The sequence below is a fragment of the Rhamphochromis longiceps genome, linkage group LG6 (genome assembly GCF_057381845.1).
Source record: "Rhamphochromis longiceps isolate RC_006_pf linkage group LG6, R_longiceps_female_GT1.1, whole genome shotgun sequence".
NCBI lineage: Eukaryota > Metazoa > Chordata > Actinopteri > Cichliformes > Cichlidae > Rhamphochromis > Rhamphochromis longiceps.
The window spans coordinates 7,266,519-7,374,916 of NC_140562.1; the positions used below are offsets into that span (position 1 = coordinate 7,266,519).

A 108,398-nucleotide genomic window follows, 5' to 3' on the forward strand; every position below is an offset into this window, starting at 1 on the left:
CAGCTTTAAAAGCCAAATCCAGACCTGTTAATATTGTGACTGTAGGTGGTCTTGTTGAGGATGACACTCTTGAAAAAATGATTCGATTTTTCAATAACTCTCTTTTAGAGAGTATCTTCCTTTTAAACTTGCTGAAATCATCAGAAAAAGTGAAGACTTAGTCATCTTTTGACAGAGTCAAACTGCCTCATTTCATTCCTGCTACTGAAAGAATGATCAGTGTCTTTGACATAATTTTTCCTTTTTAGTAATCCTGCACAAATTGCCTTGTGTTGCAGTTTGTGTATCAGCTATTTGCACTGGATTAATGTGACTTAATGGTGGCAAGTGTTCAAATCAATGTTTATTAACGGTTTCTTTAAGTGTTTAAAGATTAAGTCATTAACATATTGATGAAGTTTTCAAAGTTGCTCAGGGTGGAAAAAAAAGAGTGTTGGAGACCTGGAGAGGGCCTGACACTAGCCACAGAAAAACAAGGTGGAAACAAAGAAAATATTTCTTCAGAGGAAAGCATCAGGCAATGTTTCTTCTCTTTTATAAAATACAACATATCGCCACCAAAGAAAATTTCACTTTACAGTGTACACTATTCTCCACGGCAAGATCTGGTGATCCGCTCATATTTACTGAGTAATGTCATGTATAAAAAAACATGATTTTCAGCCTTTTTAAAAGAAAGTGTTTTAGCTGTGTTCTCCTTGGGATGTGACACACTCAGCTTAGATTGATTTTCTCATTCAGCAGTGACCTGCTGCAAACCTTTGGCTCAGAATGGTAATTCCCTCTCTTACCTGATAAGGTACCTGATCCATAATAAATCAATTGTAATTAGTTTTATGTTTGCAGGGAATGAAGGAGGGGCTGCACTTTGCTAAGGGGACCCTCTGCTTTTTCGCCCCACCCTACCCACCATCCTTATTTGTTTCTAGCCACCATCATCTGCACACCTGATATCAGTTAATCTCCTGATTATTAAGTGGGGATTATTGATGCAGGAGAAGTGGCTGTATTTGCTGTAGTCTCTTCTGTCGAGGACATGATGCTTTTGTTTGCTCTTCACTGTTTGTGCTAAGGGTTTTATGTGTTTGTGTGTATGCATGCATGTTTGTTTTGTTTTGTTTTGTTAGTCCAATAAAAGTTTACTGCCTAACCTTGTTTCACTTTTTATTTTTTGGCATGACATTTATGATTTAACATCCAGTCTGTCAGCATTTTGTCTCAACTAGTCTAAAACTAGTCTAACTCCTGCAGCAGCCAGTTTGTCACATGACTTGCTTGTGTCGAGGTCTGAACATTATCCAGTACTTTCTCATTTGAAAATGGTAGGCAGTCGACCAAATGACTGTGAGGCATACAAAGAGGAGTCCATTATTTTATATGTATTGTTTTACATCTGTATTTAGTACAAACTACATACAGAATCCTGAATCCCTCTTAGTTATGATGCAATAGGTGTAGGTTGCTGGGGGAGTATTTCTTCTTCAGTCACCTTTTTCACTCACTATAGGTAGGGATGGGTATTGATAAGATTTTAACGATTCCGATTCCATTTTCGATTCTGTTTAACGATTCGATTCCTTATCGATTCTCTTATCGATTCTTTTTTTTTTAAAAGGAGAACACTAGACACTATAGCCCAGAAGAAGCGGATAGTATAGCTTTTATTTTGGAAAGAGCCATTTCTCTGTAATAAACTCTCTTTTCCAAAGATGAGTGATTCCTCAATCAGATACAGGGCTTGCAATATCGCTAGCCCGACGTCCCGGAGCTAGCGATTTTTTCAGTCGGGCTACCAAAATCTATCTCTTCCCTGCCCGTCGGGCTATTGTAGGAAAAATATATGTCAATGCTTTTGCATTCTTTCGGAAATGTAGCTGGGTAATTATGTCATTGGCATCGGTGAGCCACTGTCAATATGTGACATATTGAAGTCGCGTTTGAATTTGCGCTTGTTTTTTTGCTTTCACTTTGCAATCGTGCGAACTGTGTATAGAGAGCGACAGCACTGATCTGTGAGTGATGATAATTTGTGCACCAATTCCTCTGACATCGTCTTATTAATCGTTAGCTTACTATGCAAACATGACAAGTGAAATCTCCCGCAGCTTAAACATGTGAGAGGTTGATCGAGCAGAGAATCGCTGAGCTTATGTGAGTGCGTGTGTAAAAGCAGCAGGATATATATTTTAGTTCTGCTGAGCCAAATAAGACAGGTCAGGGTGAAGAAGTGACAGCCAAAGAAAAGCTTACCACAAAACGGAGAAGTTATGACAAATGAGACTATAAGGCAAAAAGAAAGTGCAGCTTTATGGTTTCATGGACAAAAGAATTTCTGTGGCTGCAATATGACGAGCTAAATAACCAGGGCTGCACATAAGTGGTCCGCAGGTGCGCATTCGCTGTCAAAATAAAAAACACGCACAAGGGTTAGGGTTAAATTTAAAAACTGTACTTTTGAGTTAAAATATATATTTATAATTTTAATAAATGACAAATTAAAAATGCATGAACATTTTTTGTATCGAAAAAATATCGAACCGTGACACCAAAGTATCGAACCGAACCAAACCGTGAATTTTGTGTATCGTTGCACCCCTAATATATATATATATATATATCACATGAATAGTCCCTTCATGATGCTTTTCATTGTGAAGACCCCACAATAATACTCAATGACCAATTTGAGCAAGCAATTGGCAACAGTGGGAAGGAAAAATTCATTTTAACAGGAAGAAACCTCTGGCAGAACCAGGCTTTACCCACGCTCCCTAAACCCAGGCTGCTAGTAGAACGTCAGTTGTGTACCACATAGTTGCTTTCTCACCGTGTGAACTAAACTGACTCACCTTCCATCTAATTTTTTGCAACATGTTTTCACAATGGTAAATGGCCTGTATTTGTATAACGCTTTACTAGTCCCTAAGGACCCCAAAGCGCTTTACACATCCAGTCATCCACCCATTCACGCACACATTCACACAATCACTGAAAAAAGCTGCTATTTTGCTTTTTTAATCACGTAATCATTTCCAATAAAGGCCTATTTACTTCAGTACTTCCAGCCATTTATCAGTTTCCTTCCACTTATCCAATTCAAGGTCATAGGGTCCTGGAGCCTATTCCAGCTGTCATAGGATGAGAGGCAGGGTACACCCTGGACTTCATACATATTTTAATCATTCATAAAACCATTAAATTGTTCAGCTGTACTTGAGTTACAAACTAGAACTCCCATAGAAACGGCCCATCATCAAAAATAACGTGAGAAAGTTTTAGGATTTACAATAAAGTAGTCATCACAATCAGAAGAAGCAAATATACCACCCTCTCACCTCCAACATGAAGAAGTGAGGGAGACTTATGATTCCCCAGTTAACAATGTGCCACCATAGTTCATCCCTGCCATTGATTTCTCCTCCATTTATTTCTGTTTTAATTCATGCTCCGGGTCTCTGTATTTGAAAGTTCATGCTCCTCTCTGAAAGACAGATTCATGAATAGAGTCCGCTACTTTTGTAGTCTGCTGCAGTTTTATACAATAAGCTTTTTTAGACGTTCAAAATCAATATTTAATCCTGTGCAGAGGCTAATCCCCAGGACTGGACCATTTGTGAGGTTCTTTGAGCTTTGTTACACATCTCCTGGCAGCTCTGTGCTGCAGATTGATTAGCTGTAGTGCCAGAATCCTATCAAATGCCCAGCCCTGATGATAGAGCAAACTCTCTCACTGCTTCTAGTTGACTGGACTACAAGATAAGGACAAATGGCAGTTCCCTTTTTCGTGTACACTAAGGACAGGGTGGGAGTGTCATGTGCATAAGATCAGCAGTTGTTTGGGAAGGTGTAAATTCACATTTTAGACGGCTCTTTTCCAAACAGTTATACAGTGAGCAGCTAATCAGTCAATCCAAAGACAATATATAGATGACTATTATTACCAAAGTAAAACAGGAAGTAACTATGAATACTGAAAATGAGTGAACATAAAACGGTAATGAGGAAGATAGAAATTGAAATTGAAATTGAAAGCACTAAGGAAATGCAAGAAGATAAAGATATGAACAATAACTAACTTGAGAATCAAGCAGAAAATACTTAAACAAGTATTTGAAACCAAGTATTCAAAAACCCTTAATCCAACATCTAGGACCATGAGAAGACATATTGCTCATTTATACTTATCTGATAATCATACAAAGGTTCCAGATCGCCGCATGAATGTCCCCATTTTGTGCTGTTGTGCTGTGATGTGTCAGAACTGACAAATGTTCCAACTGAAAAATCAAGTTATTGATTTGTTTCTAACATCCAAAACAACCCATGAAAGTGCCCTGAAACAATTATGTTTCCTCTGTTAAGGGTCTAATGAGGACCTTCAAAGGAAAACTATTTGGGATTTGGTTTTAAGCACCAATACTAGCTGGTTTATTCAGGGGTTTTTTGTTTGTTTGGTCAGTTGCTAGGTTGGTTAGGGTTTTTTAACAAATAATTAAATAAATAAATACACTCTTTTACACCCTTTTATAACTGTAAATTTTAAAAAAAAATTAAAAAACAGCTTAGTTTTCAGCAATGCAGACCAACTATGGACGAAAGATTTGGCCTGTCTAAGCAATGCAAAGTCCCCAGCATCCAACATCAGCATGGAGGAGAGAAAGGCATTCACATTGCTTAGTAATGACGACAACATTATCATCCATCTGGATTGTCCGGATTGAACAATTGTCTGTAATTATCAATCTGTTGGTAGGCAGCTTTAAACACCAAATCCAGAACACTTTGGATTTTTTTGAGAAAATGAGAGATGCCGTTAGGGAGGCAGATGAAACAATGGCCTCATGCGATGTTCTCTTTACTTGTGTTCCAGTCAGTGAAGCAGTTTAAGTAGTTCGTAAGAAATTACAAGACAACCCCAACCTCAGCAACAGAACCACCCTCAGCACCCACGAAGTGTGTTTGCTCTTGGAACTGTGTCTTGATTCTGCATATTTCACATACAAGGGTTGGTACTACAGGCAGAAACATGGGTGTGCCATGGTTTCCCCAGTTTCACTTATTCTGGCCAACTTATAAATGTAAGAAGTGGAAAAGAGGACTCTGTGCTCCAACCCTGGAGCACCAATAAGTCATCGGTTCAGGTACAGTGGCTTGCAAAAGTATTCAACCCCTTGAACTTTCCCACATTTTGTCACATTACAACCACAAACATGAATCGATTTTATTGGAATTCCACGTGAAAGACCAACATAAAGTGGTGCACACGTGAGAAGTGGAACGAAAATCAGACATGATTCCAAACATTTTTTACAAATAAATAACTGAAAAGTGGCGTGTGCGTAATTATTCAGCCCCCTTTGTTCTGAGTGCAGTCAGTTGCCCATAGACATTGCCTGATGAGTGCTAATGACTAAATAGAGTGCACCTGTGTGTAATCTAATGTCAGTACAAATACAGCTGCTCTGTGACGGCCTCAGAGGTTGTTTAAGTGTCATGGTTTCGGCTGTGTGGCAGGCAGGAATTGGACCCAAACGCAAACTCACGGGGACACGGGGGATAAACTCAAAAAGCACAGCTTTATTGCTGGAAAAGCACCTCACAAGTTATAGAAAACTAAACTGGGAAAAACTAAATATAAAGCTCACCAGAAAACACAAGGAGAATCACACACAGTCATGAGGGAGAACGCGACACCGAACTGAGGGAGACGCGGACGTAAATCCACAGAGGGTTAAGGAGGGAAGTGGGAGCACACGGGGAACACAGCTGACACAGATAATCGTAACAAGACAGGGCAGGAGTGAACACAACATGATGCATACTGATGAGAGACTGTCAAAGTAAAACAGGAAGTACACAGAGGTTAAGACAGAAGGAGAGAGAGAGAGAGCACAGACATAACGGGCTGGGGAAAACATTGAATGAAACACAAGGAGGGAGATGAGGGCTCACAGATACAGAGGGGCACACAGAGGGTAAAGGTCACAAGGGGAAATCAAAATAAGTAACAACTTAACAGAGCAACCCAGGAACCGTGGCCTAAATGTGGAAGAAGGTGCTCTGGTCAGATGAGACCAACATGGAACTTTTTGGCCAAAATGCAAAACGCTATGTGTGGCGGAAAACTAACACTGCACATCACTCTGAACACACCATCCCCACTGTCAAATATGGTGGTGGCAGCATCATGCTCTGGGGTGCTTCTCTTCAGCAGGGACAGGGAAGCTACAACTGTAGCTTGCCTCCACCAGTGTATGAATGTGAGAGTGAATGAATAGCGGTATTGTAAAGCGCTTTGAGGGGTCCCGAAAAGCACTATATAAATGCAATCCATTATTATTATTATTAAGCTGGTCAAAGTTGATGGGAAGATGGATGGAGCCAAATACAGGGCAATCTTGGAAGAAAACCTCTTGGAGTCTGCAAAAGACTTGAGACTGGGGCGGAGGTTCACCTTCCAGCAGGACAACGACTCTAAACATAAAGCCAGGGCAACAATGGAATGGTTTAAAACAAAACACATCCATGTGTTAGAACAGCCCAGTCAAAGTCCAGATCTAAATCCAATCGAGAATCTGTGGCAAGATCTGAAAACTGCTGTTCACAAACGCTGTCCATCTAATCTGACTGAGCTGGAGCTGTTTTGCAAAGAAGAATGGGCAAAGATTTCAGTCTGTAGATGTGCAAAGCTGGTAGAGACAAACCCTAAAAGACTGGCAGCTGTAATTGCAGCAAAAGGTGGTTCTACAAAGTATTGACTCAGGGGGCTGAATAATTACGCACACGCCACTTTTCAGTTATTTATTTGTAAAAAATGTTTGGAATCATGTATGATTTTTGTTCCACTTCTCAAGTGTGCACCACGTTGTGTTGGTCTTTCACCTGGAATTCCAATAAAATTGATTCATGTTTGTGGTTGTAATGTGACAAAATGTGGAAAAGTTCAAGGGGGCCGAATACTTTTGCAAGCCACTGTATGTGGCAAACACCTGGGTGAAAGTCAAATCTCTAATTGCTATGATTTATACATCCAGGGAAACCAAACAACCTCTGGTTAAGCAGATAGCACAAAACAGAAGAGCTAACTCATTAGGCCAGGACTCCGCAGTCTATTTACACCTACAGACAAGTGGACACTCTTTCAATGATGAGGCTGTACACATCCTGGACAAGGGAAAAGACCATCTCTGAATCGAGGAGGGGGCCTAAGGGTACATCTTTCACCATCTTACAATGCTGTGATTGCAACCATTCCCCAACTCTCTGTGAATGGTACTCATGACCATTGATCAGTTGTCACTGATCAATGTTCTTTGATCAGTGGTTGTTAATCAATGGTCATGTGAATTTGCATATTAACGATCATAAAACTGACCTTACAGCCCATTGTTCGTAAGTGGTGCTAATTTCGATCAGTAAGCAAATGTACTGTTTATAATGTTGAGGAAACCTCCAGTCAGCTGAGACTGAAGAAGTTAGTCGGATGAGCGATGACGTTTCTCCCAATGAAAAACGTTACATCCAGCTGAACAGAATCAACTTTTTGGGCAGCTTAACTCAAGCATTATTATTCGTATGAAAACTGAAAAACAATTAGGTTTTTGCAGTGCAGACTTTGAAAAAAATTTATTGTTCCAACTGTTAGCATGCAGTGTAATTCTGACCCTTTGTTGGCATCCAGAATTGAAAATGACGTATTTCCTGTCTCCCTCCCGTCTCCCCAAACAGCTCACTGCAGATGGCCCCGCCCCTTCCTGAGCCTAGTTCTGCTGGAGGTTTCTTCCTGTTAAAAGGGAGTTTTTCCTTCCCACTGTGGCGAAAGTACTTGCTCATAAGTGGTCATCTGATTGCTGGGGTTTCTCTATATTATTGTAGGGTCTTAACCTTACAATATATATTAAGTACTTTGAGGCGACTGTTGTTGTGATTTGGTGCTTTATAAATACAATGTAAATGTTTTATGCAATACTTTGAATTTACTAATAAAACTGGTGAGGGGGAAATAAGAAATTATGCTAGTTTGCCACATTCTGATTGGATGGGACTGATTTAAACAATAAAATCAAAGAAATTCAAAAGAAAGAAAATTATGATGAACGAACTTTTTTTTTTCATTAAATCAAATCAAAGGTGCTTTTATAGGGGGGGGAAGCAGGGGATATTTTTTTAATGACCCAAACCTTTTTCAAGAACTGTAACTTTTGCACTGCAAAGATCACATGCAGTACACACATCTTATTTCTCTTTCAAACAGAGAAGTACTTTAAGGTAATAACCATTTTAAAATAACCATTCCTGGGAAATGCTTCATCACCTTCAGTATGTTTTTTTTTTAAATCCGTTTACAGGGAGGGTTACAGGGAACTGAATTTGTGCATTCCTGCATGCCTTGCCAGCATTCACATGGTTACCACTGCTACACATTGTTAGAGACATCTGAATGAGTGCTGGCTATGCAAGTTTTAAGGTGATTGCCCGAGGGGCAGTAGAGTGAAAGAGCGAAGAACAGAGCCAAAGGGGGTGTGGAGTTGGAGGGGGCATAATCCTAAAAGGATTGGAAGTCTACCCCCCATCCCACCACTCACCCACACACACAATATACACATGCACACATCCAAGTCATTCCCTCCATACATATCCCTCTCTGTGTTTCAGGGGGTGATGGGTACTGGATGGGGTCAGTTGGTTTTGTGGCCCTGGTGTCTGATTTCTCCCTGCTTGTAAACCCCACCACCCCACCACACCCTCCCTCTATCTTCATTGTTTGCCTTCTTAATGAGAGGGGTGTGGCCATAGGGGCCAGTGACTGACAGCTACATACTCCTCACTCACTGCTCTTCACTTTGTCTCTGTCAGTGTTCGCTGCTGTCTGTTCTGTACCTGACACTGAATAACGAGACATGTTTCATTTCAGGTTTCTGCCTTCTGTCAGTCCAACACCTGGGTGGATTCGTAGCAGTACCGTCAGAGTGTGAGAAAGGACACTTTCTGGAGAGCACAGTTTCTTAAGGGGGAATTAACAGAGTATTAACAGAGAACACACTTTCATGGAAACTACACAGGTTTCAACAGGAGGCACTCGGGGATCCACCCTGACTGCCTCCTGTATATAGATGGGTCTATACTGCTCATGCTTTGGGTTGACTTTTTAAAAGGCATGTTAACCAACGCATTGCCTTTCCATTTGCCAGAATTAGCGTGTGTAATAGAGATATGAGCAAGGCATCCTTTAGCACTGAGGCTTAATCTATTAACATAAAATCAAAAGAATATTTCAAACCTAGTTTCAGAATTTCCCTAAAATTTAGTGATTTAGTCACACAGACTTATACTTGACAAAACCTTAGGGGGTTAACAGTGTTGATAAAGTGCACATTACCAGATTTCTCAGGATTTCTTTTACTTGCATAATGGAAATGGGTTAATGAATAGAAAGGTTTAACTTCAGACTTTAATCAGTCCACTATGTTGCATTTTCTTTAATCAAGCAGAGCATGTTTCTCTATTTCTTTAAAACTCTGGACAACGTGTTTAAACATTTCCCTCCCTGTTTACATTTTGAAATTCTGGTTTTGATTTACAGATTTTAAAAAAACTTTAGTTTGAAAAAAATAGAAAAAAGATAGATGTCCCTGGGCACGGGTCCTCTTTCAGTGCACTTTTTGGAAACTACAAGTTAAATCTTTGAAATACATGAAATCTAAAACTCTTGAGATGCCGATGGCCTGAAAAGAAATGTTGACACATACATGGCTAACGAAAGTATATCTTAGAGTGACAGTGTCCAACTTGACAGATGGACACCTCTAAACAGATAAATCTTTTCATACCTGTGCACGCCCATTTGGTGATCATAAAATGTGTATTCTCTCTGTTACATATGCACATAACCAAAGAGATTAAAAGGTAATCACCAAACGGTATTTATTATAACCGTAGCAACAGCCCCCTCACTCGAGGTGCAATATCACTGATCACACACTGCACCTCTCAATGCACCTGCTCCTCAGATGGCATGTATGTATATGTATGTGTGTGTGTGTGTGTGTGTATATATATATATATATATATATATATATATATATATATATATATATATATATATATATATATATGTGTGTGTGTGTGTGTGTGTGTGTGTGTGTGTGTGTGTGTGTGTGTGTGTGTAAGCATGTATGTGGAAGTATGTACACACGCATGCATATATGCATGTATATATACATGTATGTATGTGTATGTATGCAGGTGTATGAATAAGTTGTACATATCTTTCTTGTGTAAATGTAAATCTATCTGTGTTGTTATGTAAATACTTACTTACGCTATTGTGTATTTCACACGGAGAGATGCCAAACTGCCTTTTATTGTTCTTGTAACAGTGACAGTAACAGCTTTTCTATTCTATTCTATTCTTATCAGATTTAGGGTTGTGGTATCATACAAACTGTGTGCCTAAATGACATGATCTATAAATCAATATTGCAAAAATATGTTTAAATTTATTGGTAGTCTTTTCTGATATTAAAAAAATATATATGTAAAATGTAAAAAAAAAGGCTTGACTGCTTTTAAATATAACAGATAATTTTAAAAGATTTTTTTAAACTGTGTACTTCACAGTATAAAATCGCTGTGTTAACTGCAGATGGTCTCTTGAGCTTGAGCCATCACGATATCAGATTTTCATATGATTTTTCCACATCATTGTGCTGATGAAATAAATCATATTTTTCTGTAATATGTCTGGGAAAAATACTAATGATGCTCTCAGTCAAATTTATCTTTGTTTACTGTGTGCTGTCTGTTTTTGGGGGAAAAAATTAATTAAACTCAAAATACCTTTGTCTGGTAAAAGAGTCTATAACACATCCAAAAAGGACAGTTACATGATATTTTGAAAATTCAATATAGGTCAGTACATGTAAAACATTTCTTGTAGTAGCATCTCCTCAATGTAATTGTCCTGAGGAGGTGTTACATAATCACATTCTCATCATACTGAGAAATTTCCAGAAAAATATATGAAAGACAAACTGCAGATCAGCTGTACAGACTCATTTCCTGTAGCGTAAGAAAACAGTTCAAAGACCCAAAGCTCAGTAAGAACTAGATCACTCACACTTACCACAGCAGTTTTCTACAGATTATCACATGACACAGTCTTGGGGAAATAATGCACTATTAGAGAAACAATCCTAAATTTACATCACCTAAGACAATGCATCAGATTAGAAGATTTTTATACAGTTTTGCCTCTTACTGAGGCAATTTTTCAGTATTATCAAGTTTTAGTATTGCTTACCTGAAAGTCCCAGCTGGGCAAGAACTGAGGAAAATCACAGTCATAGCAGATAGTGTGTTTTAGTTATCCAGGATCACGTGTTCTCCCCCTAAAATCTTCTCTGCACACTGAAGATTTTAGGGGGTTTCTGCCCTGCCTGCATGGAAGGTTCTATGTGAGATTTTCATATACAAGGTGGGAAAATGTGCAGCAACCTAGCCAAAGCCTCCTCCATGCTTTCTGATAACCTGGGGTTTTATGCATCTTGCTTTTAATAAGCACCAACACCACAGATGAGAGCCTCTCCAAACTTAACCCCCACCTCCAACACACACACACACACACAAACCTCTTCAAGCTGCTTGATCCCTGGATTTACGGGTTTAGTATTAAGAAAATACTCCTGCAATTTGGGATTAGACCCACAAAAACCCTCCACAACAATGATTCCGTCCATTTGATATCTTGATACTAGTGATCAATCCCTGGCTTTGTCACCTTCGTCAACAGCCAATTTCCGGGGGAAAGCGATGAGATAGATTACAAACTTGTTCATACTCATTTACCCAAACAACATACCGATTTTATTCTTTTTGATTATTATTCATTTTTTTTCCTCAAGGCCACAAGGCAGACTTTCTCCATTAACATAGATTATTTGGTTATTTACTTGATGTGTTGTCAATAGAAGAACAAGGTTGTTTGAGATATGCTTGTGATTAACTCGGAATAAAACAGGTTTATTTTTTTCTATTATTGCACCTTAAATGAAACACTACAATGTTTTTTTCTAATGTGATAGTTAATAGTTTGTTTATTTGTGTTTTCTTTCGTTTAACTGTTTTTAAAAGCTCTGCCATTTTTATTATCTGATGGAAATTCTTTGAAGTAAATATTAATGCGACCTAAGTGTGAAACCATATTGGAAATGACTTAACACTCAAAACACTACGCCTAATAAATATCAATGTTTTTCGTTACTCTTCAAAGCCAGATTAAAGCTAGCGTTTAATTTAATGAATGTTAACATTATTTGTTATAAATGTTTCTTTAATTGTATCAAGGTTCCATCTCAGGTTTTGCACCTGAATCGTGGTTTTCTCGCTGTAATGGCAGCCGAACCACTCTCCAACTTTCTGACCTGAACTTTTCACTCATGTCACGTGATGTGACTTAGATTCGCAAGGGGCGGGCTTTTCGGTGTCAAACTCGGGGGCTGGTTGGTCGCTGTCGTGGCTTGTATAGGCGCAGAGTGCCGTGATTGGCTCGCAGAAAGAAGGCCCGTGTGCTTTCTGGGCTCATAGAAGCTAGGGCCCTAGAGACGTTCATTAATCTCCATCCGTCAGCGTCGGCTGGAGACAAAACGCTCGCGGAAGAGAGAAATAAGGCCTATTTTTTAGTTTTAGTTTTTGTTCATTTCTCCGTACGCATTTGTTTAACAGATCGAAGACAGGTGTGGTTTTCACGTGGAGCTTCCGAACCTTTTTTCTTACCTCTGCCAAATAACAAAAAAAATTGCGCTTCATGAGGATATTTTTCTTGAACTTTGGATCTTACTGTTTTGACACTTAAAGGGAATTTTAAAATAAGGAGCCCGAAGAAGGTGAGACTGAAATGTGTTCCTAATTTTAATTGTTCTTAATGATCTATTTTTCTTTTTCTCTTCGCTTGTGAACGTGTCTTTCTTTTTCCATTTTGAATATGTAATCGTTTTATCAACGAAAACTAGCTTTAAAAGGCAATGTTTAAAAACAAGTCAGTCAATCAAAAAATATAATTATTTATCAATGACATATTTCACAACTTTAACAACACAAAACTTTTAAACGTATCAATCGCTCCAGCTAAAAGTTGTTTTGTTTTTTGTTTTTGTTTTTTTTGGGGGGGGGGGGGGGGGGTCTTACTTTCTATTCTGTCGGTGGACTTTCAGCCCGCAGCCTACCAGTTACTTTCCTGATAAGGGCACTCTGCTAATTGTCGCACTGTTGACCTAATCTAAATTGTAATGGAGTTCATTTGCACACAAGTTTAGCATTTACATTGCGCGGTTTGTCTGCTTCCTGTGGTTATGGAAATAAGTCGGGCTTTATTTGGCGCTTGAGGCCTCAGTTCAGATCCAACAGGAGGCCCGCGGCACCTTCCAGGTGCTGCCAAACGGACCCCAGTGGATTTTGGAAATTCTGAGCCAATATTTAGCCCCACACTAGACTCGAGTTTTACAGAAAAGGATAAATGAATCAAATCCAACATGATGGATATTCCCTGTAAATTTAGATTTGGTGCTTTCTGTATTTTATCATGTCTTTATTGTTATATTTTCTTACCCCAGTTTAGGTTATGTTACTTATTTGAACTCATTTTCAGCGAAAAGCAGTAATGTTACATGTGTCCGATGATTACGTGTGCCATTTTGCGCATTCTTTTTTTTTTCAGAAGAACTGCTGGAGAAATACAAAAGAAATAATAAAATATGAGCTAGAACAGCAAATACTTCTTTTTTTAATTTATAATATTAAGATCTAGTGAGCAACCACTTAAGACTCTGATACTTGCAAAGACGTCTGCTTGAGAAAAAAGTTCATTTGGACTGACGCAAACCTACGTTGCTGCAGATCGATTTTATTGATCTATTGAATTAATGAAATCATAATGAAGATCTGAGTGATAACAGGGCTGTTAAAACATCCTGGTGGATGTTTAAGAAAAGTCAAAAATGTGATTACTAGATTAATAGTTTAGCGGGAGTTTGAGGTTTTCTTTATGAGAAAAAAGAATTCAGTTTCCCCGTAAGCATTTTTTGGGGCGCGGGGGGGGGGGGGGGGGGGGGTGTCTCTAAACTGATGTTATCTTCCAACACGGGCAAAGTTCAGGCGTTTTGTAACACTTTGTTCCAGTTTATTTTACTGCTGGAGTTGGGGGGTTTCCCCAGCACAAATATGTGAAAAGGTTCATATGGTATATGGTTTGTGTTTTCCTTTAAAGCTTCTTGGTGGGTAATTTGGTTTCCAGTGATTATTATTGTTCATAATACATTAACATTCATGGGCTAAAATGATTTTAAACGCCCCAAATATAAAATAAAAATATAAAAAATCAAATGTTTAAATTGACGATCAATATTGTTATACTTTTTCTAACAGCATGAAATTGTATTTGTGTTTTTCGTGTTTTCAGAGTGTTAAAGGCTGTGATTAATGTTTGGGGTTGTTATTATTATTGACAGGCTTCTCCCCAAAGTCAAGTTTTGCATCGTTTCTGCGTGTGTGGTTTTTTGTTGGTTGTTTTTTTGTGTTTGTTTTTTGTGAGTTTTATTTCTCAGCGAACAGTTTTGTTTTTTTTACTTACGTGATAAGCTTACGAAATTACCTCTTTTCAATAAGTTTCTTTTATTATGAGTATTAATTGTCGCGCATCTGCGTCTCACAACCAGAGCCGGACACAGGGGAGCTGAACACTCGACAACCGGGAGATCTACACCTGCCCTCTCCGTCCAGACTCCGGTCTCTCCTCCCGCTTGCTTCTAGCATGATGTCCTATCTCAAACAGGCCCCGTACGGCATGAACGGGCTGGGCCTGAGCGGAGCTGCCATGGACCTGCTGCACCCGTCTGTGGGATATCCCGGTAAGGATCCGTGAGCTGCAGGGTCGGTGCCAAACTGACGAATACGTGAACTGGAGATGCAACATACTGAGACGGGGAGGGAATCGATTCACCTTCCTATTCCATGAAAAAGCATTATAAAATTATCATTTGCCGCCTGTAACATAGAAATGGAGCCGCAGTTAGAAAGTCCATAAATATCAGTCTCAGATTATAGCAAAGCAGGAGAGGCGTTTTCTCTAAGTGCAGAAGTGGATTAGTTAACTCACCAGGACACCAGAACATCTGACTAGCGCGCGCATAATATTCCTCCACGCTTTTTTTCTATTTGTTTAGCAGTTTTCAAGCTTTAACCGTGCTTTAAAACAAGTTGTACAAACTGATGAAAGACCTCTTTTTAATTTCAAAGACTCTGACCTGCACAGGCCCATCTGCTCAGTGTCCTCCTCAGTCATGCTGGTTACCCCGATCGCTGCAGAGACTCTATACTGTGAACTGAATAAACTGGGTGGCAGTGGCAGATATGCAGTGGCATATCTGGGATATGAGTGTTTAAGTTTTTCATTATCAGACTGTAATAATTAGACTTATAGTTCGAGTGTATTACTAGTGACATTACTGGGTGGGCCCGGACCCCTGAAGCCCGTGTTAACGCTGGTTAGCTGTGAGAACCTAACGCAGACTACCGCATGAGTTTCAGCCAAATTATTCCCAATAATATCCTTATAATAATAACCAAATTGCCATAGCCTAAAAAGTGTTTTGCTTCAAGCTAATGGGAGGTTTGGTTTGTTTTCCGTTTTCGTACTGCTAAGCAGTGAGTGTAATGATTGTGACAGATCCCTGCTAAGCGTCATATTATCGTCCTTTAACATTTTTGGAATTTCGATGGTGAATTTGTAAGGAGCACTGTTATCTGGTAAATGTTCTTATTAGATAAATTACTTTGAAATCCAAAAGTGAAACTTCAAGACCGAACTTTGTCATTGCTTTATTTCGCAGTACTTCGCAAGACCTTAATATGATATTTCATACAGGCCTATCACTCCCCTTTGTCTCGATTGGAGGAAATGCTTATATGTCAAGATTTAATTAATCTTAAAAAGGAATATAACTTCTGCATCCAAAAATTAAAAGCAAAAGACTTAATGAAGGTGCGATATGCTCGAGGTTTGGAAATTTGTAATTTGGGACGAGCAAACTAGTATTATACGGTATTCAATAGACTTCAGTCCAATACTAAACAAGCACTTCGTTTTCAGCCAACCCGCGGAAGCAGCGCAGGGAGCGAACCACCTTCACCAGGACTCAGCTGGACATTCTGGAGTCGCTGTTCGCCAAGACCCGTTACCCGGATATCTTCATGAGGGAGGAGGTGGCGCTGAAAATTAACTTGCCGGAATCAAGAGTGCAGGTCAGCCACACACAAAACCTGTTTCCTGGTTTAGAACTTAAATGTTTAAATGTAGGACAAGAAAAGGCACTTCCATGCACCGAAGTTGTCGTTTTACATTTCGTGGCACCTTTCGATGGATTTTTTAAAACCTCAGGCATCTGCATGATTGTGAGAAAAGTCTTTAGTGTAAGGGAAGGATTTGGCTGGGCTGTGGCAGAACGCAGGGCCACCTTTTGATGTGGTGAGCTTTCTTTAAAGAAGGCTCTGAAAGGTTTTCCATGGGTGGCTTTAGCAGCCCTCTGCTGGGATTATAGCATATCTGGGATATGACACTATGACAAGCCCAGATATCTGTATTATTATTTCAGCTGCAGTGGTTGATTTTCTTATGGAGATTTGCATTTAAAAAACGCTTTTTAAATTGATGTTATAAACCACAAGGTCATAGAACACCATTTTACATTAATATACTCATCGTATAGTTGTGACCATAAACGCCATCACAGGATTTATTAAAATAAAATGCGATAAAAAGAGTTCTTAGGCAGTTAATATAGTTTAATGCAATCTTTTGAACATTATGAAAGCAGTGTATCAGACTTACAAGATGTAATGTTTCAAAACTGATAATTTATTTACATTTAAAAATCAAAATATTTTAGAATACTTTTATTTATCAGCATTTTCCACTTTTTACAAAATATTTTCTAAAGCATGTCATCACTTATATACATCACCACAGCACTTACTGAAGGAGGCACCAGACAAAAGTTTAAAGTTAAAGATGTCGCTGGCATGCATCAGGTATTTTTAAAATATCATCAACACTGGACATTGCATTCACCACAATTTGTAATTTACATAAACATCTTAGTGTTAGATGCCTTAAATCTTTGGCAAGTTTGAAAAAATGAGTAAGAAACAGATTTGTTTTTAATTGTTTTTGTTTTCATAATTTTTATTCATTTCATTCGAAATATTTTTAGTGCCAAAAACATCCCATATTTACACATTCTAAAGATTAATTAATTAATTTATGTATTTATTGTGCAAGTGTGTACAAGAGGTAAGGTGGGATTACATGAGGAAGTATAATAACAAACAGCAACAGCAAGTGTTTCCTTCATGCTATTTCAGCCAGGTTTTACAGTTTGTTATTTCTGACCTGGTGCATGCATGACGATGACCTTTTGACCTCTTCTCCTTTCTCAGGTCTGGTTTAAGAACAGACGAGCCAAGTGTCGGCAGCAGCAGCAGAGCAGCAACAGTGCCAAGGTAAAACCACTGAAGAAGAAGTCATCTCCAACCAGAGAGAGCACTGGTTCAGAGAGCAGCGGTCAGTTCACTCCGCCAGTAGTGTCCAGCTCCTCCTCCACCTCTTCCTCTTCATCCGCCTCCTCTTCCTCATCTGTCTCCTCTGGTCTAAGTGGACCTGGTCTTATTAGCACATCTACCTCCATCACCGCTCCAGTGTCATCCATCTGGAGCCCGGCACCTATCTCACCAGCACCAGCACCGGCCACTCTGCCTGACCCTGCCGCCCCTACCAGCGCGTCCTGCATGCAGCGCTCTGTGTCATCATCTGCGACAAGTGGAACGTCGTCCTATCCTGTTTCCTACAGCCAGACAGCAGCAGCGTACAGCCAGGGATACCCGGCTTCAGCATCAGGTTCCTATTTTGGTGGCGTTGAGTGCGGCTCATACTTGGCACCCATGCATTCCCACCACCACCCGCACCACCCTCACCAGCTCAGCCCAATGACTAGCAGCTCCATGTCAGGACACCCACATCATCACATTGGCCAGACGTCAGGACACCACCATCATCACCACCACCCACCGCACCACCACCAGGCATACAGCGCACCCAGCCTCGCCTTTAACTCCACAGACTGTCTGGATTACAAAGAGCAGACAGCAGCTTCAGCCTGGAAACTCAACTTCAACGCCTCCGACTGTTTGGACTATAAAGACCAGGCCTCATGGCGTTTCCAAGTGCTGTGACTTCCTGTATTTTGTTTTCTCTTCTGTGCTTTTAAAGAAGTATTTTTTTTTGTTGTTGGTGGTTTATTTTTGGAGATCCTTTAAAGTAAAAGTAGTGACATTTGAAAAAGGAAAAAAGTTTAACTGTGAGCCAATCAATATAATTTGAAGCCTCAACTTTGACTGTGTGCTTTTCAGTGGAGTGATTCATCCAGGATTATTTTTCTACTCCAAGATTCAAGACAAACTGACGCTATACCTTTTGAAGGCCTTTATTAGTGAAACTTCAATGGAACATTTGTTATAGTCCAGTCTGGGATTGCCACACAGATCATTCTTCAGAAGATAAACACATCCTCTCTGAGATTAATATACACTGGACTTTTGAGTTGGCTTTTCTTAGATCTGAAACAGGATGCTGCTATCATTTTCCAACATGATTCTTGTTGAGGAACTGTGGGTATTTTATTTTGGAGACTTAATTGCAGCAATTGTTTGTAAGGTGAAAGATTCTGCTATTTGTTCTCTGCAGAGGAAAGAAAATTAAAAATGTGAATTTAGACACGCAACGTTAGTATTGCATTGAAATTTGAGAGATGTACATTCGTGTCTTTATAATAAAGTCTTGTATAAACATGAACAGTCTAACGAAACTTTTATTCCTAAATAAAGAATGAATCTCATCAACTTTAGCTAGTGAACAGCAGTTTAGAGTATCACACAATAACTAGCTTAGTTTTAAAATAAACCAGGCTAAACTGGCTAAACTGGTTTAAAGGTGTAGATATGGTCACATGAACAACAGTTTGAACATTTTACTTGTTTTATTTATGGTGTAAGTTGTTGCTATGGCACCAAAAGGCATTTTTTTATGCTTGGTTGAAAAATATTGCTTTAAAAAAAATTTTTTTTCAGAAAGATTTCACCAAGTGTTTTATTTTTCATTTATTCTATTTAATTTATACATATTAGCACCTGGAAACTTGGCCAATCATTTCACCATGAGCAGGAGATGGACTAAATGCCTAAAAAATGCCTTATAGAAAAAATAATGGAATTATAGAAGCAGCAAATGAATGCAACACCCTGAAAGTAAATCTCTGGGGTGTTGCATTTAAATTTAAGATCATTGTAAATGTATTACAATGTGTGTAATTTGTTACATCGTTTTTTACATAGTTTGGTCATAGTCCTGACAAAGAACTACGAGGAACTCGAGGACATTCAGTGAGTCAGTGATAAAATATGTTTCAGAGTGAGCCATGAGAAAGTTCAATTCATCTGAATTTGTGAGCTATTACCATCTTGGAGAATTTTCTATCCTATTCACTAACTCTTTATTCAATGAAAAAAAATGACCATGCCTGAGAACAAAATATACCTAGTAGGTAAATCAGGTAGGAACGGGATTAAGTAAGAGACTGATTAAAAAGATTAAAACCAACAGCAGCAGATCTATCACTCTAAACATACTGCGGCTGAATGTTAATACAACCATATATATATATATATATATATATATATATATATATATATATATATATATATATATATATATGTGTGTGTGTGTGTGTGTGTGTGTGTGTGTGTGTGTGTGTGTGTGTGTGTGTGTGTGTGTGTGTATATGGTGGTGGCTAACCAACCGGACATAGTGGTGGTAGACAAACAGAAGAAGACGGCCGTAGTGATCGATGTAGCGGTTCCGAATGACAGCAATATCAGGAAGAAGGAACACGAGAAGCTGGAGAAATACCAAGGGCTCAGAGAAGAGCTCGAGAGGATGTGGAGGGTGAAGGTAACGGTGGTCCCCGTGGTAATCGGAGCACTAGGTGCGGTGACTCCCAAGCTAGGCAAGTGGCTCCAGCAGATCCCGGGAATAACATCGGAGATCTCTGTCCAGAAGAGCGCAGTCCTGGGAACAGCTAAGATACTGCGCAGGACCCTCAAGCTCCCAGGCCGCTGGTAGAGGACCCGAGCTTGAAGGATAAACCGCCCGCAGGGGCATGCTGGGTGTATATATATATATATATATATATATATATATATATATATATATATATATATATATATATATATATATGTATATGTATATATGTATGTATATATAAAGAGAGAGAGAGAGAGTTAATATTTCATTGAACTAAATACACGTTAATTTTAAGAACTATCAGCTGCATGCATTAGCTTTGCACTCAGTTGTAATGTTATCTCTGGCAACCAGAAGAAAATATCCAAACAGCATGTCAATAATCAAACCCCTCCTTCCCCCCTGCAGTGATGGGATCATAGCCGGGCAGGTTAGCAAACATGTACACTGGCATCCCTGCTGTTTGTTTGGCCATGTCGACAGTAATGTACAACTTATTTGATCCAAGGGAAAAAGGGACGAATCACGATTTTAATTAAGTGGCGTCCCGCTTCCTCACTGTGTCTGTCCAACAGCTGGACAAACAGCTTTTTGTAAACATGGCATCAGTGCTGTGTGTTTGCCCGCTCTGCATCCCGCTGGGCTTTAGCTGCACGCACCACAGATTCACGCAAACATGAGCCGAGATTTAGCACATTAGAACAAACTAATCTTCAGGCCATGTTCAGCCAATAAATGCAGTTTCATTTAGAGAAAGGACACTTCCCTCTGAACGCCTGCTTCATATGCCTTATTGTGCAGTGGGCCGCTCCCTGAGGGTATGAATATTTACTTTCTGAATCCTTGTAGTGACTAAGTGACTCTGCTTTTTAGCTTCTCAGTTTTCCTGAAGGCTGCTGAAAACAATGACTTCACAGGCGATCACCTCACTTTTCCTGATATAACAGCACTTTCAAGGATATTAAAGTTTCCTCATGAGTCTTGTTGATTTAAAATAAATGATTCATAGAGGAGATGGTAGCAACACAGCAACTTCCTGGACTTAATGACAGGAGATCAGTCTTTATAAAAATCTTGCTAAATGTGCAGGTGAACGCAAATGTTTTGAAATTCCTCAGACACAAATAAGCACGTACTCATGTTTCAGTTTTTATGTTTGTTTGTCAGTTGCAGAGTCCACGATGCATTTTGTCTAAGTTAGCACAAAGACGAGAAACAGAAACTATTACATCGTGTCTTTACTAGAGACTGAGACCTCTGTCAAATAATATGAATTGTTGTCAGATAAGCAAGTGCTACACACAGCTAATATGTTTTAGTAACATATCAGTTATGTGCAGATTTAAAATTTAAGCCCACCCAACAGGTGTTTTTATAAATTAATAGCACTTTCATTTAAAAAAAAAAAAAGCATCAATTTTATGACACAGGGAGGATGGAGTGTATCCCAGCTGTCACTGGGTGAGAGGCAACGTACACCTAAGACACTCTCCAGTTTATCACAGGGCTAACACAGAGAACCATTCACACCTACAGACAATTTAGAATCAGTAATTAACCTGCAAAGCATATATTTAGGAGGAAATGAGGGTACCAAGAGAGAACACAGACAAGCAGACTCTACCCACACATTCACAAACCTGTACACATTCACACCATACATTCACAATACTGTATTTGCAACATTGACAAACCAAGCAGTTTATACAAACCCAGAACCTTCTTGGTGGAGGGGACGGTACTAAACACTGAAATCTCTGTCAAACAATGCTGCGCTCTACTGACAGCCAGCTACAGTCACATTCACATTTGCTGCCAGTGTAAAGACACTAATTAACCCGACCGGTTACTATAAATAAGCAAACCATTATTATTAAATATGTTTATACATTTTCCATTTTTTTAGATTGATTTTTTTTCTCTCTCCCTCCAATTGCTTATCCATGGTTGTGTCATTCAGGTCAGCTAGGATTATGGGAACACTGTATTTGCATCATTTTGTGCCTGGGTAATAATAAGTATCATTAAGTCAGGCGTGTCAAACATAAGGCCCAGGGGCTGGAATCAGCCCAGCAAAATCTCCTCCAAAATGTAAAGGAATGCATAAATTTTGGTCTTTTAAGTCTATTTTCATAAGTCTTACAGAAGATGAATTTCTGTGAATTAACAAAATCTTTCTATTTTCTGTTCACAGAGTCATGCTGACATATTTCTTTATCATGCAGAAAAAGAGTGCTGTTGAAACTGCACTTCTTTTTCTTATATGAATTAAATGTATGGTACTTAGTATTAGGATTCAAGTCCAGTGTCAGGATTCCTCCAGCTCTATACGAACAGAAGCATCTCTGTAAAGTCCTGGAAATTTCTATCTTATTCCTAAATTTACCTTGATTGCATTTCTCCAAATTTATTGCTGCACGTCATGATAGTGCATTGATTGTTAGATACACTATCACAATATTAATGTGTATGTGTGGTGGGGTTTGTGTGTAATCATGGCAAAATGTCATCTAAGAGACACCTATAGCAAACATGTACTATACTTTGGTAGGTGTTCATCTGTGAAAACATTTATTGAATTCAGGAATTAATTCTCTTTCTCAAGTAGAGAAACTAGAGAAAAGCAAAATTGTGTTTCAATTTTCCTGCAACAGATAATTTGTTTACCCCACGTTTTTGTATGCTGTTAGAATTTAAAAGAAGAAAAGCATCAAGGAAAAGTGGATAAAAAAAAAACAAGTACGTTATAATTTTGAACATTTACAGACTGCATCTCTGTGTGTATAGTTTCATATGGAAATCCGTTTAGCATGGTGGGTAAATAGATTACTACCCTGAGGGATTAGGGATTGCCTTACTGCTGGCCCACTAATCCCAAGCGCAGACTGTCAAGAGCCCTGACATGTCCGGGACTCCTTCAGCACAAAATGGCTTCTAACCTGTTTAAGACGCCAATCTAGTCCCACACACACCAACTAACAACGCCACTTCCTCCACCACCAACATGAATGTTCCTATCAGAGCTGTCACCAATGGAAAAGACAATGACGTTTGTCTTCAAAGTGGGAAGATTAGATGCTGCATGAGACAAAAGCAGACTCTTTGAAGTGATTTCTCTTCAGCAACTTAGCTGCACAGGAAGTTGGTGAGATTTATAAACTTCAGTCAAACTTAAAGACGTTTATGATCAAACCTATGAACATTTGAACAATTTCAGGGTGTGAATGAGTTTTTAATGTCTTTCAATTTCTTCTCTTAAGCACTTCAGTTTGCTTGTTCACAACACATTTGTAATAGTAAAGTAATTGTGTGTGAATTTTTATTACTGGCTGACAAAATGGAATGATACGATAACTAAAGTCTTCTTAACCATCATGGACACACGGACTTCATATGCATTTTGAATGTAACGATTTAGATCAATTGTTTTTAATATTAATTTGAGAGAGTGGGGACAGCATGAGTGACATAGCTAAAAGTTTCTGTAGTCTTTGGATGGAGGCATCATGTTATTTATGACATTTATGCTTACATTAATAATATGACAGTGTAGGCATATTATTATTGATATATACTATCAGTGCTTCATTGATCTTTTAGCTTGTATGTCATTGTAAAACCCCTTGTAAATGTTTATCTATGCATTTGTAACAAGTTAACATTTTGTCTTTGTGATTCTGTATGTAAGGTGTGGACATTACTAATTAGTTCACCGCTAACCAATTCAATAAGTGTATCTGTACAATTCCAGGGCAGTAACCTATTGTAACATGAAAACAGCATAGGCTGCACCAATACCGATACCCTAAATCAGAGAGAGATGGAGTGTGTCTTGTTTTCAGTTTCCTACGTTTGATGCATTTTCTTTCCAAGTGCCTCCCAGTTCTAAGGTTGTGCTGGCTGAAGCACGGTCTCTCCTTGAAACAAATGGCGATAGGAAATCTCTTTGTCAGGACCGTGGCTAAGCCTAATCTAATGATTCTGATGACTGGGGGCCGTACTTAGCAGATTGCCACTGGCCTGCTTCAAACGAGCTGCTACGGATGGAAGTTTCCCAAGGATTAACACTTAAAGAAGAGCAAAGAGGGAGAGAGAAAGAAAGAAGACAGTCTCTGCCTTCTAGGGAATCCCCATTAAGTTGAGACTTGGGGTGGCAAAGAGGAATGTGTTTCTGCTGAGCTGTGATCCTGGTCTGTTTCACAAGTAATGGAAAAGCTGGCCTCCTCCATTTGATCTGTGACCGCTTCCAAGACTGAAACATGCAACTGCGATCGTTCCCCTGTCATATAATCTGACTGTAAACATGCACCCATTGATGGTAGATGTCATTTTGGTCTCTGTTAAAGAAGTAAGTAAGAATCTGCATCTGCTTTCTGCCATTTTTAAAAGCCTCCAACAGCAAAAACGTTTGTGCTTCAACAAAATACTACTGAGGTTCAGAAGAAATCCTCAGAAGGATCGACTGCAAAGTACAGGCCTTTATGCAGAAAAGGACATCCAGTGGGAAATGGTGATATGCAATCAGATATATCAGCTAACTAATTTGCCTAATCTTCATGGGGCTTTAGAGTGTGTTGAAAAAGAAGATAAAAGGGGGCTAAAGGAACCATTCCAGACATTAGTCCCTGGAAATAAACATTATGAGGACTTCTGGAGAAAACACAGCATATGACAATAAAAACTTTGTTTGACAAAAATCGTCACTCAGAATGGAAACAACACCTGGCCAATATCTTGAAAGATTTTTACATGACAGATGGCATAATCGTAGCGGTCAAAACACACAAGGGCAGCATTTACCCATAAACAATGATTAACCACCGTAACTGTCACTGGCGCTGTATTGACTGGAGTAATGGGGGTTTCAAAATGGGAAGCACTATTTAAGCAACCCTTGGCACTACAAGTAAAAATCCCATTCTCTTTTTCCCAGAGGCAATGTCTCACGTCACAAGTCACTATTATGGCTCAGGTTGGAAGTAGCTCTGCTCATTTAATCATTATTCTTTAGAAAACATCTAATGGTAAAAGATACAAGTGTAAGCATTTGTGGTTTGCATAAAATCTGATTTCTCACAATGAAAAATGTATTAAAACTGGTGGCAACAATTTCAATCTCTGTGATCGGGAAGTTAAGGAAGTGTGACATGCAAAAATGCTGTTTATTTTATCTTTCCATTTAAAATCTAGGACTTATGATGACAATCATAAATCGAGATTACCTTTATCACAGTAGTTTTTTAAACTCAATGAAACTGCCATTTCAACCTGATATTTCCTGTACCTGGTGTCCCTGTACTTATCTAAAATTTACCCTGACAAGTGTTTTTTAAGCAGCAATTTTTTTATTTTATCCCATGTCAACAGCATCCACAAATGACACAGTTTCACTGGTAACCTGCGGGATTTAAAAAATCCCAAGTCGTCTTAATGTTAGACAAAGACCAAGTAAAACAGACTAAGACTAGCCTGGGAAATATCTGCTATGAGAATAACAAAAATAAAAACAACACAGAAAAATCACATATTAATGCAAAAACACTAAAAATATTATGTTAATAGAGAAGCAACAATTAGAGTCCTTCTATTGAAGATCATAGTGAACATCTTTAAATTGTTTGAAACCTGTAGTCACGAAACAGAAGACACTATTTTTCATTGTTTCCAATAAAACAGTTAGTCTCTGTGACACCATTCTGAAACGAAACAGTTTCTTGTCCACAAATTTCTATTGTATTGTTATTCAGTCACTATGAAAGTGTTTCATTAATTGAGCATTCCCGGATGGTTTTGTTTCTAGAGCACCAGTAACAAGTCAGAGCATGTGTATGCAGGTTTCATTGCTGCTGTCACTGCTTTGACAGACAGGCTTGTGCAACACAAGAACCCAGGATTAAATTTAGCCAGGCAAAAACAAACACTGATGTTTTAGAGAGACTTTTGACCCACTTTAAACTTCAGCCATGTTCCTTTTTTGCAGCACTAAGTCATATCTGTTGGCTGAAATCAGAGTTAGTGCCTGATCTGTTGCTAACTACTGCTATACACTTTGTTTTTGCAAACTCTCCGAAGTTAATATATAGAGTAGAGAAAGTCAGCGGTTTGATCCCTGGCTGCTCCTAGCTGCATGCCAAAATATCTTTGGGTAAGATACACTAACCAGATGTGTTCATCAGAAACAAAAAGAAAGGGCTTAGACGGTCTCTTAAAATTTAGCAAACTTATCCCATTTCAACTTAGAGAATCATGGGAATATTTCACCAGATGCCGTTTGGGCCACAATGTTGACGCTGTGTAATATCACTACCTGGTTAATGATATTACGCAACGTGTCAATGTTGGTGTTAGCGCATCTTTAAAGTAGGGAGAGAAAAAACTTACGTTGAAATCAGATTAATTACATGATCTAGATTTTTCCGTGACAGCTGGGTTAGTTGGAATACACAGGATCCAGTGTTCTGTCAAGTCAACATACACTGTTGGATCCGCATACGTGTAGCATAATGTGACAGCTGTATTTGTTGTGACCAGCAGCAATCGTAACCCTAACCATATATCAGTAGAAAGAAAAATGTGCCTATTTTAAAATACACATCATTTACAGCTTGTATGCTGAAATGACAGAAAACTCCCCTTGACTCTGACCTGCATAAGCACAGGATGGATGGATGGATGGATGGATGGAGGTAATGTAACACAAGATATGTGCTAATCTTATTTATTTAAGAGCTTTAGAGGCTCACAATGAGGAGCTTTATTCTAAGCAAAGTGGCAGCCTTATCATTAGCAGAGATGGAAGGCGATTAAGAGCAAATTATAAAACAAAGAATTAAATTGTGAGAGTCAATCTAGATTAGATCTCAGTTAAAAGGAATCAATTTGGAAAGTGTGGTGGCATCTGGACCTCACGTAAGGGAACGTCAGTCCTAAATGATAGAAAGCACACACTTTTTTTCACTCCCAGTATGACTAATACTGTCATCTAACAAAAAATGTGGCAGCCCATCAAATAACGGCACTCTTGCCTTACCATTTTCAATATGAGGAATATGAAAAAAAAAGACATCTATTCATTCCTTGATCTTTGGTGCCTTTTTTACTCTGTTCATTGCCAGAATATACTAACTACAATTTAAGCTGTTGTCATAGTCAACTTTTATATATTTATAAAATTCTTTACTTTTTGAGTCAGAAGCCTGACAACTTGAAAGTAAGAGTCTTTTCTAATGAGCCTTTATTTTTTTCCACTTGGAAGATGACCACATGTGATATTAAGGTACATTTTATTTTATAATAATAATGGATTGCATTTATATAGCGCTTTTTGAGACCCTCAAAGCGCTTTACAATGCCACTATTCATTCACTCTCACATTCACACACTGGTGGAGGCAGCTACAGTTGCAGCCACAGCTGCCCTGGGGCAGACTGACAGAAGCGAGGCTGCCATATCGCGCCATCAGCCCCTCTGGCCAACACCAGTAGATGAAGTGTCTTGCCCAAGGGCACAACGACCGAGACTTTCCTAGCCGGGGCTCGAACCAGCAACCTTCCGATTACAAGACGAACTGCCAACTCTTGAGCCACGATTCGCTTTACTGATTATTTTCATTTTGTGTTTACTGCAAATGCAAGGGTATTCATGAAAAACAGCAGACACATTGTGTCTGTGTGTGTGTGCATTAACTGTGTTCTGTGTTCCACATAGACAATAAATGTGCAAATCTAGATTGAGTGCTGCAGAAATCATACATTCATCTTAGAGATGTCAGCGTCTGAAAGGGAACTCAAACCAGCTACCTGTGGGTTACCAGTCAGCGAATGTCTAATTTCCTGTGTATCAGATGCTCAGTCAAACATAGCAGGTTAGCATTAGCCCCAGCAGATGTAGAAATGCAAAACCTTTGGAGTGATAAAACTCTCCAAGGACAGTGTTTTGTAGTTTGGAAACTCACTTTCTGTAGGTTGTTTCTTTACATAATAATGTAAAACATACAAACCAAGTGAAGGTTATACTAAATTCACTTCCATTCCTTCCATGCCTGTAATTAACTGACTTGTGTTAAGCTGATGTTTAGAATAAAAAACAAATTTAAAAGTAAGTTTGTGTAATGATCAGAGATGGGCAGTAACACAAAATCCGATTACGTTTTTTCAAGTAGCGGGTAAAGTAAGGGATTACTATTGCAAAAAAAGTACTTTCCTGTAAGCATGCTGCGTTGCTGGGTTACTAAACCGTGATTTTGTTTGTGAGAGTGTCTCATGACAATGACGTACGAGTGCGAGACATCCGTGGCAGCAACAGACGTGTGTAGATCAACAATGCATAATATGGAGTACGACCATGCAGCGTTTACAGCTTGCAAGTACTGACATTACTTTGAGTTTGACTCCGTAAAAAGTGACAAAAACATTATCGTCTGCTGTACACTCTGCGTGGGAAGAAAACGTCTTTCTAAAAAAAAGAAGAAGAATAGAATTGGGCTGAAAGGTCTATCGCTTTATTACGTATTCAGGTTGTGTATCATGTTTTTTTTAAGTAACTAAGTAGTAAAGTAACTAATTACTTTAGAAAATAAGTAATCAAGAAGGTAATGGGATTCCTTTCTTGGAGAAGTGATTAGTAACTAATTACTATCTTCAAGTAACTTGACCAACACTGGTAATGATCAGATTTAAACCAGATAAACTAAGATGATTAAAGGAATTAGATTTACATCTAACTTAAAAAACATAATTTCAAGGTTTTTTACAGTTTAAAAAACATCAGATACATTAAAAAAATATGAATGCATTTTGTTTCTATTTCACTGAGTATCTGCACAATAGTAAACACTGGGTTTCATTTAGGCAAACGTGCAGCAACTGGATGAGGAGACAACTTGCATCAGTTTTTAAGAAAGAAAGAAAGAACAGTGTCACAAATTTCAACACCAGCTGACCCAGAGGACAGATCCAGGCCAAACGTTAAGACTTTCACATCCGAATCGATACTTCTAATGTGTGAGCCAACTTTTCAGCTTTAATTAAAACAAAGTTTATATCAAACAAAAGAAAAAAAGCACTTAAATTATCATATGTGTATCCTAGTGTGTATTTTTGTGTTTGCAGTGGGTTCATTTAGAGACTAATTAAAGTAGAAATTGACCGACTGGGTGAAACATCAGTGCCCCAACCCCACCCCCACCCACACACACACACACACACACACACACACACACACACATAGCCTCTTTTCTCATCATTAAAGTGGTCGTAGGAGTGTTAACAATTTGACTCCCCCCTAAAGGGTCTCTTAAGTGGTGGGGTGGAGGAGGAATTGTTTGAAGACTGACCCTCCCTTCTTGTTTTTTTGCCCCCCCACCTATTTCCTTTCTTCTTATTCACTTTTCTCCTGTTGTCTTCTTCTTCTATCCTCTTTCATACTCCACAGCCTCAGCTCCTCCTTTCCAATCTGCTTGGCTCAGTGGACGATTCTTACAGGACGAATGGACTGGAACTGTTGCGGTTCTTACTTGTGTGTTTGTAGGAGTGTGTAGTGTAGTGTAGTGTGTTTTTTCCTTCTTTTATTATTTATGCTCGTGAAATCAGAATTAAAACACTAATATAAGATTTAAACCAACCCAAAAAATCTAAAATTGAGCCATTTAAATCTACAGGGTGGGCCATTTATATGGATACACGGTAATAAAATGGGAATGGTTGGTGATATTAAAGTCCTGTTTGTGGCACATTAGTATATGTGAGGGGGCAAACTCCTCAAGATGGGTGGTGTCCATGGTGGCCATTTGGAAGTCGGCCATCTTGGATACAACTTTTGTTTTTTCAGTAGGAAGAGGGCCATGTGACACATCAAACTTATTGGTAATGTCACAAGAAAAACAATGGTGTGCTTGGTTTCAACGTAACTTTCATGAGTTATTTACAAGTTTCTGACCACTTATAAAATGTGTTCAATGTGCTGCCCATTGTGTTGGATTGTCAATGCAACCCTCTTCTCCCACTCTTCACACACTGATAGCAACACCGCAGGAGAAGTGCCAGCACAGGCATCCAGTATCCGTAGTTTCAGGTGCTGCACATCTCGTATCTAAAGAGGGAAACACATCATCATGTAGCAATTTCAAATATCCAGTGGCCTTGAGGTTTCCATTGATGAGGTATCCAAGATGGCCGACTTCTAAATGGCCATCTTGGACACCACCCATCTTGAGGAGTTTGCCCCCTCACATATACTAATGTGCCACAAACAGGACTTTAATATCACCAACCATTCTCATTTTATTACCGTGTATCCATATAAATGGCCCACCCTGTATAACCAGGATCCAGCAGTCTCCATTAAGGCCAACACTTTAATTGTTATAAACAAATTGAAAACATAATTAAATACAAACAAATTGATTTTGTTAACTATTGCTTTCACAAAAAGTGATGTAATATTTATTAAAGATAACCATCTGGTTAAAACCTGATTTGTAAAGTATCTATGAAAACTGTCTGGATTGTAAAGTTGTAGCTTTTTTTGGGAAAATGTATTGCATATGCACGCAGTGTGGCATAAATTATTAAAATTTTAACCAGCAAACTGATTTGCGTCCTGTTTGGGGTTTTTTGGCTCCAACCTTTTTATATCCATTCTTACATTTTTTCCTTTGATCCTTAAAGATCACTTAAAATGAAAAAAATGTGCTTGCTGTGGAAATGAATGGTGCTGAATGACATGAAACACTACTTTAATGCCAGTTTCAGAGTTATACAGTTAGTACCTTTAAAGCTTTATAATTGATAATATGACAGTTATTTTATCCTCCATCCACTCTACTTTCTGTTATTCATGAAGCTCATTATAGAACTAATAGTAATTTCTTCCTTTTTCTTTTCCTTTCCTACCTTTCTTCCTGTACTGTAGTTCTATATTTCCCTCTGTTTGGGAGGCTGCAGGCAGTCAGCCTCCAAACAGGCAGTCTAGTCACTGGCTGCCAAAACTAGAATTAAGTCAGTTGCCTGGCTGGATAAGAAATTGGATTCTCTTCCTCTCCTGTTATCCCTCTGGACCAGATCCTGTTTCCCCCTGAGGGGTATGGGGGAGGGGGTAGGTTTAGTGGTGATGAAGTGGGGTGGGGGGTGCAGGTGGCACGAAGGGGTTAAATCTTTGCCAGGTTGCTGTCACAACCAGTGGCCACACCTGTCCTACCAGCCCAAACACACACAAACACTAAAAAATCTTGATCTCCACATCTGAGCAGCAGCTGCAGCTGGCCGGGGTTTGAGTCTCCGGACTGACCGAAGTCTTCTCCACGCCACACAAGCTTATTTAGCAACACAGAATGTAACACCTGGCCAGTCCTCCACCCAGCTGGACAATAACACCACTGACTGATATCAATAGAGGCTTTGGAGTTTCATGACAAATCTCCTAGCAAGTTCAGCTGGCACCAAGTTGGGGGAACAGTGGTACACGGCGTCCTGGATAAAAGAAATCAGAGGGAGTGCTGCATTAGCCTACTGTTTTGTTGTGCAATAGATATGTTTGGGCAAAGAAAATCTCTGAGTTTGAGCTTCAGAAAAATAACTCCAGGTCTCTGTTTTTTTCATTTGACTGCTTTTCACCGATGCTCCCTGCTAATGGACAAATGTCACTCAGCCGACCAGTCAGTTCATTACTTTGTTTTAAAGTGAAATAGTTCAAATAAAATGGATCAATAGGTTATAGTCAGAAAGCTATAACTCATTTACTTATTTTATAATTATATTAATATAGCACAAAGTTCAGTTATCTTAAATGTGTAAACTGTACTTTTTCTCTTTTACCTGAGTACCTATATATTTATATTACCTCTGGTGTTTATATGGCACCAACACACAGCATGATGTGGAAACAGGGAGTTGTTAAGGGTGAGGGACAGTTTTGTTTGTGAAATGGACCATCGGGCCTCAGAATACACCTTCTCTTTTACTGGTACATCAAAATCATTTTTTCTTGTCTTTCTAGAATTATTTGGAATGTAAAGTCCTCTATAATTGGGCCTATATTTTCCCAAGCTGCTGTGGCTGTGCTTATCAGTAAGGCATAAGAATTAACACCACATAGGGAACCAAATAACATTTTTTTAAAGCTGGGAGACTTAAGTAGAAAATTGGCTTAGCATGCAGATAGCAAAGTCAACAATGGGAACATACATCCCAGCTCAGAGTGATTGAAGTAGCTGTCTTTCTGATGAACAAAGTGTTTGATTTTCTCCACGGCTCTTACATAAACTGCTAACTTAATTTCACACTTTGGATCTGAGGGTGACAACAAACACTTTAATTAGAGGAAGATGATGCAGAGAAAGGGAGGGAGGGAAAGGTGATAGACGGTAACAAATCCCCAGCACACTCCAGCCTAAATATACAGCCAGCAAAGCAAAATATAATAATTTTTTCTCCTACTTTTCATATCTTATTATTTTTCTCTTCATTTTCTAGTTTGGAATTGTGAATATTTTTGCATAGCTTAAAGGCCTCGTGCTATCTCACCCAAACCTACATGGTTCATTTGCATCGTCAAGGGTTTACACTGGAGGTTTTGGGGGCTAGAGGGGGTGTGTGTGTGCCATAATTAGGCCTTTGTGGTTCATATTTGGACCAGACAGCATACCTGCCACCTTGGCTTGTAGGTGCTGTAGCATGGCAGCCTGAGTAGCACCTTGTAGCCCAATGAACCAAGCCTCTCGACACTGTGAGATTAGCTTCTTTCATAGACCCTCCATTTTCTAAGTGGCTGTTTTTACACTGGAAGTAAGAAAGGGAATGAAAAAGAGCTGAACAAAAAGCATAAAACATTTTGCACTGATCCTACAGACAGACATTATTAAGCAGGCAGACGGATCACTAGAAGTGATAAACGCTGTGAAATAAATGTGCCAATCATGGCCTCAACCTTGTCTATAACCCCTGAAACAAATGCCACCTCTGCTCGCAGTTTGGGCTTTAATGGTCAGCAAATAATCAAAGCACTTTTTTTCTCCTGGGGGGGATTAGCAAGGCGAAGCTAAGCCCGCTGGACCAGACACCAAGGGGGTCTCCTTATCAGGGCTAGGCTGCTGGATGGAGCTCCACTACAGGACAGATTGCTTTCACTGCTGCTCTTCTATAGGGAAGAACAAAGACACACCACCGCCAGGATAATGCCCCAGCTCCGGTGAGATTCCTAGAGCTCGAAAAGATGCATTTATATATTCATTATGATGAGCAGTGAGATCATGTATCCCTCTACCTCCCCTTGTTTTCTTCTTTCTTCTTCTTCTTCTCGTCTTCTCATCTTCCAGCCGGCCTCAATTATACGGGGTTAATTACCTTTGTCGAATTCTGTTCTCTGTGATTGTGCAGTTTGAAGATATGTATACAAATACATGAGCATTGTGTAAGTGTGTTTACATGTATCTGTTATAGATCACTTGCTTTTGGATCTCACACAACTGTAGGGTCTTTACCTTATATCATAAAGCATCTTGAGGCGATTGTTGTTGTGACTTGGAGCTATATAAATAAAACTGAACTGAATTGAATTACTGTACATGTTAATAAAATGAATGGTTCAGAAGAAAAAATAAAGTTCAAAGCTACTGTATAACTACATTGTCTCTGTGTGGTTTAATTAATCAAACCCATCAAATGGTTCATTGGGCCAATATCAGCCTGTTTATATCAATAATTAATAATTTTCAAAACAGTGACCTCTCCCTCATCACTGGGGGAGAAGTCACTGAGGCAATTAAACAACTCCTTGGTGGCAGGGCCCCTGGGGTGGATGCTCCTGAAGGCTCTGGATGTTGTAGGGCTGTCTCGTCTGTCACGCCTCTACAATGCTGCATGGAGATCTGGGACGGTACCTCTCGATTAGCAGGCCGGTGTGGTGGTTCCCATCTTTAAGGAGGGGGACCAGAGGATGTGCTCCAACTAAAGCCACCCTGGGAAAGCCTATGCCAGGTTGCAGGAGAGGAGAGTCCATCCATTAGTCAAACCTCAGATGCAGGAGGAACAATGCAGTTTTCATCCCAGTCACAGAACAGAGTAATAGCTCTTTACCCTTTGAGGACTTTGAGGAAGTTTCTAACTCAGAAAATACTTACATAAAGAAAACGTAAAAGACAAATAATAAATCATATGAAGTGTTTGAAAACTCTGTATAAAAGCCCAGTATCTTATTTATGGTGACCTGTGAGCTATCATTTGCTGCCCATATGTAAGCAACTTTGTGACCATCTTCCAGCCCATGTTGGGCATCATCGTCATCAGCATCATATATTTTTGTCACTGATGATCCACTCTGTTCTGTGTCTGACTCTTGTTCCTGGACTCCATATCTCCATGTTTCCATGTATGTGCAAGGAATAGGAGGGAGGTACCATCACTAAATAACAACATTTTACCAAAATAAATGACTGCAGATGCAAAAAAAAGCATTTAAATAAAATGTTTAAACTGAGACATTTTGGTATTTAGTGAAAAATGTTATCTCATTTAAGGTGCAACAAAATGCTAAAAAGGTAAGTTTTGCTAAAAAGAATGTACTGGAATACTGGAAGTGTGTCCTTTGGCCAAAGAGATATGGCTTCATCTCATTTTACGCTGCTTACAGAGAAAGCAGGGAGAGGTCATCCCCATAGCTAAATACGGTGGTGGGAGTACAATTACTTAGGGGATGCTTATGTGAGTTTGGGACTGGGAATTTTATCGAAGTAGAAGGATTCATGAAGAAAGAAGGATATGTGAAGATTTTGAAAGAAAACCCCCAAGCAGTCAGCAGCAAAACTGGGTCTGGGTCATCGTTTTGTCTTCCAACACAACAATGACCCAAAAAATAGATCTTTAGAAGCAAGATAAAGAAATGTAGGACGGTCCTTAACTGCATACCCAAACTCTCTTTACTATGAGGGAGAGAAATAATGGCAGTATGCATCTAATGAACAATACTGCACTGCTATAAACAACAACAAGAAACTAGAATCATTCAACAAGCACAAGTTCCTGAAAACTTGAGCAGAATTAACATGATAACAGCCAAATACTTTTATTCTCATGGATACACAAACACACTATAATAAATAAAAGTCAATATATACAGTCCTCCCAAGCCATTTTGGCCAATTCAATTCAATTCAATTTTATTTATATAGCGCCAAATCACAACAAAAGTCGCCTCAAGGCGCTTCATAGATACAGAGAAAACCCCAACAATCATATGAAGCACTTTGGCGACAGTGGGAAGGAAAAACTCCCTTTTAACAGGAAGAAACCTCCGGCAGAACCAGGCTCAGGGAGGGGCGGGGCCATCTGCTGCCACCGGTTGGGGTGAGAGAAGGAAGACAGGATAAAAGACATGCTGTGGAAGAGAGACAGAGGTGCTCTAATAGGGTGATATGGTACTACAAGGTCATTAAGATAAGATGGGGCCTGATTATTTAAGACCTTGTATGTGAGGAGCAGGATTTTGAATTCAATTCTGGATTTAACAGGAAGCCAATGAAGGGAAGCCAAAACAGGAGAAATATGCTCTCTCTTTCTAGTCCCTGTCAGGACTCTTGCTGCAGCATTTTGGATTAGCTGAAGGCTTTTCAGCGAGTTTTTTGGACATCCTGATAATAATGAATTACAGTCGTCCAGCCTGGAAGTAATAAATGCATGAACTAGTTTTTCAGCGTCACTCTGAGACAGGATATTTCTAACTTTAGAGATGTTGCGCAAATGGAAGAATGCAGTCTTACATATTTGTTTAATATGTGCGTTGAAGGACATGTCCTGGTCAAAAATGACTCCAAGGTTCCTCACAGCGTTACTGGAGGCCAAGGTAATGCCATCCAGAGTAAGAATCTGGTTAGATACCATATTTCTAAGATTTTCAGGGCCGAGTACAATAACCTCAGTTTGATCTGAATTAAGAAGCAGAAAGTTAGCAGCCATCCAGGTCTTTATGTCTTTAAGACATTCCTGCAGTTTAACTAATTGGTGTGTGTTATCTGGCTTCATGGACAGATAGAGCTGGGTGTCATCTACATAGCAGTGAAAATGTATGCTATGTCTTCTAATGATGCTGCCTAAGGGAAGCATGTATAATGTAAACAGAATTGGTCCTAGCACTGAACCCTGTGGAACTCCATAATTAACCTCAGTGTGTGAAGAGGACTCTCCATTTACATGCACAAATTGGAGTCTATTAGATAGATATGATACAAACCACTGCAGTGCAGTACCTGTAATACCTACAGCATGTTCTAATCGCTCTAATAGGATATTATGGTCAACAGTATCGAAGGCTGCACTGAGGTTTAGCAGGACAAGCACAGAGATGAGTCCACTGTCAGAGGCCATAAGAAGGTCATTTGTAACCTTCACTAAAGCTGTTTCTGTTCTGTGATGAGCTCTGAAGCCTGACTGAAACTCTTCAAATAAACCATTCCTCTGCAGATGATCAGTTAGCTGTTTGACAACTACTCTTTCAAGGATTTTTGATATGAAAGGAAGGTTGAGATTGGCCTATAATTAGCTAAGACTGCTGGGTCTAGAGATGCTTTTTGAGTAAAGGTTTAACTACAGCCAGCTTGAAGGCCTGTGGTACATAGCCGATTATTAGAGATAGGTTGATCATATTTAAAATCGAAGAATTAATTAATGGCAGGACTTCTTTGAGCAGTTTTGTAGGAATGGGGTCTAAAAGACACGTTGATGGCTTGGAGGAAGTAATTATCGAAGTTAACTCAGAAAGATCAATTGGAGAAAAAGAGTCTAACTTAACATCAATGGTACTAAGAGTAGCTGTAGATAATATTACATCTGTGAGATGATTATTGGTAATTTTTTCTCTAATGATAAAAATTTTATTTGTGAAGAAGTTCATGAAGTCATTACTAGTTAACGTCAAAGGGATGGTTGGCTCAAAAGAGCTCTGACTTTTTGTCAGCCTGGCTACAGTGCTGAAGAGAAACCTGGGGTTGTTCTTATTTTCTTCAATCAGTGACGAATAGTAAGATGTTCTGGCTTTGCAGAGGGCTTTCTTATAAAGCAGCAAACTATTTCTCCAGGCTAAATGATGATCCTCTAAATTTGTGACACGCCATTTCCTCTCCAGCTTACGAGTCATCTGCTTTAGGGTACGTGTTTGAGAATTATACCACGGAGTCAGGTACTTCTGATTAGAGACCTTAGTTTTCACAGGAGCTACAATATCCGGAGTCGTACATAGTGAGGAGGTGAAATTATTAACAAGATAATCGACCTCTGTTGGGGTAGCGTTCAGATAGCTGCTCTGCTCTGTGTTGGTACAGGGCATTGGAGATGATAACAGTGGGTGGATTATATTCTTAAACTTAGTTACAGCGCTTTCAGAAAGACATCTACTTTGATAAAGTCTACTCTCCACTACTGTGTAATCGATTATTGTAAATGTAAATGTTATCAGGAAATGATCAGACAGGAGAGGGTTTTTAGGAAAAACTGTTAAATGTTCAGTTTCTATGCCATATGTTAAAACAAGATCTAGAGTGTGATTAAAGTGGTGGGTGGGTTCTTTTACAGTTTGAGAGAAGCCAATTGAGTCTAATAACAGATTAAATGCCATGTTGAGGCTGTCATTTTAGCATCTACATGAATGTTAAAATCACCCACAATAATTATTTTATCTGAGCTCAGAACTAAATTAGATATAAAGTCTGAGAAATCAGACAGAAACTCTGTGTAAGGCCCAGGTGAACGATAGATGATAACAAGTAAGACTGGTGTCTGAGTTTTACAGCTGGGGTGGACGAGGCTAAGCATCAGGCTTTCAAATGAATTAAAAGTCTGTCTGGGTCTTTGGTTGATTAATAGGCTGGTGTGAAAAATTGCTGCCACACCGCCCCCTCGGCCTGTGCTTCGGGGTTTCTGGTAGTTAGAATGACTCGGGGGTGTTGATTCATTTAAACTAACATAATCATCCTGCTGCAACCAGGTTTCTGTAAGGCAGAGTAAATTGATTTGTTGATCAATTATTAAGTCATGTACTAACAGAGACTTGGAGGAGAGAGACCTAATATTTAATAATCCACATTTCACTGTTTTACTCTTTGGTTCAGGTGTGGATACTTTATTGTTCTTTCTTTGTAATTGTTTATGTTTAAGTTGTTTGTTGCTGGTTTTTAGTTTGTTTTTTGTCTGTTTGGGAGCTGACACAGTCTCTATGGAGATGGGTTTTTGGGGGGGTAGCAGGAGGAGAGAAGCTGCAGAGAGGCGTGTAAGACTGCAACTCTGCTTCCTGGTCCCAACTCTGGATAGTCATATTTTGGGGGGTTTAATAAATTTGTCCATATTTCTAGAAATGAGAGCTGCTCCATCCAAAGTGGGATGGATGCCGTCTCTCCTAACAAGACCAGGTTTCCTCCAGAAGGTTTGCCAATTATCTATGAAGCCCACATCGTTTCTGGGACACCACTCAGACAGACAGCAATTTAAGCAGAACATGCGGCTAAACATGTCACCCCTGGTCTGATTGGGAGGGGACCAGAGAAAACTACAGAGTCCGACATTGTTTTGGCAAAGTTGCACACTGATTCAATATTGATTTTAGTGACCTCCGATTGGCGTAACAGGGTGTCATTACTGCCGACGTGAATTATGATCTTACTGAATTTACGTTTACGCTTAGCCAGCAGTTTTAAATTTCCTTCAATGTCGCCTGCTCTGGCCCCTGGAAGACAATTGACTGTGGTTGCCGGTGTCTCTAGCTTCACATATCTGAGAACAGAATAACCAATTACCAGAGTTTGAGCCCCAGCGGGTGTGTCGCAGAGTGGAGAAAAACAGTTAGACACATGAACAGGTTGGTGGTGTACCTGGGGCTTCTGTTTAGGACTATGCTTCCTCCTCACCGTCACCCAGCCGCCCTCTTTCCCCAGCTGCTTGGGGTCTGCCGGGGAACAGCTAGCAGGGCCTACGCTATCTTCGGCTGCACCAGCTACAGGGGCCTGGCTAGCTATGGGTGAATGAAGCTTGCGAAGCCAAGTCTCCAATTCAGTAATCCTGGCCTCCAGAGCTGCAAATATGCTACATTTGTTACAGTTATCATTACTGCTAAAGGAGGCCGAGGAGTAACTAAACATCTGACACAATGAGCAAGAAAGTGCAGGAGGGACAGGTGAAGTAGCTATGGTGCTAATGAGTCGGCTACGAGCTAAGCTAAGCTAGCGAAACAGTACAGAGACAGTGAGTGAATACTTTGGCTATAAATTAGGTAGTGAGTACACAGAAAGTGTGCTTCGGATGAAGCACGTGAAGATTATACCATGAAAAAACAATGTATTTAAAAGTTTTTAATTAAATTGCTAAGCAGATAAGCTACTCAGAAACACCACTGTGGCTGTATCCCAATTCAGGGTCTGCAGCCTTAAAGTACGCAGTAGGGCTGGGTATCGTCACTGATTTCTAGAATCGATTCAATTCCGATTCACAAGGCCCCGAATCGATTCGATCCACGATTCGATTTAATTCGATTCGATTTAAATCTGGGAAATTTTGACAGTCAGAAATATTATAATTCAGATCAGTACATTTACATATTTTTGTATCAATAAAAAGGAAGCTGACACACGCAAGACTTTATCACAGGTGTGAGCATCACAGCAGAGGCCTTTGTGTCAAAGTAGCTGAGGATAAAACACAGAAAAACATGAAGGTGATTTTCCTGGCCTGGGATTTTATAAAAATATTCTGCAGTACATCAAAAACGAAAGAAAACCATTAATCAACATATGAACATCACCTCTGAAGTTACAGCGGTTTTATTAGAGACACAGTGTTTTGCATTTTGAATAATTTTAAAAAGTTTAAATTTGTTCAGTATTGAACAGCAGAAATGAGGTTTTCTTTTCGGAAGAATGTAAAAGGGAAAAAACAGCGGCCGACAGCCTGTAAACAACAGTAGACTTGTGCGTAACAAGCAAGCGAATAATGAAGAAAGGGAAACTGTTCTTGAAGTACAGAGAGAGAGCTGTGCATCGCAGTGGAAGCAAAACAGTAAAAGTCTGAGTGAATTCATGACGATGTTTATGTGAAGCGTTTGGATCTTCTTTTGCTGCTGGTTCGGTCAATATTGTTTGGAGAGAGATCAAACTAACAGCTTTAGAATCGGCGCATAAAGGGCGTGCACACAAAGCGCAGACCCGCCGACAGATCAGAGTCAGCGAGCTGTCGGCTTTCAGCCCCGACTGTGAGAAAAGCGACATCTAACTGATTCTGATCCGCGGGTCCCGCTGTGTGTTTAAGTCTTTGTGCAGAATCCGTGTTCCTGCTCTCATTTACTGTCTTAACTGTTTGGTGGTTCTTGAAATTTTGTGAGATTTCACCTGAGATTCTGGCATTTTGGGCAAAATAAATTTATATTAAAAAATCGATTCAGGATTTTAATGAATCGATTTTACGTTATCCAAGCCAGAATCGATTTTAATCGATGAATCGATTATAAGAACCCACCCCTAGTACGCAGCCTCAACGATCCTCAAGGGCCGCGTACTCAAAGACCGCTAAGGCCGGAAGTGCGAGGCTTGTGTAATGGGACGGTCTAGCCTCCATTGCGCTGATACTGTTGTTTGTCAATAAAGTTTAAAAAAAAAGCCTCCATTGCGATACCCAGGTTGCCTAGCAACCATGATACTAACCACTGGAAACGTGTCATAGCTTTGTTTGACAGAAATGAAGGAGAAAATCTTTGGTTCATTTGTTTGTTTCTACATGAGCTTTGATCATTCTCTGTAAGATTAAGCTCAGCTATTGAACGGCGTATATTTTAAAGTAAAGGCTTTAAAACCAAGTTAGTACAAACATCACTAATGTCACATAACTTTGCCGACATGTGGCCAACAGTAATGTTTTGTTCTTCGTTATTAAACATTTGCACATAAATAAGTGACATAATATTCAGTACTTAAAGTGTACTCTTCGGCCGCCCCTCACCCGCTGTTTTTTTCTGCAAATTTATCCACACCCATCGCCACGCTATGCATTCTGGGATATGTTGGGCCACGAAGTCTACACTTCCACAGCCTTAAAATTCAGGGAAATGAAGGACGCATTTCAGGGCCGCATTTCGAGCAGCCTTTGAATTGGGACAGCCTTCGGCGCGCCGCTGTGACGTAATCGGCCTTGAAATACGTACTTTAAGGCTGCAGACCCTGAATTGGGATACAGCCTGTGTTTGAGCAGGAAAGGGAAGTGATACTCTACCACAGAGCGAACGAACAGAGAGTGCAGAGAGCTTCGAAGGATTGATTCTTGGCTCTATAATAACAATTTTTTTTAAAAATCAGAAAAGTGTCCTTCAACATAAGATTTTGACAATCTCACCATATACAATGCATAATATCATCAACGGATTCTGAGAATCTGAAGAAATCTCTATGTTCAAGGAATAAGGGTAAAAAACAATATTCAGTGTCTGTCATCTACTGGTCCTCAGGCATGATTCTGGCATGGAAAACACTCGGGCTCAGGAACAATTCCAGAAATAGCCGCTCTCTACAAATGCAGGTTAAATCCAGATGTTCCACCAACTGAAAACATTTTTTCCATCACAAACCCAAAAATGCAACAGAAAGGTTGAGTAGCTAGAATCCTTTATCAGACAAGAAAGAGGTCAACATTCCTCTCCTAAAAGGCAAGCAGTTGATCTCCTCACTTCCCAGACTTTACAACTGTTGTTCAAAGAAGAGAGCATGCTATAGTGTGATAATCACTGAAATCAACATTAACTAATCTGGTTTTTTAAATGAATAATTTTGTCCATTTGGACATTTGATACGTTTTCTATGTTCTACTATGAATAAAATATGGGTTTATATGAGACTTCCAAATGATTGCATTCTGCTTTTTACTTTTAAAATTAGGGTTGTACTGTGGAAATGGCCCTGTTGTATCTATCTTGTACAACAAAGTAAAACAGAATAATAATAAGAATAATAAAAATCACTGTTTCCTGTTTCAACTTCTTTTAATTGTATCAGAGATCACTGTCTTTGTTCTGAGCCGTAACTATTGCTTAAGTCAAGCAAATGGTATGTTGTAGGGGAAGATGCTAAAATGGTCACTTTCATGAGCAAATCATACTATATGAAAGATTTGTCTAATTCTTACAGCACTGAAAAGAGTTACTCTTACTGAACAGTGTTTGCAACTCACATTTCATAACAAAATGAGGGGTGCTCAACCTGACAATGACTTTCACATTGTGTAGCGACTATGCAGCTATACACTGTAGAAGTAACCAGGCTTTGAACATGTCTCTCAATCTGTCTTTGGGGAAAGACATTAAACGAGAAGCTCTAAACTATCTAAACTACTTTTTTTCAAAAAGCTTTAATCCTCTAAATGTCAGTATGCGCTGACATGCAAATACACACATAGTACAGTATGTACAGTAAATTGGTGTAACTAGTCCAACAAAAGCAAGTTGAAATTTACTTTTTTAACACTGCTGTCCAAGGTTTACTTACTTCACTCTATATACAGAGTAGCTGTCTTTATGTAAGACAGCTGAGCGGAACTCAATCCGGTTGTTCAGTCTGACGTCACTAGCTGTGTCTGGACCTAAACTCCGCTGCAGGTCCATATATCAAATGATCACTATGGCATTACTGAGAGTTGAAAAACTGTCTAAATTCTTTCATCTTTAATAAAAATGATCAGCGTTCTGCTCTACCAGGTGTAACAATTGAGTTTAACATCCAGGCATCCATGAAAACGGAATTTATGACATTTAACGGAGTTAGAAGTTAGCAGGGAGTTAGCTCACTAGCTTCTATCTAAATACAATATAGCATGTCCTGACTGTGGGGTTTTGGAAACAAATTAAAACGTACAGCTCTGTTATCACTTCCAGCATAAACGAAGACAGAAAACTAAACAGCAGTGACGTTTGTAGGGTTACTGAAGTTGGGCTAGCTGGTATATAATGATGTGCTACGTGACCGCTAGCGACACAGCTATGTTAGCATAATATAAACAAGCTAACTTTTTTTCCACTCGATAAAAGTTAACGTGAGTGTTCTCGGTGGTCAGGAACAAATGTAATCGCATGGCAGGATGCTGTAAAAGGACCAAACTTCAGCCAGGAGAACAACTGAGATAATCCATCCACAATACGAGGTTAGTCATTCATATACTGCTGCATGGGCTGGGCTGTAGTTACATCCTAAGGTTTTAAAAACTGAGCTTAAATAAATGATTAGCGATAATAAAAGCCGAGGGAGGGCAACAGTGATCACTGACTGTTTTAGGAGCTTTTTGAGATCAAATAGAAGAAAATACAAAACATTAAACATGTTAACAACACAAAAGCCATATTAAACGCAGACTACTTTAGGCCCGGAAGTAGGATTCGTCGTGTCATCACTGAACAACCGGATAAACAGTACAACTATAAATGTTTCTGTTAGTGGCTATGTTGTTGATTTTCCTTGTGTCACACTAATTCCAAGTTTTAAATTACACCTCTTTCTCTCTCTCTTCGAACTTTCTCCTCTTATTAGTGTCTCTGATTTCTCCTTGTCAGTCCTTTGCTCTCACTCTTTCTTTCTCTGTTGTTGGCCTGTAGGTCTTTTGGGGGATGTTCGGCTCACTTCTTGCCCAGAATAAAGGTGATGTAAAGGAGTACAGAGCCTGAGGAGGCAATGTAGGGATGGGTGGACAGAGTGGCGCCAGGATTTAACACAGCCACATCCAGCAGGCTTCCTCAGATTCTCCCAAAACAGACTGGATCATGTGACACATCAGGTGAAACTAACCCATGCAGATGTGTCAGGGATCGTCGGATGGAGTGATAGTGTGATTTGGTGCAACATAAATAAAATTGAATTCAAATTATTTTAATAATTTTCTCCCTAACATGTGTTTGCCTGGTGTTTCACAGTAAGAGTACGAACAAAATGTAAATCTTTTCCACATGAGAAATCTAAGGATGTTTCAACCCAAGTGGGGGGGGAAAAAGGAAAAAAAGAAAGTTTTTACAATGAGTATTTGCTGATCATTTTTAAAGTTAATAAAATATATTTTGCTAAAAACATAAATTATATTTTAATTAAATCATTCTTTTATTTCTTAGTACTTAGTACTAGTTTGTGCACAGAGACAGAGAGGGTTTTACATCTGAAATTATTTTTTAAAAAGAAAGAAAGGTAAAGAGTTTCAGGAAAAAACAGAGAATTTTAGAGCTATACGAGACCCTGTCCCTGTCCAGTGTTGATGGCTGTTTTATGTGGCAGTTTGTTTTTGTTTTTTACTTACCTAATTAGACTATTTATTTTTATAAAAAATTTTAATGGGACTAATTAAAGAATGTAAACACAACCGTGTACAACCTTGAATCAGTTACTGAAATAAAAAAAGGAATATTCATCACAACTATGTTTACTATAATTCCCCCAGTTTAAGGAGATCCTGTACCAGTCATGATGTTTAGAATAAGTGTCCACATAGTGACAGATGTCATGTTGGTGCACGTGCCTGATATTTATATTGTCAACTGACAGATGTCAGAATGATGGGGACATGATGAGGACAAGAGCTTATTAGTGCATGCCTTCATCAGGTCACAGGTGTAGGCATATACAACATGGCCGCAGGAGTCAAAGCCATGCAAGAGGTGCTGGGGCATGCCAGTAAGCAAATAAGACCACAGACTTTAAAAGGTCATGCACAGACAGAAAAGACATGAAACACTTCAGGACTTTGTCTCCTGTCCCCGAGGATGTGAGCAGAGTTGAAGGGTTGAAAAGTTCATCCGTAGGGTAGAAGAAAGGTGAGTAGAAAGGCGATGGAGGCAGTCATGCAAAAATTTGAGGCAAAGACAGGACTGGGGGTGGGGGCAGGATTAGAGCAGGCTAAGGTGACAGAGGACAAATAGTAGAAGGTAAAATAGTAAGTGGTTTACAACATAAACTGAGGTGGTTTAGATTTACTTTGAGTTGAGTAATCACCAACTTCAGAGTAATTTAACTGAATGTGGTGTCAAAACTGAAAGCAATACAGTTTCACTGCTTTTTGTGTAAAATAGTTAAATTAAACATTCATGGATAACAGCAATAATTATTTTTTAGCATTTAAATATAATTTACATTAAAGAACCCATACTGATGGATTAAACATGCAAACACATGAAAATAATTTTGGTTATTACAAGCAGAGATGGGAAGTAATCCGATTACTTTTTTAAGTAACGAGTAAAGTAATTTTGCAATTACTATTGCAAAAAAGTAATTAGATTACTGTTACTTTCCCGTAAGCACGCTGCATTACTGCATTACTAAACCGTGCTTTTGTTTGTGAGAGTGTCTCATGACGATGATGTACGAGCGACATCTGTAGCAGCAATAGACATGTGTAGATCAACAATGGATAATATGGAGTGTGGGAGAGACTACAATCATGCAGCATTTAAAGCGTGGAAGTACTGACATTGCTTTGGGGTGGCTGTAGCTCAGGAGGTAGAGCAGGTCACCTACTGATCGGAAGGTTGGAGGTTCGATCCCAGGCTCCTCCAGTCTGCATGCCAAGCATCCTTGGGCAAGATACTAACCCCAAGTTGCTCTCCGATGCATCCATTGGAGTATAAATGTGTGTGAGTATAGTTAGAAAGCGCTCACTATAGAGGTAGTGCTTGTGAGAATGGGTGTGACTGGGTGAATGTGTTGTATAGAGTGCTTTGAGTACTCCGGGAGAGTAGAAAAGTGCTATATAAGAATCAGTCCATTTACTTTGAGTTTGACTCCATAAAAAGTGACAAAAACATTAGCGTTCGCTGTTCACTCTGCGTGGGAAGGAAACTTCATTTTACAGCGAAAATTTTAACTTCAAATCTGAGCAAGCACCGAGCATGCTGCCACAGGAATGTGAAGTTCACAGAGACACTCCTGGATCCCCCCACTGACATGGGGCAAACCTCCACCAGCCCCACTCCTGCTAACCCAGTGAAAATAGACTTAAGAGCAATAGGACATAGTGCTTAGAGTGAGTGTAACACAAAGAAGTTTTTTTATATGCTGGAATATGCAGAAATTAGGCATAAATGCTAAACAAATTTCTTCACGTCAGTGTTGAATATGATTTCATTTTTGCTTGATGCAATGTGGATAAAATTAAAAGATTAAAATGAATAAAACAAGTTTTAAAAAAAAAACATTAGAACACTTATGTAAATATGTGATGTCTTGATGAATCGAGCAGGTATTTGAAGTTTACACAGCACCATTCTCGCATGAAAATATCTTAAAAGTTTATTTTGTGACCCAGAAAGAGTAATATTTCAAACTCCGCCAATCTGTGTTCCTCCGTCACTGCCTCGTTTGAGTTTTGGACAAAATGAATTCTGGGATATTGCATTTCGTCATTTCGAGCTGATTGGAGACCAAAACAGCCAATCAGATTTTTTTGCATCCAAGTCTGCGATTGGTTGGTTTTGTGGCACAAACATAACGGTGTACAGAAAGAGTTGAACGCGCACAGAGAGAAATGTTGAGAGCGCAAGCAACACATTGCGAGCAAGCACAAATGCAAAAAACTGAGTGAGAGGGGCTGCTATTGTGTGTGTGTGGATAATAGAAAACACTGAAATACATTTTTTGCACACAGCAATGAATTTTGTTCACTCAAATTTAGCTTTTCTTTGCTCAAAATAAATTTCTCCTCAAAATGCAACACTTGCAAATTTTTTTACGTGCGCTCAAAGTTTTTTTTACATGAGCACAGTTTTTTTTTACAATAGTGCATGACAAAAATTAGCAAAAAGAAGGTTCTTTAAGTTTAAGATGTTGAAGCAGAGTGCTCCGAACCAGACTGACAACAGAAATGTGAGTTGACAGCCTGAAAATTCCTCAAATTGTTGTGTTCGTCTGAGACCAAACAGCCTTTCTGTCAGTCTTTAGGGAGGGGAAGCATCCTTTTGGCCTGCAAAGGAAGTCACAACACTTTCCTTCTTCTGTCTTCACCATTAACCATTGATCAGCGTCTAGAGAATCGTCTCTGGCCCTGAACCAGCACTTTAGGGTGTTTTCTATCAGTGCCATTCCAGGCAGATGGCAGAGTAAGTGTGATTGGCAGGAGAAGTGGAAGAAGCAGAGACAGAACAGAGGCTGCTGCCAGCAAGCATTGGGAGGGGGGAATAAGAGTGTGCAGAGAATGGAGGGGTGCAGGGCACGACCAGTCTTAATCATCCCAAAGGCTTGCCAAGTGCTGACGCTCTGACAAGGTTCTTTAGAGCCGAGTGATGGGTTTCCAGCTCCACTGATAATTTTGGGGGCAGTGGGGAAGTTTCTGATACCAGAATGTAAGTCATTAATGTGGTTCTGTAAACAGCCTGTGTTTGCTGCCAACAGCTACGCTGATAGTCTTTCCCATGAAATACAAGAGAAGAATATAGGCAGGCCGGCAGCATTTGCTATCAGAACATCTGAACTGGCTCTGAGTTTTAATCCTGGGTTTAGATGAGTTTCTCCGATCTACTCTACAAATCCCCATTGGAATGTGACCATGCACATGTCGCTCTTGCTGAGATATGAATCTACTCAAGCGGCCAGCAGAGTGGCCTCAAGAAGCAGATGAACAAAGCTAACCACCACCAGTTTGGAAACCACAGGTACAAAAAGGCGGATGGGTGTTGGCTTCATAGGGGTGAAGATGAAGACAAAGACGGCATGGAGACACCAAGCCGGCAGCTTCATGTATCTGAGTCACGCACAACTGAGGAGACAGCCACCCATCGTAGATGAGATCATCTACAGTAAGTTCAACCTTAGGTTAGTAGAAGCTCTCACTACCCTTAATTTCAAGTGTCAACCATGCACCAAGCAAAAACCGTTAGTCCGATACAATCACATTCCTCTTTGTCTGTGTTGTTGTTCCTGAAAGTTCCTGAAAATATTCCTAATCCCCATATTGTTGGTTCATGAGTCATAACAAACAAGTGACAAGCTGCAGGAGTGATGCCAATTCAAAAGTGACAACAACTGGTTCAGAAGAAGGAATATTTAAGTTCTTTGTCTCTATATGTTCAGTTACGATTGGTGAAAGGCTAATATCCAGCTGAACAGACAGAAAACTGCATTCTCCACATTCCTCCTCCATCCTGACAACCTGATAGACAGCTTCATAATTGCAACCAGAGCTCACAGTAATGAGAAATATTATTGTCAACAAACTATTTCCAAGTCGAGCTATGCAGCTTGTCTTTCTGGGGGCTGTATGGTAAATATTTTTGCATTATGGCTACAGGGAGCTCAAATTCAGATTTTAAAAAAATGAAAAGGGACACAAGTAATACTCTATCAGCTACCTTTTTAAATGAAAAAAACAGAAACCGCAAACAAAGTGTGTTGGCTGACGGTCTGCAGCGGAGGTGGAGGAAGAGGTGGAAGTGGAGAAGGTCATGCAGAGGCAGTTTGAAACTCCTCCAGCTCAGGTTTAGGTGGAACAGGACTCGCTAGCTCATTCTCAAGTTCCGGCAGAAGATACTCACCAGACTCTCTCTGTACAGGACACACCAGTAGGTAGGTGCCAAAAGAGATACAGGGTTGAACTGAGGCTGCGCAGGGGAAGAATGTCACCTGGAGCCACACTTCCTCTTGCAAAGAGCTTGCTGCAGTGCGGGGCAATAAGTAATTGGCAGCAACAGCAATAGAGAGGTGACCATGTGGCAAGGGACTGCTGGAATGTGGAAGACGGACACTCCTTAATAGGGCTGCCTATGCAGCTCACTCTGAAGATTCTGCTAAAGCTGAGTAACAGTGTGTGCTGCTATCTCAGTGTATCCCAAGAGCCAGGGCGTAGACGAAATGTAATCACCAAAGAAAATAACCTGAATCAGTTTCTTGTATTATAACATTCTTGTAGTATTCCTGAAGCTGGGTGACTATTTCCTCCAAAATAAAACTGGAGTTCACGAGGTTTGTGTGGTTGCTGGTGGAACTCTTCTCTAGTTTTAAAATTTGATTCAAACCTTTCCGATAAAGTTTATAGTTAGGCCTGGATCGGCTGACTGTGAACTATCCCTTAGTTATTCTATTATATGCTCAGACTGCTGCAGGACTTCATGCAATACACTTACTACTTATTCTCCATCTATTCCTACTCCCTAAATTTAGATATCCCTGCAGCATGTCAATAATTCTTCTTGTCATCATTTTCCCATACTTTGCTTGTGTTTTCTTTTCTTTTCCTTTCTTTTTCTTTTTTCACTAATTCCTGAATAATGAAGCCCTATTATACCTTTTAGTATTATATTATCCCAATAGACCACTTTTCTCTCAAGCATCAGACATACTTGTGGTTCCTAGAGTTTCTAAAATTAAAAGGAGAAGGAGAGCCCTCAGCTCTCAGGCCTCTCTCTCTTGGATCCAGCACTTAGTTTGGTTTGGGGAAACAGATACCATCTCTAATTTTAAGCATAGTGCATTTAGTGTTTTTGGGAAAAACAACCCTTTTTCAGTACACCAACCACATGGCTTGTGCTGTATTTTATCTCCATAAAATACAACACAAGAGCAGACTCGAATTTCTAAAGCTCTGTTTTATTTCACTAAAAATGGTTCTTGCAGAGTTGAAGATCTTACAGACCAATGCCCGATGCCATGCATTCTTAGCACACTCTCACTATACCTTAAGGTGTGACAGATCTATCCTTCCCCATTACCTAATTCAGCACAACACCAGGTGGTGATCAGTTGACAGCTCAGCTTCTCTCTTCACTCAAGTGTCCAGAACATATGGTCACAGTTCTGATGATACAATTAAAAATATCCACCTCTAACCTTGGTGACACATGCTCTTATGGACGTGCTTATGTTCAAACATGGTGTTTCTTATGGACAAAATTTTGTCCAATGACAACACCACTCGGGTTCAGATCAGGCAGGCCTTTTAACCTAATCACACCCCTCTCACCAGGTCTCACTGCAGTTCCCCACGTGAGCTTTGAAGTCTCCCAGTAGAACAATGGAGTCAGCAGATGGATCACCTCTGAGCACCCCATCCAGCGACTCTAAACAGTTGTTTGTTGCATAAGCGCAAAAACAACATCAGGATCTGGTCGCTGGCCCAAAGGTGCAGGGAAACAACCTTTTGCCCACCAGTAAAAACGCCAATGTATAGGCAGCAAACCAAGAAGATGGACAACCATCCTAGCCCACAAGCCCTCACTGAGGGCAACTCCAGACTGGAACAAGGTTTAAGAGGTGTGTTGAGATGAACCCAACATCTCCCAACCTAACTCGCTCTTCCTCACCAGACAGGTCACATTCAATGACCCATCAACACCAGCTGCAATAGTCGGGACTCCACACGTGGCTGCCATCCAACACACACTGCACCAAACCCCTTCAGCGCCTCCTTTTGGTAGTGGGCCGAAAGGAGAACAGGCCCACGTCTCCTCTTTAGGCTGCGCTATTTCATGGACTCTCCCTCCGGCACACTTCCTAGGCTTGGCTCCGGGGTGGAGCCTTTTGAACCCTGTGCTGGGCAGGGGACACTGTTCCCTTGGTTGTCTTCATAATGGTTGTTTTAATCACTCTTTGCCTGGCTTCTCACTTAAATTATATGATTACTCGCAGTTACAGGTTTTTCATGTTTTTTTACATGTTAACTCAAAGTCTAATTTGTAATTTCATTGATATTTTAACATAGTAAAATAAATAATGGTGATTTAATAAAATTTAATTTAAGGAAAATAAACTGTTCAATTACAGGTCAATTACAGCACTTTGTTCATGCTTCGGCTGTCAAACCTGAAGAGGTGCTTAAAGTAGAAAAAATGTTGCTCATTAGTACCAGCTGATTATAAATATTTGTAACAGGCAGTTGGTGTTTCATGTGACGAGCCCTCACATGCAAAACACACACTAGACTTTTTCTGCTTCCTTATTTGCATTTGTGTGTGTGTGTGTGTGTGTGTGTGTGTGTGTGTGTGTGTGTGTGTGTGTGTGTGTGTGTGTGTGTGTGTGTGTGTGTACACATGTTGCATGACACATTTTTAATGACTAAATTGCAAAAAAAATGCCTTATGTAGCAAATGTGATACAAATTAGAACTCATATACAGGTATATGCAGATTACAATTAAATATATTCTTATATATTTTGTCTAAAGGTTCAACAAACACTCCATTATCAAACAATTAAAGATTTCTGGTAGTTATTTCATGGTTCAGGTTTTAAAGGGTTAAGTCTTCTTAAGCATGTGGTGTCTTAGACTTTAGAGTAAGAGCTGGTACTGGATGTAGTTTTGAGCTGCAGTAGCTCAGTAATCAACAGAAAACAGCATGTAAAAGCAGTTTTAACCTCCCAGAAAAAACATCATTTGTATTAGAAGTGTTTATTCTACATAAAGAATGTATATCAATGGGAGACATACAGAATGGTGAATGCTCACCATGAGCAAAATCTAAGCTTCCAGCAAAAAATGTTGGGTCCCACTAACTCCAGCTCCTGAAGCTTCAGAATGAGAAGAAAAAAATCCATACTTCCTCACAAATGTACTGTACGCAGAAGTGTAATACTATGACTTTACAACTGTTATATATAGTGACAGCTGAAGTTATTATATTTATCATCTCATTACTTGGTTCCTCTAGTGCATTTAAGATTCTTTTTTACTTTGGCACGTTATACCCACTTGAAAATTGTTGCAGCTCACACACACCCTCCCGTGACAATCACACTCCCCAACAGCAGCTACCTTCCATTGCAGAATATTGTCTCCTGCTGCACCATAACATCAGATGCCAACCTGACTGGGCATCTGCAGCTGAATTATAAAAAGTCCAGCTTACCAGGATCGAGCCATACAATCCAAAGGCCAGAAAGGATCCACAACCGATATCATTATTACAGAGGATATGTGTCTGCATGGTTTGAAACTAAATAATGAGCCCTGGTGTATATGAATGTTTTAACCACTCAGAAGAAGTAAAAGTGATGAAGAAAAACTATGACATAACTATAATATCTTAGTTGACACTAAAACTATGTTCAAAATGACACAAAGGTCACTAGAAAGAGCCCAAGAACTGTCACCTGTACCGCTTAGAAAGAGTGGGAGAAACAAAAAGCTTCTGTAGAATCCATGGTTAGCATCTAATCACACAGAGACAAGTTAGTAAACAGAGCAGAGCATTTGTCCGCAGGTAGCAGAAAACAGAAATAGTTTCAAAAGAGCAATTCTCAATTACAAACATTTCTATTGTGAAGCACACTTGTAATAGGTCCACAAGTAGGTCCACAAGTAAGACAATGCAATGCAATGCAAAAGCCCAGGATCTGAACTAAATTTTATTTTGTTTAGGGTTGCTAGGTCTGTGTGATGAAACTAGCTCAATAACCAATGAATATTAGGCCAAACCCTCAGTTCACTGCAAGCACTTGGTATACCAGGGGCCCTGAGTAGACAGTTTCTCACATTTATATGACTTTAATTAACTAAACAACAATGAACACATAATTTATAGTATAAACTAGAACATGAAGCTTTACGCTAGATGTTGGACATGTTCCAGTAAGTGGAAGACAATGTCAAAATGTCAACTTCACTGTTCCCGAATTAAGCTTTGTAAACAGCGTCTTCAACTGGATACCATGAACATTTTCATAATTAAAACAGTGACTGCAACGGTTTAATAGAAATAGAGCAGAATCAACTCTTAAATAAGAAGTGAGCATGGAATAGGGTTGCAAAACAGAGACTGACAGCATTGAGATGCTTGCTCAATAATAAGAACAAAATATTGTCCCACGACTCACACCTTCAACGCATTCATGATGCAGATGTAAAATTGAAAACAAAATAAAAACGCTAATGTGCCACACTGGTTATGGAGAGGACAGGAGAGGAAGGATGATTATTTTGAGACTTTTAACTCTTACATCTAATGTCCTCGTTTATTGTATAGAATTTAAATACGGCATGAGATCTAACCACAATGTTTTGCTAATTTATTTGTTTATATCTTGGGGGAAAAAAACGATGTATGATAATTTTGTGCTATTCTATTACACATTTTGCCATGATACAGGCAGTTAAGGTAAGCTAAATTAGTTAGTCTTTACTATTGTGATCAAATTTACAGTGATGCAGTATGTTGGATTGGTTACATCTAAGGTACTGTTACTAGGTTACATCACGAGTACCAGAAATCATTTTATATTTAAAGTGATGATGTTGATTAGATTCACTCAACTATATATTTTATTCTAACTTTATAGCGTTCCGGGTTTGGAAAGTCAATATTGGAACATCAGTATGTCTGCTAACGACATTTTGTACGCAAGAAAAATCTACTGGGGCTCACAACACAAATTCTACTGATTATTTATAGATAATTCTTTTCCCCACTCTGCACCTGATCTTAGAATCCCCCCATCTGCCAAATCTAACTTTAACCCCTGTCTGTACATGATGTTAAAACCAAACAAACTGTCTTTTTAAGAGCCCCAGTGTAAGGATTTCTCTCCCCATATGACTTATACTGATATGTACTCAGATTATGTGTGCTATGACTGACTGACTGATTAGCTGGCTGGCTGTTATTTGCCAGGTTTGGACATGCTGTTCAAATAACTTAAGTGTGCCTAGTCGTGACTATCTGTGCTACCAATATCAGCATGAAAGAAGAATTCACCTCACAATAAGTTATCACAAGATTGAAGCAGGGGCAGGCTGCCAGGTCAGTGGGGGTCACAGCTATGTGAGTGTTTGTCATCACCAGAATTGTTCTTTTTTTTAATTTGCAAAAAGGTTTATATAATGCTAAAGTAAATGCTTTAGTTGTCACAGGGTTCACATAGAGAGACAGACTACCTTTCACACCTATGGGCAATTTAGAATTACTAGTTAACCTAACCCCACTAACAGCATGTCTTTGGACTGTGGGAGGAACAGAGAGTACCCAGTGAGATCACACACAGACAGAGCATACAAACTCTACACAGAAGCCAGATGGTGGATTCAAACCCAAGACCTTCTTGCTATATGGCAGCAGTGCTAACCACTGTGCCAGACAGAATTCATAGACCATAAGATTAATTCATAAGACCAGCACTTTGCAAAATAATAATAATAATAATAATAATAATAATAATAATAATAATAATAATAAAAGCCATGTCTTGTTCCACAGAGCAGTTGGAGAGAGTTAATTAATATTAATATATAGCATTTAGACTTACACAATTATTGACATTACTATTAACTATTTGAAATAACCTTCTTTAATTTCTGTATACATATTCACGTGTGCTTAACTATTTTCTACTCCAAATATTCTTGAAACATGACCCCTCTGACTGCAAAAGAGAAGCCACCATATTGCACCTGTATGCATATAGTGACCTCTACTGACAGGAGTCAGCAGGTGCAACAGTATGAAACACAATCATTTGAAAAGTATTGTATAGTTTTTAGGAGTTACTTTGTGTCTACCGTTCTTTTTCTGTTTCCCTTCCCTAAATAGCTGCAGTATTTAAAGCGAAATGATAATACACACAGTACTGTGCAAAACTCAACTTCTTCAGTGTGTATTGGATACTTTTTCAGTTATTATTGGTCAGTCTCCACCTGACTACTTTCATAGGAATGTTTGTTAAACGACTTCATTCTGACTTAAGAATAGTACAAGAATACAAAAGGCATATAACTCACAGAATGAATCAGTGCTGCATCTGTGCATAAGAGGGGAGAAAACGTTCAAATCTATCATTAACTAACCCCCAAAGATTTCACAGAATGATCTTAATGGGTACAGGTCCCCCAGTCAGAAACCTGCCAGCATGTAAAATGTCCTTTGTGAACAATGTCAGCACGCACAGCTACTGGCATCAGTATGTTTACTTATTGCAGCTTACTGCAACTCTGCATCTTTCTTTGTGAACACTAGCTTTTTAAAGTGATTTTAAAGTAGACATGAATACTGCTACACTATGCATAAATATGCTAATTTACACAATGGAGCCTTGCTTTTAAACACTGAAAGATTTAACAGTCTTTCATGCAGCGGTCCTCATGTGAGCCAGTTTTGTCATACCGCTTGATGATTTTTGCAACTGGACTTGGGGACACATTCAAAGTTTTAGCAATTTTCCGGACTGACTGACCTTCAGTTCTTAAAGTAATGATGGACTGTCATTTCTTTACTTAGCTGATTGGTTCTTGCCATGATATGAATTCTAACAGTTGTCAAATAGGGCTGTCAGCTCTGTACCAGCCTGACTTCTGCACAACACAACTGATCGTCCCAACCTCATTAAGAAGGCAAGAAATTCCACAAGTGAACCCTGATAAGGCACAGCTGTGAAGTGAAAACCATTTCAGGTGACTACATCATGAAGCTCAGTGAGAGGAGGCCAAAGGTTTGCGGCGCTGTCAACACAGCAATATATTTAGAGTTATTTATCTTTTTTTTTTTCTTTGCTACATAATTCCATATATCTTGCTTCATATATTTGACGTCTTCAGTATGTATCTACAATGTAGAAAGAAGTGAAAATAAAGAAAAAACATTAAATGAGAAGGTGTGTCCAAACTTATATTTCACCTTAGTCTCCTTAAAATGTAAATATACTTTAGGTTCCATCTTCCCATTTGAACATTTATCATCAAAAGAGTAGTTAAATCAATTAATCACGAAACAATAGCTTGATTATTACATGATCAAATATAATTGTGGCCAACTTTCTTGTACCCGAACTCCCCTAACCTCAAAACAGTTTATTTGAACATTGTGAGTTTTTCTGTCTTTAAATCGAGCCCTGTCTGAATGTCTTTGCACATCTCTGTATCAACACCTGCATTACTATTGCCCCTTGCTTTCCTTCCAAGACAGCGTTGATTCTGCAGCAGTCCTCATGTGACCTGAAAAACATACATTTTGGGTTGGAGCAGCCATGATATCCCGTTCCCCTGCCGTGACGTCACCTACTACAGATATTCTTATTAGAAAAGCACTACTATATTACGCCCATTATGACGATTAATTTACACCTATGGTTGCAGAGGAAAAGCTTTAGCGGTTTGGTCAGAGGCTATTTGCGTCCTCAAAATCTCATTAAGGGACTAGACGGACTGCAGCAATCGTGTGTGTTTGTGTGTTAATGTGTGTGTATAGGTAGAGAGTGGAGGTGTGACTCGGGCATACGAGAAACAAGAAGCCGTGAATGTGACTGCACCGCGGGTACAGTCGCTTTTGGTGTCGCGGTGGGATCCTCGCCTGCCGTATTCTCTTTCTGAGGGTGTCTGTGTGTCTTTCTCTCGTTACTGAGGCGCCATTTCTGCTTCAGAGGACGTCTGTTTTTAGTAGAAGACAACTAAACACCAGCGGCACCATGTTAACGCTGCTGACTTCCATGTATCTGGTGATGCGGACCGTTTCATCGCGGGTGAGTGGAAATCAGCATCAGCAAAGCATAGGATGTTAGTTTTACCACCTTGGGGACGGAGCTGACGACGCGTCCTTGAACGCATCATTAAAGTCAAACTTGACCGATGCAAACGGTCACTATTCACTTTAGCTTTCGAACTAATTGATATTAATAATTCATGTCTGCGTTAGACAGGTGCATGCCATTGTCGTTTGTTCTAACTGTTGTAGTAAACCGATGGTTAACTCATACAGCCCTATGTTGTGTTTCACCTGGGCCTTTTGCGTTTAACTACTGGTATGAAACTGGCTACCGGAAAACCTATGCTACATTCATGTGAATGAAGAAACTCAGCAGGTTGCGTCTTTCTCTCACCCCGTTGTCATTGATTTGACAACAGCCGTCGCCTTCACACTTAGCAGCTTTGGTAAAGCTTACACTGACAACCAAACTAAAATAAGCAAACCAACTTCCGCAGGGTTTCTTCAAAATAAAAGAAAAAGCCCCCCGATTTTTGTTTGTTTTTTTAACTCAAGCATGAAGATACACCCTTGGCACGGCAGAAAGTACAATAGTAAATATATTATGATAATGTCCAAATTAAAACTATGATAAAACATGTTGTTGTTTTTTAAGTAAAATTGAAAAGAATAATTACACAGAGTAAACTTAAAACATTTGAATGAATAATAAATCAACACCCTAAACCTTCGCTCTGCATGAAAAATGAACACACAAAAAAATTCCCTGGCTTGCTGGAGTCTCTCCCAGCTCATACAGGAACCCATGTACAGTGCACCTAAGAAAAACACCCTTAAAACTATATAAACAGAATAAAAGGACATAAATCGTGTAACATAGATGTTTTGTCTGCCAATGAAGGCTTAGCAAATATTATACACTTTCCATCCTTTTATTTTGAAGGCCATACACCGGTGGTTGTTCCTGCTGCTTTGATGCAGTACACCACGCTGCAGATTATCAGCACCGCGGTCAGTTCCCGCCCAGCTACCGCCAACACAGACCTGTTTCGGGAAAGTTTAACTGGGCCCACACAAATCCAACATGGCTGAGCTGAATGATATGCAGAAGAATTCTGACTGTAACTGAAAAACTCACTTGGTCCTCTGTTTTTTTCTCCTAGAACAGACCCTGCATTCCTTCACTTCCCTCCCTTCAGTTATCAGTTGCTAAAATACACTACACAGCCAAAAAATGTGTGATGGCTGAATATGAAAATGTGCCGCTACAGCCTTGACTCTCCCATTCAGGCTTTCTGCATTGTGTTGTAATTCTTTTACAGATTGGATATTTGCAGTCCCTGATTATGATTGACACCCATTTAAAGCCAAAAAAACCACTCTCTTTAAAAACATACCTTACCACTATATCCTATATTTATCAGTGTAACTATCAGTATAACTGTGGTTAAATATTTTTAAAAGGCTACATTTTGTTGTTAAATTTGGATTTCTTTTATAGGTTAAGCTTCAATGAGCAATGGGAAAGGATGCATAGAGAAAGTACATTAAAAAGAAAGAAGTTTTGGCATCATTGGATAGTTAGAGTGGAAAGAGGGCAGAGGAATGACTTGCGAAAAACAGGGGACTCACAGCTTGAAGTTATTTTATTTTCCCCATGTGAAATGCATTCTAACTGCTAAGCTATCAGGTCACTTCAGCCTCCTGACTCTTGTTTGTGACCTTGGTTGTGCCACAACACAACAGCAGATTAGATAGCTCAGCTCAGTGCAACTTTACCCCCTGCTAGGTTGACTGGCAACTTAACAAGATAGCAGCTGATCATGTTAGCTTCCTGTAGTGCATGAAGTGAACTCACCAAAAGTAACTGTTCACTTTTGGCCCTGACTTGAAAGCAATCAAAATAATTCACACCTTACTGTAAAACTGACTGACTTTTTCAGATTGACTTTTTCTACTATCTACATCAGGGGCGACGTTTTGAGGAAAACATATTGCTGCTTAGAGTTTGAAATGAAATCTTTAGAGTTTTAGATGCTTTAAAGGGGATACAAATCAACTGAAACAAAAGTCTCAAAGGCAAAGACTTGTGGTAAATAAAATAAAGCCTACATGATGTTATAGGGGTCTTGGAGTGGGAAAAAAAAATCCCAGAGGAAACACTTAACAGGATTTCAGGGATTCTTGAGGAGGTTAGTAAGGGAGCCTCATGAGTTCTGATGAGCCTGAAAAGCCTGGTCTTTTAAAAATACACAGGTTCCAAGTACTTAGATGTAGAATAAATGTGCTTGGTGTGAATAGTCAGAGATGCATTTACTATTTATAATATTGTTGGTAGCCAAAAGGTGTCATCTACTATGCTTCTGACTTACAGAGAGAATGAGAAATACTTTATCTCATAGTTGAAAAATTATTTTGTTTTTATTTTTTATTTTTGTAATTATAAAATAATAATAATAATAATAAGTAAACATGAAATCATTGAAATGACTCCATTATTCATATCCAATTCTGAGCTTGAAAGTACTATAAAAAATTAATTCGGAAGTATAAACCTGTATTACACCAATCCCTGTGCAATAACACCTGCTTGCTGGCCTGATTTGATTTTTATTGTTTTTCAACAAAAATAATAATAATAAAAGAAATGAAAAGACTGTTACAAATTTGAATTCTAAAATGCAAACTATAAGAAATTCTGACACCTCACACAGTCGCAAAATGTTCACTCATTAACGGGAAAAGAAAACGGTTTGACATTAATCTATAAACACTTAATGTCATGTAATGCATGATGACCTTCATCTTGAATTTAATGGAAAAAATCATCAAGTCCTTTGAGGAAGTTCCAGACGTACTTTCCATGGATGATAAGGGTCCAAAAGGCTTGGTTCATGTAAAAGGCTCACTGATACAATGAAGAGATTCTGTACACTTGAGGTTGATCCTGCTACTGCTATCAGCAGTTAAATCATCAATAAACATTAGTGACTCACTTAAACTCTTAACCACACAAGCAATCTCTACCTCCACCATGTTTTAGGACTCTAAGAGCTTTCATCACAAACTCAATGGGTACAACAATAGAGGTCGACTTCAAGCATATAGCACAAGTCACCATCAAGTGTGGGATCTACCAAGGAGATGCGCTGTTCCCACTGCTGTTCTGCATAGGCAACATTGCAGACATCGAAGACAGCTACAAGTACATGGGAATCCCACAGGCAAATGGGAACTACGCAGAGGCCGCTAGGAAAGCCGCAACCACTAAGTTCCTGCAGAGGGTCAGGCAAGTCCTGAGGAGTGAGCTGAAGGAAGAGAACAAGATCTGGGCTATAACACCCACGCCCTGCCCACGATCAGGTACCCTGCTGCAATAATAAGTTGGCCAAAGGAGAAGATAGAAGCCACTGACATCAATACAATGAAGCTCCTGACCATGCATGGAGGGTTTCATCCCAAGTCCAGCACCCTGAAACTGTACGCTTAGCGGAAGGAAGGAGGCCGGGGACTAGTGAGTGTCAGTACCACAGTCGAAGATGAGACAACAAACATCCTCGGTTATATCAGGAAGATGGCCCCAACTAACCAGGTTCAATGAATACCTGAGGCAGCAGCAACCCAAGAAAGCAGAGCAAGAGGAGGAACCATCATGGACGGACAAGCCCTCTGCACGGTATGTACCACTGGCAGATAGAGGAAGTGGCTGACATCTAGAAATCCTACCAGCAGGCTGACAAAGCTGGATTGAAAGACAGCACAGAGGCTCTAATCATGGAAGCACATGAACAAGCTCTAAGTACAAGATCCTTAGAGGCTGGGGTTTATCACAACCAAGCAAGGCCCCAGATGAAGGCTGTGTAAAGATGCTCCAGTACATCACAGCAGAGTGCAAGATTCTAGCAGGCAGGGCACACATGGAACGCCATAACCAAGTGGCCGGCATAGTGTGTGCCAAGCATGGCCTGGATGTCCGGAGGTCAAAATGGGAGACACCCCCTAGGGTGGTCGAGAATGACCGAGCTAAGGTCCTGTGGGACATCCAGATACAGATGGACATAAATAGTGATGGCTAACCAACCAGATATAGTAGTGGTGGACAAGCACAGGAAGACGGCCGTAGTGATAGACGTAGCAATACCGAATGACAGCAACATCAGGAAGAAGGAACACAAGAAGCTGGAAAAGTACCGAGGGCTCAGAGAAGAGCTCGAGAAGGTGTGGAGGGTGAAGGTAACAGTGGTCCCTGTGGTAATCAGAGCACAAGGTGCAGTGACCCTGAAGCTAGGTGAGTGGCTCCAATAGATCCCAGGAACAACATCTGAGATCTCTGTCCAGAAGAGCGCAGTCCTGGGAACAGCAAAGATACTGTGCAGGACCCTCAAGCTTGAAGAATAAAGACTGCCTGCAGGAGCAAGAGGGGAATTTATGTGTGTGTGTGTGTGTGTGTGTGTGTGTGTGTGTGTGTGTGTGTGTGTGTGTGTGTGTGTGTGTGTGTGTGTGTGTGTGTGTGTGTGTGTGTGTGTTTCACCTCAGTTCTGTGAATACTTAATTGACAATTAAAGTGTTCTAAGAATTTTAAGGGAATTCATCCACTTCTTGATATATTTCGGTAGTTTCGGTAGCCAGAAAGGTTTATGGGGTTCCATTCATTGGGTCAGTGTTGAGTCCCCATATTCCCAGTGTTATTATGTTATTCCATTGGTGTTTTCGTTTTTTAGATTGCTCATTCTTAAAACGTTCCATAGAGAGGGCCTTAAACATACTTCTGTAAGTGTAAATAATGCCGTTCTTGAGTTTCAAAGCTGTCATTTTGCGAAACAAATGATGTTCCGCTGCCGACCACAAGATGTCGACAACATACAGTTTATAGATGCTCTGTTAAAAAGGACGCTTTTCAGAAAACCATCCACCATATTCAGCACAAAGGGGCGCGGTTTCACCAGAGTGATGCATTGTGGGAGAATGGGTTCTTTTCTGTATTCTCGGCTGTGTCAAAACATCTGACTTAATATTGAAAAGGACTACAAATCCCATGGTGAGTGTGAAGAGTCGGTTCGCCGCCTGACTTGCAACACAAGGCTAGAGGTGACCCCGCAGTCCAGTCCGACTCTGACAGGGGGAATCAGGCACCGCACAGCAAACCTATCTGCATTCGCTAGTTAAAATGGTAAGCTGGAATATTTTGACCTCGTTGGCTGATAGTAACTATGTAAACTAGACGTCGAATATCATAATACCGTTTCTCTTGGTTAAAAAAACGGTTTATTTAGTGATGCACTAATCGTTAACATTGACAAGAAGGCGGCAGAGTAATTGTTTCATCTCACTTCATGCTGATGGTGTTACGAGTTTTTAATAAAGGTTATCTTTGTGTTGTACGAGACCCAAGGGCAAAGCAGACACGCGCAGGCTGTGGCGCAGGAAGGAGATGCGTTATCGAAAATACGGAAGATGTAATACAGCAACGGTCTGTTGCGGGTTAGTGCACCGCTGTACTGTTTAACAGTCGCTGGTTCACTGTCCATCAAAACCTCCATTTTAATATGAAGGAGAGGCGGTGGCGTGGCATCGGCCTCAAATTACATCAGCGGCCTTTTCTTTCAATCTGTTGGCGTAACCAATCACAACAGGAGCTCCATCAGATTGAAATCTCTCTTACAAACCGCCCAGTTAGAAATAATGCAAGGCGGGCTCTGAACATACTTGTGTGCAGTTTATTTTGTGTTTAAAATGCACGTTAACCCTGTATGCAATTCGCCCATTTCATTGATTATTTCTCATTAAAGTGAGTGCGAAGTCATACAAGCATGAAAGGAATTCCTTCCATGCTTGTATATACTTAAGTATGTCTGTCCACTGCTTGATGAATTTCATGCATGGACAATGAGACGGAGATACCAAGTGCTCACAGAAAATAAACAATAATTTTGCTACTCTTGCTATTATGCAAGAATATTAGATCATTCTGTTTGTCCTAATTTTCAAACGGGCTTTGTTGTGAAGTTTTGTCTATGAGGAAGACATCACTGTCCTCAATGTAAAGATTTAGTTTGTTATGCATATGTGCTTTTCAACTAGAAAGAAAAGTCACAGCCAGTGAGCCAACAATGATAGTTACTGCTCCTTCATTTCCTGCCTCAGTTGTTTAACTGGGTCAGTGACGCTAATGTTTTTGTCTACGCAGGCTGAACCAATCCGTGTTCTGGTGACCGGCGCTGCTGGCCAGATTGCCTACTCCCTGCTGTACAGCATCGCCAAGGGAGATGTGTTCGGGAAGGACCAGGTGAGATTCATTCTGAGCTTTGATTACATAATGTTCAGAAGCAGCAGAGTCCCCTTCTCTCAGATCCCGATCTCTGACTGGGACTGTTATATAATGGAATTAGCATGAGTAATGAACATGCCTTGTTAATGGAGTTCTGATCTGTGAGAGAGTGTAGGGAAAAAGGAGAAGTGAACAAAGTTTTCAAATAAAAGGCCTCCTTATGAACAAGTAGTCTCTGTGAGCCTAAAGCTCAGGCTGCTCTAAACGCTCTTTCGCTGACATGGACATCTCATGTACACAGTGCTGCCTGTAAGCACAAAAGCCCCTCCCACTTGCTGTTCACTCTTATGTTTGATGAGTGCAGCCGTTTGAAGAAAGTTGACTTAAAGGGAGTGTGGTCTCTAAGTGGGAGGGGCTAAAACAGCTTGTTTTAGAAGATGAAGCCAATGTAAGAGTATTAAACTCGTAATCATGCAAAGGTATGCTATTAGAATAAAATAACAGAGCTTTAATAACTCATATGGATTTAGGAAGGCATTGGAGAAAAGCATGGGAAAACTCCCACACTTGTGAAGGTTTGGAAGAACAAGTTTTAGGAACAACAGGTTCTACTTTAGTGATTGCATCTGAAACCTGATTCCATGCCAATATTGCAGTTTAAAACATGACCTTAATGAGTCACTCCATGTGGGAGGTGACACCGGGAAATGCATCGAAAGGTCTTTGGACGAGGTGTAGAAAGGAGCTAATCTGTCCCAAATCCTTTCACTTTCATGCTATATTCACCTTAATTACAAAAAAGAATAATCTTGCTTCTACTGAAACATGCTGCACTGAGTGTTTTGCACATTTTTCCCGACATTTATAAAATGAGCTCTGCATAACCTTATCAAAGCATTATTAAGTGACTTAAGTTTGCTTGCTTTTGTCTGCCAGGATACTGGACAGCACAGGAAGTTTGGATAACTGACTGATCCTGTCCGTTCAAGATAGCATTTTCACTAGAAAGAGCTTACACGTTAGAGGACATGCTAGAAATAGCCAGTGTTAGCCAGACGAAAGACAAAGTACGAAATAATTCTGTAGATGCCCGGCTGATGTTAACCATGCGATTTCCCCAAGTATCTATCTGTCCCTGGATTTAGCCACTAGCAAAATCTAATTTTAAGCCACATCAGTGTTTTTCATGGATACACCCTGTTTTGCTTACAAATAAATCAGTCAAAAGTTTTTGGGTTTTTTGTTTGTTTTATATCACTTACAATAAAGTGTTTGGTTTGAACTTGTGTGATGCACATTGAACACCATAATTCAAGTTGTCTTACTGTGATGTCACCATGTTGTGTTCTCAGCCAATCATCTTGATCCTCCTGGACATCCCCCCCATGCTGCCAGTGCTTGATGGAGTCGTCATGGAGCTGCAGGACTGCGCCCTCCCCATTCTGAAGGGTAAGCCCACACCGTGTGTCTGTGCATGGCAAGAATTCATGGTGAATCTTCTCAATCAGTTGGATCTAAACTAGCCTTTTAACTACAAAAATAACTGCTTGTTTATTTTCTGGAATCTTAAAAGGTGTTGCCTGCCTTTTGAAGATGTTGACAAATATTCTGCAGAGCTTTTGCTAATTATTTTGAATCAGAAACCACTCTATTATGTTAGCATGCAATACATTGTTCAAAAGCTGTTTATTGCTCATTTTAAGCTCAAGTGGATAGAAGGATGGAGATTTTAAGAAGTCAGCGGCCAGATGCAGCCACAGACGCTTGTTGTGCTCCATCTGGAATGCAGTACACAGTGTGTGTGTGTGTGTGTGTGTGTGTGTGTGTGTGTGTGTGTGTGTGTGTGTGTGTGTGTGTGTGTGTGTGTGTGTGTGTGTGTGTGTGTGTGTGTGTGTGTGTGTGTGTGTGCGCCCTTCATAAACTGTGGGCAGAAGCCTTCTCTGTCTACTGCTGCTGCTCTTTGGAGGAGTGTCTAAAGTACAGTTTCTGGTTGGCTGCTGGTTCAGGCACCACAGCAGCCAATCAGAGCAGTGGTGGGACAAATATGAATGGAGTAGAGATGAACCCCGACTGAAGTCCAGGCTGATACCAGCCAGCTTACGTCTAACATCAGACATCAAGCACATCTTATCAGCAAAGGCAGAATCAGCCAAGGCTGCAGATATTCATGTGGACTCAGTCGCTCAGTAACAATGAGCTTTTATTACAGTAAAAATTGTGAGAAGGTTAATGTGACCCTATCGAGGACTATCTTCACTTGGGAAATGATCATTTTTTATAAATTATCACACTGATTTTGCCATTAAAAAATAAATACTACTGTCCAAAGTTTGTACACAACTAAGAACAAAAAAAATCGCATAGTAGGCATGCCAATCAGCTATACCCTACGTATCTTTGAGATGCCAAGCTTCTGTAACTTTCATTAAAGTAGTCGCTATTTTTAGTCAGAACTTACAAAGTTATGCGCAAAGTTACGCTTGCAGGGAGTAACTGGGTACACTGGGTACTGATGCTGGTTTTAAAAATCAGTGTGTGTCTTATCAGTCCATGCATTTACTTTTTCTTATCATTACGTTCCTGCAGGGGCCCCTTTGTTCAGATAGCTCATGGTGCAGTGTAGTGATAAACACAGAAAGAAAATCTCCTGACAGGATTGTGCTTGGGGTTTGCAGACTAAAACAACTGTGTGCAACTGACAAATAAAGGCTCTCTCTCATCTCGCTCATCAAAATGTTGTCAAAATATTGGAATATTTAAGTCCCAATTGCGACAGCTAACGTGCTTCGTCTCCAACAGAGGTCATCCCCACTGACAAGGTAGAAGTGGCTTTCAAGGACATTGATGCCGCCATTTTGGTGGGTTCAATGCCCAGGAAGGAGGGCATGGAGAGGAAGGACCTGCTCAAGGCCAACGTGGCCATCTTCAAGACGCAAGGAGCTGCTCTGGACAAGTATGCGAAGAAGACTGTCAAGGTGACCCCTCGACTTTCACTATATCCATATTTACGTTCATTCCATTCGCTTTTTTTGGGGGGGGGGGGGGGGGAATATTATTATATTAGTATAATATTATTTTCAGATATTTTGTTGAAAGTCTGTGACTTAATAAGCCAGTTGCAGCTGATGAACACAGGAAGTGAAAGTGCTTATCCAGAAAACGTCTTTTGCATGTCAAAACCATCTGTTTGTCTGCTGGACGTCACACAGCAGCGTCATGCTGCTGCATAAAAGAACTGCAGGTCTCCAAAGGTTCCAAGTGTGTTTTGTTGAACTTGCATTTTGTACTGTGCCTAATCTTAAAATCTCTAATTCAGTGAGGATTAGTCCCGAGTACTTTATCTTCAAAAATCTTTCTTTTTCATGCCAGAGTTCTGTTTACAAAGGGGAGAAGAATATTTGTGTTTTAAGTCCTTTTTGTCAAGAGAGCTAAATTTATTTGTGTGATTCATTTCTGAGTTTGTTTATGCAACAGAGCGCCGTGGGCCATAACAACCTGCCCTGCTGACTTTTAACAGAGCAGCTACAAACTCGGGTCACTACCAGCGTAGAGCTAAATCGCTAGTGCCGTTCTTTACTGTAAACGTTTACGTTTTTGATTACTCCATTAGTTTAAAAGTTTAAATTTTTTTTTTTTTAATAAATGTGTATTTTCAGGATAACAGAAGATTTGAGCATCTTCTAAATTCTGCTCACCCTGTGACTCTGTTTTGCCAGTTGTTCATTTGCTTTCTGCAGGCAAAGCAAATTCAGGAAATTGTCTCAGACTCTGTGTCTGACAGATATGTTTGGATCTCACCCTGACAGGTTGTGGTGGTTGGAAACCCCGCAAACACCAACTGTCTGATCGCCTCCAAGTCTGCTCCATCCATCCCTAAAGAGAACTTCTCCTGCCTGACCCGACTGGACCACAACAGAGCCTGCTCCCAGGTACATGTGTTTACAATTTACTATTGTTTTGTTTACAATATACATTTGTATAATACAGGACAACCTGCTCACATCTCCAACCAGCTGTTGACCACACATCACTGAGGCAATTAAACACTCATCCTGCTGGGACAGTTTCTGTGAGAAACTCTTAAATCAAGCTGACGAGAGTTGTCATCATGAAATTATTTTGAATTGTGAACTATAGTAATGCATAAAATCCTATCTGACGTGACTGTAGTTCGTCTCTGCCCTAAATATGTCCGGACATGCTTTAAACTTGTTTTGTTTTTTGGAGTAAACCGTATTATAATATTGTGATGTACATTAAGATCTGAAACTGACATTTGTCTTTGCAAAGACAGCTGAACAATATCACGCACAAACAAGGGCCCAGAACGTTTAGTTGCACAAAGTGTTTTTTCAGGTGCTCAAACTTTCCTTTGGTTCGATTCTGTCAGATGGAAAAATACACTTAAGTTCCCCAGTAACAGTTTGTTTTGGGTTTTTTTGCTTATATTGATAAAAGATTTTATATCGAATAACCACTAACTGGAAAACGCACCATTAATTATAGTGTTGACATATCATGGTTACTATTTTAAAATACTACTTCTGTTTTTGTTGTTGTATTCTCTCCTGAAGGTGGCGATGCGCTGTGGCGTGTCCTCTGACCAAGTGAAGAACGTCATCATCTGGGGCAACCACTCCTCCACCCAGTACCCCGATGTCCACCACGCTAAGGTCAACCTCCAGGGAGCCGAGACGGAAGCCTACCAAGCCATCAAGGACGATGCCTGGCTCAGAGGAGACTTCATCTCTGTGAGTTATTGACTCCATGCCAAACATAACAAACAGACAGAAACTTTGTTCTAATGTGAAACCTTCTCCTCTTCATCCTGCAGACAGTGCAGCAGCGTGGTGCTGCTGTCATCAAGGCCAGGAAGCTGTCCAGTGCCATGTCTGCCGCCAAGGCCATCTGTGACCACATGAGGGACATCTGGTTTGGCACCAAGGAGGTCAGTGTGGATACAGAGATTAATCCCAGCTCAATTTTATTTTATTTTTTTAGTGTTTGACAATAATAAGAATCCCGATGGTCAGAAAGGTAAGTCCTCATCTTTAGACCTGTAAGATCACATCAAAAAAGCTTTTTCTTTTCTTTTTTTCCAGACAAGTTGCTGAGTTTGTAGTCTTCTTTTATACATTTCTGCTTACATGTTATTGATGCAAACTGATTGAAACTGTTACCTGTCTTCAAGGGTGAATTTGTCTCCATGGGTGTCTATGCTTCTGGAAACTCCTACAACATCCCAGAGGACCTGATCTATTCTTTCCCAGTCCAAATCAAGGTGAATACATGCTGGACCGTAAAATAGGTCCAGATTAGGAAGTAAATGGTAAATGGCCTGTATTTATATAGCGCTTTACTAGTCCTTACGGACCCCAAAGCGCTTTACATATCCAGTCATCCACCCACACACTGGTGATGGCAGCTACATTGTAGCCACAGCCACCCTGGGGCGCACTGACAGAGGCGAGTCTGCCGGACACTGGCGCCACCGGGCCCTCTGACCACCACCAGTAGGCAACGGCTGAAGTGTCTCGCTCAAGGACACAACGACCGTCTCGGTCGTTGTGTCCTTGGGCGAGACACTTCAAGCCGGGGCTCGAACCGTCAACCTTCCGATTACAAGGCGAACTCCCAACTCTTGAGCCACGCTCGCCCCAAGTGACTGTTCAAAATCTGTCCAGGTTCTTGTGTTGGGCTGGTTTATATACAGGCTACATACATCTGTCTATATAAACAGCTGCTGCAGATCATTCCCACACTCCTGCTGCTTTATGGTCCTTAGATAACATTGTTTATTTAGCTTAAATAAACAATGTTAGTGCTTGTAAATCTGTAGCAAACCGATTTGTCTTTTCAACAGCATGTCCACCTGCACTCTTCTGCCTCCATCGGTTCAGAAAATGAACATGGCCCAAACTCTTTAAGGTTGTTGAGGGTGTATTTCTTTTTGCCTGGGCATCAAGCAGTTTGTCAGCGTTAGCAAGTAAGCTGATGTTAGCTGATATCAGCTAAAAAGAAGAAAAAAAACATGCTGTAAATATTAAAGCCTGTCAAACAGCAGAATACTGCAGTGGACAGCAACAGAACATTTATCTCACTGAACGGATCTTTTGGTTTTCGTGATCAAACGTGATTCTGGCTCATGTTACCCAATGCTTAACCAAAATCAGATTAAAGTGGTTGGCTAGCTTGCCTAATTACTTAACAGCTGCAAAATGAACGTGTGCCCCTTATCACATTCATGTAAATTTAGTCGGCATTATAACTGGTACTTGTATATAAAGTGTATATACTCGTCTCCCAGATGATGTATAAGATACATTAGTGTCCAAAACTGTAGGTTAGTCACATGTAAGTCACTTCATGCTTTTAGTCGATGTTTGTCGCACAGTAACAATAACAGTGTAACAACAATGCTCTTTTGCTGACAGCCTTAGTTGAAGATGAGTTTGGACAAAATGCATTAAATCTCATAGCTCGACCATTGACTCTTCTCTCTCTATCCACAGAACAAGACCTGGAAAGTGGTCGATGGCCTTCCCATCAATGACTTCTCCCGAGCCAAGATGGACGCCACAGCGGCAGAGCTGGTGGAGGAGCGAGACACTGCCCTGGATTTCCTCTCCCAGTGACTGTCACGCGCCGGTGTCCAGAATTTAGTTCCCCCAAAGGCGCGCTGCTCTCGGCTCTGAGATTCCACCATAATAAACCGTCCAAGCTGGCGCCCGCGTGTCACCTCTGTGTGTATGTGTTTATGCGTGTGTGTGAGTGAGTGTGTGTCACTTGGCCACTTCAGGTTTTCAGAAAACCTGTTTAATGAACATAGCCTGGCCTCCTACATCTGCAAGACACTGAAAAATGTCTGTGGTGGTAGATAACACGCAGTAGCTGTCCAGAAACTGTAACGGAACATGTCACCAATAAAGCAAGAAACCGACCAAATCAGGCCTCAGTTGTGCTTCTTTCATGTTTAGGAGTCTCAGCAGTGGATACAATACAGGTTTTAAACTTTTCTTTAAAGACTGGGGTTAAACTATCATACCCACCTGGATCTGTTATAATAGATGGTCCACTGTCAGAATACAGTCTGAAAGACACATGAATGCAGTATAGGGGACATTATGTGCAGCACAACCTTTTAAAATATTATTGATATCTTTTCTATATCTCAATCTTGTAAATCAACTTGCAGTGATGTGTGGGAAATGAGCACCAATATTGGAAAGTTTTAGCCAGTGTCTACCTTATATGACACTATGTCATTATAAGGTAGACACTGCATAGTGTGGTGTTTTACCACTCTGAAAACCTCAGAAGGCAGAACAAAGCTCAACCCAGGTGGTGATGATACCTTTACTTTGTGATTTCTATTAAATCCTCCAGACAGTTGCAGTAAAAGCCTATTAGCCACAAGAGGGCAGTATCAATCTGCACATAGACAGCTGAGGATTTTTTTGTGTTGCGTTCAGTTAATAATTTATAATCAGACTCTTCCTGTTTGCAACTAAATTAATAGGTAACTATAGGGTTTCAATTGTATTACCAGTGTTTATATAAATGAAACCTTTTTTTTTATCAACAATAGAAGATTTCTTTTTCTTTTTTTAATAGAAATGAATACAATACAAATAAAACCAGAGTAAGATATGTGGAAACAGGAGATCAGTAATGAAGGCTTGTTAACTTCAAAAGAATAAATGGCAGTTATACTAAAGCTGTTTTTGTTTTGTTTTTGTAAAATTAAGCACTGGCCTACAAAAGACAGAGAGACAGATAAATGGATCAATTTAAATATCCACCAGCTCCTTTTAAAAGCATGCATTCCTCCCGTTATAACCATAAATAAATAATATAAAGAAATGGGGCTAAAACCTGCAGCAAACAGCATAAAAGTTTTAGATGTGACAATTTTGGGGGCTTGGGGACGTAAACAGGGTTTTCTTGGTTTTCTTTGTAGAGTTTTGCAGTTTGGTGGATCTATCTGTAGAAAAAGGAAGAAGGGTTAATGGCCAGCAGCTTCGATTGACAGGCGTTTTTAGCCAATCACCACTTGGCACTAAAGGGCGCACCGTTACGTCACTTACCATCCCGGCTCGCGCTGCGCGGAGCTGGTTGTGGCTGCTGTCAGCTACAAGCTAAAGGCAGGATGACGACTTTTCGTGTTGACACCTTTTAATGTTATTTGTTTTTAAATTAAAATGAACTCCCCGGTCTGAGCCCTACTCGATCCCCGTCTGAAGTTGTCCGTGTTGTTCTCGGGTGTGTTTTGAGGCCCTTCCGTTACTTTGACAGTGTTCAGGTGAGTAAGAGCTCAGTGAGAGCTGTGGCTGCTTTGCACGTTGGTCAAAACGAGTGTTTGGAGAAGCGTAAATGAACATTGAAAAGCGCTCAAACACGAAACTGCTTCTGCCCTGTGTGTGCGCGCTGAACAGAAACGTTTCACCACGGTCTTCACACACCCTACAGCCAAATGGACACAACAATCTGCAGCTGATAGCTTTAGTGAATTTTAAGCAAACGTTGCAGTTTTTTCTTTGTGGTGCAATGATACGTGCCTTTACGTTGTGCCAGCTGGAGTGGAATCTCAACCTTTGACCTTTAAACAGCAGCGTAAAGGTCAGGGTAAAGGTCACCATTAAAGCTTGCAGGTGATTTCAGCAACAAACCACTGATAACTTGGGAAACCAACTAAATGGATTATCTGAATGGAAGAAATATAGCAAAACCTCACATTTAAAAAGGTGAATTGATTTTTTTATTAATATTTTATTTTCAGCATAGCGTTTCTACACGTACCAGTTTTCTTTAGAAGCATAAATTATTTCTGTTTGCACACAATAAAATAGAATAACGACAAAAAAGAATTGTCAACAATATTAGCCCCCTGAAAAACTGGACTAGCATGAAGTACAGCTGTGCAATGAAAATGCTTCATCTCTGTAATGCTCAAAGCAAAATTGAGTTTAATGTGAAGGATAACTTCCAACTTACACACAGTATAAAAACTTAAGCAAGGGTTTGTCACTTGAAAAAACATGCTAAAAAAACATTTTAGACTTTTTCTGTACACCGTATAGAAAAAGCCTGACAGAGATGAAAAGTGGATGATTTCAAACATGCTGAAAAGAAAACTAGTGAGAGAAGTGGCTTAAGACTCCAGAACCACTACGAAGACAGCAATGACTGACTTCCCTGTCAGAAATTGTAGTCTTAAAGAAGGTCAATACCAGAACCTTTTACACACCAAGAAAAACTCCACTTCTGCACAAGCGATATGTTCAAGCTCAGGACAACCTGGAGAAAGATTATGCATACTGGAAGGCCATCCTTTGGTCAGATGACATTAAACTGAAGCTCTTCTTATGTTTAGAAAAAGAAACCCAAAGAACACCATCCTCTCAGTGAAACACTGTGTTGGGAGTATTGTGAAAGGAATCATAAAGAAAGGACGTGAAGAAATTTGAAAGAAACCTCAAGCAGCAGAATTAGATCTAGGTTATCGCTGTGTCTTTCAAAACAACAACCCATAACATGCATCATCTCTGGTGAAGAACTACATGGCAAAGTCCAAAGTGAATATTATTGACCGACCTGCACATCCCACTGAAAGGCTGTGGCCATCAAATCTACAGAAGCTTGAGAGACTCGTCAAAGTAGAATGATGGGGTGGGAATCCTCAGGAGGTAGATGTGAAGACATGAGTGGGCAACCCCCAACTGTGGGCAACTGCAGAAGGTAAAATAGACGAACAAACAGTTTTAGGGTGGACCTACTCTGTGACTGAGGAAGTTGTTATAGTATGAGCAATCCTGACCTTGGCTTGTCAGCCAGGTCTACCTCAAGCTTTAAGGCCTTTGGATAGTTTTTATTTTTTAATATAAAGTTGACACTAAAAAAAAAATCTGAAATCTAGAAATCAGATTTTTACTGTAACGCAGGACATAAAAAGCCAATCTGTATTCTGTTTCTTAAAGAACTGATTAACTGAATGTTTCAACGGTACACAGCGCCTTGTGACAAACCCCCTGGCAGCTTGTGATTGGTGTGTGGGGTTGGGGGCAGGCCTTGAATTAAGCTTGGGGTCAGAGCAGCGGCTCTGTGAGCTTCCTCTGAGCTGAGGATGAGGAGTATGTGTGTTGTTCTCTGACAGCTGCTCACTCTGCTTTTCTTTGGGACCATTGTTCACTGTGAGCTGACATACCTGCCACCAAAAGCTGCCAGCTGCTTCGTTTCTGCTGAGCTCGCCCCCACTGTTAAAATGACTCTGACTGTAGCTGGTAAGTTTGCATCTTGGTTGACAGGATGGACTTTCTGAGTGCAAGTCTGTTCCCTCAGACATTCGTGTTGTTAGTGTCAATAGATTTTCTGGTTTTTCCTTAAACTCTCAGTCACCAAGATTACCCGAGGGGTAAAAAAGCGACTTGAAGACTCCAGCACGTCCTCAGACATCCTGAAAGTCAGACTTTAGCATTGACACAAACACTGACATAAAAGCACCTCGTACTGTTTTAAAAGTGAGCTTCTGCTGACTGGTTTGTGTTGCACTAACTATTTTTTCTTATGTAATTCCGTATGTAATTATTTGTTCCCAAGCTTAATGTGTGACCTAATATTTGATGTATTAAGGATAAAGTACAAGCGTTTAATTCCAGAATTACAATTCCTGTCAAACCTGAGCTTTAAAGGTTTTTTTTTTAAAGCACTTATAATTTATGTAGCTGACAGAGAAATAAAAGGACAGAGAAATTAGCTAAATGAATATTAAAATATATTCAAAGTTGCAGCTGGCACCTAAGAATGCAGTAAAGAATAAATTCCAATTCACAGATTATAATTGTTCCTTTAACTGTGGCTCTTTTTCTAAAATATATTTGGAAACCAGTAACAGCCTGTGTATTTAATCTTTGAGCAACACATGTACAGTTAAATTAAATGAAGACGACCCATGCGTATGCTTACAGATCTGACTCGGAGAGCAATGACAGAGTTTGAGGAGAAGCTCCGTCAGCAACATGAGGATTCGATGCACCGCGAGCTGGAGGCTCTGCTCACCACAACCAACAAAGCTGAAGCAGAGGTGGGAACGCCTTTGGCTCTGCTGCTCCCTCCAAACATCCCCACAAATGCTCTGAAACTCTGAAAAATCCTCTCAAACATCACAGGACAGGAGTAAACGTGGGATTTTTCTGCATAGGATTATCTCGTGCAGCCCCAGAAAAGCTTTTTTGTAATTTAATACTATTTTTCCCTCTACAGTTTTGTTAATTGAGGTTTCATTTACCTAATTGTAGTTAATATGTGAGAGAAAACATGCATATGTCAAATAAGGTAACACATACCCATTACTTTTACTGCACGCAGACTGGCGACTGGCCATGTGTACGTTTTTTTTGTGTTTGTTCTTCTCATCCTTCGAGCTTTTGTCATCTTCTTTCTTATGGTTTTGTTAAATTAAAGTTTCTATCACAGGGTCGTCACAGAGTTGGTGCGTAGGTTGTAATGACACAAAGCGCCATCAGCTTTTTTGCCATTAACTGTTTGGTTTTTACTAGTAATTTTCATTTTGTCAGATTTAGCTCTGAAGCGATGTGGTTCTTGAAGGATGCGGTGTTTGCACTGTAGCATAAGACAGCATCTGATTCGCTACTTTTGTTAAATTTGTAATTTTCTGTTACATTCTTGTAGTTTTTGGGAGACACACGAGGTGACAGATGCCATGGACTCATTGATCTGTTATATATGTAGAACAAATGTTTGTACATTATTGCGTACAGAGAGTCCATTACATTCATCTGAGCACGTAGATTTTGTTGGCAGAAATTTGGCCTGACGGGGGAACCTGAGGTGAACAACCCAGAGGTCCTGTAAATGATTCATACCTGCTTCAGTAATCGGCCTCAGACATTATGAAGATTTTAATGTGGTGTAGCTGTCACTCTGAAGGATGAACGAAGACAATGCTGCTCCTTTTCTTTTAACATGCTACAACATTAATTGATAGCTTATAAACCTGTTATGGTGCTAATTTATGAAGGAAGCATATATGAGTAAGTGAAAAAGCAACTTTAGACACGTCTAACCTGTTTTCACAGATGAACTTTGTGTTTGTGTGTGAGGTCTCAAAGTCCAGGGACACTGCGCTTGTGTGAAATGTTTTCAGTTTGTCTTTTAATGAGGTGGTTGTTCGTGGTCGATTATGTTTTTGTGCTGGTTTAAAGCCATTTCACCTCTTGAAACCAGCTGTCTTCATCCAAGTTATGAAGGTTTCATCTGCTATGATCACATAAGAAGTTGAAATTCTAAAGACATCCCTTTGGTCTTGTTCTGCACTAATATACCACAGTATGCACTGTGAATGAAGTCCACTTTGTCCTTGTTATGCTTGTGGGCTACATAAAATATTATTAGGGGTGCACTTTAAGAAACCAGGGTAGACATGTAAACCAACCTGCAGATTAGAGCTTTAATATGATTAGCTGACAAAAACAAAATGTTTGTAAATAAAATCACCTTTGTGTTTTTAGTTTGAAGCTTTTATTGATGTATAGCCAACCTTTCTGGCGTCCGACTGACTGACTGTTTCTAATAAAGCTTATTTTGTATTGATTTATTTAATGTAGGAAGGGTAGTTTGAAAGCCAGTGAAAAATCACTCTAGATAAATGCAACATATAGACGTTAAACACAGATTCCTAATCAGTGAGTTTTGATATTTGACTTCTTTTGTTTCAGATCTCCAGAAAAGATTTTGATGGTTTCAAGAAGCTCTTCCACAGATTCCTGCAAGTCAAAGGGCCTTCAGTGGACTGGGCCAAGATCAGCCGGCCACCGGAGGAGTTGGTGAGCACAAGATAATGTTTCTGGTTAACACGGCTTGAGTTTTGACATTGCAGTGCTCCGTGCTGGTGCTCATATGTGCTTTAAATGTTCCATCTAAAGCGCAAGTACGCAGTGTGATAGTTGCACACCCTCACTCTCTGCGCATCATCTGCACTTGTAGTTTAGTTGGTTACAGTTCTTACTGTCTTGGAATAACTGCGACCACATAATTTCCTCAGGGATTAATAAATTATTCTAGAAGTAAGCTAAATAAAAGTAAGCTAGAATATAACCCATCTGAGGGCAACAGAAATATGTAAGAAAAACCTCACAGTTGGGACCTGCTAACAATCCACAGCTGCTTAAATTGTAAGGGAATAATTACATAATCTACAGATGAGCAAATGTATTTTTCCAAATATTTTCTAACTGCTTCAGTTTATATCTTAAAGCTGTATACATGTTATACAGTATGTGCAGGAGCAGCATCCACTCTTAGATCAACTCCAACCCTGAACAGTCTTTGAAAAGACCTTCTGAAGCTTTTAAATTAAGAATTAAACATTTTTTAAGACTTTTATATGCCCCTAAAAAGCAAACTCACTTACTGCATAGTTCAGCTTAATCATTAATTCAATTCAATTCATGTAGAGATGTCCTGTCCCAAGAGTTTGCAGCCAGTGTGGTGATGGGCTTCATGGCTGCAAACACCATCTACACTGTGCTTTATTCCAAACACCAATTTCTTTCACGTGTTTATTTATCCTTCAGATGAATTATATTAAAAGTTCAAAGAAATCAACAGGCAACGTTTTAGAAAGGTGAATTCAAAAATGAACATTTTAAAGATGAGTAATCGTATTATTAGAGTACAATGTTTACTTATTAACTTGTAACAGTGAGGCTAGCGCGCACTTACCTAACTCCAGTCTTTATGCTAAGGTTAACATGCACTCTCCTGACTCTCCTACACCACTGTGGCGACGGGTGTCATACTTCAAAAACAAGCTACTGCAACCAGATCTGAGGATAGTGAACGCTCAGGCCAAAGCCAACTGTTTGTCAGCATGGTGACATTTCACACACATGTTCAGTTCCTGCCTACGGTGTTCCCAAAAATATCAGCCAAGTGAAGGTTAGGACTAAGATTAGCCTGACTGCTGGAGCATTTCAGAGTGTCGTGCGGAGCACCCACACATCTTCCACTCGCACTCCCCTTCTGACCTTAATCACCCTGTGCCTCAAACCACCGCTGTCGTCATGAGCGTGGTTCAGAGAAAATGAGACACTGCGTTCTAAGTTTACTGGTGCAAGACATGCGTAACACTCGCCTTTATATGTACAGCATCGACTTTGTGGGATTTCCATACCTTGGTGATTGAGCATGCATCAAGACAATGTGATGGAGGTTTTAAATCCTTTATTTACACAGTTTTTGACATTGTCCATGAAACCACCCTCACATTTTCATGTGTCAGTTTATTTCAGTCTTCGACTGAATATTTTCCAGAGTTGAAACAAACACTAATATATTTACAGTCATGATGAGCTGTGGATATCTCAAAGGAATATTACAGGAATAATGGATATAATTCATTTTTGCTGTTAAAAACCAAAATCACTGGTGGCCGTGGAGCTGTCCACTTGTTTTCTCAAGCTTTGGCCTCCTGTAGCTCAACAGGCAGAGCAGGTTCTCTATTAATCACAAGGTTTGTTGGTCAGTTCCCGGCTGCTGCAGTCTGCATGCCAAATATCCTTGAGCAAGACACTAAACCCAATTTGCTCTCCAATACATCCACAAACATGTGAGGCAAGACTTTACTGAGGTCATAGAGCAAAGGTCATAGATTCCTCTATAGCTGATCACCTGCAGCTGACCGTCTTTGGTCGGCCTCCAAGCTCACACCATTCCAGTAGATCTTTAAAAACCTCAGAACGTCACAAAGCATGAAGAGAAAAGCAATACAAGATGTCCCAGTGTTTGTTACAGTGTGACTTGCTATATATTTAACAGTTGCTCTGTTGTTGGATAGCTGTTTATAGAAGCACGGGCAGAAATCCAGCTTTGATATGGTGTGTAGTGTGACCATAAATACATGTGTCCTTTCTGTGTGTCACACTGTGTCATGAGGTTTGAAAAGTCAGAAGACTGCACTTCCAAAAGTAACTCTGTTCATTCCAGTTACGGGAGGTTATCTGTTTTGGAAAAAGTTACTGTTTAATAATGGAGCCACAAATATCCAAGTAAAACCTTAAAATAGAAAACTCCTCCTGCCCATAACTGTAGACTACAGCTTCACCCAGTATAGACCCAGCAGGCTTTATTCGGCATGCACCATTTGGAAGCTAAAAAACACCACAGAGATTCAAATTGGTTTCCCTACACATTTTTTTATTTAATTCTTACTAGAAATGATATGAATATACATATATACACATTTAGTTTACTTGTCCATGTTCTAATACCCAGCTACACATATATTTGTATCTGGGTATGCATGTTTGTCTGAATATAAAAAGGGTTCAAGTAAATGGTCTTACTGTAGACATTTGTACCACAGAAACATCTCTCTATAAAAATATACATTAACATTATATCACGAATGTGGAAGTGTTATGTTTTTCCTTATTATCTGTAATGGATATATATGCTGTTACAAACATGGTCAATGTTTCAAATAATGAGGTAATACCTGTGAGCGCCAGACTGCTGCTATCACAGTTTCAGACAGTCTTTTATTACTCTTGGTTCTGTGTAATATCTGCAAGCAGATATTCCTAACATGGATTTGATATATTGGGGAACAAGTGAAAATTGTGTCCCCAAAGTTGATCTGGTCGAAGCAGGAAAAATGGGCAAGCGTGAGGATTTGAGAAAGTTTAAAGAGGGGCAAATTGTGACAGCTGGACAACTAGCTCCCAGTCTGCAGTGGTCAGCAGTGTTGGTCAAGTTACTTTAAAATAGTAATTAGTTACTGATTACTTCTCCAAGAAAGGAATCCTGTTACTTTACTGATTACTTATTTTCAAAAGTAATTCGTTACTTTATTGCTTAGTTACTTTTTAAAAACATGATGCACAACCTGAATACGTAATAAAGCAACAGACCTTTCAGGCCAATTCTATTTTTTCTGCATAATCCATCATATAAAATTGAATCAAATGAAAAAGTTTTTTTTAAAACATTTTTTAGGTTTAATCTTTCAACTTTATGCACATTGCATCAAGCAAAAATTAAATTATATGCAACAGTGTTTGACTTGAAGAAATTTGTTTAACAGTTAAACCTATTTTCTTCATATTCCAGCATATAAAATAAAATAAAATATTTTTGTGTTCACACTCTTTCAAATACATGCAAGTAAAACACAGCAAAAAATAAATAAAATCAAAAACTCATCGGCACCGAGTCCTGTCGCTCTTAAATCTATTGTCACCTGTTTAGCAGGAGTGGGGCGGGTGGAGGTTTGCCCGGTGCTGCAGTGGCCATGTCAGCGGGGGGATCCGGGGGTTTCTCTGTGGATTTCACACTCCCGTGGCAGCGTGCTGGGTGCTCGCTCAATTTGAACTTTACTTTTTGTAGAAAGAAGTTTTCTTCCCTCACAGAGTGAACAGCGGACGCTAATGTTTCTGTTACTTTTTACAGAATCAAACTCAAAGTAATGTCAGTACTTCCGAGCTTTAAGCGCTGCACGATCATACTCTCTCATATTATAATATATATCTCATAATATGTTACTCATACTTGTTGATCTGCACACGTCTGTTGCCACGGACGTCGCACGCTCGTACGTCATTGTCATGAGACACTCTCACAAACAAAATCACGGTGCAGTAACGCAGCGTGCATACGGGAAAGTACAGTAATCGAATTACTTTTTGCAATAGTAATCCCTTACTTTAATCGTTACTTGAGAAAAGTAATCAGATTACAGTAATGCACTACTTTTCATGCGTTACTCCTCATTTCTGGTGGTGACATAGCAGCTTTGTAGTGAACAAACAAATCTAGCACTGATGGGTTTCACTGTGTAACTTGCAGAGCTGTTTGCTGAACCTTATCCGTACCTTATTATATATATCTGTACTATGTAAATAATGTATATTTTTATAGTTTTTTCATTTAAATTATTACAGTACAATATCCTGCACGTCATGGATATATACTTATAAGCACAAACATATGGACTTTTACATTGTTTTTTATATTATTTTTTACTTTTTTACTTTTGTTTCTTCCCCCCCCCCCCCCCCCCCCCTTTTTTTTTAGTTTATGTAAAATCCTTTTTAGCATGTCTGCACAGTCGGGGGGAGTACTTTTTTAGCCAGGAAAAACATTTCACTGTATGTTGTACCAGCTATAACTACATGTGACAAATAAATAAAGAATTGAGAATTGCTGTCTGTGCTTATCAGACTAAAGCCTGGTTGTATTGTTGCATAACATCCTGATGACTTACATGTAAAACAAACTGAACTGTTTGTTCAATCTCACCTTGACCTTAACTTGAGCCTCTTCACTGTTTTGTTTTACAGTATTAAAAAAAAAGCTCTACTCTTCGTAGACTTTTAACTCCCATCTTACTCATTTGTGGGATTTTGCTCAGATCCAGCCCTATGACAGGATCAAGGCGAGGGGACTACCCGACAACATCGCTGTCAGTCTCAACAAACTTGCTGTGGTCAAACTGAATGGCGGTCTAGGAACCAGCATGGGCTGCAAGGGCCCAAAGAGTCTGATCAGTGTCCGCAATGAGAACACCTTCTTGGACTTGACAGTGAAACAAATTGAGGTAAGAATGCAGAAAAACACTGCACATCTTAACCTCTGATGATCAGGATGAGTCCAGGGTCATGTTTTTGCCTCTGGTGAACTACCTTGAGGCAATTGTTGTTCTAACATGGTGCTAAATGATTGTGTGTTTTCAGCATCTAAACAAAACCTTTAATGCTGACGTGCCGCTTGTACTCATGAACTCCTTCAACACCGACGAGGATACAAAGAAGATCCTGCAGAAATACAAACACCACCAAGTCAAAATCCACACTTTCAATCAGAGCAGGTGCAGTGCGCACACACACACACATACGGAGAGTCTGTGAACAAAATCTGTTAAGTATGAAATAAGTGTAAAAAGCCAGAGGTGATTAAAGAAATGGTTCATTATTTTTTGGGTGGATGGAAACAGAGACAGATGGAAGTTACAGTGGGGCAAAAAAGTATTTAGTCAGCCACCGATTGTGCAAGTTCCCCCACTTAAAATGATGACAGAGGTCAGTAATTTGCACCAGAGGTACACTTCAACTGTGAGAGACAGAATGTGAAAAAAAAATCCATGAATCCACATGGTAGGATTTGTAAAGAATTTATTCGTAAATCAGGGTGGAAAATAAGTATTTGGTCACCTCAAACAAGGAAAATCTCTGGCTCTCACAGACCTGTAACGTCTTCTGTAAGAAGCTTTTCTGTCCCCCACTCGTTACCTGTATGAATGGCACCTGTTTGAACTCATCACCTGTATAAAAGACACCTGTCCACAGCCTCAAACAGTCAGACTCCAAACTCCGCCATGGCCAAGACCAAAGAGCTTTCGAAGGACACCAGGAAAAGTATTGTAGACCTGCACCAGACTGGGAAGAGTGAATCTACAATAGGCAAGCAGCTTGGTGTGAAAAAATCAACTGTGGGAGCAATCATCAGAAAATGGAAGACATACAAGACCACTGATAATCTCCCTCGATCTGGGGCTCCACGCAAGATCTCATCCCGTGGGGTCAAAATGATCATGAGAACGGTGAGCAAAGATCCCAGAACCACACGGGGGGACCTGGTGAATGACCTGCAGAGAGCTGGGACCAAAGTAACAAAGGTCACCATCAGTAACACACTACAACGGCAGGGAATCAAATCCCGCAGTGCCAGACGTGTTCCGCTGCTGAAGCCAGTGCATGTCCAGGCCCGTCTGAAGTTTGCCAGAGAGCACATGGATGATACAGCAGAGGATTGGGAGAATGTCATGTGGTCAGATGAAACCAAAGTAGAACTTTTTGGTATAAACTCAACTCGTCGTGTTTGGAGGACGAAGAATACTGAGTTGCATCCCAAGAACACCATACCTACTGTGAAGCATGGGGGTGGAAACATCATGCTATGGGGCTGTTTTTCTGCCAAGGGGACAGGACGACTGATCCGTGTTAAGGACAGAATGAATGGGGCCATGTATCGTGAGATTTTGAGCCAAAACCTCCTTCCATCAGTGAGAACTTTGAAGATGAAACGAGGCTGGGTCTTCCAACATGACAATGATCCAAAACACACCGCCCGGGCAACAAAGGAGTGGCTCCGTAAGAAGCATTTGAAAGTCCTGGAGTGGCCTAGCCAGTCTCCAGACCTCAACCCCATAGAAAATCTGTGGCGGGAGTTGAAAGTCCGTGTTGCTCGGCGACAGCCCCAAAACATCACTGCTCTCGAGAAGATCTGCATGGAGGAATGGGCCAAAATACCAGCTACTGTGTGTGCAAACCTGGTAAAGACCTATAGTAAACGTTTGACCTCTGTTATTGCCAACAAAGGTTATGTTACAAAGTATTGAGTTGTATTTTTGTTATTGACCAAATACTTATTTTCCACCCTGATTTACGAATAAATTCTTTACAAATCCTACCATGTGGATTCATGGATTTTTTTTTCACATTCTGTCTCTCACAGTTGAAGTGTACCTCTGGTGCAAATTACTGACCTCTGTCATCATTTTAGGTGGGGGAACTTGCACAATCGGTGGCTGACTAAATACTTTTTTGCCCCACTGTACATATGTCATTGTTAAAGTGGTAAGCAGTAAAACTACAACAAGTCCATTAAAAGGAAAGCTGGAGCGTTAGCAGTGGACAAATAATCTTTGGTGTGTTCTTAAAAAAACAAAACCTGGAAGGAAGACAATGCTGGATCCATTCAGAACATCCAGACAAGTAAAGACCAGATCACTGTCCATCAGACCTGATGTTAATATTCAGGTCTGCACTGAAAAGAAAACTTCATGAGAGCAAACACAGAGGACTCATCAAAAAGTACAATCCAGTGATTTGACTCCAGAGCGAAACAGTCGGATTAGGCTTTAGGACAACGACTATAAGGAAAAATAAGAAAAGCAAGTTTTTAGAAGACTTGAAATGTCTTTTGATTTGAAGTACACTACATGAACTATAAAGAAGAACAGGCATGTATGCATCAGCATTCACTACTAATTTTTATGATGATGTTAAAAAAACATTTCCAGATTCAAGATTCTGAAGACATATCGAGCTATGCTGTCTTCTCTGATTTGGTAGTAAACAGACAAGTACAAAAGTGCACAAAATATAGAAAAATATAATTTATAAGTCAGTGATTTGAGCATTAAACATTTGTGCGCACAGATTTGTGTGTAGAAACTGTTGGTAAATAAGGGCCATCGTTTACATCTGCTGTCCAAAAATAAAAGTGTCAAAGTTGCTTTGAGGGTAAATTTGTTTTGTCCACCATCTGATTTTCCTTCACTTCTCTTGGAATAGAGAGCTCTTCAGTTCTTTATAGTCTAAATGACGGACTCTTTATTTTCTTAATAGGTATCCGAGGATCAACAAGGAGTCCCTCCTGCCAATTGCTAAGAGCATGGGCACCAGTGGCGAAAATGCTGAGGCCTGGTACCCACCAGGGCACGGAGACATCTATGCCAGCTTCCAAAACTCCGGGCTCCTGGACAAACTCATTGCTGAAGGGAAAGAGTACATCTTTGTTTCCAACATCGACAACCTGGGAGCCACAGTTGACCTGTTCATCCTCAACCATCTGATGAGCCAGCCGGCCGACAAACGCTGCGAGTTCATCATGGAGGTCACAGACAAGACCAGAGCCGACGTCAAGGTATGTTTAGTATCTCCCTCATGGCGATCTGGCCCCGGCTGAACAAAGTGTGGCTCGGCCTGTGCAGCCTGTTTCCCTTCTGTCCAGGGTGGTACTCTGATCCAGTATGAGGATCGTCTGAGGCTGCTGGAGATCGCACAGGTCCCCAAGGCCCATGTTGACGAATTTAAGTCTGTTACCAAGTTCAAGATCTTCAACACCAACAATTTGTGGATCTCTCTGCCTGCCATCAAGAGGTTGCAAGAGAAGAACTCCATGGACCTGGAGATCATCGTCAATCCAAAGGTAATCCTGCGGAAATCTTTTTGTTTAACATTATGCTGTTAGACTTGTTTGTAGGAGCTACCACTGCAAAAACATTACCACTAACCTCAGCCAAAGGAATCCAGTGTGCCTGACATGAGTGACACTGTGATTCCCTTTTCATGGATAACTTAAAAAAACACCTGCTCATGACTAAGCAACAATTCTCAGATCCTTCTTAAATACAACCATCCAACAAAGAGGTGCCGCTTGGTGTTGGGAGGAAAAAGAGTCGGATGTCAAACTCAAAACTGCATGTAGAACATATACGTTGCTCCTAGAGGCTGCAAAGTTTGTAACTTGTAATGTCAGAAAACTGATATTTAAGAATCAAAGTACCACAAAATACTCAAGGACCTTTAAAAACCTCATAATCACAGCCCTGAGCTTTTGTGTTCTCTGGTGTTGTGATATGAAGCGATATTTTAAAGGTACTTCAAGTAATGAGGCTGTGAAAAGTTTTGGGGGCAGTATTAAAATGTTTTGGGTGTGTGCTGCTTGTCTTTTACTTTTTCTTTTTAACCCTGCTTCCATTTTCTCAAGAGGCTTTATCAGACGAATACTGTTAATATGTCGTCTTAGGATACAAATTGGTGTTATCATACATCCCCGGCCTTATCTTACACAATAGATATTTTTGACATTAGCTCAGAGCAGTTTTTTCTGCACATTTTGTCAATAGATTTGGTTTATTTTGAAAGCTATTTTTGAACTCAGGACTTGTGTAAAGTCCTGAGTTCAAAAAATTTGTTCATTCCACTCCTTATCGTCCACTCATCTTAGTGGGGTACTAAGTGTATTAGTACCACACTAAGATGAGTGGACGATAAGGAGTGGAATGAACAAATTTGATTATGAGCCTGTTGGAACTGTTTTTCCTCCTATTGACTGAAGCGCTCCATCTCTCTGTAGACCCTGGATGGTGGGCTGAATGTCATCCAGCTAGAGACAGCTGTGGGTGCTGCCATCAAAAGCTTTAACAATGCCATGGGTGTGAACGTACCCCGTAGCCGCTTCCTGCCCGTGAAGACATCATCTGACCTGCTGCTGGTGATGTCCAATCTGTACACCCTGGACGCCGGCTCTCTCACCATGAGCAAGAAGAGAGAGTTCCCAACCACGCCTCATGTCAAACTGGGCAGCTCCTTCACAAAGGTCAGCTGCCACCCAGAAAGCATCATCTCCACTCTCGATCCAAGCCTCTCTCAGCTTCTGTACTTTATCATTGGGTGCAATAAGGAATTGACAGGTTTAATCACGTTATATTTCTAATTAAATCTAACTACAAGTTAACTAAAGGAAAAAAAAAATCAGTTCTCAGGAAATGGAAAGATAATGTTTTCAGCTACAACATCATGACCTGCTTGCTGCTCAGCGTAGCGAGAAAGTAGGAGCATGTTTCAGTTTAAATGAAGTTTTATTTAAATAAGTCTGAACAGTCATCTGAAGGTGTTTTATGTTATAATGTTAGAGCCTAAATAATAAAATCAGGGTTTGGTTGCTTTTTGCTTTGTTGCTCCACAGGTTCAGGAGTTTCTGGCAAGGTTTGAAAACATCCCTGACATGTTGGAGCTTGATCACCTCACTGTGTCTGGAGATGTCACCTTCGGGAAGAACGTCTCTCTCAAAGTAAGCAACCGCTCCAATAACTGAGGCACAGTTGAACAGCGCCACCTACAGGCTTAAATCAAATACTTCTACAGAGCATTATTTCAGCTCTCTGAATTGAATTAACGTCGAGCCTTATTCGGGCCTACAGTACTGTTCCAGAAATTAGAAAGGAATTCCACCTTAACTGAACTTTGTGAGATATTTACAAATATACTTGCCAACAGAAATGTCCTTGGATAGAATTTACAGTATAAAATGTAAATCTTTCCTTGATACCTCTGTTTATTTCAGCCACTCTCAAGAGAAATTCCATTGCAACTATTTTCTGATTTGAATGAGATCATTTCAAGATGTATTTTGCAGGGAAAGAAACTCAGAGTTAAATCTTAAAACACTGCGACTCTCCAAGGAAATGGGGGGAAACGGCCCCACCCGATTTTGAGGATTATTGCTATGCAGACCAGATTAAACATTTCATTTATGTCCCATGTTAGACAGAATAACGAGCAGCTCCTTCACTTTCTAACTTGACTAACCATTGTGAACAAATTGATTGAAATTTAGAGCAAATAGGTAGTGCATACACAGAATGTTTAGTTCACCTTTTAACATGTTTGCTCAAAGAAAGACCAGCTTAAAGATTTTTAGCCAGACTCAACAGTTTTCATGGAGCTTATCCCAGCTGCCACAGGGCGGGAGGTGGGATACACCCTGGACAGGTCACCAGCCTGTCAGGGCTACTCAACTATATTTTTTAACAATAACCTTTGATTTCGAACAAAGGTTGCAAGAATACGTGACATTTATCTCAGTTTTTCACTCGTTAATCGTTTTATTCATCAGGGTACTGTCATCATCATAGCCAATCATGGTGACCGGATAGATATTCCTGCTGGAGCCATGCTGGAGAACAAGATTGTTTCAGGAAATCTGCGGATCCTTGACCACTGAGGCCTTCTGGGAAAAATGCTCAAAGCCATTTGGATCTTAAAGATGACTTTTAAGAGATTCTGTTCTTCTGATGAACAGCAGGGTTGTTACAGCTTTTGTTTTAAACAGTTGTGTCAGTGTAAAGTCAGCCTGAAAAGGTCAGAGGTCAAATTCATCGTGCTTCCAAATTTCTCCAGCACTGTGTAGAAGAAATTTGCTGTTACTGCAAGACAATCACTGTAAAGTCTGGCTCACTGTGGTCATCTTTTTTCTTGTGTCAATAAAAAAGTGCAGTACGGGTCAGCAGAGCTTCCTGTGTTTTGTGGAAACGTCGGACTCATTCTTTATTTGTTTTATGTTTTTTTGTGTACAAGGTGAGATCAGAAAGTTCTGTGAACAGGCCCAGAAAAATGAAAATGATGGCTGATCTCACAGCGCCTCTGTGCTATTCTCAGAGTTGCTGCTACTTCTAATCACTGCTGCATCCCTTTACTCCTGCATCAATGTGTTGGGTTTGCTCAAAAACATACAAAGTCATTTGGATCTTATAGGTAGACAGGAGCATTAAGAGCTGTGACCCCATTAGCATATAAAGTGATTAAACCTGTCAATTCCTTATTGCAGCCAACGATAAAAGATCAGTGAATAATTATGCTCCTGGTCTTGCTCGTCACCTGACACTCGGCCTTAACTTAAGATCAAACAGACTTAAAACCCGTTTGATCTTAGTTGCAGACTCAGATTGGATCACTACTGATGATCCTCCTCACAAAACTCACAAATGATCATTTCATCACAGAGCACACAGTGTTAAATGGTCAGAAGACAGATTCGTATATACTAGAATTCATGTTTTTGTACCCAAATCAAAAAGTAACTAGAATAAATAATAAAGTGCTTTTTTTGGTTTACATTTTGTCATTCAGAGCTTGCACATAACTACTGATTTTGGTCATTATTTATACTGTTAATTTGGGGCAGCTGTGTTCTGTTCGCCTTGTAATTGGAAGGTTGCCGGTTCGAGCCCCGGCTTGGACAGCCTCGGTCGTTGTGTCCTTGGGCAAGACACTTCACCCGTTGCCTACTGGTGGTGGTCAGAGGGCCCGGTGGCGCCAGTGTCCGGCAGCCTCGCCTCTGTCAGTGCGCCCCAGGGTGGCTGTGGCTACAATGTAGCTGCCATCACCAGTGTGTGAATGTGTGGGTGACTGGACGTGTAAAGCACTATACAAATACAGCCCATTTTACCATTTGTTCTAATAAATAAATATACACCAGTCCCCCTTGCTGGAATCTGCTTGAGCTGCTCCTCCAGTTTCCTACCCACTGGGATCACTTCATCTGCTCCAGCTGCCTCTTCAGCTCCTGGCACTCATCTTTTTTCCATTTTCTTTCTTCCTGATGTTACTGTCTGCATTTGTGATACATGTGGCAATCTCAGCAATCTTCTCCTCCCTGTCAGCCACCACCATCTCTAGTTGGCTGGCGAAAAGCTGCTTGGAACTCAAATTGTCACAGGACCATAACCCTGCTGTTCTCAAGCACCTTTGGTGTCGTCTCCCATCAGGGCTTGGGCCTTCCAGTCCATAGATGCTCCTGTACATCATCTTAGTCACTTGATTGTGCCTTTCAGTGTACAAGTCACAGTTGGAGAGTCTCAGTCTTGTTGCCTCTGGTCTTTGTGCTGCCAGGACTAGAGTTTTGTACTGTTGTTTAGGCTGGCCTGTTCTAGCTCATTGGTAGGAGTTCTTGATGCGGTTTTTTTTTTTTTTTAGTTATCAAGTAATAGTAATATTTCAAGTAAACCTTGTAAAGTTTTTGGCTGTTCCATCAACCATAGATATGACAAACCTTTCATATTTTTAGCCATCGTCATTCTCACTGTCTAGAGTAACTTAAAGCTTACTTCAGTGAAAGTAAGCGATACATGATCCAAAAAGCCGATGTGAGAAAGATCTAGTACATCCAGCAATGTCAAACGATCTCTTTTAAGTGTTCTCTATCCTTACTTCAGTAACTCCGCTTGAATCAAATACTTCATGTAAAATCTTTCATATCAATTTGGAAAGTGATAGAAAGGGTCGAAAATCAAATTTTTAAAAAACTTAAGTGGTTTCAAGCCAAAGATCTTACAGGAAGTGTTTGATGTGAGTTTTAAGAAAATGAATACAGCTAGAACTGTGCAGAATAGACCGATGTAGTAACATTGGCTAACTGGAAATAATAACACTCTTACATTTGCCTTAACATGTTTTGTGAGGCTCAGACAGGAAGTATGCTAGCTCTGAAGATGACAATGTGCAACAGATGAACAGACTGACAATAGGTCGCTCCATCATCCTGTTTTATTCACAGCAGGTTTGAAGGAAACAGATTCATTTGGACTCATACACACATGCTTATCAAAACCCCAAAAAGTCTCTCACACACTCACACACACACACAGTGGTATGGTAGGCACACTGTAGTGGAGAGCTCAGATGTGTCGTCTCTGATAGTCGATTCAAAGTAGGCACTTCTGAAGCAGACAGTGATGATCGTTAATGCTTCTGTTCTCTGGCGCGCCTGACGCTGACCGCTGCAGTCACATCACATTAATCCAACTGTGCTTGTCACCATATGTACACCATTTATGCCTTCTGATTAGTGTGGGAGTTAAGAATGACTATGGCTGCACATGTTAGATTAATCAATCATTTCAGAAGGGCAAATTATTGCAATGCCAGCTCATTAGTTTCATACCAGGAGATTTATCTTGGAAACAAGCTGCTTACAAAAGCCAACACATAGACTAGGAGAGTAGATGAATATTTGCATTTGGGAGTCGAATGGTTCCAAACAGCAGCCTGTCAGCCTGTAGTGTTCTTACTGCTGCAGAGACTGATCTGTGACTGCATCTGGACAGGTCGTTTGCTTCGTGTGACGGGAGCTCTCGGTAGCTGAACAGTCAGGAAGAGAAAATCTGATCAAATCTGATGTCATGAAGAAAACTCTGCTAGCAGGAGGAGGGAGAGCTGTAAGCACTTGTTACTTTTACCCCTGTGGGGAGTTGTGACACAATATTGCAGCATCAGAAGAAGGTATTCTGGATGATAGGTTTAATCAGATTTTCTCTTCCATCTTCGCAGAAAACTAACAGCTCACACAGACTGGAAGGTGCAAAAGTTAACAGCTGATATTCATGCTTCACATCCTGCAAACTTTCTGCATCAGTTTAGCGAGTTCTGCGCCACTGTCAATCATCACAACGACCAGGATCTGACTGGGCTGAAGCAACTGCATGACCAAACTGTTTTAAGGTGGAAGTTAAACCTTTTGAAGTGAATCTTGTCACTATGCCCACATACTGAAATTAAACCTTTCTCTCAGCTACTGTTATTATTATTTTGGAGTACAAAAAAGTAAGCAAATAAACCCAAAAGCAGCTGATCAGAGAGGATTGGAATAGTGTTAACATGGAACAGGAACCCTGTTGATTTTTTTAAGCAATAAGAATGACCCCTCCCAAGCTCTCCGAGTATGCAAAAGGGTAACCTGCCGAGCATGCGGTGTTGATAAAAATCCTGTCAGCTCCAGCATTGCAGACTGCTGGAGGAAAAAGCCTAACACAGTATAGAATGTTTCCGGAGAAAGAAAAATAAATTACCCCCAAATTTCATAAGAATAATCCACATCCTGCCCTCCCACTAAAACAGTAATAATTTATTTTTTCATTTTCTATTGAATTGCACACACTGCGATGAGGTGGCAACAGTTTTTCACCAGGCGCTGTGCGTTTCTGAACAGTCTCTGAAGCACCGGTATGCTGCTGCTCTTCTCCCATACTCGCATTTTTGGTCCCTTTGGGCCTCTTCCAGCCTCAGCCAGCCCCCGGGGGTCAGGCTCCCATAACTGCTGAGGTAAGGTCAGTTCTGGAGATGCAGATTCCATCCTCCATCACCTCTTCTGCTCCCAGACCTCAACCATGTTCAGGTCGAGCCTCTCGAGGCTCTTCAGCCCCTGGATGTTCTCGGTGTAGAACGCCACGTCTACCACCACCAGCCTGCAAACACGAGTCAAAGTGTCAAAGACATGAAAGATGGGGAAGAGCTATGCTCTGACAAGAAGCAGTTTATAACCTCCTAAGACCTGAACTCTTCCACAGCAGCATTTTTAATTTCTCTTTGATATTTGGTCACATTGGGGCCCGATGAACGTAAAAACAAAGAATTACCAGATTTTTTTTTACCTTATTTTTGTTTTTAAGAAAAATGAGAGCCACATATGAGGATATTCTTTCAAAATTGGCAGCAATGATTCTGGCACCGTGGCAGCTGTCACTGACACACACCTATCACCTACGTTAATTCCAAAACTAACTCACAGAAGTGGAACTCTAAATTTGTGTCAGGTTTGTTAAGTACAATTCTAGCACTTTAATATAGCAGATATAAAGACATGTCAAGTATTCATGTAATGTTCAAAATTCTCTTTCAATAAAATGTGAAACAACGGGGAACACCAACAGGAAAAGAGGTGCTACTTCTCTTCAGAGCGAAGCAGGAAGTGCTGCTCTGTCATATCAACATACTCCAATCATTAGCTGGTTTTCAGGGCACTTACCCATGCTGCGGTCCTCCATCATTAATAACTCCAAGCCGAGCCAGCTGCCTCTTCAGATGCATTTTGAAACTGGCATTGATCCTCAGAAACAGCATCTGTATATGGATACACAACTCTCAAGTCTCTGATCAACAAGCTGTCACAGACACAAAAAGAGTAGAGAAAACAAAAAGATCTCACCTGTGTCTGTTCTTCAGGTAAAAGTTCATAAATGGCTTCGTGCATCTTTGCCATCTGCTTACAGATGTTTCTGAAGCAGGCTGAGGGCATCGGAGCCTTCACTTCATACTGAGGACATAAAAGGATACGCCTGAGGTCATGTGATTCTGTGCGCATTTGGAATACAACAATTTAAAATACACAGAAAGATTCTGAGAAAGTGCATTACACATGTCAAAAAGTCATAAATTCTGTACTAATAAAGGACAGAAATGGATACCTGACCATCAGGTATACAGTGCAAGTATAATTTAGTAGGCTCGATTATTGGTTATTTGTTTGTTCTATTATCTAATAGCAATGATTCTATTAAGTCTACATTAATTCAATACTATTATTAAAGTAAAAAAAAAAGGATTAACACAACTAACTGTGGAAATATTAGGCCTACACACACTGCCTGAATCTCATTACAACTGAAAGTCCTCTGTAAATAGAATTATTTTTATGCTTGCATAAAATTTAAAACCATTCATAAAGTGTTCTCGTGTTCCCTGCCCTCATCTAACCTTTGATAGAACCTTCTCAAACAGACTGTCCATGATGGCCACCAGCTTAGCAGAGATCTCTGCTATGTGATCGTTGTAGTCCTGCAACACAACAAACAGCCTCAGCAACACGACTCACATCGAGCTGAAATCTTTGGAGATTTTGTCATGACATTTTATTTTTAACTCTTCTCTCAAACTTTTATTTAGCCAGGATGAGGCCACACTTAAAGTGGTCATGCTGAGTGTTACCTTGGTGATGTGATCAAAGTGTCTGAGAACACTGAATTGTTTGGGCTGCAGTTTGGTCTCAAAATGAGCTCTGATGATGGGAATGTAGTGAACCACCAGCTGCAGACAGCGGGAAGCTAATGCTACAACACACACAGTTAACAGTAAAAATCAGCATTCTCAACCATTAAAAGTTGCTTCACATACTGAAAAAACAGGTCTACTTGTAAGCAGTGTGTGTAGCAGGTGTTATATACCAAGGTTTTTGGTGGTGATGGTCTTGAGGCCGACGATCTGCAAAGCTCCGGCTCCCAGAACCAGCTGGCAGCTCCGAGAGTTGAAGTGCTGCAGAAAGACAATCCAAGAAAATTCAGTAAACACCACCACTCTAAACCTAAGGCTAGCATACCAGCATGTCACGGCTGTGTCAAATGTAAACACTTCAGTGTTGTGATCAAATTGTCTCTAGGAAACAAAGTCTTTTCCTGTTTACTAACTACAAGAGGCTGAACTAACGTAGGATCGTGTGATTTGTGTGCTGCTGAGTTTCTGACCTTGAGGAGGTCTGCCAGACGCGTCAGCATGTCTGTAGAGATGGATGGGATGTCATTGACACACTGGCAGTATTCTAAAAAGATCCGGATCAGCAGCAGAACCGTCCTGAAGGAACACAAAGGCTACTCAGAAAATCTTTTAAAACTAAATGTTCACATTTAAAAAGCATTTGCGCTGTCTAACTTCCAACTTTAATGACAGTGTGAGGACAGAATAATATTTAAAATCATGAAATATGTGATTTCACCTACCCAACAACTGCATATTTCTGCCCGTTGACAAGCAGAAACTCTGTGGGTTTCCTGTCATTGGGACCTGGAATGGGAAAACGAATGTTACAAATAATAAAGCTGTTCTTCTTGTGCTGTGATGTTTCTCTGTTGCTCTGTATGCAAGCTGTGGAACCAAGCCTCAGTGCATCACTAGAAACCTCCAAGCACCTGGAGCCTCTGACAACAACACAGAGCAGTTCTGCTCTACTCCCAGCTTCTTAAGTGTAATTTAAGTCTGTCTGCATGCATGTTTCTGTCCAAACTGGAGGAGGGGGAGACTGCTGCTGCAGTGAACAGGTTTCACTGTTTTTAACACTCTGTTTCACTACAACTCTTTGTATGTTACAAGTCCGCTCTTCTCTGCGCCTGCTGACAGACCAAGAACAGCACAAGCAGCACCAAGCAGACACACGACTGCACTTTAACATAAATTCTGCTTCATGTGGTCCGTTAGGGAAATTAACTGCCCAACCTTCACCCAACAGGTCTCATAGATAACTGCCTCTCAGGGAGTTCTTTTGTCCCCACTGTTGCCAAGTGCTGCTTATAGGGGACTGTCCAATTGTTGGGATTTTCTCTCTAAGGTTTGGGGGTCTTATAAACTCCTTGACTGGACTGAACTGTGAATCTTTACTTCTTTATCCATTTTCTTATTTTACATCAAAGTCAGCATATATATGCAATGTGTGCGTAGGTTACTCTGTAAGTAGTCAAAACATTTCAGAACTGTAGAACTAAAACTACAGAAATTACAAATAAAATCAGGTTAATGAGGATTTTCGGACAGTGGAGTCTGATACCTGGGATTTTGCGCTCTGGTAGTGATATTCTACCATTAGCAATGGAGTTCACCAGATCCTGAAACTCAGCAGGAACCTCAGCCTGCTTCCAGCGCTCATTATCCAGCAGCAGGCTGCAGGGGCACAAAAGCAAACTTCAGCACCTACACTGCTACATTACAGGAGTAAGACCAGATACACACTCAAATTCAACCATGAAACTAAACCTTCACTCACTCACACAAACAGTTATCATATTTAAAAGCAAACCTTCACATCCTGAAAACAATGGTACTGCAGGTTACCTGAGTTTGGTCTTGCGTTCTTCGTGGAAGCGGTGGACGAAGCGGTTGGCCTGGCTCTGCAACGCGCCCCTCAGGGAAACGCTTCGCCTGCCACAGAGCTCCTCTGTGTCCCTGACAAATCCCTCCACTGCCTGTGAAAGACAAACGAACTCCGCTGAGGTCAGACGCTCCAGAGATCCATCCTGTTAAACGTAAACACAAACACTTCAATTACATTTTCAGGTTTATCCTTTTCCATAGAAAACCTCAAATACAGACACATGTACACCATACCTTGGCTCGGGCTGTGAGCACTTTGACGCAGCGGTCATGGCTGATGTCGGAAGCAGTGTACATGAGCTCCTGGAGGTTGTTTATCACAAGGTTCAGCTCAAAGTCGGTGGGCATCATGTTCTCACCAGGCCTGAACACAAACACACTCACTGTTAACAGGCTGAAGAACCGAGTCAAAGGTTTCACAGCTTTAATCCCTCTCAGTCATTTTCACTTTTGGTTAAATCATTTTTGTACTTTATCTTGGGCAACAACACTTCCATTTTTGTTTTAAGAGAGCCAGTCTCTACATTTAATAGGGAACTACAGGAGATTATAAGCCACTACAGTCCACACCACTCTGTAAGATCTGCTGCCACTGGTTTTCAAGTCCAGTTCTCGTGTAAGTTATGCGTGTTTGCCATTTTCGTAGAATCAACTAAAGAAATAAGAGCATCCTGTGTTTTTGTGATAGGCGACCAGTAACAAAGTATCTAAAATGCAGTCATAACACTGGTTCATCCCTTTTTTTATGCTTGAATAATTCACGGGTCAATGTTAAGTAGCATCACAAACAAAAAGTGTTTTTCACAAAGTGCTCTGATACAGGAGCCGAACTGAAAAAGAGAGAAAAAGCACCCAATGTCTAAAGAAAAGCTCCTTCAGAAAGCCTGGAGAACTGCTGCTCAAGACAACTTTAATTACAAGAAAATCTGTCTTGTTGGAAGGCTCAAGACTTTTGAACAAAACTGTCACTTTACGGTTTGATGCTGTTTTCAGTAAATAAGAAGACCTGAATTGCAAAAAAAGGAAAATGCAACAGCCTTTTAACCAGATGTCAGTTAGAGGCTATGGTGCAACGGGACTGCAATTACCATGATATTTTTGTTTTTGTTCAAACAGAAAAAGAAAAAAAGAAGAAGAAGAAAAACTTAAGAGTGACATACATGAAGCTCTGCTCTCTGCTGGCAGACATTTCTGTGGCCCCAGAGTCACTACTGGCAGTCTCCACCCGGCCCTGCTGGCTCCTGAATCCTGCTGCAGAGCTCTGATCCTGGGCTGCCGGCACTACTCGCTGTTGTTTCTGCTCCTGCTGTTTCTGCTGGGCATCATTCAAAGCATCACTGATGAACAGGCCTTCATGGGTGAGGTAGGCCAGCTCAGCCTCTCCCTGCAGGAGTGACGGGACCTGAGAAGCCTCTTGGCCGGATGGTTCTGAACAGGAGTCCTCCAGGAGACGGGTTTTCTGGTTTGAGTCCAGAACCTCTAGAACCACATTCCTGATCACATTCATAGTGGCCTAGCAAACAGGCAGTTGGGTAATAAGGTGCACAATTAGATTCAGTTTGTTGAATTCACACAGAAAGAATATTTTTACCTGCATCAAATGTTGGATAATGTTTGTGATGTGTGAACCATCTTCTGAAGTCTAGCAGACTAAAAATAGGAGCTCTGTACCAGGAGCTGTTTTGACTAACCTTGATCCTCTGCAGGAAGAAAAGGAAGCTCTCAAAGACATTTTTCAGCAGGTCAAACCACTGAGGGAATGTCATCAGACGCATTTGGTCAGCAAGCCTTGAGAAACACAAATGCACACATGTACAGCGAGTCTCCATGAGGTTCAACTTGGACTGGTATTTTCTTTGTTTACAAAGTCAATGTGCTCATTAAACATTGCATAAAATGCTTTAATACAACCAGTGGTATTAATCACATTGTTCCAACTTACTTAACAACGACTTCAGCATCAATTTCTTCTATCTGCACAACACTATCTGCCACACACTGCAAACACAAAAAGGTTTCTATTACATGATAAATCGCAGCTGGATCGCTGTTATTTAATGCAGCGCTTAGAAACAGATAAAGACTGGACTGTGTCAGGAGGAGTCACACCTGAGAGACGATTGCCTTGGCCGCTACGATCATCTCATCACTGTAAATATCCAGAAAATCCAGCTTCCGCTGCCGCAGCAGGCCGAACACCAGCGACTCCAGACGCTCCTAAAATCCACAGACAAACGCACCAGAAAATACAGGGTCCTAAAACACTGACATGACCGGGCAGCAGGGTTTCAGAAAGCTGAGATGAATTTAATATGAGACCGAAGAATTCAATTACGTAATCACATTCAAAGACTAAAAACGAATACTGATACTCAGCATGAGCAGAGCTGCACAGCTGTATATAATTGTTTCTGTCAGACTATAATAATGACTTGCTGCCAGAATCAGATTCTACATTTTGTTTGATGTAACTGAAACTAAAAGCAGAAGCACATTCGAAATGACAAAGAAATATAATTTAGTCTTTCGATATTAAGCATCACACTGATGACAGGAACAGAAACGTTGATGTTTTGTGTGTGTAGATGTAGCAGGAATACTTATATTTATCATGTATACAGAGATGCATGCAAATGTAAATGGCAACCGCACATTCCCCAACAGTTGTTGTTGTCAGTCATCTTCTAAACATGACCATCCTGAAATCTATTAGACCCTTTGTGTTGAAGGTGATTGTTCAGACCTTCTCCAGAACCTGTGGCTCATCTCTCAGGCTGCGGTTCAGGTCACTGTGAGCGTACATACTGAAGTCCTCCACCATCATCTTATCAATCAGCTTCTCTAGCTCGCACAGCTGGGAGCCCAGATGTCTGAGAGATGCAAACACAGCATTGTACAGCTGCTCTGTTGGCTGCTTGTAGAACATCAATTTCAGACATCACAACAAAAACTATCCTAGTAAAACTGATCCAGTAAACACACTCTCACCTGAAGCTGTGGATGCCCTGCAGCTCTTGCTGGAGCACCTCCTTAGTGGTGGCAATAAGTTCCAGTGCTCCAACAAACTCAGAGGTGGAGAGCAGCAGCTGTACAGTGGGCTGTGTCTGATGCACTGCGGCCATCAGCTTCAGCTTGTTGTGCAGCTTCACGCAGTTGTTGCGAGTCAGGGCGGTGCAGAGTGCCTGGAGAGGTCCTTGGCACATGACCTGGTCCATGGCAGCTGTACGGCCCCGAAGGACGGCCACGGCATGCTGCGTCTCCTGCAGCTGGTCCTGCAGCTCGTGCTGCGACGACATAGCATGGAAAAACGCTTCGGAACGCAGCGAGATCTGTCGAGCAATGCTCACCTCCACCACATCTAGGTAGTGGCTGAGCTGGAGGAAAAAGAACATCATTTGATTAACTTCTACATATGAAGGTCGCTGGTTTAACTGATCTAATGACTGATGAGCACAAAAGTGCAAATCAACAACTATCCTGTTTGATTAGGATCCTGTTAACTGTAAGCAGTTAATCACATGACACATGACCGATACTAAACCTCCACTGCGGTTATATTCTACTTGTCATAAGTTTTAAATATCTTCAGGTAAATTAACTGAACAATAACAATATGCATTTCATCCTTAAATATATAACAACAGACGTCTAATTTCTGTGTTTAGATCAAGTCCATCAAATACAATTATAAATAAATTACAATTATCCATCATTTTTCTTAACCTCTCCAGTCAACACCAACCAGTGTCCTTTTAGAAATCATCTTGGTAACACCTCAAGGTAATTAACTTATAGAATGTATCTACAGGAACTTTAATTTCACTCCTCATCAAAAGTGACTGGACCGGTGAGTCTACAACTCCTGCTAGCTTTCCCTAAAATAAAGATTGAACGATATATTACAAAATTTCCTGGAGTGCCACGTGTCTTTCTTGTAAAACTGAGAAAAGCAGAAAATACTCACAGATGTAGAAGCTAAAGGGATTTAAACAAGTATTTAACAAAATTGCTACTAAAACTTATTAGTATTATTATTTTTAAGTTCCTTTTGTTCTTTTGTTATGCTACAAGGCCCCAACACCAAACTACCTCTTACTGGTCAGTGGTTGCTTCTTGTTTAGGTTGTGATTAGCTGTTTAGACAGATAAACATGCCGGTGTCAGAGCCAAAACCACTGTTTGTGGATGTGTAAAATTCAACACAAACAGCAGGGGGGGGCAGGAGCACCCTGAATTCAGCCCTCTGCAGGTTGATCATTTTCATTCCCATTAAACAATCGCATCCTTTATTCCTTACATTTCACAGTCCATATCAGTACAGATACTCAGCATGATGCTTTTCTCCATTGTGATCTGATGCGTTTTCAAAGGAACACTATATAACTGCCTTGGAGTGTTACCAAGATGGTTTGAAAGGAACACTTTGAAAACACATCAGTGCAGGTTTACTCTCGATCTACAGATCGCCCTCCCTGGGTGATCTGTATGTGTTGATGAGAATTCACCTTTTCCTGGAGCAGTTTGGAAGAAGCCACGTCTCTGCTGCTCTTCCCCCCAGCATTGTTAAAGTGTGACCAGGGAAGGACCATGTTGAAGGTAGCCGGGTCCTCAAGAGCAAAGTCGGGCTTCATGAAAATCTGACAATATAAAGCACAGTGAGACAGTGAAGCAGCAAGGTCACTCTGGAGACAGCCTGTTGTCACAATAGTGTCACTATCATGTCTAAGCTAATAAATGAGACATGCTTAGTTGCAAGTGTCAAAAGAGTCACAATGTGTTTGAGTCCACAGCTAAAATGATACAACGGAACTGCATTAGAGCATTGGCCACACTGTCAAAGTTAAAGGGAAAGAGAAATCCAAAGAGAATCAGACAGAATATTATGCATGTTTGCATAATTACCTTCGGGACTTGCTCCAGCTCAGTTCTGGATTTGTCTGGAATAAGCAACAAAAGCTCTAAATCACTATCGGTTACAGTAGTTATGTTTAAGAGTCAGAATATCCTTTTGTGTTGCTCAGCTAACAAAGTTTGACAAAGTTTAGTTTCTAAGACTGACACTAGAGTGTGCTCTGTACAAACTAAACAATAAAAATAAAAAAGACAGGAAACTTGTGAAAAGTGCAGCAAGCAGAGAAATGTGTTTATCAGATCAAATTCTGAAATGTGCATTAAAGGCATAAAATATTGTTTTGGAAGCAAATCAAAAGAAAGATAACAAAACCCGTGTGTTAAACTGTAAAAACCCTTAAATCTATTAAAGAGCCAAGGTTCAGGACCAAACTACGCTCACATACACTTAATGTGTGGTACAGTCAGATGTGACAGTGTATATGTATACACTGTAGCCTGCATATTTGCATCTGAAGTCATTGCGTGCTGCCAATCTTAGGCAGTCAGAGAGTCCTGCAGCAGCTGGTTAATAATTCATACCTTGGTTGGTGGTGATACTAGAGACAGCGTCGACATCATCTTTGTTGGGGCAGATCGTCTTGCAACGTTCATGGATTCGTTCCCTCTAAAAATGAAATCATGAAATCCAAAAAGGAAGTTCAGGATTTTTGGCCCAGCCCGCTCTCTGTAAAGCTAACATGATCGTTACGCACCAGGAAAAAAAGGCTTGAGTGAATCACAGAAGCCAAGTTTGATGATACAAACTAACAAAGGTTACAGCTGTGGGTCACACTGAACAAGAAATCAGATGCATGAAACCCGTAGGAGGAAGTGAAAACAAAGCTACAATAACATTTCTAAAAACTAGATGACTCTTACAAGAACAGAAATGCACTGTCAGAAGTGCAAGAGATGTTACAGCTCAATCTCACCACACTCAGCTGGTAACAAAAGTAATAAAAGACTAAATGAGGAACAGAAACCTTCTGTAAGAGCTATTTTTGCCACTTGAGGCATTATAAAAATGAAGCAGCACAGGCCAAGACAATTTAAGAATTTAAAAACACATAAGAACTTTAAAGCCTGTTTGTATTTTATTTTCATTATTTTAATTGTTTGTAGAATGTTTGTTGACAACATTAAAGCATCAGCTGCATTTCAAGACATCTATTCTACTTGAAACATGACAGCCAGTAAAGGAAGGTTTTATCCAACACATTAAGGTGTGTTTGTACTGTATCGAGACTGGATTCCCTTTAAAACTTTGAATCTTGAATACAAACGTACAGCTGCTGTCTCTTAAACACAAAGACATTCCTCACTGGGGCTGGGTTAATGATGAACGTAAGACTATCTCAAAACGCCATTTTTACTCACGTCACTTCCATAATCGTTTAAGCACGCTACTCATCCTACCCACAGCGCTCTGGCTTTGGCTTGGTTACCAGTTAACTTCTGTAAATCAAACCCTACTTTAACTATTAAACAATAAATTACTATCAGTAACCATGTATGTTACTGTTCGTATCTATACACATAACTGCAGTTGTCATGTTTCCTCCAGTAGAAGCTATCAGTTAGAACTAATGTAGCTTAACTGTGAGGCAAAACAAGAAGAGCAAATCTCAGCCAAATGCCAGAGTAACACAACCATTGTGATAAGTAACTCTGTCAACAAATGAGTGCATGTACAAGAAAAAAAAAGAAAGAAAAATCAACATGAAAACCCTGACTGGTTAAAGTGAAAATCACATATTTAACATACAGACTGAGACACATCTTTCCATCACAACAGCTTTGGCATCAGTACTTCTATTGCTTTTTTATTTAGTAAACTCCTCTAGGAAATGCAAATGCCTCCAGTATTCAGGCTGTTTGAATTCCTGAGATTTAAAAAAAGGTCCAGCTTTATTCAGACATTTTCATCTTTTCTTCTTCTATAATGCCACCTTTGTTCTAAATGGTGGGAAAATACAGCAGCTGCTCATCAGCGGGAGACAGTTGCATTGTTTGCACAAGATCCATGCACAAGATTTCTTAAACTAAAGTTCTTAGTTAACAGATGCATTTCAAGACTTCTACTTTACATGTCCTGAGCAAAAAAGGCTACAAAGTGAAACTGCCTCAGATTCTTGACAAACCCAAAACAAGAGAAACGTAGAATCTTTCTCAGGAACCCCAAAAGGTTGATTGTAGGGTTTTCACTGGGAGAAACGTTTCGTCACTCATCTAAGTGACTTCTTCAGTCTCAGCCGACTGCAGGTTTCCCCAATCAAGACTCTCTCAAGAACAAAAATATCCTAATAGCATCTTTAACATTGACTCCACACAGATCTGAGCTGCAGTGATACTGACTTGTCAACAAATCATAAATGCTCTTAATAATTCGCTCTAGGTATTACCTGAGTCATCTCTTGCAGGTAGGGCCCAAAGTGCTCCTTGGTGATGTTGGGGAGGCAAAATGAGGGCATCACCTCCGTCTCGGTGAAGTCCAGCCCCCATGTTTTAGTGAAAAAGTCAGATTCCCTTTTGGCGAGCCGAGGGTCATTCAGTGCAGCTGGGAGGTTGACCTTCGAGCTATAAACTGTCCATCGGTCGTGCTCTGCCACCACAGATGGGCCATTACACAGGCCCTGCCCCTCACCTGGAGGACCACATAGAAATAAAGTCAGTGCTTTCATTTTCTGCGGAGAACAACAACTCATAATTTAAGCATCTGGCCTGCCATGGTTTCTTGGTTTTGTTTCCATGTTCCTGAACTTAAATCACAGCTGTGGCCCAGGTGAATGCAACAAACAGCAACATCACAAGCACAGCAGTAAATCAATGCACAACATACAGATAAAAACTGCAAGACGCTGTGTTTTCCTGCAGTGTCACAAATTTGTCTATTTAAAGTTCATTTGTGTTCAATATGACAACGTGAAAGAAAGAGTGGGCTTTAGATAGCCAGTATGTAAAAAAAAATGTATACTTAAAAAAATATTAGCATCACTGTTTATGTTTCTATGTAAACTTTAAATGACTGATGACCCTTAGCGCAGATGTATAGATGAACATCTAGATTTTCACCACCTTTTATAGACTATTTTCACTGTCTAACTGCAAAATATGTATACTTTCTGGTTATGTTCTACTGCTAAAAATGATGCCTATGCATGCCATTGCACTGAAGTCAGTCATTCTTCCTACCAGTCGGCTCCTTCGGGCAGACGTCAGGCAAAGAGCGGATATGCCGGTAGCGAGGTGGGGAAGGATCTCGCTCCTTGTGATAGATCCCATCTCGGCCTCCGCTGCTGGGACGAGGCACTGGGGAGGAGCTGTGACTGGAGGCCATGTCATTGGGACGTGCCTCCCAGCAGGCTAGCTGGAAAAAAAGATGAAAACAGGGCTAGCATTAGATAGAGAAATCATAATCAGCACTATCAACTCCAAATCAGCAAAGTTCCAAACGAGTTATGTGGTCCATCTCTCTTAAAACTTTGCCCAATCTGTAAAGAGTCACAGATGTTTTCAGAAGATTGATCTTGTAAGATGTTAAAGCATCAATAATTTCATAAAGTCACTGGGCATTGTTTTGGGGTTTTTTTGTTTTTTTAAATAAATAGTAATAGTGAGTCTTTGGGAACCATTTTTTGTAGCGGATGACTAGGGGACTTTCTGAAGTCTCATTCCACATCTCTGCAGGTTTGTGGTTTCAAAATGATGATTTCTTGAAATTGGCAGCTTTTAGTATCACGTCTTCCCCTTCTGTTGTACACCATTAGGGATAGCAACACTATATTAAAAAAAACGATTGGTGGCTGAATCTAATTAACCTTTAAATTTGAGTGTTTTTAGACCCATTGCCACAGTCTGAAATCAAGCACATGACCATGCAGTCTGTCTTTACAAAGTTTTGTGAAAGAATGAATCATTCTAACAAGCTCAGAAAATTCGAGTGTGGTACTGCAAGAGAAGGCATCCTAGTCCAAGTCTTCCCTCCTAGATATGATCAACTGTGGGGGTACTGTAGGGGATGTTATTGCAAAGTGAAAGCATTTAGGAATCGCAGCAACTCAGCCTCAAAGTGGCAGACTGTACAAAGTTATACTGTGATTGCTAAGTGTTGAAGTGCATAATGTGTAAAAGTTGCCAATCTTCTGCTGACTCAGTAAATGCTGTAGCATGGGTTTCAATGGCTGAGCAGCTCTTGTACTTGTAATGTGTTGGTGTTCCTTTAGTTTTGCCATAAAGTCTTACACATTCATCTAACCAGCAAAAGATCCAAAGTTTGATCATGGGACAAGACACAAACCTCTTCATGGTTGCATCAGAAAGAACATCCAGTACAAAAAAATTCAATAAAATGTGTTGAGCTACCTGCTATAGCGAACCCTTGTATATAACAGACAAATCAAAGGTAGCTTTTAGTGTAACTTGTTAGCTGCAGTAGAGAACGACTATGTGTTCAGCTTGCCATGTACAAGGCAGACTAAAGTTACATCAAAATTTGTGAAGGGCCTCAATTTCAATACAAGTTCTACATCAAACTGACACAGAAACGTGCCCTGGTTCATCCACTGGTGCAAGCAAGTCTCCAGCTCTTTCTGTGTGGTAATGTACACAGTGGTTTTATGGGGGGGTGGGGTGACTGGTACAGCTTTCAACAGTGCTGCATTAAATCTAACAACTGAGATAATAACATGCATTCATTTTGTTAACTACATTTGAAGGTTCAGTTAACACTTGCATGAGGCTGGTGACCTGTCCAGGGAGTACCTTGCTTATGCCCTAAGATAGCTGGGATAGACTGCAGCCCCCCCCCCCCCCCCCACACACACACACACACACACACAACCCTGAAGTATAAGATACCATAACTGGATGAGTAGGTGAAGAGCGAGGTTATCAGCTAATGTTGGCAAACTACATCCAAAAACTGACTGATACAACACACACATACATACGTGCTATTAAATAAAAAGTAAAAGACTTTTTGTAGCTCTCTGATGTACTGTATAACATATCGAACAGTATCATTTATCATTTCATTAAAAATGCTCCAAATACACAAACAACACAAATATAGAAAAGTCCTTTGGTTAAGTGACAAATTTAAGGCCTATCAACCTCCAGTCAGTAAGCCTACATACATCTGCAACGTGGTGAAAGTGCTCTCAGATGTGCTTAAATTCTTTAAAACTTAATGCAGACATTTTCTGCAGCATCTGTAGCGAAAAATGCAAGCTGACAAAAAGCTGACCAAGGCGGCAACACCCGATCAAACACAAAATGCATCTAAACTTTGACCACATGTTTCATATTTGATGCTCTGCTGATTCAACTGGAAAAGGTACCCAGCTCCACCTGCCTGGGTCAACAGACCTGTGCTGCTTTTCGGCCGTCTTACAATTGTTATACAAGGAGAAACTACCTATAGGGTCAGTTTTGTGTACCACCCTGTAAAATTTGGACCAAAGCTGACTTGGCCATGGAAGAACTGCATTTTTTAGAGTTTTACATTGGCTCCATTTCACAGCCCTGGTGGTTAACAACTGAAAGAAAACTGCTGGTTAAATGACAGCTGTAAACCAATGATATGTTGCTGTGCTAACAGTCAGTTGTAATCTGACTGCTCAAACTGTGGAGGTGTATGACCCTCTGCTGTTAATCCCATCACACAAATGAGAGGATTATAGATCTATGCGCTCCCCATTATTATCAGAACCGTTTTTAGCTCCTTCATATTGCTTTTACATTTTAAAAAAATGCTGTCAAAATATTAAGAACCATCTTAACACATAAAACTTCAGACTTGTCACAGATTCAAGCACTCACAACCATCTTGGATCCTTGGCCCGTCAATTTTCTACCACCCACTGCAACTGCATGGAGCTAAAAATAGGAATGATTGTCCGATTCATCTTTTTGAAGACAGACTGCTTTGAAGGAATAGGAAGGAATGGCAGTAATATGGTGATAGCCAAAGATTAAAATAAGTATTATTTGAATTTATTTATGCAGGTACATCAGGTATATAACTGGCTAGTTCTTCACTATATGACATATAAGATATGTCAAGCAGTAACACTGAATCCCATCCATAAAAGAAAAAGAAAAAAAAACAAGCAGGAGCAGCTTATAACACCTTCCTCATTTATTTTCATCTGCCCTTAGAAAACCGTTGTAAAATACTCAAAAACAATAAATCATCAGCAAATTACAGTAAAACAAGAGCATAACTGCACAGAGATATTCTTGCTGAGATCATAAAAGCTCAGTTATATTTTTATGTTGACATGTAAAGTCCAAAGAAAAATTATTTACCGATTCTTAGAAATCCAAATTATTCAGGAATAGTTTTGGACGGCATGTATGGACAAAGAATACTTGTTTAAAAAAAAAAAAAAAAAAAAAAAAAACAGTGTGCACCATCCTATATTAGGATCTTATTAATTAATCAGGCTTTTAATCCTTTTCTCGGTATCAACAAAAGTGAAAGCACAATACCAAGGGGAGCCGCTGTATTGAACTCGATTCTACTTGTTTCAATCACATTATGATCTACTCAGCGAGAACTGATTATTTTCAGGCATAAACGTTTCCTTATAATGTAAATCTGAAACCCTAATATATTCCGGAAATTGTGCCAAGAAATAAACATGGCCTTAATGGCATTTTTTTTTTAGTAATTAGCACAGTTAATAAATTATACTATAAATTTCCTCGCCCAATAAAACATCGTGATTATTTCTGAGCGGAGAAAAAACAGGTGTCCCTTGTAGTCATTTAATCTTTGATATTAAAATGTTTATGCTTTCGGCTGTCATCGTTGCTGTGCCTCCCATCGGGACAAGTAGATGTAGGCAGCTAGCCTTAGCCTAGCTACAGTGCACGCATTGCTGGCAGGTGTTTGCATTACAACCGTTCACGCTGACAGTGAAGTCAATGCCTAACAGCAACATGAAACACACAAAACTAATTGCAGTTTTGTTGTCAGGGGCTGATGTGCTGCAGAATATTCGCGGCCTTATTAGCTACATGCTAGAGCTAACGCTACAGCTAATGTTGTCAACGGCAGTTACACGTAGACTAGCCAATGGTAGCAAGTTAGCCGGATAAGCTACCCCAACAGGCAACATAAAAACACCAAAGAAAGCCCGGAATGACAGGGGACCGAGAGGCTTCATTTGGACACCTACCTGTCATGTAAAATAAAGCGGACGGTGTGTCTTTTCTTCATAATCACAGTAGCACTAAAGGAAACGAGGGGAAAACAACAGGACTCACAGCAGTTAATACCGGTATACGGACCATCATGCACTGCTGGAAAGAGGAACATCAACGTCAGGTTCTTTATTTGCCTGTTTGCAAGTTTCAGTCTTCAAAGCTCGCTGCTGCCCCCTGCTAACTAAAGCTGAATCGGTCCATATCAATGTCATTGGTCCGTATACAGTAGACAACAAAGTGCGCACTCACCGGCCACTAGATACAGCTGTTAAACTGTTATATAAACAGTTTATGGCATATCTAATATAGCAGCAACTCAGCATTTTGACGAACTGCTGTTCAAATTGAGTATCAGAACGGGCAACGAAAGGTGATAAGTGATTGTGAAGCAGGGTTTAACTTAACTGCACAACAGAAGATCAGAAAAACGCTGACCGGGCATACTTACAGTAACAACCGCATAATTTTAATGGAATAACCTACGAGAGTAGTGCTATTGAACTTTCCGTCTTCTTATGGCCACTGTGTCCCCGGTCTTTCGATGGCTACTTCCAGCAGGATAACTCGCCATGCCGCAAAGCTAAAATAATTTCAAATAGGTTTACTGAACACGATATATTAAACGGTGTTACGGCAGTGCCTATCCCAGCTGTCGAGAGACAGGGTCACCAGTCTAACAGGGTTAACGAAGAGAGATAGACAACCTCACAATGTCACCTATGGGCAATTTAGCCTAACCCCATTAACTGCATGTCTTTGGACTGTGGGAGGAAGCCGGAGTACGCGGACAGGACCCACGCAAACACGGGGGGAACATGCATAGCATGATTGTGGAATTGAACCCAGAACCTTCCTGCTGTGATACAACAATGCTAACTAATTTATTTCTCGCTGGTAATGCCCTCATTCATTTTAGGATGCTGGATCTACCCAAGATTCAATTCAATTTTATTTATACAGCGCCAATCACAACAGCTGTCGCCTCAAGGCGCTTTATATTGTAAGGCATACTTTACAATAATACAACAGAGAAAACCCCACAATCATGTGACCCCATATGAACAAAGCTTTGGCAGCAGTGGGGAGGAAAAAACTCCCTTTTAACAAGAAGAAACCTCCAACAGAACTAGGCTCAGGGAGGGGCGGTCATCTGCCGTGAGGGAAATAGGACCAGATATGTTGCTAAATTTATTTTTTCATATTGTGAAATGTTTTAGAAAAAAACTGTAATTATAATAATTTTATGTTATTCAGAGGTTGAATGAAAATACTAGATACTTCAGTACACCTTAGTGCAGGCTAAACTGTGGTAAAGTTCACAGTAATGCACTGGACTGGTGCAGGACAAGGTGTGATAATCATGCTCAATGCGAGGTTACAAGGGTAGCGGACATTAATTCAAGGTACTGATGCTGATTAGATGAATGAATTTTACCTTTTATAGCAGCTTTATAGTGTGTAGAGGTTGGAAATGAGCCATATAGCTTATTGAACAACTGGTTATATCTTCTTGAATTCACTAAATCAGTAAAGACCAGTGAACTGGAGTCAGATCACATTCAAAATACAAAGTGTAAATGTTCAGTATGAATCCAAAGATGTGACTTGTACTTGAAAATGAGTTTATGCACATTTACCAATCTTGATCCAGCTGGCTTTCCATCAGCTGTACTTTTCCAGTTTGGGCTAAATGACGTCCCTTTTGCTCCAAACACATTATCCAGTCCACATCAGTACAGTACTCAGCCTGATTCATTTTCAATGTTCTCAATTTTTTGTGTATACACATCTATATCTTGATATATAGATAGACTCATTTAAAATCTAACTTCCACTACTCTTATATGAATACTCTGGTTGTATATGTACAGTAAACAAACAGTCACATAAATTTCAGCCTTGTTTTTATTGTTCGCTATCGGTACAAAAAAAAGAAAAGAAAAAAAAAAGGAAAAGAAAAGTGTACAGCATGACTGCATAACCAAGAAGGAGACACACTTTAAAAACAGGCTAGTGACAAAATATAATGAATACTTGGTTCACAGGAAATGAGTCAGAGCGAACGTATCAGCATCTGCTTTGATGCTTTCAGACTAACCTTCCCTCTCATCACGGTTTTGGTTGATGATGCTGTTAATTTCTTGCACGATGAGTCAAAACAAAAAAATAACAATAAAGATACTTGGATAATATTTCTTAAAACTCATCAGGGACAAAAATAAAGTTTAGAGAAAGGTACAAGAAAGAGGTCCAAGAATCTTTACAATCAGAATAAAACATAATTAAGAAAATATGAAGTACATGATGAATTTAAAGTGACAGGTTTGGCCTCAAGATACTGGACAAATGCTGAATACAGAGCTGCTGAGCTACCTGGGTCTGTAAGGAAATGTAACTATTTCCTTATAAATAGTATAAATGTAACTATTCCCTAATAAATAGTATAAATATAACTATTTCCT

General features: G+C 40.1%; 4 protein-coding genes and 1 long non-coding RNA gene across 8 annotated transcripts; 3 read left to right on the top strand and 2 right to left on the bottom strand.

Moving 5' to 3' along the window:
* The first annotated feature begins 12,595 nt into the window (after window positions 1–12,595).
* LOC146667416 (homeobox protein OTX1 B-like) lies at window positions 12,596–18,380 on the top strand. Its single transcript, XM_085409088.1, has 4 exons — window positions 12,596–12,884; window positions 14,712–14,903; window positions 16,145–16,296; window positions 17,491–18,380. The coding sequence occupies exons 2-4, from the start codon at window positions 14,807–14,809 to the stop codon at window positions 18,280–18,282; spliced, it is 1,041 nt and encodes a 346-aa protein (XP_085265214.1). The 5' UTR covers window positions 12,596–12,884; window positions 14,712–14,806; the 3' UTR covers window positions 18,283–18,380.
* A 12,020-nt stretch (window positions 18,381–30,400) lies between these two features.
* Window positions 30,401–72,813, bottom strand: LOC146667417 (uncharacterized). 2 transcript variants are annotated; one of them, XR_014912050.1, is made up of 3 exons: window positions 72,618–72,813; window positions 64,103–72,506; window positions 30,401–34,092 (listed from the first exon to the last, which is right to left on the bottom strand). It is a non-coding gene; the product is annotated as an uncharacterized LOC146667417 (long non-coding RNA). The 2 variants fall into 2 exon arrangements; XR_014912049.1 differs by having other exon boundaries at window positions 72,595–72,813.
* On the top strand, window positions 61,546–69,722 carry LOC146667418 (malate dehydrogenase, cytoplasmic-like). Its single transcript, XM_085409091.1, has 9 exons — window positions 61,546–61,679; window positions 62,697–62,795; window positions 64,130–64,226; window positions 65,577–65,752; window positions 66,584–66,706; window positions 67,352–67,528; window positions 67,612–67,725; window positions 67,969–68,058; window positions 69,290–69,722. Exons 1-9 carry the CDS (start codon window positions 61,677–61,679, stop codon window positions 69,410–69,412), a joined length of 1,002 nt encoding a protein of 333 aa, XP_085265217.1. The 5' UTR covers window positions 61,546–61,676; the 3' UTR covers window positions 69,413–69,722.
* LOC146667419 (UTP--glucose-1-phosphate uridylyltransferase-like) lies at window positions 70,939–86,648 on the top strand. 2 transcript variants are annotated; one of them, XM_085409090.1, is made up of 10 exons: window positions 70,939–71,079; window positions 73,742–73,857; window positions 75,512–75,619; window positions 80,206–80,391; window positions 80,528–80,661; window positions 83,204–83,501; window positions 83,589–83,786; window positions 84,717–84,959; window positions 85,329–85,433; window positions 86,259–86,648. In XM_085409090.1, exons 2-10 carry the CDS (start codon window positions 73,759–73,761, stop codon window positions 86,364–86,366), a joined length of 1,479 nt encoding a protein of 492 aa, XP_085265216.1. In that variant the 5' UTR covers window positions 70,939–71,079; window positions 73,742–73,758; the 3' UTR covers window positions 86,367–86,648. The 2 variants fall into 2 exon arrangements, with proteins under 2 accessions (XP_085265216.1, XP_085265215.1); XM_085409089.1 differs by lacking the exon at window positions 70,939–71,079 and adding an exon at window positions 72,872–73,057.
* A 2,010-nt stretch (window positions 86,649–88,658) lies between these two features.
* Window positions 88,659–106,658, bottom strand: vps54 (VPS54 subunit of GARP complex). Of its 2 annotated transcripts, none has more exons than XM_085409094.1 (23): window positions 106,420–106,658; window positions 101,917–102,091; window positions 101,127–101,368; window positions 99,265–99,349; window positions 98,734–98,768; window positions 98,337–98,468; window positions 96,821–97,206; window positions 96,576–96,702; window positions 95,942–96,049; window positions 95,775–95,830; window positions 95,524–95,620; window positions 94,993–95,345; window positions 94,067–94,196; window positions 93,794–93,975; window positions 93,510–93,622; window positions 92,689–92,752; window positions 92,437–92,542; window positions 92,140–92,227; window positions 91,904–92,025; window positions 91,673–91,753; window positions 91,125–91,232; window positions 90,945–91,039; window positions 88,659–90,384 (listed from the first exon to the last, which is right to left on the bottom strand). In XM_085409094.1, the coding sequence occupies exons 2-23, from the start codon at window positions 102,059–102,061 to the stop codon at window positions 90,279–90,281; spliced, it is 2,961 nt and encodes a 986-aa protein (XP_085265220.1). In that variant the 5' UTR covers window positions 102,062–102,091; window positions 106,420–106,658; the 3' UTR covers window positions 88,659–90,278. The 2 variants fall into 2 exon arrangements, with proteins under 2 accessions (XP_085265220.1, XP_085265219.1); XM_085409093.1 differs by lacking the exon at window positions 106,420–106,658 and adding an exon at window positions 105,909–106,062.
* Window positions 106,659–108,398: the final 1,740 nt, after the last annotated feature.

Bases quoted from the DNA above. Each gene is read 5' to 3' on its own strand.
- LOC146667416 (XM_085409088.1), top strand. From the start codon at position 14,807: ATGATGTCCTATCTCAAACAGGCCCCGTACGGCATGAACGGGCTGGGC. The intron at 14,904-16,144 runs GTAAGGATCCGT...CTTCGTTTTCAG, and splicing joins CCCGTCTGTGGGATATCCCG to CCAACCCGCGGAAGCAGCGC. The intron at 16,297-17,490 runs GTCAGCCACACA...CTCCTTTCTCAG, and splicing joins TGCCGGAATCAAGAGTGCAG to GTCTGGTTTAAGAACAGACG.
- LOC146667418 (XM_085409091.1), top strand. The intron at 65,753-66,583 runs GTGACCCCTCGA...TCACCCTGACAG, and splicing joins ATGCGAAGAAGACTGTCAAG to GTTGTGGTGGTTGGAAACCC. The intron at 66,707-67,351 runs GTACATGTGTTT...TCTCTCCTGAAG, and splicing joins ACAACAGAGCCTGCTCCCAG to GTGGCGATGCGCTGTGGCGT.
- LOC146667419 (XM_085409089.1), top strand. The intron at 80,392-80,527 runs GTAAGAATGCAG...GTGTGTTTTCAG, and splicing joins TGACAGTGAAACAAATTGAG to CATCTAAACAAAACCTTTAA. The intron at 84,960-85,328 runs GTCAGCTGCCAC...GTTGCTCCACAG, and splicing joins TGGGCAGCTCCTTCACAAAG to GTTCAGGAGTTTCTGGCAAG.
- vps54 (XM_085409094.1), bottom strand. From the start codon at position 102,061: ATGGCCTCCAGTCACAGCTCCTCCCCAGTGCCTCGTCCCAGCAGCGGA. The intron at 95,831-95,941 runs GTGTGACTCCTC...TTGTGTTTGCAG, and splicing joins CCAAGGCAATCGTCTCTCAG to TGTGTGGCAGATAGTGTTGT. The intron at 93,623-93,793 runs GTAACCTGCAGT...GTGCCCCTGCAG, and splicing joins GAACGCAAGACCAAACTCAG to CCTGCTGCTGGATAATGAGC.